Source organism: Pimephales promelas, chromosome 6 (genome assembly GCF_988280905.1).
Source record: "Pimephales promelas chromosome 6, fPimPro1.hap1.1, whole genome shotgun sequence".
Lineage (NCBI taxonomy): Eukaryota > Metazoa > Chordata > Actinopteri > Cypriniformes > Leuciscidae > Pimephales > Pimephales promelas.
This window is the reverse complement of record NC_142774.1, coordinates 31,205,780-31,349,958: the sequence shown is the minus strand read 5'-3', so window position 1 is coordinate 31,349,958 and position 144,179 is coordinate 31,205,780. Positions and strand designations below refer to the sequence as shown.

At 37.6% G+C, this 144,179-nt stretch overlaps 2 protein-coding genes and 2 long non-coding RNA genes across 10 annotated transcripts in view; 3 read left to right on the top strand and 1 right to left on the bottom strand.

The window, feature by feature from the left end:
• The first annotated feature begins 30,866 nt into the window (after positions 1–30,866).
• On the top strand, positions 30,867–132,608 carry fat1a (FAT atypical cadherin 1a). Of its 7 annotated transcripts, none has more exons than XR_016168903.1 (30): positions 32,400–32,556; positions 34,482–37,765; positions 68,244–68,558; positions 84,015–84,076; positions 90,132–90,461; positions 90,985–91,195; positions 91,566–91,634; positions 92,759–92,898; positions 101,804–102,079; positions 102,315–102,525; positions 103,178–107,248; positions 107,916–108,112; positions 108,560–108,713; positions 112,024–112,257; positions 114,082–114,471; positions 114,838–115,052; positions 115,475–115,612; positions 115,703–115,846; positions 116,690–116,887; positions 119,573–120,395; positions 120,489–120,617; positions 121,427–121,584; positions 122,502–122,958; positions 123,044–123,197; positions 124,046–124,156; positions 124,371–125,014; positions 125,126–125,263; positions 126,210–126,270; positions 129,707–129,742; positions 131,008–131,103. XR_016168903.1 is itself a non-coding variant. In XM_089132406.1 (29 exons), the coding sequence occupies exons 2-29, from the start codon at positions 34,507–34,509 to the stop codon at positions 131,682–131,684; spliced, it is 13,941 nt and encodes a 4,646-aa protein (XP_088988532.1). In that variant the 5' UTR covers positions 32,401–32,556; positions 34,482–34,506; the 3' UTR covers positions 131,685–132,608. The 7 variants fall into 7 exon arrangements, 4 of the variants coding, with proteins under 4 accessions (XP_088988530.1, XP_088988532.1, XP_088988529.1 ...); XR_016168902.1 differs by lacking the exon at positions 129,707–129,742 and adding an exon at positions 129,217–129,276; XR_016168901.1 differs by lacking the exon at positions 131,008–131,103 and adding an exon at positions 129,217–129,276 and having other exon boundaries at positions 129,707–129,738.
• Positions 43,214–46,555, bottom strand: LOC148978749 (uncharacterized). The gene is made up of 5 exons (XR_016169032.1): positions 46,436–46,555; positions 44,811–44,845; positions 44,414–44,531; positions 44,169–44,261; positions 43,214–43,825 (listed from the first exon to the last, which is right to left on the bottom strand). It is a non-coding gene; the product is annotated as an uncharacterized LOC148978749 (long non-coding RNA).
• On the top strand, positions 63,767–67,139 carry LOC148978748 (uncharacterized). Its single transcript, XR_016168904.1, has 3 exons — positions 63,767–64,828; positions 65,881–65,993; positions 66,159–67,139. It is a non-coding gene; the product is annotated as an uncharacterized LOC148978748 (long non-coding RNA).
• A 5,603-nt stretch (positions 132,609–138,211) lies between the features above and the next one.
• The window catches only part of casp3a (caspase 3, apoptosis-related cysteine peptidase a), a 10,687-nt gene continuing 4,719 nt past the window's right edge, over positions 138,212–144,179 (top strand). The window contains exons 1-3 of the mRNA XM_039685419.2: positions 138,212–138,324; positions 138,871–139,102; positions 139,314–139,456. Coding sequence (XP_039541353.2) covers positions 139,059–139,102; positions 139,314–139,456 — 187 coding nt within the window. The 5' untranslated portion in view covers positions 138,212–138,324; positions 138,871–139,058. The remainder of the gene's footprint in view (positions 138,325–138,870; positions 139,103–139,313; positions 139,457–144,179) is intronic.

Here is a 144,179-nt window from a genome sequence, read left to right as displayed (position 1 = left end):
CTGTCCCGCTAATCATGGATTAAACACCCCCAAAAGAGTTCAAACAAAAGATTGGGGAGGTTCTTAAAAAGTATTTCTATTTACATTTTCATTTCTATCTACAAATTTATACTTCAACAGTGTTTTCTTATTTTTCCAATTAGACAATTACAAAGTGAGAGCTAACTTCCCTGAATTTGAGAAGCTACTTTAATATGTCCAGTATAGAGGAAACCCATGAAAAAAAAAACAGGTTATGGAGAGTTCTTTATGAACTCTTGACCTTCTGACCCCTGTGTGTTGTTTGTCATCCTGTGGTTAGCTGTGTGAGATTAAGGTCACTCCAGCGGTCATTGACTGTTTGTACTAGGGCAGGAAGTGAGGTCAGATTCCAACTGTTTGCCTAAATATATTAAAAATCAATAATGTCAATATATTCTAACGAGTTAAAGTCTGGCGTGCAGAACCACAGAGCATATTTCCCTCTGTAGCTGAATTACATTATTGACTGAAATATGGGTGCAGGTTTTGAGTACAAACGCTGATTGATTGTCACATTGCGTGCCTTTCCTGTGAGTTTGTTAAATCAAATGCTGCCCAAATTGTACAGATACACATTTCTAAAGCCTGATGTGAACCAAAAAGCAGATCAAATCAATAAAAAAAACAGCATCAGTCATTTACTATTTTTAATCTGAGAACCACTGTTATTTACCACATTTTATGGAAGCCATCCTCCTTATCGTAAAATGATCTTAATAGCAATATAATTTTGTAAATAATTAAAATAAAAAGATAAATACAATTAAAAAATGAATTAATGTTGTTAATAAAAAATGTAAACTATTGTTTGCGTTATTTTGTGGAAATCAATTCTTCTTATTATTATTATTTTTTAGAATTTTTCTATGAAGCTGGCTACAAATCTGTTGAATTGACTATATTTATAGCTCCTGACCCATTTTCTCAAACTTGGTTCAATCCAACAGCACTTATCTTAGCAACAGGGCTGACTGTGATTAGCATAACCTTTCTCTCGTCTACATGTTTACAGTAAAGGAACATTCTCTCACACATTTGTTCTGCAGTTCAACCTCTGTATTGGTAACATGAAGATTCTATGTAATAAACACAAGACGAGAAAGACAATATTTATTTTTCAGCCCACCGCTATGTTTTTTTTTTTTTTTTCATGTTTATCTTATCAGCCGAGGGAGGATTTGTGAGCACTCAGACAGGTTGTAGTACGGCGACCATATTTTGATTATCAAAAACCAGGACACTCGGCCCAAGAAACAGATACTGAAATGATAGTTTACTCAAAGATGCCTTATTAATTTCATCACATTTAAAGTAGGCTATGCCTCTGTATGGATAGAATTTTTTTATATTACAAGACACAAATTCAGATAGGCTTCTCAGGTTACTCAACATGTTTTATTATGACAGGTTTCAAAAATAATGAATGAAATAATAATAGAAATAATGGCTATTCTGTATTAGGAAAATAAATATATAAATAATAAATAACTAAAGAAATACCTCCAAATTGAACAAAAATAGCTCTCACAAAGTTACCAAAAAGAACTAACAAAATATATTTATATCTAGTTTTCTTCCTCTTTATCCTGTTTTTTCTTCCTCATCCACTTTTGCCCATCTAAATTGTACTGTAGAGCTGATCTTTCTCAGCAGTTTTTTGAAAACCAGGACATTTTCATCACTTTATAAAAAACAGCCAGGACAGGACATGAAAACAGGACATGTCCTGGGAAAACAGGACTGTTGGTCACCCTAGGTTGTTGTAGCTATGTGTGATGAGGAGGAGTCTCTATCCCCTGGACATCTGAGCCGTTTCTCAACACCAAGAATGCAAACTTCGGACTTAAAGGAGCATTTCACCCATTTCAATATTAATCTTTATTGAAAGTGGATCAAATATGTAGTCGCAATGTAAAAGAATTTTTGAATTTGGTGCCCTCTTGACCGAGAAAAGACAGAAAATAACTGAAGGGCACATTTGTATGTAAGACAACAACTCCCACAATGCGCCACATTGCACAGCTCCTCAAGCCACACCCACTAATCCAGAACTGCGCAAAAACATCAGAGAAATCACTCTTGCATCTACAAGGCTAGCGTTAGCTGCCACCAGAGTTTGAAATTCATTTCATACAAAATTTCTAGTTAGTTGGCTGGGGCGAGCAGGACGAGGGCGAGGGCTGTGAGAGCAGCGTGAGAGCGGTGGTGTGAGTGATAATGAAAGACACCTGTGAGACGCGCAGAGATTTCGTCCAGGAGAAATTGCCATAGTTAAAATTCTTTGCAGCAGACGGACTCTATCTGTGCCCGTAGAGCACAGCGAGAGCACAGGCGCCAGCAGTCCGGCCAGCTCGAGCCAGTCCGTGCTCCTCGTCCGTGACAGGCAGCCGCCTCCGGTTCCTCCATCAGCCTCAGCTGCTCTTCACTATACTGCGGCTCGTAAAGATAGCCCGAACATCGGATTCCGCAGTACGGACAAGACATCTAGCCTTTATAATGGATATCTATGGGTTGACCCCCTACCCTCCTTCTGCCCTGGGTACTAGCGAATGACCTTCTGACCCAGCACTTTAGCCAATCAGAGCTCAGCTGACAGATGAAACTCATCTGTAATTGGAAAAGGGTGCTCCTAATCTTTCAATTATAAATAGATTAAAATTATTTAAAAATATATATGTTTTTAATCATAATTAAATTAAAAGAACTTTAAATAAATAACTTTTTAAAGAAGGTAATAATAACATGTTGATTATTGCCAAACATTCGCTTGGAGATTAGCAGTGATTTCAAAATGGGAACATAAAATTGCATTTTCTGAAGTTGCAATTCAGTGCACCTGCTGCCCTGTTTAATATAAAAATACCCAGAAATGATAACTGCTTACCAAATGTGTTTGAATAGTAAGCATACTAATCAGTTATATCTCAATTCAGCTGTTGGTGTAAATAAGTTTGTAACCATAGTAACATGGTAGCGTATTAAATGATGTTCCGGTGATGTTTGCTCTGTAAACACACATCTGTAATGCCCTGTTCTCCTTTCCTTTCCTCATTCATTCCCGGTCTTCTACTAACCTGTGTCAGCCGGCGTTATCATTCTACTCAATGGCTCTACTAAAATTCACCCAAAAATAGAATTTTACTCACCCTCATGTCGTTCCACAGCCGACTTACTTATTTTTTTCCATGAAACAAAAAACACATTTTGCAGAGTGTTGCTCATTGCATAGCCTATATGATTGAAATTGAATAATTCTGCCATGTACACATATTGTAATGGTTCTGTTCTGTGTTGGTCTGTTTTATTGTCATTGTGTTCTGTTTTTCCTTTTCTTGTTTGCCTGTGTTCACTGTTATCGTTAATTGACATAGTTTCCTAGTATGTGCCAGTTTGTTTAACTGATTAGTTTCACCTGTGTTTCATTTAGCTCCTTTGTTTACATATAAATAGTCCTTTGTTTACTTTGTTCAATTTTTCTATGTTGTCAATGTAATCGTGGTCGTTATGCGGATACAAATTTTTATGATCTCCTGCGTTTTCATAGTTTTGATTTATGATTAAAGACTTCCTTTTGAATTCTACTTATTCGTCATGCGATTACAGCCACTTATGTGACCCATATACAGTTTAATACACACACACACGTATATATACACAAATTTGAAAATATTTTTTTAATGCCATTTAATGTCATTTTAGAGGGGAAGAAATCAGCTGATGATGGGATGGGGCTGGGTGGGCTCAAGCCCCTGCCCCTTTTGTCTCAAAATGTATTGTGCCCTTTTCTGATAATTGTACATAATACTTATTATTATTATTATAAATATTATAATAAATAACAATACACTTACACACCCTTGCCACTAACAATAATATATATATATATATATATATATATATATATATATATAAATTTGCGGAGAAGTGGTGGGCGGAGTTTCCTTTGCAACACCTCGTACGCATTTAACATTTCTGGGACGCAACAGTTCGCGCAAGTCTTCAAAAGAGAAGCAGGTAATGTTTAAGCTAATACAGAAAATTACATTTATCCATACCATGCTACTCTAAAAGGCAGCATGCGAGTTATATTTAAATTAACTATAATAAAAGTATAACTCGATTTCAGACACATTCTGAGTAACAATGTCATTTGTTTTTATCCAAGCCATAGCAAGTGTTATTAGCTTGGGACAATATATCTATTAAATCTTAAGTCCATGTCCAACACTAAATTGTAAGGAATTTATTTGATTTCATAATAACGCTTTACAATAAGGTTCATTTTACATTTATGAACCATGAGCAACACATTTGTTACTGTATTTGTTCATTTTAGTTAATTATTATTAACTAAAATTAACAAATACAGTAACAAAAGTTATAAAAAGTTAGTTGTCCAAAAGTTGTATTATACAACTGTTAATTGTTCATTCATGTCAAGTCACAGTCAGTGCATTAACTAATGATAAATACAACTTTTGTAGATGTTTAGTTAATTATAATGTTAACTTATTAAAATAATGAAAATGTATTGTTAAGTGTTACTGATTCATGATAGCTAACACTTTCATACGTATAATACATACATTCAATTTACAACATCAAAAAACAATAATTAACTTCTTGATTCTCACTGTTTTGTTTGGTAAATTAAATAATATTTAGTAATAATATCATAATTTCCCTATTTTCATTTGATGTGTTATGCATTCTAATTGTATCAACATATTTTCTTAGAATGTCAAGGAAAGAAAGTATAAAAACAACAACAAAAAAATGTTTAGTGCCCTTTTTGGTGCCTCCTTCCCTGCCCTTGAGGAGGTATGTGCACACCAACTGGAAAGGGTTCGTTATTGGAGAATTACCACTGCATTTTCTGTTTATTAAATCATTGAGTCATCATCGAAGTGGTGGATTGTGGGTAAAAGTGAGTGAGTTTGATTGATCAGTGTCCTGGTGGTATTTTAAAGCTGTTCCTCGGAGACCAGGTATGGGATTTCTGCCCTGCAGCTGTGGAACTATCAAATATAGCACACACGCACACACACACACACAGAGAATTTATGATAGTTACATCTGACCTCTGCGCTGTCTTCTCTCAGCCTGAGGTGGCGGAAGTGCCATGCTTATTTACCCTGAGACAGATCACTCACGCTAACTGATGATGCATCGTGTGTGTGCGTGTGTTTGTGTATATGCACCAGAGAGACTTTTGAAGGAGGAGAAAGAGGAAGGCCAACTGGGTGGTCTACAACATCAATCTGACTGCAGCGCATTTGAACCTTTTCTACATTTAAACACAGACTAACAAATGAAGGCCATGACAGTTGCATCTCTCTTTATCTCTGTCCTCTGAATGTTATAAAATGGTCCGGTGTCTCTTGACTTCTCATGCTGATTCATTTGTGTAGGACAAAGTGAATACAAAATATTTACAGAGGAGGAAGGTCAGGTCAAGTGAGGATCATCGAAGTTCAGGTATGTCTTAGACTAAGTGAGCGCAGCAGGTCTGTGAGTATTCAGTGTGTATTTGGAAATAATGTGACTTGCTAATGATTCAATGAAACATCATAAGCTAAGGAGATGATGTGGTTTATGATACCATTCCACTGTGTGGAATCCATTATGGGTACATAAAATCGAGCATAGAGCCATGCAATCTCTTTAGCCAAACATTTTCACTAGAATGGAGAGTGCCAAAGAGCTCAGTGATTTTTAGTGTGGCACTATCAGAGGACTTCAAGATGATACTGAGTCTGGGGTGGAAGAACAGCCTAAAACTATTTGTACGTTATTCTTACACAGATACATTAAAACATAAAGGCATTTATATGCACTGCTTTAGAAATGTGAAAATCTTTACAAATCATTATAAATGATAAATAGCCTATATATTTTACAACTATTTTAGATGATTTTCAGTTCCTCTACTCTAAACTCCTTATCAATATAAAGAAAATAGGCTAAAAGGAAGATAAATGAACAGTGACGATATATTTGTTTACTATTATAAATAAATCCATGTTTGCACGTTCTTTAAAATTGTGGTAAAATGGTAAAATTGTGGTTCTCAAATGCAGAATCCACAGTTATTGTCACAATTATATTCAGTTTAGTTTGGGTTTCTGTCCTTGTGATCATCTCTTGTCTGCATATCTGATGTGTTGCTGTGGTTTCTGATTTAACTGCATTATCCTGTTGACCTCGTTAACCTGTGTATCTAAGTTCCTGTGTTTGAAAATTAATCTGTCCAGTATCGCCAGTGTCACGTGGTCAAATTACTTTGACTTCGTGCCTTTATCTGAGATTTTTCTTTTAATCTATTAAAGACTTATTAGTATCTTGATCTTTATCGTTGAGCTTTAGACTTCTACAAGTGGGATATACTATTTAATTTCAATATTACAAAATGAATATTAATGGAACAGTTCCCTGAATCTTGTTATAAGATTTGAAAATAGTATGCCCTTTAATCTGAGTTAATTAAAAAATTAAAATTAATTTTGATGCCATTAATTCAATCTGCTTTGCCCTTTTTTATCAATATTTAGGTAGAATATTCCTAAATCAAACAATAATCCTCATGTGAGGATCAAGTGCTTTGCCCCGAGACCCTCTTTATGCAAAAGTTTGTGGAATAACTTCAATGTAAAAAATAACTGTGATTTTAATGGTAAAATACTGTAAAAATGCTACAGTGCAAAACTGTTAATTGGTAAACAGAAAGTGTCCGTACTATACACGGTAAATAACTGTGATATTATTTTACCGTAAAATACCGTTAAATTTACAGTTTTTGAAAGTAAAAAAGAACATATCATTGTATAATTTACAGTGAAAAAACGTAAATTGACATTCCCACAATTCCCTGTGTGACGCTTCACATTTTATGTATTTTTGTTGAAATAACTATGGTTCCTCATTGTTTTGGTTTTATTTCTAATCAGTTATGTACTGTACATTAGGGTTATATGTTACATTTAATGTTGTTAAAAAAATGTTTATTGCATTTTTTTTAATTTCATGTGTTACCATGATGGTGCTTAATATTTGTGTGAATGACATTGTGCAGCTTCTTTAAATAAGTATTGCTTTATAAAAGTATTCACTTGTGATTGCTCATGTAACTCTCATCACTGCTGTGATGATTGTTGGTTGTCAGTGTATTACAATGGTCTAAAACAGATATCAATACATCAATAAGTTGGTAAATCCACATTTTATCAGAAAATAAAATACGGTTTATTACTGCAAATTTTAAGTTAAGTCTGTAAAACCATTAACGTTCCTACCGTATTTTTAACGGTAAAGTTCTGGCAACCACAGCTGCCGTTTTTTTACCGTAAATTTTACGGTTTATTTTTTACAGTGTTTATGAAAAAAAAATACAAATATAGACTTAAGCTTTTCTTGTCACCTATGTCAATAAACTCTTCATTTTTATGTTTCTTGATGGTTTATATACAGTACTGTGCAGAAGTCTTACGGACACTAGTATTTTCACCTCAAAGAAATGGTTTTAAGCCAGTTACTGGCTTAAAACCATTTCTTTGAGGTGAAAATACTAGTGTCCGTAAGACTTCTGCACAATACTGTGTATGTGTGTGTGTGTATATATATATATATATATATATATATATATATATATATATATATATATATATATATATATATATATGAACATTCATTGAGATTTTATGTTTAGAAAGAAATCTTACACTTGCCAAGGCTGCATATTTGATAAAGAATATACAGTAACATTCTGAAATATCGTTACAATTTAAAATAATTGACAATTCTAATACATTTCAAAATGTAAATTATTCTTGTGATGGAAAAGCTAAATTTTCAGCAGCCACATTTTCTTCAGGATTCTCTGATAAAGAAATTTCAAAATAAATATTTTGTAACAAATGTAAAAGTCTTTATTAATTAATGTAACAATTCAACAATACAGTACAAAGTGTCTAAAACTTAAGTTCACACCAATCATAACTTGTTTATTAAATGTTGTATAAAAGCAGTATCACATTCGCTGGAGTTCTGTTCTATTGAATATCTGTGATTTCAACAGTACTCTTGTTTGTGTTTAAATACCCCAAAAATTGATCCGTAATAAATAAATCTTTAAATTAAACACGATATCTGCCAGGCAGGGAGGATTAGACAGGACAAGGCTGCATCAGAATTATATTGTTTTTTTGTTTTGTTTTTTTCAACTATTGTTCAATACCAGTCAAATTTAGCACATACGTCTCTCTGACAGTGCAATTGTTTGGAGGTGCTGGCTGCCAATTCCAATTGTAATCTCTGGGAGTAGAGTAGACTGGAGGAAAGACCAGTTCTGAGAAGGCGGTAGTTTTAATTCCAGATTGTTATCAGTTCCGCTGGAACTGGATCATAATAGCCTGCTTTCTCTCGCACACAGAAGACAAAGTGGCCTGAACGTTTAAGGGATGTAATCTAGATTGACCTTGCCCTGTAAATGGATGACCGGCAACTGCGGCAAATAAAGCTGTTTGTAGACGAATTGCCCAGGATGACTGGTCCATTTAGGATAGCAGTACAAAGCTTCATATCTATGTTTGGATCATTAGCTTCTTCATTTGTCTTCATGGGGTCAATGGCAATCATTGAAGACAAGACTACAGCAACCTTAATCATTTCCTGCTCCTGATATGCTGCACACACTGTATGTCAATGATAGAATATTCTGATCCTCAGATGGCACATATCACTGCAATCCATTCATATTGTACACAAAACTGGAAGGCATTTTCACGATCTGGCAACAGTGTGATCTCAACATGACATCATGGCGTACAATCCCACCGGTGCTGTGATTCGAACGGTCAGTGCATCATGTGATCAACTGCTAAATTCAAACGTGCTTCACGCGCTGGCTGGCACTAAGCCAGAGATGACGCACTCAGTGCTGTCATATATCACAACTATTGAATGTTTTCAACCACATAATGTTTATTTTAAGTCATCAGACATGTGTATTTAAATGTCTGAAAATAAACCTATAAGTACAAGCAAAACAATGATTTTGAGTTTGTAAAATACACACTGATGTCTATGGAAGCGGCAATAATAATCATTTCCATTATTATAAGATGACACGTTTTATTCATATCAGATGTGTAAGGAGCTTTACATTTGACCCTATTCTTCTCCCAGTTCACCGGCCACTTTCTTTCATGTATTTCGTGAGAAGTGGAGGAATTTACGTGCATGCTGTAAATCCATCAGATCTGTTTCTCTGAACTGTAAAACAAACTAAAATGGTGCCGCCCATTGTGCATACAGCTCAACAAACGCAATCGTTATAAAGATGTTTGAACAACAAAACCCATCCATTTGCACATATTTGACAACCGAAATATCAGTGTTTCATGCTATAGCTAATACATTTGTGAATATTTTTAATAAAAAATGAAAAATGACATAAAAGCAGATCATCATTCATTCAGCGCTGTGTCACGTGACAAGCTATGATGCGTCACCATGGAAACATTAAAAAGTGACAAGTTCTAAATAATGGTCGCCTTGAAAAACTCATGCTGGGGGGTCAGTTAGAAAATTTTAAACTTATGAGTGAAAGGGTTAAATAGTTTGCCAGGTCTTTTTAGGGAAATCACTTTTTGCAGGAGTCTTAGATCTAGAATGGATCTGAGACCCCCGAATTTTTTCCGTACCAGATAATATCTGCTGTATAGACCCAATTCGCTCTGAGCTTGAGATAAAGGCTCTATGGCCCCTTTGCTAAATAGTTTCGATATTTCGGCTCGAAGTAGATGAGCTACTTTGGTTTTTACCGTAGTATCGTGTAGCGGCGGGGACGTCGAGCGAACTACAGGCAATAGCCTCTTTTTATAATGTTCAGCACCCATTCTGATACCCGGGAAGCTTTGCCCACACCAGCGCAGTCTCATCTCGTCTTTTGATCATACGTCAACATCCGCCTTTTTAGGGTACCCTTAAATGTCGGTTACATGACGTTATCGGATCCTAACCCTACCCCAGACCTAAACCTACCCCTAAACCCCGTCACCTAACTGACGTTAAAGGTAAAGCGTCAGTTGTATGACGGCCCGGGATCATCAACTAACCGACGTTTAAGGGTACCCTAAAAAGGCGGATGTTTACGTATAGTCAAAAGACGTCCCAAGACGTCAGTTATATGACGACTTGGGATGAGACTGTGTTACCCACACATTTGCATGAATAGCTAGGGGTAGAATGAGATCTGGGCTCTGGCCGCAACATAGTGGCGACCGAGCTCTGGTGTGCTGTAACGTAAATGCTGTGCTCGCAGCATTTGAGACAAGGGGTGCGCCGATCATGGCTGGCAGCCTGGCCATGCATGACTTCCTTATGGCAATTTGCTTAGAGAGAGCGATGTCTGTGAGTGAATGTAGGCATGGGGCACATTTACTGCACTGAAAACACCATTGCCTGAGCTGACTGTATGTGTGTTGGTTTCATTTTTACAGAGACCGTCGGACATGCAGTGTGTAGTGTTTGTGGGCACTGGGTTGTGGCCACATTCACTACATTCAATGCACAATCGACATGAGTCGATTTTATTCGTGCGAGCCCTGTACTTTAGTAGGCTGTGCTTGTGTGTAGTAATGAACACTGGGTTGTGCATTTTTATTACACCATCGGCCATGGACGGAATACCAGATATTACACTCTTTCACCAAGGGCCTCTCTCGATAGGCTGCTGCAGGACAGCCAATAAGCACGCGGGCAGTCTTGCCTATCTCTGCATGCTGCCACAATACATTTTATGTTTATTCAAAATTTTTGAACGTTTTTGGCTTCAATATCTCGTGGAAAAGAGGTTTTCCCCTTGCGTAAGATATTATAAGATCTTTACGTTACATTAGTAACGGAGTACGTTTTCCATTTCCCTAAGAAGACCTGGCAAACTATTAAACAAACCTGTCTGAGATTGATACCAGTTTAACACAGTCTCATCCCAAGAAGTCATATAACTGACGTTTAAGGGTACCCTAAAAAGGCAGATGTTGACGTATGGTCAAAAGACGTCCCAAGACGTCAGACCAATTATCTAAAAATAATATGAAAAAAAACACTTTCTTTGAAAGTGAAAAACTAAGATCTGAATGTTTATTGGATTAAAATCCGACTGAAATGTACCTTGTATAATACTTTGGAACACACAGTATATGTGCCGTCTAAAAAAAATGCTGTTTATTTATTTATTTTTTTCCGATTGGGTCAATAAATCTAACCACTGGGTTTAAATTTTAATTTAATAATTTAAAAGCAATGGTTGGGTTTATCTACATGTGATACAAACATGGGTTGAAACAACCCATCATTTTTTAGAGTGAGTAATATAAGTGAATTTGGCTGGCTCTGCTGTATTACATTATAAAATAAACCTGCTTGATTCTAACTGCCACAAATAATGTCAACTGACCACAGGGGTTCCCCAGGGTTCAGTTCTTGGTTTCTCTTACCATTGTTATGCCGATGACACCCAGCTCTACCATTTCAACCAGATGATCCTACAATACCTGCACGAAAGCTGCTGGCCGACATCTCAGCATGGATGAAGGAACATCACCTACAGCTCAACCTGGCTAAGACTGAACTTCTCGTCCTCCCTGCCTACCAGTCTCTAGAGCACCACTTCACTATCCAGCTAGATTCAGTCAGAAATCTTGAAGTAACCTTTGATTAGCAGCTGACCTTCACAGACCACATTGCTATGCACAACATCAGGAAGATCAGGCCTTTCCTAACTGAGCATGCAACACAACTTCTCGTCCAGGCCCTTGTCATTTCTAGGCTTGATTAGAGCAATGCTCTTCAATTAAACCTCTACAAATGATCCAGAATGCTGCAGCTCATCTGGTCTTCAACGGGCCCAAAAGGGCCCACGTCACTCCTCTGTTCATCTCTCTGCACTGGCTACCACTCGCTGCTATAAGACTTCATCCCTAGCAGAAGCCTACGATCAGTCAATGCTCGTGGTACCATCACAGAGGGCCTCAAAATCACTCTCCAGAACATTCTCATTCACGGTACCATGCTGGTGAAATTATCTCCCCACCCTCATCCGGAATGCAGCATCCCTGTCAGCATTCAAAAGACAACTGAAAACTCATCTCTTCCGTGAGCACTTATACTATATCACATTATTAGCTTAGCATAATGTTGCCAGAAAAGTTTAATAGTATAAAGTATCATGACTATTTTACACTTTACAAACAAAGTGCTTTTTTTATGTTACATGTCAAACTACGTTTCATCTAAGTAAAATGTTGCTAGATGTGAAGTCAGTTTAGTATATGTAGGCAGCAGACAGCTCACTACGTTTTCAAACAGCTCATACCCTACATCTGGTCAACTGACAGTAAGCAGTGACAGTTCTGATGATTTCCGAGTAAGAATCTACATGTTTTGCTATCGCGCATCTCCAGAAAACAGTAACATCAGCAGAGATTCTGCTGAGACACAGTGACTTCCTCCACTGCTTCTACTGGGATATTTACAACTGCACTGTCATTTACTACTTTCTCGCTCTGACTTTCTTAGAGACTCCTGTAAATACACCGTTCCGTGCTACTTTCGTCTGGGTTTTATGTCCATCTTTTGGCATTCTTTTAGGAAGCGCTCAAAGTTACACCTGAGAGAAAAGGACACAGACTCTAGATTCATCGCTGTTATCTGCTGCTGCCTGGAAGATAAAAACATAGAGACGTTTTGTCACAGGAACAGAAAAGACTGCACGCACAACTCCTTGTGTCTGTGTATGTCTCACAGCATCTTATTGTTCACAGCATTCACATGCAGTCCTAAGAATGGATTTATTCTAAACAATACAGGGATTAGATATTACGCAAAGCTGAGAGATATGAAAGTAAAAGAACTGCACTTGCTAATCTGTTTAGAAAGAAAATACAGGGCTTTACAATAAGGACTGCTCGATGGCCTGGGGTCACCGTTAAAGACGCACCGGACAGTTGATGGAATTGGACTTGACACTTTATCGATCGGAAGACTAATTAACTGTTTTTGTTCACTGTTGTTTTGTTTTATTTTAGGTTTTATTCATTTCGGGTTCCCTCCACAATGATTGTTGGCATGCTCATATATATCAAAAACATAAAAATTGTAATGTTTCCAAACTTTTGACAGGTGCTGTATGGGTTCTGGAAATGTCAAATCTTTAAACGTTTGGTAACATCGGAACTTCCAACCATTTTTGGCTAACAATGCTTTTGGGGGGGAAAGCCAGTGCTGCATTGTTATGAAAGTTTACCATTGGCTTGTGTTTTTAATTCTTGCCAATCTAAACATTCAAGTGATTTTATTTATCCAAGTGCAAGATGATGTGAAAAAACTCAATTTGGTACTTGAACACTCTCTGATAGACTGTGTGTGTGCACATTTACAGTAAAGCATGTCTCTCAGACAGTGCACTAATTAAGTTGTCTTTCTTGTCTTATTGCAGTTGATTGAACAGATACAATCCCTTGGTGAGAACCTAAACAATGAACGTGGTTTCCAATGGCATTTTATATTTTTGCAGTTTATGTCAGAATGTTCCCGTTTATGTCAAGTTACAACCAGAGTTAGGTGCTTCTGCGGCCGTATACATAGAACTATTGTAACTAGCTAAAGTCCTGGTACAAATCTCTGCTGCTTATACCCTTGTATTTAACAAAAATCTGCTCATATCAATCCAATCCTTTATTGCCTATTGCCCATTCAGTTCAAACTACTTGTCTCAGTTTATAAGGCCTGTCATGGTTTAGCAACTTTATATCTAGCTTTATATCTAGTTAATTCAGCTTCACCTTCCTGTCCGCACTCTTACAGTAGATCTGGTTCAGACAACCTGCTGGCTTTACCAAAATCCAAATTGTCTACTGCTGGTAGGATATTCAGTATTATGGGCCCTATAAGCTCTGGATAAGTTTCCCCATAAACTCTGTACTGTCTCATTTCCTTTAAGATAGAACTTAAAACTCATTTATTCACATTATTTTGAAACTGATGTCAATACTTTTTTTTTTTCTCCCATGCAATGCGTTTCCTTCCTAATGAACTTATTAGTATTATCACTAAATAGCCAGTGATTATGTAAGAGCACGAGAGGGCAGATATAGGCCTGGAAGGAGAAGATGGAAAACTGGAAACCATGGTAAGAAGTCCATCGTGAGGCATTTTACTCATTCATGCATGTCTAGTATTACTAATTTAATCACTCATATAATGGACATCACATAGTTCTTTATATTTAGAAAGAGCGTGAAGTTGGGAAAATTAGCATATTCAGACGCTTTACATGCAGACAATATTGCACACTTTGCATGGCGATATATTCGTGCCATGCAGAGTAAGATGCAAAGCAAAACAAAGCCTTTCCAAACTGTCCTGGTATGATTACAAAAGGTTTAAATCCTCTTTATTGCACTTTCCCACACATCTGTGCAATTTAAAGTGATAAATGCTTCATATTCATCACTTTCATCTCTCCATCTCTTCAATGGCTGTTGCTGTTTTCCTTCTCTGTTTTGAACACATTCTCAGTAAAACTACAGCTGTGAGGAATTTTGCTTTGTAGAGACATGTTTGAACTCACTCCTGTCCTCTACAGGTCTTTGAATTCATGCAAGCAAGGGACTTTGAACTGCCATTGGTTTAACACAGCAAAGAAAGGCAAAGCAGGCTTATGGACAATTGAGCTCCGGCATTAGAATGATGTATACAAACAGGTCTTTGTGGATTTAAAGGTTTATCTAATAGCATTAGAAGAAAGGGGGTAGTCTACTATTTTCACAACCTAGCACTAAGAACCAGCCTGCAAGATGGGAAATGTAGCAACCATTTGTAGGTTCTTTTATATTAGTGAAAAGGGCACTAAAACAATGGTGAGAGTGTGCAAGTAAATGGCACTAATGGCGCTGTTTAGAGAAATGGGTAACACTTTAGAATACGGTTCCTTCGTTAATGAATAACTACACAAGAACTAATGAGTAACACAATATTAACAAGCTAGTAACTATTAAAAACTAACAAGAAACTCTGATTAATGAACTAGTAAGTAATAGCGCACAGATGAAAGTGTTAGTTCACTATTAAGTAATCAATAACTACTATTTTTTTAATACTTCCCAGAGAACTACTGAAAAAGTTTATTAACAATCTAGTAACTACTTTGTACTATTAACTAAAAGAAACTCTTGTTAACGAATTAGTAAGTAATAGCTCACAGATGAAAGTGTTACTAGATACTTCTGTGGGAATTACTAATTATTTGGATCCGTATTATAAAGTGAAGATCGTTGGAACTAACTAGTAATTACTCAAGTGTTACTACATGATCTAGTGATGATTTGTGCAAACGTTTGAGATTTTTGGTGAACTTTAGTATACTTTTAGAAAATGTCTTTAGTAACACTTGAGTAATTACTAGTTAGTTCCAATGATCTTCACTTTATAATATGAATCCAAACAATTAGTAATTCCCACAGAAGTATCTAGTAACACTTTCATCTGTGAGCTATTACTTACTAATTCGTTAATAAGAGTTTCTTTTAGTTAAAAGTAGTTACTAGATTGTTAATAAACTTTTTCAGTAGTTCTCTGGGAAGTATTAAAAAAATAGTAGTTATTGATTACTTAATAGTGAACTACCACTTTCGTCTGTGCGCTATTACTTACTAGTTTGTTAATCAGAGTTTCGTGTTAGTTAATAATAGTTACTAGATTGTTAATATTGTGTTACTCATTAGTTCTTGTGTAGTTATTCATTAACGAAGGAACCGTATTCTAAAGTGTTACCGAGAAATGAATACTATTATGCAGCAAGGATTCATTATATTTATATACATTATATACATTATTTCTACTTGTGAGACAATCCTTTTGGAATCACATATGGTCAAGTGTTAAGTGTTCAAGGGTACAATGGTGATGACTCTTGCATCACATTATACAGGGGATAAACCACTGTCCATTAGCTTCCACTGGATTTTTAACAAATATGCTCCTAGTTCTTCTTAAGGGATTGTTTCAAAAGTCACTTGCCATCAATACTCAATGCATTAATTCTAACTGCGTGCAATTGTCACAGTTGCCAGCTCAGTCGCCATTCTACACTTTAGTTCCAATCAGCCCTCCTTCAGCTCCAGCTCACCTGCACTGAATCACAAGGCCCCACCCACACTCGACCACTGAGTTCTGATCACCACCAGCTGTCACTCATCACCCCAGCACCTGTTTAAAAGGACCCGCCACACACATACACGTTGCCTGAATCTGAAATCGCTCCTATATCCTCAAATAAGGTGTTTATTGAGGGGACGGCCATTTGTGGGGGTGTCTGAAACCATAGTGGACTTTAGTGAGTGCACTTATTCAATCCCACATTGCACTGTAATAACAAACCAATGTGTGATCAACGGCTGTCCGAATTCACTTACTCTTTTTCATACTCTTTCAGGTGAACTGTATTAGTAGACTGAATGAGGATTTAGGGAGTGATTTTTGGATTCAGCCTTTGTCTAGTCTTGTCTAGTGCTCAGACTACCTCCTGTTGGTTTACCTCTTACCTGAAGATATAATGACCTCATTCATTCCTCTCCTCGTTCCTGTTCCCAGTTCCTCGTCTCCCTCCAGTCTCTATGAGCTTGTCCTGCACAGATAAAAGGAAAGTTTATTCATTCATCTATCAGTGACTGTCTAGTGTGTGTGTGTGTGTGTGACAACTCACCTTTCATCATTTATCATCTGCTTCTCTCATATGACTGCCAATTTTTTTATTATCTTATCAATTTGTTCAAATAAAGCATTTGGATCATGTCTGTTCAGTGTGTGGCTTCCCCGACAGATAGCTGTGCATTAAGATTTCAAATTTCAGAATACCTTGTGACAGTTATATTGATTCTCATTTTCAATATCTATGTGTACTTTTGAACCTGACATTTTGTGACTTGTGCAGTCTGAGTGACCTTTTAAAACGTGTAAGTGATGGTCCTTCATAAAGCAGACAGCAGTTTGTCACATTGTTGTGATTGAGCGATATTGATTGGGCTCATATGACAAGGGCACAGCACCAGGAGACAGGAAACACTATAAAACCACTGAAGAGGATAGGTAGGATATTTTGATTTCGCTCAGTCCGTCTCTCTCTTTCTCCCGCACTCACTCGTTCTCAATCAGTCTTTTCTTATTGGTACCTCACTATCCGTGTGTCTTGAGCACAGCTCAATGTCAGAAATAACAGACCTCCTAACGTTCTTTGTGTGTTTGTTCTTTATTCAAGCAAATAGCTTTTCTGTTCAGATGTCAGTCAAACTGTCATGAAGATCCTGAGAGGACACACCATTTAAGTGCATCAAAACAGAGACAGATATAGAAATACAGAGCGTATAGAGAGAGTGCTGCTTGGGCGTTTTTCATGTTTGCAGTCCTAAAGATTGCAATCTATCTCCCGAAAGAGCAACGAACACTGCAGTTCCTCGAAAATATCAAATAAGCACAGCCTATATTTGTTAGGTTTATATAAAGCACAAAATTCACTTTGAGCTATGACTATGCAATTTAGGTTAAAAAACAAAACATGTTTTTAATTAATGTTGACCACACACACCTTATGTACTCATAAATCAAAAACCACTATATTAAAAACATATTCCAGAGGGAGAACTTGGTAAATTACTCTTCCAGGTTGGCCAACAAATTGAAATAAAAAGAGGCAGTGAAAGAGGTGAAAAAAGAGGTGAAAGAGGCACGATTAACTTGTTGGTTGTTTTTTCCTTTCTGAATATGCGATTTTTCTTAATGTAATTAATCACAGACTAGTTGAATTAATGGAAACCTATATATTTTTATAACTAGCAATTTTTCACAGCTTTGCAGTAGAAAAATGAACTATAGTATTGTAATCCTTACATCCTTATTTTAAAGTGCCACTATTATGCCATTTTGTTTTGGAGGTCTCCAACAAAAGTTTAATTAAAAAAAGTTTAGTTAAAAAACACTAATACATGTTAATATTCCCATAATATACAGTGCACATCACATAATTTCTCAAAGATTCTGAAAACAGTGTGTTCGAAGATGTAGAGTGCTTCTCAGTATCCCTCCTCGACCCCTCGCTCCTCCATCCTCCATTCAATGACCCGGAAACCGATTGAGCTCAGCCATCTTGAAGACAACTCAATTCTCAAGGAGCGAGGAGGGTTCCAGAGGAGTTATGAGCGAGGATACACGGGTGTATGCGTTGCGGAAGAGTTTTATCGAGTAATGTGGGCCATATAGAAATTATTAAACAGGGTATCTTGCTGTATTACTATTTCTTATGAATTTTCTAAATGACCAAACTAATACAACATAGGGAGATCATTTGAACGCTATGAAGTGACGCTCGAAATCGAATGATCAACTATTCAATGTATAAAAAAGATTTCATTCGATACTGCCGTCCTCATTTTCTTTCTTTACACCCTTCCCTCGCATCGTACAGGGGGTGGAGCTGAGACGCAAGGAAAGGAAACGAGGATGCACAAATAAGAATTGAGAAGCACCCTGAAGCCCCTTTCACAGAGAGATTCCGGAAAATTCACAGATAATGTGACCCTGCATTCGTCCCGGGATTGTTTGATTTAGGTTCAGTCTGTGAGTTTGTTCACACACAACGTGTAAAGATCCCGGAAAGACACACGACGTCAGGATGAGACGTGTAACGTACGCGTCGAAAACATATACACGCGCATAGCTGGTGTAATTGAAGCTGGTGAATGATCTCAGCTTCAGCACGGAAAGTGAGGAGCTCCTGGTCCCTGCTTCGTTCCAGTTTGCAGACATTTGTTCGTCCTTTCTTTGTTGATGACGAACTCAAACTTTCTTCTAAGAGCAACAGAGTCGCGCGATGGCACAATGACATCACTATGACACACCCCTTATGGCATTGGTCTTGGCTTTTGTTCATACAGCACACGTTCCGGGACTGATTCCAGCAATGTTACTTAGCAGCAATCCCGGGTCGTATTTGCGTTCACACAGAAGGCGTTCTGGCAAATTCCCCGCAATTTCCCGGGATCAACGCGCTGTGTGAAAGGGGCTTTAGTAAACACTTCCTTTTCTTCAAGCCTACTCTGCTCTGATTGGCCAGATGACCCAATCTGTTGTGATTGGTTGAATGCCTACAGCACGTGTTGGAAACCAAACACCTATTACCATATCTGCAATTCAGCTCCGGAGGCTCCCTAAGCGTTTGATACATACTGATAAGAATGACGGCGTCCGTTTTTTCCATCTCAATTCAAGCACCAATTCTCATTCTTTTAAAGTGCATGTAAAGTGGATTCGCAGCATTGAAAACACATCTTCTCGACGTGTCGACTAAACAATTCGGGGTCTGAGCTTAGTGTCTGAGGGCGGATCAAAGAAGATGTGATTTGGAGGTAGCCAATGAAGACCACAAGCTGGCATTATGCAAATTGGTTACGTATGTAGCAGGAAATGAGACTGGAATTGTTGATGACTAACTTCTTCAGTTCAGAATCGATTATTTCTTTTAGTAGACAATAATGTTGTGCACTTTGATCTGTAAAACTTTGCAGAGCTTTTACATTTACAAACAGCTAATACATGCTGCATGAAAGATAATATTGTAAAAAGCATACATAGGGGCATATGCAGAAATGCTGAAAAATAGTCACAGCCAGTACTCAATTCAATTGCAGCTTGTTCAAACTAGATAGAAAGATGACAGGCTAACACTAACAACAAAAGTGAATGTGACATTTATCATAACAGGTTTTTTTTTTTTTTTTTTTTTTTTTTTACAGTTTATTAAAAACATTTGCCTGCAAGCTTTCAGAAGTTCAAGTCTGATCATTTGCACTTAGCCTATAAATGTTAAATGCTGACTTTTAAATGATTTTATGGGTACAGTTCTACCTCTTATGCTTTGAAATCACAAAAAACATTCTATTTAGGTGTTATCGGCCTTTTGACTAATCAGATTGAAAGGGAAATAAGTGGCATTACTCATTTCAACATACTCAATGGGTAAAGTGATACTGAAATGCACAATCTCGGCACATTGGGGAGCAGGCATTTTATGAAAGAAAAAGAGTATGCTACATCGAATGTTAAGCATATAGTCTTTTGATAAGCCAATGGCAACTGACTGGCTCTAATTGGCTTAGGGCTCTGACATGCTAAGGTAATGGCTGGACATTCACGCTGATCTTCACTGCTCCCTAAAACGTCCACAGCAGGAATACTCCAATTATGCTTCTGCTATAGTGAATGAAATGACTTGGTCATACTGGTAATTATTTTAATTCTGCTTTTAATGTGCAGTGAACACGCTATGACTTAAAACAGTTATAAGTGCCCCTCAGTGTCACAGAAAGGTTGTAGAAAGGAGAGCAAGGACTCAAATGCAAAGAATGAGTATTTAATTAGGATAGAAAATCCAGGTACAAAATCCACTTTGCAAATCCATAACAAAAACAAAGCAGGCACAAAACCAGACTCTGCTACTTCACTTTGTTTCGTAGACAGTCTGGAATGGCATAATAGAGAAGTGTTTTCTCTCTCGCTAGGGGGCGCTTCTCTGAAGTTTAAAATCATTGGTTACTCGTAAGCTAATCAGAAAAGTTTATTTATGACGTATAACAGTTATGCGCCGACACAGACACATCGAACCACAGACATCATGCATTGAACTTAAATCTATGATCGAACTTCCACTGTAAAGCTCCTGGCATTTGCCGCTGGCTCTGATGTCTAGTGTTTAAACATGATATATAATTCGTCTTGTGTATATCTAATGGGCGATCTTTGGTCTCTAATCTGTAATTTGTTCCTTGGCAAATCATTTTGCCTGAGGGCAAAGTAAAAGTTTCATAACTTTATAATTTGGGCTATTTTAACGTTGTATCCTGCTGTAGATGTCTATGGTTTTTATGATGTTGATGTGAGTCCAAGCAATACCATGGATGAAATGTGTGAAATCAGAACGATAACTTATATTTATTAAAGATTACAATGAAATGACAGGACATCATATGACAAAAGATGGTTACATAAAATAAAAACAGTGAGAATGCATAACGTTACTTCTACATTCATATTTTGTGCCAAACTGAATATGTAGCATAAGTGGGCAAAATGAGTAAATAAGTTTAATCTTTCCTGGGCTAAAATCACTTCTCGAAAAGATGTGCACAGACAGCAACTTCATATCAGCTAGCGCGCCAGTGTGTTGACAAACCCGTCACCAACCTGGAGAAAGTTACAGATATTATAGTAATGTGCAAAGTACGTGAGTGGCAACAATTTGTATTTGCTTTTTTGAAAAGTGTAATGGTGATATATATATAAAAATTGGGTTATCCATCCCCACAAATCATCTGAAAACACGAAATCTCATTTACCTCTACTTCCATTGCTGCTGTAGGTGTTGTTGGATATGCTCCACAGCAAATTCTCAATGCCTGTGCTTGAATTCTGTCTTCTCCAGCTGTGCCACCAATCCATATACCATACTTCCATAATCTAGCACAGATCTTACCATTGCTACATGCTGTTTGAAGCACCCCTCTATCTGCTCCCCACTCTTGTCCTGCCATACATTTCATTACATTTAAAACTAACACGTATTCACTATATTACAGCCCATTCTCATCCCCATGGTGTCATCTAACTGACGCCTTGGGAAGCATTTTGACCATGTTTCAATAGGATGCTTTAGGCACCCTTTACCGTCAGTTAGATGATGCCCTAGGATCGCGTGTATCCCTACCCTAGAACTAAACCTACCCTAGACCTAAACCTACCCACGTCATCTAACTGATGCTTTTCCTTTAGCGTCATTTAACTGACGCTAAAGGGCACCTAAAGCGTCAAATATTGAAGCATGGTCAAAAGGTGACGCCTTCGGGTGAGAATGCGTTGCTATTTCTATGTAGGCTAAGTCTAGTATCCAGACACATTCCCAAGAATCTAACTGATGCCCCTCTTGCCATTTTCTTGTTGTATATCCTTAAGTTCCACTCATTATCTACTTTCTTGTTGGAAAAAATAATAATTTATGACTTCTCCACTGACAACTTAAATCCCCACTTATATGACCATTTAACTACCCAACGCATTCTCACCCCAAGGCGTCACCTTTGACCATGCTTCAATATTTGACGCTTTAGGCGCCCTTTAGCGTCAGTTACATGACGCGATCCTACGGCGTCATCTAACTGACGCGAAAGGAAAGCATCAGTTAGATGACGCGGTTAGGTTTAGGTCTGGGGTGGGGGTAGGGTTACACGCGATCCTAGGGCGTCATCTAACTGACGCTAAAGGGCGCCTAAAGCGTCAGATATTGAAGCATGGTCAAAATGCTTCCCAAGGCGTCAGTTAAGTCAGTTACTTGGGGGTGAGAATGGGCTGAACTACCTCATCCACAGCCTTCTGCATTTTCCCCATAATGAACTTGTTGTTTCTTCCTCTGAACAACAAGCCCCATCATCTGCAAACAATGATCTACCAATACTTCTTTCCACCTTACAAAATATATAATGTATCTTTATTATAAAAAGTACTGGACTTATTACACAATCCTGAGGAGTGCCATTGTCACAGCAATTACTGATTCAAGCACAGGACTACAAACACAGGGAGACTAACGCCGTTTCTCAATATGCCTTCTTGTCTGTGCTTGTGGACTTGTGAAACGTCATCAGTCGCGGCCCAAGTACCATCCCAATACACAAGTTTGCATTTTGGCAAGAACGGTTAAAAATCCCGGATGTGTTCTTGACACTCCCATTTTACCAAGGATGCATCGGTTGGTAACTTGACGGCAGAAATATCCCATCATTCATTTCGGCATTCGAGGAAGGAGCGGGAAGCAGAGAGAGGCAGGTCAATTTTAATATTACCGGTGTTTTTTCCCGCCATTGGCTAGTGATGTACACAAACAAACAACAGAAGCAGAATTAAAATGAGACAGGTGTTGCTTTATTGTTATGAATATATACATTACATTGTAGTGTATGTAGAGCAATCCCTTAAACTGAGGGTAGGCTTGGTCGATAAAGCCTAGATGTTATCGTCAATAATTCTCGTTTTGTTTGGGCACTGCAGACGGCGTCTGTTCGGGGGTACTATTGCGCAATACCAGCAAGAACACATCGTCTCAAACTATCAGCTGCATTCAGTGTGCTCGTCACCTCGTGAGTTCGTTCTTCCAAGAACAACTGAGCTTTCTTCCCAAGAACACAAGTCCGTTCTTTGCATTCTTGGTTTTGAGAAACACCCTAAATTGGGAAGCAAACAAGGAGGGCAACAAGAAAAGCAGGTGGGACAAATTAACCAATAATCAGATAACAAGATGGGGCTGGACAATAGACAGGGGGAACACATGGCACAAAGAAACACATGACAAGCCATGTGCTCACAACAGTTTTTAAAGACCCTTTTCATTTTCCAGATCACTGCAGTGAAACAAATGCATTCTTAAAATTCTTTATACTTCTATATTATGTTACCTTTTCAACTATTCATCCACACCATAGTGAGACATTTTAGTGGTGGAGTTGAAGTTGCCAGAGTGTCGTTTGCTATAGAGTGCATGCGTCAGAAGGACAGAAGTCGTGCTGTGTTGTGTTGAAAGATTTGAAACCCAGTGGACACTACTTGAATAGCTGAGAACCATTTTGTCTAAACAGATAAAAACTTTGGTCTCTTACGTGTCCCTGTGTTTTTGCCCCTGAAGGTTAGCAAACTAAATTGGAAGAGACAGAATCAGAGGAAGGGGTCAAAAGAGAGACACATTAAGACAATTTTACAACGGTAACAGTGAGTAAAAGTGGTGGACATTGAGGACTGTTTTTATTCATTGTCACAAAAATACTACTAGTTGAGAGGAATGCAAATGAGAGTGGTGTCAATGTGCATTTTCTTCTGAATGTTAACAGGAACCTCAATGTCAAACACTTAAAAGCGTCTTCTTGGTCCTCCATTGGGAAGCTGAGTCATCCTACACTTTCTTTTGATCTGTATGATCGCACACACATTAGTTGAATAACTAACAAGATTTTATGCTTTATGATTTTGTCCTCAAACAGTGTTTGTTCTATTTGCTGGTATTTTGTTTTAATGGAAGAAAATGACGCATTCAAGAATTATACCAACCTACAGTGATGCCATATTTTAAGATGCTTAAATGTGTGCAAATTTAAAACATTAATTTAGTTTTATATTCATGTAGTTTAGTAACGGTATAATTTATAATAACTGCACAGACAAATGAGAATTGTCATTGAGACAATTACATGCATAGTGGTTTACATAATACATTTTGTTTCAAAGTAACTTTACAGAAAATAGCCTTTTTAAGCCAAAAATCAAACCAAATGTTTAATTATAATGCTGATTAATTTATAATGTTGATTTCTTATTTTGTATATTCATTTTATTTGTTCTATCATTTTAAATAGTTTATTTATTCCTTATTTTATAACAGAAATTACTGATATTGCCCTTCATTATGCATATTGATCTGCAATGCCTCGACATATTGACACCAAACTTTGTACTTTATCATTTTCACCTCACTGACCACACTACATCAATTTCGTAACTGCGCCAGCTACTGGTCGAAAGTGATAATCCATTAAATCATACTTTTAGTTAATGTGAATGATTTTTAGTCATTTTACCAAAATTTTCTTAAAATGTCTTTAATTGCTTCTTGCAGCAGTTGATCTGCCACTCCTACCCATGATGGCATCTGTTGCCGCTTCTTGCGTTTGGCCCCGGTAATGGCTACTTGCAGCTATATTTATAATAAAGTTTATCAACTCTGCACCTGAGTCCTTGCTCTTTTCACCATCCCCACACCTGACAGTCGAGTTTATAAAAAAATAAGCTTCCCCTCTTTGAAAGACCAGCAGCCGCCGCTGTCACAGACAAATAACTAAATAACACACAAAGTTATGGTTTGACTTTGGCAGACATGGAATATAGTGCGTTCCATGGACAATGACATATTTGAAAGCTTTTTGGAGCAACATCCAGCCACTGGTCACCATCTGGTTTTGGCAGAGTAAATAGCAGAGATATAGCCTAAGGATAGTATGTACTATTTCCATGGGATGAATATATCTGAAATGTAGCATCTACCAGTTCTTTAAACATGTCTTAGCAAGCCTCCATTTGCAGGCTAAATGATGCCAAGTTGTTCTACAGAGATCTGGGTAAGATATCGTTGAGCCTTTATTACCATAAATTGGATAGAAAAGTTTCAGACTGTGTTTTAAGTTCTATCTAAATTAGCATGAAGAGAATAACTCAGCTCACTCGAGTGTAGATGTGCTCAGTCTAGCTCTGGAGAGTGGAGCTTATATCAGTCAAAAGGCGGCATCAATGCTCAGAGATGGAGGATTAGAAACATGCAGACCCAGGGCATTCTGTAAGCCTGATAAATCTCATAGAATATATGATCTTCTTACACAGGCCAAGGGTGCACACACATGTGAGTATTTTCTTGTGAGTGAATCTTTGTCTCTGTATACTTTTTGTTTGTGGCCCCTGGTCCAAACTAAAAATATAGAAATGTTGTTGCATTATATGACAAAATATTTGTAGAACTAATCACTATACCTTTATTTATTATTTTTTTTCTTTCTTTAAAGTAAGTAACCTATTTGGACACTTTCTGATTGTTACACATTTGTAGTGAATCTAGTGAGGAAACTCGTGTTAAGGAGTTAATTCGTCCATGGTTAAAAGAAAAGGTGGGATGCATCCATACAACTAGCCTGATTAAATACCTAATTAAAGAACCAAACAGAGAAGTATTAAACTGTAGTGTGTAGCAGACAGGGGAGGTCCATGCATCACAAGCTATGCCACACTTTCCGCTTTGTTCAGTGATCCAAGTAAGTTGTCATTGCAGAGTTGATAATTGCTGTCTCTGAATTAAGCTGAGACCGCACATTATCAGCATTTCTAACATCGAATGACAACGCATTCTCACCCCAAGGCGTCACCTTTGACCATGCTTCAATATTTGACGTTTTAGGCGCCCTTTAGCGTCATTTACATGACGCGATCCTACGGCGTCATCTAACTGACGCTAAAGGAAAGCGTCAGTTAGAGGACGCGGTTAGGTTTAGGTGTGGGGTGGGGGTAGGGTACACGCGATCCTAGGGCGTCATCTTACTGACGCTAAAGGGCGCCTAAAGCGTCAGATATTGAAGCATGTCCAAATGCTTCCCAAGGCGTCAGTTAAGTGACGCCTTGGGGGTGAGAATGGGCTGCGAATGAGTGTTCAAGTTTTCCACGAGACTGTAGGGGCGCAACATCCTGTCCCACGCAAAAAAATTAAGCTCTGAATGTGGATTCCTCTGATTGATTCAGAATTGTTAAAAAAAAATTGTTCCCCCAGCTCTTACTGATTTTATGAAGAGGTAGATTTATGCTTTAATATCGACCGTATCTTCTGATTGGTGAAAAGAAACACAATTACATGTTAAATAGCAAATTCTGCCCGACAGAACATTTATAACGAATGTGTAATTTAATGGTGATAAATATGGACCTATTACATTCCAGTTACTTTTTCAACAAGTACAATTACTAAGCCTGGGCTACATCTTCTTATCTTATAATCTTACCCATACTGGCAACATTGTGAGTCGATAAAATAATTGTTTTGAAATTACATGCGGGCACATGGGGTTGCAGTTACATTACAAAACAATTTTTGAAATTACTAAAATATTACGAATAACTATAACTGGAATGTTCGTGGTTATCTTATCTATTTATCTATTTGATGTAATGAAATTATGAGCATGCATCATCTTACATTGTCAATTAGCAATTACCAAAAAAGAATTAAGTAACTGGTACAGTGTGTGTAAGTGGTTGGGACTATTTTTCAGTAGTCACTATCATATTTCTATTTTATAACAGTGACCTTGGTTAAATTTACTACAATGACTCCGAGACCTTGACAACACCTTGAATGATTACCATATGTTTGTAGGTCATACATGTGGTCTTCATACAACAATGCTTTGGTGAAACTCAACTCAGATGTACAAAAATCCAGAGAGGTCACATGCACGATGAGATCAATCATGACTTCAATCTCTAAAAGTCTTAGACTGGGTATGTTCCCATCTGATGCTGATCCATTTCCTGTTTGCTATATAAGCTTTGAGATCATTCCTTGACAGAAACATGGGGAAATCAGCTGTTTGAGAATGCATCAGAGAAAACAACAGCTACTCACTTAAGGATAATTCAGAGCATAAATTCAAAGTCAGACAGAAATGTATGATTGGTTTCACAAAAGATCTACATATGGTTCTAATGTGCTTGTGCTGAAAACATATGCCTCAAGTACATGATTGTACTAATCCAAGCATGAAAATCCATGTAGGAAATGCTTATTTTGTCTGTATTCCAACACTATTTCAATGAGATTATGACTAAAGGGCAATGCCACTGATAGGGAATAGAGAAAATAAGGGGTAAAACCAGCATGACAAGTCCTTTCAAAATAAGACTCTGACTCAGACACCCTTCAGAGGACTTAACCCATAAAAAAGTACACCAGTTCAGATGCACAATTATATTTAATGCTGCATATATTTGGTGCAGGGGTTTTCACAATGTGTGATTGGGGATACAGTATGTGCATAATTTAAGATTTTGTTTTTGTCAAAAGGTTCTCACTTTTTGTAACAACAGGACGGTGAATGATGACATTACACAATTTAAAATTTGCTGTGAACTATCCCAAACTAACTTTATAACTATATTTTGCATTTGATGACAGGCTATGTGCCTGCATACTAATTTGCAGTCTTTTTTTTTTTTTTGACAATTGTTACTTGTAATGAATTGTATCCCGACCAAATGTTTTTCCCTGACTATGTTCCTCCTGCAGTGTAAAATTATGTTGTCATTTTTCATCAGAAATGCTTTCATGCTTATATATAATTGTACAGGTTTTATTTTTTGATTCATTTTTTTTTCTTTAAAACTCAACTAATAGATGGCTGTTTACACCCAGCTGTGTGTATAATACATGACATTGATTTTAAAGAACAAACCAGCCTCTCAAGATCATAGTTATTGTTCCTGTCATGAACAGCAAGACAAAAATCAAAATATTTCTGAGACATTCAACCAGGAAAACATGTCATTTTTGAATATGACATAATTAGAATCTTAATTACAGCCTGTTAGATGTGGAGACTTGTGGTGAAGTGAAAACCACTGAGATCTTATAATAAATAAAAAAGTCCTCACTCTCATGTTAAAGGCTTGACAGAGTTGATATTACAAGGTATTACATCAGTCTCGGACAGGGCGTTCACTCACAAGAAATCAAACAACAGAGATTAGATTAAAGATCCCTTGTCTGTTTTATACCACCTAAAATGATCCTTGTTTTCGTAATCCCATACCTTGAAAATTTAGTCAAGATAGGATAGTCTGAACAGCGTCTAATTTAGTGCTCAATAGACATTTAGAATGACAGTGCGTTCTGTGTTGTCTTGAAGTTTGTATCGCAACATTTATAAGTGTTGACATGGTCTATTGTCTCACCTTTTTTGCAGTATTTCCTAAAAGCCTCTCGCACTATTACCCCTTCTCCACCAACAGGGTGCCAATGCTCTCAAACCGGGAACTGCAATGATGAGTGGCTGGAAGAATGGGATAATGCAAGTAAATTTTTCAGAACAACAACAGCTCAAAACAAAACGTGTTTCAGTTTAAACTAGGCAAGTGCCTGATGTTGCACAGGTAGTTAGACAACCCTTTTTTTATCTTTTTTTTTTTTCAAATCACACTACAACACTCCAGTCACTTGACTTTCCCTGTCTGTCATAGAGTAATTTACAAATTTTTATTTACATATTTCATCTAAGTCAATAGATTTTCTTTTCTTAACCCATACTACTAGGCCTAATATTACAGTGATATACTTTGACATATTTACGAGTGGCATTTATTTCATAGGAAAAATGCAAAATCAGAATGGAATATAACTGCAATGCGCCATGTTTGTGGGTAGGTTATGTAGTAACCGAGGACAAATGCCTTGGAGCACATGGCCGAACTAGCTCTGTAGGCTCTCGAAAGTAAGATGATAGTATTTCATGCTGAGAATACTAGCACCCTGCAGCAAGAGATATATTGTACTGCCATATAGCTTAAAAGTGTACTACTGAGTGAGAAAAAAGCTTACTATTTCTGTAGAATACCAACTTGTGCCATGCTTAGTAGGATGGGAATGTAGCACATAAAACCATGTGTTGTAGAGATCACCCATATTATATATATATATTTAATTTTCACTAGTGAACAGATATTGTGAGACTGGCAATTATACTGAGACTTTTAGCTTGAATGATTCATAGAGATAATCTGCAGTTCTCCAGAGAAATGAAAAAAGAGTGCTGTGACATCCATGTTCCGCATTCTCTAAATATGGTAATATTGGTGATGCCTCTTATTTACTTTTGAAGATATTTGTGGGGACAGAGCTTGTTCTTTACCATACACTCTAAAAAATGGTGCTAAATAGAACTAAAAGTGGTTTATGGGCTTGTAATCATAGGGGAACCACTTTACTTATCTTTGTCATGTGGTGCTATGTAGAACCATAAGAGGTGCCGAGCACGTTAGCCACCACTTAAGAACCACTGAAGAACCGCTAAAGAACCAAACTGGGGTTACAGGTCCTTTAAATGGTAGTGGTGCTATATAGCACCATGACCACCGCAAAGAACCCCTGAAGAACCGCTGAAGAACCTTTTTTTTTTTTAGTGCATATTGGCGCTTTTAATTAAATAATGTCAGTCACTTTTATCTAAAACGACTTTGCTTTGACATAAACACTTGGGAAGTGTAACTGAAGTGTAACATAAACTGAACGTAAACAACCTTTATGGTCACTATGAGATGTTCAGGTAAAAAAGTTACTGTGCTGAGACATCCTGTGCTGAGACATCCAGCAATTGTGAAGTTTTATTCCTGCACACACACACTTGAAAGCACCTCCTCCATGCCGGCTGTTCTCTTTTAGGGCCAGCACTCCACAAACTCCAGACCAGCAACGGAATGTCTCAACACTGGCAGGATCAAAAGCACCAACCGGCTCCCTCACGTCACCTGACCGGAATCCAATTAAACCTTTATGGGGGGGAGATCAGAGTGAAACAGTGTGTCTGTGTGAGTGCATAAGGAGGTGCCATGGTGGGGGTGACCGAATGATCTTGCTTTTTGATAAATGGTCAGAGGGGGAGTGGGGCACACACACACAAACACACACACGCACACAGGGACCTGATGCCTCTCATTCACAGAGCCCCCAGGGCAAATGCTTAAGCTTAATGAACATCAGGTGCTCTTATTTTAGCAACATGCCACAGTCCAGCTATAAAAATTCAAACAAAAAGGTCAGTATAGCTACTCACTTTATACAATCAAAATGTTTCATACTCAAATTAGCCAAATAACTTAACTATTGAAAAGACTAAAAAGTCTATTTGAGTGGTAAAATGCTCTATTTTATTGATCCAAATGTAATGGATCACCACCACAGACAGCTGAAGTCTGAAGTTGCAAAGTTCAATTAGGCTGATAATTCAATAAACAGCCTTCAATGTCAGTGCGAAACGTCAAAGCGTACGGTAGAGGTGAGATCACTGAATCAAATGATCGACTCCATGGGGAGAGAGCAGTGACGTCACATCGGCGGAAAGCCAGCCAGGCATCCCGGAGTATCCGCGCGCCTCCTCCACTGCCCGAGCGCACGAGCTCTGAGTGGGTATTGTAGAAATCTGTGCATAGTCTCTGCACGCGTGGCTGCATGGAATCCTGCTCACGGGGATTTCGGATGTGCGAGGAAATGTAGGGAATACAACACCACGACCCGGATTTATTACGAGTTTTGACTGAATCTCCATGCGAAGAAATGCTCACATACTCCTTTTGCCAACACGTCCTGGAGATCATTTAGACTTTGGAGCGGCAGCTTTTGCCCGCTGAATCTGGTGAGGCTCTTTCACAATAGCTTTTCAACTTTGCCAAATGCAACTACTTGTTTAAATAAATGCATTAGGCTACAGAAAAAGACAAATCAGTAGTTATTACTCAACTGTTACTACAACCGTACTCGTTTATGTGTGCTACTTTACCCGCAATAAATATAATAGTTATTATTGACATACGCTTAGTAATAAATGGTCATGCAGAGGCAATGGGCGCATGCACGCAACTTGATGTAAGCATTATAAAGTGAGTTGCACAGATAGAGCCGGAGCCTCGTGGATCGCTCGCGCGCGGGCACAGCAGTGAGACAGCGCCATCATTCGCGAGCAACAGAGTGCATGTGCCGTGCTAGAGCCACGCTTTAGAAAGATTTTCCGTCTGTCACTGCAACTTTTCCCCAGTTCCCATATGGCATGGAACGTTGCTTTTCATTTTGAGAGTTTCTGTTTATTAAATTCACCTAAACATGTAGAAGGTCCGTATTCGTCACGATTTCAGTCGATTTCAATACCATGGAACTTCGAATTCGATTCGAGACACCATGCAAAGATGAACAATAACTTCTTAATTTGCTTCAAGATTGCATGAGTCTATAGACAAGCAATCAGTAAAAAATAATAAAACAAGAACAATGACAAGCAGCTCAAATACAGACAATAAAACAAAGATGGATTGTTTGTTGAGATGAAATTGTTCAGATTATCAATTATCTAGTAAGTAAAAAAATAGGCTAATATATCCTCCTCAATATGAATTATAGGTTAAGCCTATACTTATTAAATCATTAGCATAAATCACAGTAGGACATTTCACTTGGTTAATTTTAACAACTATAATACGGCCTATTCCGTATCTGATATTTTGACGCATTCGATCCTCTTTCCCCGCAATTCTGTTTACATTAATAATGACCAAATGACCACGTACAAAAACGTACAATTGAGACTGCTTTTCATGGAGCGCGCGCAAAGCAGTTGTATGTGTGTCAGAAAACGTAACTGTTGAAACATTGGCATTTATATCTTTTTAATTTTGCTATCAACTTGGTTGGCTACAGGTTTAATTGTAACCAATATCTCAAATGCTGATATCCAAAGAGATAATTCCATTGCTTTGTTCCAAAAAGCGTATGACGCGGCATATTTCTTCATTAGAGAGGTTTGGCACATAAAATGAAACATCAAAGACTTCTCCCGTCCCACTGTGAGAGGAAAGCAACGGCCGTTTCATCTTCATGCCAATAGGAAGTAGATCCGTGCGCTGTGAGAGGAGCGCGGAGAAATACTAAGAGCTCTTTGTGTGTGTGGGTGTGTGTGTGCGCGCGTGTGTGGGTCGGATAGTGAGCGAGCAGAGAGAGCCGCTGAGAGTGAGCGTCGGTACCATGCAGATACTTGAAACTTACAAACTTCATGAAAAGCCACCAAACAAAGGACGTTAGTTCTGGAATAGGTATGTACGTCTCTTGGGACGTTTTAAATTTGAGGGAGGACTTCTTGGACGTATTCTGGTGTTGTGCTATTTTCAGATATGCTTAAAAGTTTCTGTCAGCTCGCGGTGTAAGTGCCGTTTGGAGTCCCCCATGCTCTCCGTTGTGGAAGTAGGGCAGCTTTGAAGTTGACCGTTGCTTGGAAAATCTGTTGGAATACTCAATGTGTTCAAATTGAGTTGAATTATTTAAGATAAGCAGTCCAGGGTGACCAGATAATTGTCTTCTAATGGAAACAGTTCATACTGGCCAGCGCATGGAGGCACCAGTGTGGCGACGACGTGAAATGAATAGGAACTGTCGGATTGGGGGGGATGGGGATTTACTTTAACAACGGAGCAGAAGCCTGTCTTTTGTTACTTTAGTATTTTGTTTCCATTCGGCTAAACTCCCTTACGTATATTGAGGAGAGTTAGCCTACCACTGAGGTAGGCTAACTCCTGTGAAAACATTCAAATCGTATGTTGGTTATTGTGCTAACAGCAAACGATATGTGATTCTTTGATGTCGCTGAGAAAGTTCAGATAACGTTACATTTCATTTCTGAACCAAACGTCACGTTAACGGCTGTGAGTCTCTTGCTGTAATATGCGCTCGAGGGCAACAATAGTCGCAAGGACACCTGAAAATCTCGAATAAACTCTCACGGAGTGTGTCGTCCTCTGTTGTGAATTGCTTTACACACAAAAACACTTATTTAACGTTAAAAGTAATGTTCGACATTTCTACATTGCTCTGTGTTACCTCGGATCTAATGTGCTAGGCAAGGTGATCCGAATGTAACGTTATAGCCAAACGTTACGTATTATCAGTAAATTTAATGTGAGTAGAAACGAAAGCTGCAACTTTTTATATATATATATATATATATATATATATATATATAAATTGTTAGATATCAATATGCTACTTTATATATATATATATATATATATATATATATATATATATATATATATATATATATGAAGAGTTCAGATGCAAAAGCCTCTAAATGCCATTTGAAATTTTCTTCTTTAATGATTTTTATCAAACTTATATATTTAAGTTCAGTAATTTCACTTAAATAACAATTAATAGGTAATTATCATTGCAATTTAAGTGAAATTACTGAACTTAAATATACAAGTTTGATAAAAATCATCATTAAAGAAGAAAATTTCAAATGGCATTTAGAGGCTTTTGCATCTGAACTCTTCATATATATATATATATATATATATATTGTTAGATATGCATGCTACTTTGCGGATGTGCAGCATATCAGAAAAAAATACATTTAACAATCTTAAGAATACTACTTATAACCACCATAATAAGGACGCTTACTCTTACCAGGTGATGGTTTTGTATTTATGCAGTTTTTCATATTCATCTGTATAAATTGTTTGTTTTTCTTCCTATTGAATCTCTCTTTAAACTCATTGTTCTTAGCTGAAGAAGATATATGGCAGGAGGCAGTGAGAATAATGTGTAATTTATTCAGAAAGTAGTGAAATGTGACATTATACACAAAAGACACTTCCATGCTCACAACAATTCATCATTTGGCCTATCTGCTGTCATGGTGTCTATGGTGATGTTCGAAATATAGACAAATAGTCATTGCCTGTCTCTAAGGATGCTGATGCACTAATCATATTTGTTGTTTTAAGTGATGTTAAATAGCATAAACAGCTATTTAAAAGTTGTCTGTCAGTTTCTTGTGCGGTGTGTAAACTATATCTGCTGCAACCCATGAATGAATAACTTCTTAATGAATATTTAAGAGGTCTTTAGATTTGAAATCTTCAGATGAAAGACCAAACCATGTGAATGTGCCTGAGATGTAAATCGATTAAAACTGAAACTGTATTATCTCTTAACTATTTCTCTTTATTCTCCACAGTTTCAGTGAGGAGTGCTCTGCAAACATGCAGAATCACGTGACTGTACTGCTGGTGGTTCTGCTGCTCCTGTGCGGCTGCACTGGGAACCAAAGCCTCGACACTGCGTCCGTTCCTCTGTTTACCCAGTCTGTTTACAATGCTACCATTTATGAGAACTCTGCTGCTAAGACCTATGTGGAAAATCCTGTCAAAATGGGAATCTACATCACAGACCCAACCTGGGAAATACGGTACAAAATCGTGTCAGGAGACAACGAAAACCTGTTCAAAGCTGAGGACTATCAATTGGGAGACTTTAGTTTTTTGCGAATAAGGACCAAAGGAGGTAGCAGTGCCATTCTTAACCGGGAGGTTAGAGACCACTATATTCTCACAGTCAAAGCCATGGAAAAGAATTCAAATGCTGAGGCTCGAACACGAGTCAGGATTCAGGTACTGGACACAAATGACCTTCGGCCACTGTTCTCCCCGACTGCTTATAGCATATCTTTACCCGAAAACACACCTGTTCGCTCAAGCGTAGCCAAGGTGATGGCGACGGATGCAGATATCGGTACAAATGGAGAGTACTACTACAGTTTCAGAGAATGGACAGACATGTTTTCAGTCCATCCCACGAGTGGCGTAGTTACGCTAACAGGAAAGCTGGACTACTCTGAGACAAAGCAGTATGAGTTAGAGATTTTAGCTGTGGACAGAGGCATGAAGCTGTATGGTAGCAGTGGATTTAGCAGCATGGCTAAGTTAATGGTACAAGTGGAGCAGGCCAACGAGCATGCACCGGTCATCACTGCTGTAACCCTAGCACCCTCAGACACCGACAAGGATCCTACTTATGCTGTTGTGACTGTTGAAGACAATGACCAAGGTGCTAACGGTGAGATTGCATCTCTCAGTGTGGTTGCAGGCGACCCTCTTCAGCAGTTTAAAGCCATGCGGACAAGTCCTGGCAGTAAGGAATATAAAATCAAAGCAGTTAAGCAGGTTGACTGGGATAGTCAGCCCTTTGGATACAACCTAACACTGCAAGCCAAAGACAAAGGAAGTCCACCCCAGTTTTCATCTGCAAAGGTCATCCATGTCATGTCTCCCCACTTTAAAGTAGGGCCTCCTAAATTCAATCAAGCTATTTACAGAGTCAATGTGAGTGAATTTGCACCACTGCACACACCTGTTGTAATGGTAACAGCTGTGCCAAAGTATCCTCAACTCAAGTATGCATTTAGACACAAATTAGATAAAAATCCGTTTGCCATTAATGCAGATTCAGGGTTGATCACAACAGCTGGGCCCCTTCATGCAGACTCCATGAAAAAGTATGAATTAGAGGTTGTGACCAGTGAGAAAAAGGCAGTCACAAAAGTCATTATTGATGTGATCGATGTGAACAACAATGCCCCAGAATTCAAACAGACATCTTACAAAGCAAGTGTTGATGAAAATATGCCCATAGGTACTAGTGTGCTTACAGTGAAAGCCACTGATTTAGACACTGGGGAGAATGGATACGTCACTTACAGCATTGCCAATGTAAATCCCCAGCCATTTGTTATTGACTACTTCTCTGGTCTCATCAGTAGTTCAGAGATTTTGGATTATGAACTGATGCCGAGGATTTATACTTTGAAAGTGCGGGCGTCAGACTGGGGTTCCCCTTTTCGACGTGAGGTAGAAACCCAGGTAACGGTCACGCTTAACAACTTAAATGACAACAAGCCACTTTTTGAGAGTGTGGAATGTGACATAACTGTGCCGAGAGACCATGGTATTGGTGAGCAGATCACAACGGTGTCTGCTATTGATGCTGATGAGTTGCAGTTGGTGAGGTACAGAATAAAAGCTGGGAATGACTTGAATTATTTTGATATTAATCCAAACTCTGGCGTACTGTCTTTGAAGCAACCATTGAATGAGGGCGAGGCAGCAAAAGTGTCCTATCACAGCTTGCAGATCATAGCCAGTGATGGAGAACATGAAACTCAGCCCATGTTTTTGAACATTACGGTTGTTACGGCACGCAAACCGGTCCAAGTGAAATGTATTGATACTGGAGTTGCCAGCATGCTGGCAGAAAAGCTCCTGCAAGGAAGCAAGATCCACAGCCAAATTGAACCCGAAGACCACTTCCAGGACTTTCACTCTGTGAACCGCCTTGTGCCCCAGTTTGCTGAGACTTTTCCCAGTGTGATTGAGGTCAAAGAAGACTTGCCTGTTGGGGCCAGGATTGTCCATCTTAGTGCCTCGGATTCTGACAGCGGTTTTAATGGGAAGCTGGTTTACGTTATCTCTGGGGGTGACGCTGAGAGTCGTTTTGTCATTGACATGGACAGTGGATGGCTCAAAGTATATACTCCTCTTGATAGAGAAACAACTGATCACTATACGTTGAACATTACCGTGTATGACCTTGGGATTCCCCAGAAGTCATCTTCACGTCTGCTGGATGTAAAGATCCTGGATGCTAATGACAACAGCCCACAGTTTTTACAGGACGCCTACTCCGTGGATATCAGCGAGAGCACTACAGTCGGCACAGAGATCATTCAAGTGGAAGCAAAAGATAAAGATCTTGGGGATAATGGCGTGGTCAGATACTCTATATTGGCAGACACAGATCAATTTGCTATTGATACTGAAACCGGGATCATTACGGTGAAAAAGCCTCTAGACCGTGAGGTGCAACCCAGTTTTGTACTCAAGATAGCAGCTCATGACCAGGCCGCTGATGAACCTCAACTTGTCTCAACCGTATTGCTTAAAATCACACTGGAGGATGTAAATGACAATCCTCCAAAATTTATTCCCCCAAACTATCAGGTGAGAGTACGTGAGGATCTACCCATCGGTACCGTTATAATGTGGCTGGAGGCTCACGACCCTGATGTTGGGTCGTCAAGCCAGGTTCGATACAGCCTCATTGACAATGGGGACGGAAAGTTTGAAGTAGACAAATTGAGTGGTGCCGTACGAATCGTACAGAATCTGGATTACGAGAAAAAGCAAGTGTACAGTCTCACAGCAAGGGCGAAGGACAAAGGCAAGCCGATATCTTTGTCCTCGAGTTGTCACATTGAGGTGGAGGTTGTGGATGTGAACGAGAATCTGTACAGACCATTGTTCCCATCATTTGTGGATAAGGGATTTATCAAAGAGGATGTGCCTATTGGAACATCGGTGATGAAAATCACAGCTCAGGATGAGGATAAAGAAAGAGACGGAGAAATCCGTTACTCCATTCGGGATGGGTCGGGTCTGGGGATCTTTACTATTGACGAAGAAACTGGTAAGTTATCTTCCTTTCCCTTTTATCCATTCATGACTGGGGTGGGGTAGCGGGGGATGTTTTGTCAGGTCATGAATTATTCAAGAAACAAATCTCTGGTAATATGAACGGTGCAAATGTGAGAGGACTTGCTGTATGAAAGGTTTTTTTAGGGTTTACAGAAGGAGGGATTCATTTTATTTTGAGTGGCATCAGTTGGATACTTGCGCAGGTTGGTGGTAGCAGTTGGATGTCTTTGAGAGAGCTGATGAAGAGCATCCTGATTCTTTTCATTTTTCCACCGGAGGAGAGAGAATTGATGGCAGGAACAGATGGAGCAGCTGTCTCTTGGACCTGCTGTAGACATTCCACACTAGTTGCCGTGGTATTAAGAGGATTGCTGTCCCTCCCCGCCCCCTACTTCCATGCACACAATTTTTTTTTTACTTGATCCTTGATTTTTTTTCTTACTTTCTCTCGGTCTATTTTTCTTTTTAAATGAGACAATCAAGCACCGGCTATTTCTCATTTATAGACTATTTTGTTATGTAGGCCATAGGGTACTTAACGTGTATTAATATGAGCCGATGAGTGTTAGAGAATGGTGCTTTTTGAAGCAAACACATTTCCGTGGGCAAAAGTCAACATCTGGCCTCATTATCTTTATACAAAGAATGTATTAATACCTCTCTCAGCTGCCCTGACCACTCAAAGCACCTGTGCCAAAAGCTTAAAATAAGCAGTCTGGAATTCCAACGGTCTTTGACACTGAGCAACTTGGCCACCCAGTAAAAATGAAGGCCTAAAATACACAAAACTTACAAGACTCAAGATAAGTGTTTTTTTCTTTGATTAATGGATTTGTATGCTGAGCTAAATGATTTATGTACAAATAGACCAGTGAAACATCATGATGTTTTTTGCATATGCATCCAATCAAAATCTGGAATTAGAAATAAATGTATTTAGTCAGGTGAAGTCAAGTCACCTTCCTTTATAAAGTGTTTTTAACAGTATGGATTGTTTCAAAGCAGTTTTACAGTAATAATAGAAATTACCATTAGGTGCAAACGATAACCTGTTATCTCTGTGCAAACAAATTAATGAAAACATATTAACTTCTAAGGTATTTCTATAAAGCATATCTGCCTAAAAGGTCTTTACAGGGTGTTCTTGAATGGAAACAATACTTATGGAGCTATTCACACTCGGTGCGATCAATCTTGGTGCGACAAAGCGAAAAAAAACTTCTTCTAGTGTGTCTTTTTTTTCTTCTTCATTGTCCTGCATTAAAAGGACGTCCTTCCAATTAGATTTGAGCTTCAGATCATATGATATATAACCAATTAGATTTGAGCTTCAGTAATGAGCTTCAGTTTTTTTTTTTTGTTTTTTTTTTGGGTCTGGTGAGAGAATGCTTCAGTCTATATCGAACAAAGTAATTATAATTAAATTGTTATGTAGCTCGATGTTAAATTAAATGCTTTAATGCATCTGTTACTTAGCTACAATTATATTGTATGATGTAGTATTTGGTCAATTTTCATAAGGTCTCATAAGCATAATTTGTGTTTATGGTGTAGTGCTAAATTTTAAATAAATAATAATTGCAATAAATAAATGCAAGAGACATACATAAGGAAAAGTGCATTTATGAAAAATGCATTATTGTTCTGCACCACCTATCGTGCAGGCATGAATTAGCAGAAGCCAATCAATCGTTTTGTTGTTGTGAAAGCGTCGTTCGTTTGCGCTTCGCGTTAACGTGTTGTGCTCTGTGTGAAAGGGCCTTAATAAAGTAAATTCTCTTTTCTATCTCTTTTAAATGCCTTTTGAGAAATCTTGCTTTCTTGGGTGGTAAATTTAGCATGACAGGATGTGCTGGCATAGGTCTCCCCCCCCCCCCCCCACAACAAGACCATCTGTTGCCCATTGTGCCTGCCCAGTCTTATGGAGATTGGGGTTTGCTGCAGTTCCAATGGATGGAAGCTTATTTAAAGGTTTTTCCAAATTGATTTGGGTAGAGGAGATAAATGGTGTCTTGAGTTGAGGGGTGAATCAGAAAAAAAGCCTAGGAAGAACATGTAATGAGTTTGACACCACCACAGTCAACACTTTTGAACTTAAAAATACTTTGCAAGGCTCAGCGATAAGGATGGCTCATTGATCCGGGTCAGTGTGAGAGATTTTTGTGCCAATTAACAGAACTGTCGATTTTACATGAAAATTTGATATTCACTGATCTTGTAGGCCTCTTTCCTTTCTATCAGAAAAAAAAATCCTCTTGAGTTTCTTGGGTGCAGAATAATCTCCATATCAAAGTTCTAGTCTAATAATTACCGTAATGTTTCGTGCTAGTGAGTATTGTCCATTGAGAGTCTACTTAGCACCACCCCTAACTAGAGATGTGGGTCAGCAGGAGTCTCTGACCTTCTCCCCCTTTCTCTGACCCTCAAATTGATTCAATGGCAGCCATGCCATTGTGTTTTTCAGAGTACCATTGTTAAGGATCATAGCCAGGACTGGTAGCAAAGCAAATATGCCTGAGGTAATAGCAGCTCTCATGGGAATGGAAAGATTAGAAGAGGGATGGGTAGGAGGTGTTCAGATTTGAGGTCACTACATGAGGGATGAATATCATGTTTCAAGCAAGGAATCAATCTTTAAACTGAGGCCGAAGAGTATAGTAATAAAGAGTCATTTGTTGTGTTGCACTGAATGGATATTTTGAGAACATGGGGTCACCGTCGCTGGAGGGTATGGGTGCACCTTTAGTCATGTTTTATGAGAATGAACACCAAAAAAAAAAAAAACTGAGTCACATCTGGGCCCGATTTGGTGCTCTGGACTATATTTTCCATGTGTGTGTGTGTTGTTTACCCATTTAAACTCTACTTCTGTAGACCCCACAGGGGGCGAGGAATGTGCAAATTAAATGTTTTGTCGTTCATTTCTACCCCCAATTTGTTCGCCTCAGCCCTGTATGTTTGACTCCAGTAGTTTTGCCTCGTAGGAATTTGAGGCTTACATCATTTATATCCTGTTTTCCCATAAATGTATTTTTGTTTTGTCTGAGTGGAGCGAAAGCTCCTCTTAAAAAAACTCAGTTCTGAAAAACAGTATGAATTAAAATATTACTGTCACAATGAAACTGAATTACAACATGATTTGTTTGCTTTTAAACAGAATGGTTACTAGATTGTCTCTCTTTTTTTAACCAATAACAAAGCTAGATCTGTAGCTGTAGGGGGTTCTACTGTCTGTAGAACCTCCTGCAGTGTTTACATGTGTGATTCTCACAAACATGTCAAAGCAGAGGGCTACATTGGGCCCTGGTGAGACCTCAGTGTTCTAGCCTGCCTATTTCTGCCGCCAAGATGACACACAAAGCACCGATGCTCGAGTCATTGAGGTATGCTGCTAAATTGATTGAAGTCACCAGAGCTTCGCAAAGCATCCAGTGCCTTTATTTAATGAACCTCCCGTGCTAAAGGGGAATAAATAAAATTGGATAGCAAAATTGGAGTGCAAGAATATTTGACTTTGATATAAAATGAAATGCTAAGAACAAAGTCTTAGAAATAGAAGGTTGTTGATGCAGAGCTTTCTCTAAGGCCCTTTCACACAGCGCGTTGATCCCGGGAAATTGCCAGAATGCCTCCTGTGTAAACACAAACACGACCCAGGATTGATGCCGGGTTGGGAACCTAGTAACGTTGCCGTGTTCAGTCCCAAAACACGCGCTGTGTGAACAAAAGCCGTAATCAATGCCGTGTCGCAACGATGACGCTGATGAAGCAGCTAGTCAAAGGGAACATAATATGTTAGTTCATAATCGAATCAGCAAAAAAAAATGCATGGCTTCTCTCGAGAAAAGAGAAATCGCAGCTCATAAGCAAACTTAAGACGCTGCTGAGATTTTACGTCACATCAGATTTTTACGGGTGTGAACGCACGCTCTGAATCTAAAAATCACTGGCAGTTTAAATGAACCAAAATCAAACGAACCCGGGTCAAATCTCAGGTCACTTTATCCGTGTATTTTCTGGAATCTCTGTGTTGAAAGGGGCTCTAGTGTCCTTGTACTTGATAGACAGCATGTACACTGTAAAATGTAACAAGTTGACTTTACTTAGAAAAAGTGAGGAAACCGATTGCCTTAAATTTTCCAAGTAAAGTATTGTATTAATTTTTAGTTGGCGCAACTTAATAGCATTTGTATAGACAACTTGTAAATCAAGTATACTCAAGTAAAGTTGACTCAAAATTATTAGTTGTGTTAACTTCTTATTAGAGTTCACATTACTAGGAAAAAATTAGGAAACCGATTGCCTTAAAATTTTGAAGTAAGCTGAACTAAACAAATTAAGTTAAGACAAAAAGACAAAACTGAACTTGGGTAAAACATTATTTATTACTCATCAATTGTCCTTATGCACAACAGTGTACTAAACAATGTCATTCAGACACCCCAAACAGTTTTTTGTTAATGTAACAAACAATTTTAATCACAAAAACACATTGTTATTCTTGTTAACCCTAAAGTAATTCAAATGTGCAGTGCAAATGCAACTATGCAGGAAAATTGACACTTAAGTTGCAATGTAAAAATATTTTAAACAAAACCATTTAACAATACAACTGTTATAAAACAAGAAAAGCATTTTTAACCAAGGTTGACAAGTGACAATTTATAAATGTTTTGTGTATTTTAGAAATTTTGTACAACCACAAACTCAAAGGGTTAGTTCACCCAAAAATGAAAATTAAGTCATTAATTACTCACCCCCATGCTGTACCAACCCCGTAAGACCTTCGTTTATCTTCGGAACACAAATGAAGATATTTTTGATTAAATTTGAGAGCTGGATCACTACCACATAGGCTGCCTAAGGGATAGACACTTGACGGCCCAGAAAGTTATTGAAGAAAATGTTTAAATATTCCATGTGACAACAGTGGCTCAACTATAAGTTTATCAAACGACGAGAATACTTTTTGTGGGGAAATAAAACAAAAATATCGACTTTATTCGACTATTCCTTTTCTTCCTTCTGGGCCTGAAACAAGACTTAAAAAGATTTCTCGCACACATGCGTCATGGAAATCTCTTTATCTCTTGTTTCAGGCCTACAAGGAAGAAAAGGAATAGTTGAATAAAGTCATTATATTTGTTTGTTTTTTCGCACAAAAAGTATTTTCGTCGCTTGATAAACTTATACTTGAGCCACTGTAGTCATGGAATATTTAAACATTTTCTTCATTGACTTACTGGGCCCTCAAGTTTCGATCCCTTAGAGTGCCTATGTAGCAGTGATCTACCTCTCAAATTTAATCAAAAATATCTTCATTTGTGCTCCGAAGATGAACGAAGGTCTTACAGGGTTGGTACAGCATGGGGGTGAGTAATTAATGACTTAATTTTCATTTTTGGGTGAACTAACCCTTTAAAGGGATAGTAAAGGGATAGCCACTAAACTGAAAACTCTGTCATAATTTACTCTCCCACATCTCATAACAAACCTGTAAGTTTGGATATTCTTTGAAACACAAATACAAACATTTAAAATTAACCAGTTAAGCATTTTATGTCCTTCTATTGAAAGTCCAGATGATCCTAACTTAAAAGATATAAAGAGATTATTAAGATGTTATGATTTATTTTAAGACTAGACCCTTTCTCTTACGGGTTTGAAACAAGATGAGGGAGTGTAAATTATGACAGAATTTTCACATTTACTTACAGAACAACATTTACTTACATGAGCAGCATGTTTTCAGGTGACTGTAGTTTAGGCTTCAGGAATTTGTGTCCCAGAGAAAGAAACAGTCTCTGAATAAAATCAAAGGTGTTCTTGAGCTGTGGAGTGTACTTCGAATTAAACGCATACAGTATATTAGCCCAAAAAGTAGGCACATGGCATCCGGAAGTTTTTGAAGTTCATCCATAACAATGGCTCCTTCTAGGACAATTGCTGTGTGTGAAGCCTCTAAATGCAGTGCTTGTGATGAATCCTGAGTTTCTTCAGTCATCACAGTTATAATCCCAATGGAAATCTTGGGTGTGTTGCAATCACAGTCCTAATAAAAAAAAATACAGAAATATTAAAATTCTAGTTACATTACAAATAGGAAATCTCACAAATGTACATGTAACTTAAAGAATCAGGACCATTACCTTCTGTTCTATATACAACTCAACTAACAGGTAAACATTAAAGTATTGTATGAAAATTAGACATCAGAAAACAATGTACAGTGCAATGATGGCAGAACAAACACACAAGAAAATGTACAATTACATTTGAAGAGTTTGTGTCTGGTCTGTTTCTGGGATAGTTGAATGAAGAATAATTGAATGGCTATATGTGATGTATGTGTGGGGGATTAGTTTAGAGAGAAATATACAGAGAATGGTACTTGCCAATATTGTTTTGAAAAAGTCTGAGGTGTCTTCTCCAAAAATGAGGGGAAGTCCACAAAGAACTGCTGTGCGATTTGCAGTGATGTCAGTGCCCTGGAAAACCAAATTAAAATTTAAAATTAGTCCGAATAAACTACTTTAAAATGTGATGGCTGCTCTGAAAAAAAGTTTTATAACATAGAATTAAATTGTATGAAATAACAGTTACAAAATTTAGTTTAAGAAATAAGCATAGACAAGCTTACCACAAATTCAGAAAGTTTTTTTTCCAACTGCCAGAAATGGAGCTGTCTGTTGATCAAGTGCTGTAAAAAATTCTTGCTTGAGGTTTTTGCTTGTGATGCGAATAAACTCTGCATTGATCTGTAAAAGGAAAAAGAACAGTGTTATATCTATTATTAGGCTTTTGCTTACTGCGTTATAGGGATACTTGAAAATTGCCTTATTTACTCAATCTAGTATCCCAAATGTACCTCTATTCTTCAGATAAACGTAAAGGTATATATTTATGACTTAAATGAACACAAACAGTCTGTGTGAAGACATGGAAATGGTGTAGTTCTGGTGTAACTTCCATGTTTTATACGATAATGCTTCAATAGGAGAGCTCTATTTTCATAGGGGGAAAAAAACAGTACTTACATTTCCTTTGCATGTCTCATCTCACAAAGCAAGCTCTGCAAATGAAGAAAATAATATTAAAATACACACTTTTTTAATATACAGCTTTGTATTTTAATTTATAAATCAATAGTGTTCAAACATGTAAAGTGTGGGGTGGGCGATATATGGCAAAATATGATATTACAATTCTTTTCATGTTGGTTTTACTGTTTTGCATTACAGCCAAACAAATTTCCATATTTTCAAAAAACAAAGCTAAAAACAAAATAGAATAGCAGACATTTTAGGCCAAAATTAATGATAATAAAAAGCTTAGTAATTGTTTAATCTTTGTTAATAAAGAAATAGGAATAAAGATACACGTTACATATACACAACATAATATATAAATAAGATAAACCCTATACATTGGCTTGACATTATACATTAATAATTTATTCTTATTAAAGCCACTGTATTTAAGTGAGTGATTTTCAGTGACTTTTGTTTTATTAACATTAAAAGAATAGTTCTCCCAAAAAACAGTTGTATCATCATGTAATCTTCTGTTGCAAATTAAAAGTTATTTTGAAGAATGTGGGTAACCAAACAGTTGATTGTCCCCATTGACTTCCATATCATCCTATGGAAGTCTATGGGGTCATCAACTGTTTGGTTACACGCATTCTTCAAAATATCTTATTTTGTGTTCAGCACAAGAAAGAAATTAATAAAGGAACAAAATGAAATTTAGTTAATGATGACACATTTTAATTTTGGGGTGAACTATCCCTTTAAGAAAAGGGCGCATTATGCCGTTCATTATTAGACTGCTGTCGATTAAGACCTGCACGCTTCTGAAATACATAAACGCATCCGATTAAATTAAGTTCACTTTTACTTTAGACATAACCAACTGTGTTCATGAAAACATTGTGTATATTCCACAGTATTAGACGCGAAATATAAAGTTTAGTAATCAGGCACTGTGGTTGATGCACTCAGAAAATGACATGCGCCCATTTCAGAACAGCACGCAAATTAACCGTTTAAGCGGCAAGGCTTTAAAGCACAAGCAAATAATTAAAGCTTGTGAATTGCAGTGTCCCGTGAGTGTAACTCCCGTGTGTTAACATCTGATGTAAATGCACGTCGAGTTGTAACGTTACAGTATATGCCTATAGCCAATGTTGAGACTGTGGCGCCAGAACTGAAAATAATTTTTGCTATAGCACAACACTACTATATTTTTTCAAAACAGATTGTGGATAAATTAATCCCACACCCTTAATTTGAAGTAATCCAAAAGTTAAAATATATTAATTTTAGCATTGCTATATTTCTACATAATTATTGCAACATTAAAATATAAATCAGTAAAGTTTTTTCTAAGTCTACATTATACTCACAATAAAAACCATTAAAACATAAAAATGTTCCTTGATTGAAAGCATGGACCTAACGATTAGGCTACCGATTTGCAAATGCTAGACTGCTCATTTCGATTAGCACAATCCAACACAATCCAAGAATTTGATTAAAATAACACATCCAATGTTCATGTGTAACGCTAGTTTGTTTAATCTGTTTCATTTATTACACGGTCAATTGTGTATATTAAGCAATTCAGACATTAAAATAAGACATAAAAAGCACTGACTCACCTTTCCATGTGCTTTCCTCATCCGAAATAATGGTATTACGTTTTCAAATCGGCTCCACCTACTGGTAGAACTGCGCATGACCACTCGAAAATGTTCAACATACTTATTATTTTAAGTAGAGGTTAATAAAATCTTTTGAGTTTAATAACGTACCGTGCTAAAACGTTGTCCTTACTTTATCAAACTTAGTAAGGTCAACAAACTTATTCAAAATAAGTTTTATTCACTTAATGTTATTAGTAAGATCATCAGTTACATTTTACAGTGTACTCAACTGTCAATAATGGTTGGATAAGCAGTGTGTCCATATTTTAATTTGTCAGATGAGTATATATTATTTTATTTATTTAATGAACTGTAATGTATATGTAGATGTACTTGCAGTTGTATTGGCATCCTTTCACTTTAGTATAGAACACTTGATTATCCAATAAAAATAGTTTTAAAAAATGCATTAAAATTACGATAAAAACCCCAAAAAACTATATCATATCATCGGTACCTGTTCAGTGGGCTACCTAGTAAAACATCCTAGCAACCTCTCAGAACTTCATAAAAATCTAGTTTAAAAATAGGTTTCATCTTGAAGTAAGAATTATTGCATTGCTATCTTTAATGGGATCGGTTTTATATATATATTTTAAGAAGCAACTGGTGCAAAGGAGCTTGATTTTAAGGAGCTGTAACCCATTCTGAGGCCAATGACATTGTATGCTCAGTTAGGTTTAACTTTTCATTTTAGTCCCCTAGATATCACTTTATAAAACCATGCGTACTAGGACTTTTCTCACTTTTGTCCTGCGAATAGTACATTTCTGCTTTATTTTCAGATAAAGCATTCTGAGACACTGAGTAGTAGTCGCACATTTCAGACCAAAAAAGTTGTATGTTTGTTGAAAATCTCATGATGCCATGGTCATTAACTAGTTCTACCAGAAAGACTCGGGAGATAAGATACTGTACGATAAAACATTTTATTAACAGCCCAGCAAGCCATATATGCAATAAAGTTCTTTGGCGTAGGCCCCGTCCGTAACTCGCGATCCGAGGGTATGGATTCTGCATATCCTGCCTGAAGATGAAGGCAGGGGCGCAGCCGACCCCCACTTGGAGTTTTGGAAGGGACCGACCTGGTGGTGGTGGTGGTGGGAAAGAATGGAGCGAAGACCGTCTTGGTGGAGGTGGGGAGGATGGTGGTAAGTGAAGCGTCAGCATCTGCGAACTCAGACAAGTGCAAGTAAGGGTCTTTTATACTTCACGTATTAGAACGCGATTGGATAGATGAGAAGGTAATAATGACGTGACAATTGAGTCTTCCTGGCAGAACTTGCGCTACGCTTTCATTTGTGTTTTAAATTACATACTGTACACGTTTGTTTGTTTGTTTGGGTTAAATAAACTGTGCAAAATTCGGGTATTTGAAGTGAACTTCTTGTTGGAATTTTCACTGTGAACAGACTACTCACACTGTTTATACTATAAAATGGCATAGGATGGTGCATAAGTTTGTGAATTGGGGTGCAGCTACTCAGTCATCGGGATACAGACATACCTGCTTGAGCCAGACACCATTAGGTCAAAAAGTGGCCCATAATGCTGAGCATGCATCCATGTCTAATCCCCCTGACTCGCTGTTCAAAAATCTCGGTTTTTGCATGAAGCAGCAGAAAGCCAGTGGCTTTTCCCCCCATTGCTGTTGCTCATGTGATTGATGATCAGAAAATGTAGACTGACTTATGATATAACAATACTTTAGTAAGAAACAACCTTTACAACTTCTGGTTAAGATATTTCAGAGATTGATTACTCATTAGGCAAGGCCAAAAGCTTCAAACCCTGGCTCTAAATGTGTTTTAAACTGATGTACTTGATCCTTGATTTTATTAACATATCTGTTATCATCTTTCACTTATTTTAGTCCAAATGCTCTGGCAAGAATTCTTTTAGAAGACTACTCACAACCCTGCAATCTTTTTAGTTTGCTTAAAGGGGTGATGAACTGAGAAATCAAATTTTCCTTGAGCTTTTGACATCTAAGAGGTCATCATATTATAAGAATATCCTGTAAGTTTCAGAACTGAAAACGTCCTTGTTAGTCCAATAAAAGCTTTTATTGACACCAGCCTCTGAAAACGCCTCGTTTTTAAAAGTGGGAAACTATGACGTCGAAGGGGTTAAAACACCACCCCCGCAGAAGAAGATCAACACCTGCTTCAACACGGCCGATAGCCCCGCCCACCGATTCGCGCATTACACACATAGCTAAATATCATAGATGCCTACCTCGTGATGACAAACCGGATCGAGCTACCGAGCAATACAAATATTGTGCAGTGCCTGGTTGTGGAAGACAGTCGCTGCATAAGCTTCCTCTGGATTCCAATAGGACTTCATGGATAAACTTTATTTTTAATGACGTTCCAGCTGATGAGGGTAAAACATCGTCGTCTGTTCGCTTCACTTCACTGAGGATTTTTTTATAAACAAGACTGGATTTGCAGACGATTAAGAGTAAAGAACGTGCTGTGCCGTCTATATTGGATCTGACAGGAATTGTGCAACACACGGACTCTTGGTTAAACATGTATGGGCGAATCCGGTTGCCATTTGACAACATTGGACATTTTCCCCCACGTACACCGACGGGTGAGTTAAACTCATTATAATATGCAAAACTGTTATCCACTCACAGCAGTGGGCATTTATTTCCAAGTCTTCAGTGCGACACGCCCATAAAAACCGACCGTTTTTCAGGAAGGCTCACAACTTGGGTACAAAATAGCCTATTACTTATTCATTTTTATATTCATGTTTTTGAATGCAAAAACCAAGCGAACGTCATAAGTTGACCTCAGACAACAATATAATAAAATTTTAAAAGCCAGTTCATGACCCCTTTAAAAATTTACAATTTTTAAAATTTTAAAATTATAACTTGATTCTGGCCGACACAAAAAAGACTGCCTGTTCAATTAATGATTATTTTAGCTTTTTTGAAAAATGAATATTTAGAGAAAAGAAATGCACTTCTAAGTACCAGCTCAGAAGTGTTAAGTGTCATCATTGGTCGGGAATCGTACTGCAGTGGCTAAGCCTTATGTTTTTGATTTGCTAAAAAAGAACTGGTAACATTCATTGATTCTTGATTTTTGCCAAACAAAATAATTACAATTATCTTGCCTAAATGTTTGCTCTCATTGCATTTTTACAATGGCCTAATATTGTTGTTAAGAATTTACACAACACAAGGCTTGATTTAAATTCCTGAGTGTGTATTATTGCGGCAGCGCTTGATGCTTGCCTTGCACAACACATTTTGAAAGAAGAGATAGAAGATGCGTTATAATTGTAATAGTTGTCAAAAGAATGATTTGATTTTCTAATCTGTGTGGATTACGATTGAGGGAATATCCCGCATTATAAATGAGAGACCTGCAGGAATGATTAGAATTACACGCAACACCCACAATCCTGCGGCAAAATTCGAGCCCTGAATGGTACTTGTGAATAAGTTTGATGTACAAAGCACTAGTATGAGAATGTGCATGTGCTACTCTGTGTAGCCCTATATGCCTTTCCTATATGCCCCTATATGCCCTTCGTGTGGCTAGAAAGGTTGGCTGATTCTTTCTGATGCCAGATAACAGAGGAATGTGCTGGTGGCTTTGTCTTCTCATGTTTGGCGACCTATCAGTTGGCCCGTGCAGGGAGAAGGGGGTCATCTTAAAGAAAGGGGTCATGAGCGAGATTTTTCTCCTATCATGATTCTCTTAGCATACCTGGCACATTTTTACTCTGGCTTTCTTTTTCACTCTTGTACATTTACAATTAAATGTCAAAATATTGAGCCTGTTGTGTGACTACTATTTTTTTCTATGTGCATCTTGCCATATCATCGTCTTTTCTCATCTCTCAGAAGTGTGACTACTACTTTTCCACTTTTTTTCGGAGGGTATATGACTGACTCCATGTAGTCTCTGCTTTAGCCATGTTGCTGGGGCAACCAGTTTCTGGAATGCAGGATCAGGAGTTGATTGTAGGGTGCTAAATGAAAAGCACACTTTCCCTTGTTAAAGTCAACTGCCGTCTCCAACTATCAGGTCCCATTTTTGGGAACTTGAGCTGATGTTAACTCTTGTTATTTCAATGTTCCCTAAATAAAAGTCAGTTGAGCGAAAGAAGATCAACTATGCCAAGAACAAACCAGCAATGGAATAGTTTTAGACTTGTGTGCTGCAGGATTGATGTTTGGACGTTAAGCCCAATATTTCATACTCAAATTCCATATGCCACGGTCCAGCTCTCAGCTATACCAATTCCCAATGGGTGTTGTTGTTGCACTCACTGTTTCCCCGTGATGTCACAAATTTTTATAATGAGAATCGAAGGCGAGTGACAGCTGATGTAAACACGGCGCTGGTGGATGCAGAGTGTGAAACCAGAGCTAACCACCGACGCTAGACAAACTGTGTGATGCATCTGCTCCCAAACTGTATCTGACTGTGCGTCAAAGTTAACTGGCATTTAGAATTGCACATCCTGGGACTATGAATGTCACACCCATGGCTTTTCCACGCAGAGGTCAGAGATGAGAAATGAGAATGAATGCTTTTTATTTCACTGTTGGGATTCTGTGCTCGACAGATAATCATAACAGCTTGCTACAAAAGCTCAACAAATCATTGCATCATGGAGCATTTAGCGACACTACAGTGTTTTTGCTCAAAACCTGTTTTTTTAACCGCTACCTCCATTTAGATAAATGTATTGTGTTTTATATGCATTTTGAACAAATGGATAATAAATCATTGCATTGTCCATTTATGTACAAAGCATTACTCTGGTTTGATGGAATTCATGTGCTTGATATTTAAGGCAAATATAATGATAATGATAATTAGAGCCCGACCGATAAAGGATTTTGAAGGCCGATACAATGCAAAATCCGAAATTCCGATATATCGGCCGATATTTATTTTATTTTATTTTTTCAAAAACGCGCAACAAAATATTAACAGATTTCCCTAACATTAGCTATTTGAAGTTATTAATGAGTTTTAACTAAAATAATATAAAGCATTTTAAAAATAAACTTGTTTCTTTTATTGTCACAACAGAACAGACTGATGATAGTGGCATTAGCTAGCTTTGTGGTTAGCTAGTCTATGATGAGCCATAATTTTGCAATGGATAATGTCATACTGCAAATTGTAAAACATACATTTTCAACATAACAGGCCAAGGAGAGATGATACGTCTCATTGCTATAACTGTCACGCGCTATTAAAGAAATACTTCAGTCACATAGTCAAAAGTTAAAAGGACAGTCAGTCAACTACACTGTAACAACGTAACGTTACTAGCTAATTCCGCTTCACTCTCGGCTTATTTAACAGCAGCAAAACTGGACATGATAGTCACAAATTTTGTCATGCTTATTTGAGTTAAGAGAACTGATGGGGAAGTTCTTTTAATTGTTATTCAATTAAAGCGTGAAGCGTGTTTTGTCCGTTTTTATTTTATTTTTAAAATATTCATTTATCGGCCATTATTACTGCCGAGACCGATAAATCAGTCTGGCTCTAATAATAATAATTAATTTTACAGTACAATTATTTTTTTTTAAACGTTAAACAATCAAGCTTTTGTTTTGGCTGAAACCACAGGCAGGGAGCCCTTTAAGGTAAATGAGATTGTGGGCAGCAGCATTTACTGAGAACCAAATCGCTCTGAAACACCAGATCATAAGCTGTTTGTATGTAAAAGTACACAGTCCCATGCTTCACTCTGAAACACGGTGCTCATATATTTTTTTAATTAAATCGCAGTCTTTGCACTATGATAATAGCAGTAAGCCATATCACTGTTGCGATTTTATATCGATTACGGTAATCATGCATACTTGTGGTGTGGAACTTCAAAAACAGTAGTAATGGTCTTTTTTCACTTCGACTTTGCACATTTTCAGATTTGTAGTCATAATTCTGGCATTGTAAACTCACTGCGAAATAACTAAACACACGTCTTAGACTGGTTCATTTGATTTGAACACTCTTATGCATGCAAACCGACATTACTGTGTCTGTGTTTGTTTTGGAATGTCAATTGCGCAGCTTTGCCCCTAGATAACGGTTATGTATAAATTCACGTTCGTAATTATGTGTAAAGGTGTAATTAGGAGCCTAGTTAAGAGTCAAACATCTGGGGTTTGAACCAAATGACTTTTCTATTCCCTGTGTTTTACTGCCTCACCAGACTCCTCCCTTCAATATTTTAAACGCCTTTGATCTTCACCACACAGAAACACTCCAAGGAGCGCAAGTATATAAATAGAAAAGTAAGAGGAAAAAAATAAGTGAGGCTTTCAAAATGTCAAGACAGCACCCTGTATGAAACACACTCTCACTTCATACTCTTATCAGGCTTCCCAAAAGAGGAGAGAAAAGCTCTCCAGCATGAACTGGGACGCTAATGTGCTGGCCTAGTGATAATGCCAGTGCCGACTATGTCACTGGGCAGCTATTTCATGCTTCGAAAAAATGTTGTTATAACGGAGGACAGACGCTCTTTATCAGGAAGGGCTCAGAGATTGGAGTCAATTCAGGGGGGAAAGAGCATGCTTAAAGTGCAAACATGATATTTAAACAAACAGGCCGCTTTCACTGCCAGGCCTCTGCAAAAACATGAGGTCTTCTGGACAATAGGATCTGTCTGGGCAAGTGTCAAAAGAAGCTCTCTGCTGGAATTAATAGGCTAAAACAGGCAGAAAAAAAAAAAAAACTCGTTCATTGACAAATCTCAATACATGCAAAGTACATGTTTATAACTTACCTGTTGTTGTTCTGCAAATGTGATTTCCACACGCTCTCTGGTTTTAAGATGAGATTAGTGTGATCTGTAGAGCGAGACAGGACACTATATTAAGCTGGTCAAATCATTCTGCTCCTCCTAAGTACGATTTTTCCCTCCAGCCAGATGTTAGAAGCTGTTTTTTAGTGCAAGTTAGGTTGGTAGTTGCTTTGTTAGCCAGGGCGATATAGTGAAAACGCAATGATGCGTAACGCGGAAATAGAGGGTTGACTAAGAGGCTCCGCAAGCCCGTAATCACTTGTCCAGGATGCCCTGCAGATAAGATGGCTATTGTGTGCCACAGTGTTTGTTAAAGTCATCAAGCACTCGTTCTTTAATTGCTTCCTCAATCCGCTATTAGAGGCCGATAACCTTGGCAGTGGCAGTCCCTTTTTCTAAACTAGGATTTTGTTTGTCTCCAAGAGAATTTTGGAGTCTGGAATGCATGCATCTTTTCCCACAGTAGTATTTATAGATTTTTATCTATCTATCTTTTATCTTTTAAGTTATAACGTTCATATAACATTATGGCTGGCCTAAATGCATTTTAATTCCTTGTAAACTTAAAATATTTGGGTTTCTTTGATTGGGTTATGAATGTGTCCGCTAGGTAAAACAAAACAATATTTTTTAAAAAAAGAAAGTGTATTAATTATAATGTAGTATTATTATTAGGGGTCAAGCGCCAAAGGTGAGGAGGCACCTATTTTATCTGTTCTGGTTCTTATTATTATTCCTCCGTTTCTTCTTCTTCTTCCGACTGGGCGTCTATGGCAGCCCATATAACCGTTTGCTGGAAAGTTGTTTTGGTTTGACATTCTGATATTAAATACAATATTAAATACACCAATTTTGGTGTCTCTAACTCATTGCCTCTAGTGCCACCTGTCCAAAGTTTCACTCAAATTATGCTAATAACTTTTGAACCGTAAGGCCTATCAACAAAATCTTTTTTCCTCTGATTCCTGAGCTCATGATGATTCAATCACACATATTTGTGTCATAAAAATATGTCCGCCGTTTTGAATTGTCCAAAAAACCTACTTTTGCGAACTCGTCCTAGACGGTTTGTCCGATTTCCACGAAAATTGCACCAGATCATCTCCAGGCAGTCCCAAAAAAAGTTCCAGATGATTCATCAAACCGTTTTTGATAAACGCGCTAACTAATTTTATGTAGCACTTGCGAAAACACGTAAGACTGTGTCTCCGCAACACTTAATCGTATTCAAACCAAACTTGGTAGATGACATCACAAGCATGACCTGAGACTACATGCAGCGTTTGGCGTAGCGCCACCTACTGGTCCGGAAATATGAAAAATTGTTATTTTTGCTCATAACATCTGATCGGTTTGTACAAAAACCATAAAAGTTGTCTCGTTAGATTCAGGGCGTAGCCTAATGCCGAGTCGACTAATATCCAATTTTCCCTGATCTGCCATTTTGATGTCACTATTTTGAATTAAGTTCTAAAATACTGTATTTTTGAATGGATGAACAAATTGTTACGAAACTCGGTTTGGGTCGGTACAAACAGCTTACGAGACAGTGCCACCTTTTGGTAAATTTAATTTTCAAAAATGCTAATAACCTTTGAATAAATTTGCCTATTGTAATGACACTGGTCTTATTAGATTCTTTTAGTCACTCCAAAAAGAGATACAGATACCAAGATTGGCGTATTTGGATGAACTTCCTGTCCACCATCTTTATTTTCTTTTAAAACCTTCTTTTTCTAACTTCTCCTAGACCGTTGGTCTGATTTTCACCAAAATTGAATCGCGTCATCTCCAGACCGTGACAACTAAAATGGATGGATTTTGTGATGATAGATGAAACTGTTTCTGTATACCACAGCATCAAATTTGAGGCATACTGCCAAAATGACTATTCAGGCCTCTCTAAAATGCATTCACATTTTGACACCAAACTTTGTATATATCATTGTCACCCAGGGATGGAAATTAACTTTTTTGTCCACCAGCCACTCAATATTTTTACCAGCCACTTTTTTGTTTTTAACCGACAATGTGTAACTGCATGTGGAAATTAATACTACAAGATCTACAATACTTAACCAGTTTATTTAATCTCAAGTCTCAATGAAATACTCATATTTTCTCTTTCTCTCTTATACACACACAAACCATGAACTGATATACATTTCGTTAAATTAGTAGGGCAGATTAAACCAAAAACTGAACCGATGCTAAACCGCATTCTATGCTGGAGGTTGCTCTCTCTGCGAGAGTAACTTACTGTAAAACTTATACAAATAGTAGCCAAGTCCTAAATAGACGCCTGTCTCTTTTGCACGCCTGGTGTGGCGACAGGTTTGGGTGAATAAAGGCTTTTTTATTTTCAGGTTGTATTTAATCTTCTAAAACCTGTCAGATCGTCCGCTTTTTTGATGGGTGAGTGATGTAGAATAGAATGGCTGGTGCGCTTGACAGGGCGCAAACGAGCAGAGAGAGAGAGAGAGAGAGCCCCGCCGCGGAGCACTCTCACGTCTTTTAATAACACTAGCGCTGTCTTGCTCTCTCTCCCTCGTGCAGTTTTACAGTATGCCTGTTCTGTCATATTTAAATCATGCGCTCGTGGCTATAGCTCCCACCTCTCGCAAACAAGCCTCGATGGAAGAAGCGCACGGATAGATGTTCGCGCGGCTAGTTCTTTGCTACATGTAAAAATAAAAATTAAAACTAAATGTTAAATTTGTGCTTAGGTCAAGGAAAATATTGGCACTTGGCAGGACAAGAAACAAACTATAATGGCCTAGTCAGGCAAACTGAAAGACATACAGCTATTGAGCCCTGATAATATTCATGGTTTTATGAAGTAATATTGAATTAATTTGTAGTACAAGTATTCCTCAAGGCTTGTGCCGCCCTTAAATCCCTAAAGTGAAGTGGGGTAGAGCCCTTTTAAAGCCCATGAAAAAACTCTGGGAACCAAGAGCATGATATGATTAAAGTTGGGAAAGGGGGGTGGTGATGGGAGCTTAGCTGAGGGTTCCCTTATAATACTCTTGGTTCTGACACTGGAATCTCAAATATTTCTCTGGAGTCTCGGGAAAGAAAAAGAGTGAAACGGGAGGTGGAGAGAAAAATCGCTGAGAAAGTTTATGTAAGCATGTGAGCAGGAGGCCTAAGAAGGTTGAGGAATGCAGGAACCCGGCAAACAGAATTAACCAAGCCAGTTCAAAGAGAAACGTATGGCTTTTTAAAGTGCAGACCAGGGGAATACAAGTCTTAAGCTGCCCTAACTTATCCCTCTGCTTCCATCTCCTCCACTACATATGTGAAAGCCTTGTAGAGTCACTCTCTGAAGGTCAGAGAATTGCTCAGAGTTAGGCTTCGCTTTGATGATATTCACATGAGTTCAGCGAACGTCAAATGCGCTTACAGGAGCTAAGGCTTATTACGCATCCAAAAATTATGATATTGACAGTTTTTTGAAGGCAACATGTCTCTTTCTGAAAATGAGGACTAGGGATAAACAGGGTTTAACATTTCATAATCCTCTATTTGACAACTTCGGTAATCTTTTTCTGGCTTTCTTATTTGGTGCAGTTGCCAGCTCTTCATATGCCTGCAATTTCCCAAACTAGGGACGTGACGGTGAGGAAATTTTCCCACTGGATAATCGACGCGTGACATCACTGGCGCCATGGGGGTGGGTGGGATGTTGTAGTTTTTCCCTGTTTTCCACCTTGCTTTTAAATTGCTTATGAATGCACTTGCATCCATCTGCATTTTAAGGGCATTATCATTAATTAGTGGCAATTCAGGGATGGCATTTGCTGGAATGGTGGGTTCATTGTTATTCTTAACAAAAACACAACAACAAAACAGTACAATGACAAGCTTGCTTATATTAAACAGAACTTTTATTAAAGGGGTGGTATGAGGCCCTTTTTATAAGATGTAAAATAAATCTATGATGTCCCCAGAGTGTGTATGTGAAGTTTTAGCTTAATGTACCACACAGATATTTTTATATAGCATGTTAAAGTCACTTTTTAAGGGTTAGCAAAAATGCACCATTTTGTGTCTGACCCTTTAAATGCACCTGAGCAGCTGCTCCCGACACAGTGGGTGGAGTTTCTAGAGCTTGTGTTTGTTAGCAGCTCCGATTACCCCACGCAGATTCACACTAAAATGTCAGAAACTGTTCTGTATTTTATGTTTAAACCTCAGTCAGATAAAGATGGAGAGAACAAGAAGTGACAACATGTAGAATGCAACAGGACATCTATGAATGGTTAGTTTATGAATTTATGTTGCTGATGTGGAGTTAACTATCTTCAATGGGCTATATGCACGCATAAGTTCCGCATTTGACGTAAGGATGCTCGTCCATTTCCGGTTGTGTAGATTAAAGCGGAGGAAAACCGGAGAAAACGGGATTATGGCAGAGTCTTCAATATTTACTGTCCTCCCGTCTTTGAAACGAAACGTACATACGTTTAGATGTAATTTTATATATAGTTATTATGTTTATTTAATATAATTTTAAAAAGAAGCATAAACACAACGAGGGGTGTCTGTTTTATCTGTTGTTGTGACTAACGTTTCATTAGTATAACCATGGAGTATAAATTCAATATAAATTCTCGGTATTGCATTGGACTCTATGATCAGCGGAAGTTATCGAGCATCCTTACACCTTCACCGGAAATAACGCCGTGCATAGAGGCCATTAGCATATTCTGTCATGATAATCTATGAATCGCTCACATAGGAACTATTGTGAGATGCATGAGTGAGATGCAATAGATGGATGCTATAGTTTGAGCTGACTCACAATTGTTCTAGACTACAACAATTCTTCCTCTTCTCAAAATGGACTGCCTGTTCCGGGTGGCGTGGTTTATGTAAATTGTAGGGGCCTGTGATGTCATGTCTAACCTGTGAGAAATGTCGCTACCAGCCGTTTGTTGTAGCCCTTAAAAAACAATTTCTTTAAAAGCATATATCTCCCTTTGCTTTGAACTTTGAGCGTTGTAACTTTGCAGATGTTGTTTATGCTCAAACAGCAACATTACACACTAGCTAAAGTTAGAAAATTGAAATCTTAATCAACCACCCCTTTAACAAAATTAATAAGCACTGCATTTACCATTCTTATAAATGAAATCTGACTCCTGCTGCTGATCTGTCCTGCGACTCTTTTTCGGCTCATGCTGAATTGAGCAGATGCGTTCAGTTTAAGGCCTGTACACAAAGGGACGAATATCAGCGCACGTTATTCGTCATTAATTGAAAAACGAACCTGAGGCATTTTTTAAAAAATTACGCTTTAACGCGTGCCGTTTTACGTGGCGGTGTGCACACTCACATTGGCGGCCATTGTTTAATCATGAGGTGTTAAACGTCGTCAAATATCGCGTGCGAAATTCGTCCCGGTGTGGACAGGCCTTTAGTTTGTTGTAGTCTATTCTCGAACTGAAATAAATTATTTTTATTACTATAAAAAATTCTAAACGGTGGTGGGTGGTGGTGTCGACGTGGTGGTCAGGTGATGTAATCAGTGTGCGCTGAACAGCGTGTAACCAACCCGGTCTCGTCCCAAGACGTCATATAACTGACGTTTTGGGACGTCTTTTGACCATACGTCAATATTCGCCTTTTTAGGGCCCCCTTAAACGTCAGTAGATGAGGTTATGGGATCCTAACTCTACCCCAGACCTAAACCTAACCCTAAACCTAACCCGTCACCTAACTGACGTTAAAGGTAAAGCGTCAGTTGTATGACGGCCCGGGATCGCCATCTACCGACGTTTAAGGGGGCCCTAAAAAGGCGGATATTGACGTACGGTCAAAAAATGTCCCAAGACGTCAGTTATATGACTTTTTGGGATGAGACTGAGTTAGTGTAACACCTGCAACACTGACGGTCGCAGCAAGCCTATCTCAAATTGAAGATTTGCCATGTGTTTTTAAGTGTGTTCATCAAAGAAAAGAGGGTTTTTTGATGCATAGGACTGTTTCATTTGCTATCATGGACACTTTTAGCCCTGTAGACTTAAGTAAACTCTTAAAACACAGTTTTCACATTATTTCTATTTTAGGTTGTCCACCAATCACTGATGTACTTACATCGCATTTTAAAATAAATCAAAATAGAAAAGGTGTTTTAAATTGTACTTTAAATGGTACTTTTGCTGTATTTTTCTTCAAATGCAGCTTTGTTGACCATAACCTCTTTCAAAAACAATAAAAATTATATTAAAATAATTCATATTTTTATGATGGATGACGTTCATATGTTATGATTTCAAGTGACAGACTGTAGAAAATAGGGAAAAGATCTGGAACCCAAGCTGGGTTGACCCAAGCTGGATTCGGTCGCATGGCCACCAGCACACAGCATGTCGGAGAACTCAATCTACTTCTGACGAGACCTCACTGACCCACATTTTGGGAAAGTTTAGAAACATTAGAAAAGGGAAGGGAGCATGGAGGCTTTGCTATTCCCCAATCCACTTAACATTCCCATCTTTATGGCTCTTAATACTCTCAACCAAGTCCGAACTTTAACATGTCAAGTCAAGATCAGAAACTGTCCATGTTTGTTACCTCCAGTGTAGAGAAAGTGTAGTTATAGCCTTATCATGATCTAATCAGTCTCTGGGGATGTCAACCCAGTCTGAGAATGAAATTTGCTTCCTTTCTGTCTCTCTTTGTACACACAAATATGCACACACACCTATGTGCAAGGTCAGCCATGTTGAGTCAGTGCGAGCGGTTCTCATTGTTCATTGAGGCGCTCAGGTAGCTGTGAAATGCCTCGCTTCAGGGTGAAGAAATGAACAGACAAAGAAGCCAGAAAGAAAGCTCTGCTTTAATTCTGTCATCATATTATATACTGTAGCTTCAGGGCTGGTTTCTCAACTTCCTCAACCTCAGTTGATTTAAAGGTGTGGCAGAATACCTATGAACAACTTTAATCCACAGAATGAATCATTACAATAAAAGACAGTACAGAGTGTGTTTTAAAACTCCTCGTTGCTCTCATGTGCTGGGGATTATACCATTACTTAAGTGTGAGCTCTAACTCTGAATAATGCCTGAAGCTTCTTTACAACCATAGCTTCTTCTCAGTCAGGATTGGTTGGTAATGTAAAGGGCTCGTGTTTAAAAATAAAAGTTTTTGAAACCTAAAAGATGATGTGAAAAGTTTTGTGTGCAATAATGTTTGTCAACTGTAATTTTGCTGTGCATCATTTAGTGGCGGACAACCAAGACTAAAAGTCCTGAGCATTAAAATGGATCTGGTAATATCTAGTAAATTGGTGTGCATTCAAATCTGGCTTGCAAACTTAGTTGCCTCTCTAAGTAAGTCTCAGAAATGTCAAAAGTATAGAGGCTATAGTGGGAGTGTGCTTGTTGGTGAAATCATCATCCTAGTCACTGCTTTTACAGCAGCGGCCTTTTGAGCTTGAAGGAACAGCTTTCTTTTGTGTGTATCCTCTGTTCATCCAAATGAGCACTCAAGCATGGGAAGTTGTTTGGCAGAGACAAAGCTCATTCTTTATCTTGCCCTTTCTCTCTTCTCCTACCATCTCTTTCTCATCCACATCTATCGTTCAGCGCCTCTGACTCTATTTGACATGTTCTTATACCCTGCTAGCCGCTTACACACACTCATTTGTCTTTGTCACTCTTCATTCTCCGCCAACCAAGTAATTGTTTTTTATAAATGTCTTGCACAAACAATTTCTCCACTCACCCTCAGTTCAATATACTTAAACCTCTACACATGTGAGTTAATCTTCAGTGCTAAATAATCCTTTGCAAAGTTTAGTTTAACAACCTTACTGTTAAAGATGATTTATTAGGTTGCAAAGGCAAGAAACACAATTACTATTGCTTGTACTTGTGGTTAGGGATTTGGACAAATCCCTGCCCTGAGAATTCAAATTATGTTGGCTGTAACTCATCGAACATTATTTGTGCTGCGACATGAACGCTGCTTCATCAACAAAAAAAAAATAAATAAATAAATAAAACGAAATGCTCATGAAGGCTGCTTTTATTTGATCAAAAATGCAAAAAAGTAATAATAAAAAAACAACAGCATTTATTTAAACATTGACAAACTTATCCACTGTCACTTTTGATCAATTGAATTTGAATATTAATTTCTTTAAAAGATTCTCTAAAAAATAAAAACTGACTGCAAGCTTTTGAACGGTTTTATATTCCTCATTTATTATGCATGTTCCTTCTTCAAGAATTAACTCTGCCGAGTTTTTACAGTGCTGATCTATGGGCCACCTTACACTGATAGCCAATGGCAAAATGAAGTGAGCTATCCATTTCCTTTCTCTCACCTCCTATATTAGAGCCTTAAGCTATTCATAATGTCAGGTGTTACAGATCAATGATGAATGAAAATGAAGGCCCAAAAGGTCAAATAAAACAGCCCGAGCTGCAAAAAGCAGGCATTTTTCCTTGTCTGTTTTATAAGCAGTAAGTCTATTCTTTCACACTTATCCCCCTTGAGGCTCCAGCTAGTCCTCTGAGTTTGCTAAAGCCCAGCAGAGCAAGTTGAGAAGACAAAGAACAAGAACTGGCGCAATGCACTTTGCAAAAAAAATGCTCTGGAACAAACAGGATAACATTGTCAATTCCTCGTTTTGTATGTCATAATTATACTTTGTAACTAAACAAAAAATTGCTGAGCTGGCTTAAAGTTGGCGAGTTAGTGAATGAGACTTTATTCTTGAAATGTTTGCAACATTAACAACACCGGATCTAAAGATTTCTTAACCAACTAAGAATCTTTAAGTTCATGTGCTCAGGTTTAATCGGATCAAGTTTTAAACAACAGGAACCTGCCTGTTCTGGCAGCATTAAACTTTGGCCAGGGAGTGTCTTTCTAGCTCTCTTTTCCATTCACACACACCCCACATGCCTGCCCTGAGTAACGATGAGATCACTCGGCTACTGATAACATTACAGGTCCTTTCAGGCAAGCCACATCTTTACTGCCCTTAAACAAGCCTATGATTTATTCAGTATGATACAATAAAATATAAGTCATATACAGTAATATACGCAATAAAACAATAATTCTTCGACATAAATTATGCCACACCTTTTTACCCTAGTGTGTATGGACTGGAAAAAAATATAGAGATCACAGTCCAAGGCTCTTTTTGCTTTCTCACTCTCTCGCCATCATATGTGATGGATTCGTCTGCTCTTTGTATGCAGACCTGCTGTTTGCTCTCTGACGGCCTCCTCTTTCTCCCCCTTCTCATTCCTTTATGGCAGTGAATAGGCAGACTGTTGACACAGCTGAGTGCAATGCGGCACACATGTGAAACATCTCTAATGTTTTGAGATTGCAAGGTAGAGCCGAACAGGTGACTGGCTCAAAGCGAGCAAGTTTAATAAAGGCATTGTACACTTAGAGGACCATAAGACGATCTATAGGAGGTATTAGGTTCCCACTTAAACATATCAGAGCCACTTATCTGCTTCCGAGGATACCATTATTGTCGGCAAAGCATGATGGGTAGAGGATATTGTGGCTGTGAACAGTCAAAATGCTATTTAAAGGTCCACTTCAGGTTTTAGAGAGTTAGAGAAAGAAATACAACTTGTATGAAGTGATTTATACTCATTTGTGATGAAGGTCAGCCAAATATCACTTTATCTTAGTACATGTTGCAGAATAACCCAGGTGAAAAAGACGTTGTATTAAATGTATTAAAAATATATTTGAAATACAAATAGTGTGTTTATAATACATTTGTATTTACAACATGCTTATTTAAAGTGTACTAAAAATGTATTTTATTGCATTTTAGTATACTTCTAAAAAGTATACTAGAAGTACATTGGTAATAAATATATATTTAATTACACTTTTAAGAAATATACTATAGAAAAGCATACTTTTAATGTATTTATAAAAAGTATATTAGTAATATATTGGTAATAAATGTATGCTTTATTATATTTTTAATAAATATGCTAATGATAATTATACTTTAAATGTATTTCTAAAAAGTATATTAGAAGTACATTGGTAATAAATATATGTTTAAATACACTTTTAAGAAATATACTATAGAAAAGCATACTTTTAATGTATTTATAAAAAGTATATTAGTAATATATTGGTAATAAATGTATGCTTTATTATATTTTTAATAAATATGCTAATGATAATTATACTTTAAATGTATTTCTAAAAAGTATATTAGAAGTACATTGGTAATAAATATATGTTTAAATACACTTTTAAGAAATACACTATAGAAAAGCATACTTTTAATGTATTTCTAAAAAAGTATATTATTAGTACATTGGTAATAAATGTGTGCTTAATTATATTTTTAATAAATATGCTAATGACAATCATGCTTTAAATATGTTTCTAAAAAGTGTACTAGAAGTACATTGGTATTTAATTACATTTTTAAGAAATATGCTAAATACAAACATATTTTAATTATATTTAAAAATGTTTTACTAGAAACGCAATGCTAATAAATATACACTTAATTACACTTTTAGAAATATGCTAAAAACAAACATAGTTTTAGTGAAGTTTTAGTGTATTTACAGAAAGCATACTTGTTGCTAAATTAAAGTATTTTTTGTGTTCACTTCAAGTTTAAAAATTCAAGTCCCTTTAATTCCCTTCCTAACATGAAGGCAATTAAACATGTATCGAAATTAATTGTATATTTCTACAAAGACTAGAAGTAGCACTTTAATTATAAATATGTGCTCAGTTAAGCTTTTAAGAAATATACCAAAAACTAACACACTTTTTGTAATACTACCAACACTTAACTCAATGCATATGTATTTCACACTTTATATTATGTGTTTTAGGTTTAACTTTTTTAAATTAATTTGTTATAATTATGAAAAGCACTAAAATTTGACTAACAAGTAATGCACTTCTATACTTCTGCATTAATTAATCAAATAGTCTTTTCCACAAAACAAGTGAATACCAGTACTTGCACACATCAACATAAAAGATCAGGTGTACATACTAGAAAAACAAAATAAATTTCTTAAAGCTTGACTCTTACATTTGTTTAGCCAAAATTAATTAAAAAAAACTTGTTAATAAGCATGTTAGGTTTATATAAACAGAGTTGTTTCTTTTTTTGTGGATGTTAGTTAATATTTCCAGTTGCATTCATTTGGACCAATCAGAGCCAATCTTTTCAAAACAAGCTTGCCGGCAATTGTCCAATCACACACTGCCATTTGAACTTACATGTTGGGCGGGGCGCAGACAGCGGATACTGACTGTCTGTGGTATCCCATTATAGCTTCGGATATTTCAACAGAAATCATGTATTTTCCAAATTTTGCTTTGTTATTTCACTGGCTCGGACCTAGTGAATGTGGATAGCACCGATCTAATATTGAGAGAACACACGAGCAGATTACCAGGTCGTCAGCTCCCGCGAACAATTTAGCAGTGAAGAGGACAACGCAGAGCTGCGCCGCCACGACATGGACAGAGCAAGATACTGCCAGAAAAGATCTTACTTCTTGGTGGTAAGTTTATTAGTTTAAGTGATTAGTATAATTGGCTTTATTCTCACTTTGGGTTTAGAAAATATTTTCAGAAGTTGATGACGATGTTCTGTGGATTACTGGCGTTTCTGTTGATTTGACACTAAAGCGAGTTATCGTCTATCCATTGACGTCTATCAACTTAATTGTTATAGATCTAGACAGTGACATAATACAACTATAAAAACATTGCACACTGTGTTTGCAGAAAAAAGGTTATTAATGGTGATTACACGACAGGCTTGATTGTCCCTAAGTAACTTCTTGTGTTTTAAATATTATAATATATTTTAAGCTCTAATAAAACTTTCACATCTGTGATATTTAATTCATAGTAAAATCTAATTAATTATTAGTAGGCTGTCAGTTTTCATGTCAATTCGATAAATAAATTAAGTTGTAATCACCAACTATAAGCTTTCACAAAACCAATTATTAAATATCTTGCACTGAGAAATTAAAATGATGTTAAATAATGAAATGAGAGATTTTATATTTAATATTTAGCCTAGCCAAGGAATTTGCACATTGCAAAGACATTTTTTTTATTAAACCCAACCGTGAGTAGATGAGGTCAAGTCGAGTAAGTAGTAGTTGATCCTCTTGATTTGTAACTTTTTGTTGGTGAAAAACAACAAAAAAAAGGCAATAGTGTTTCATGTAGCAGCTAAGTAACTAAGTGACCTATATATATTAACACGTATTTGAAAAATGAATATGTATTTTGCCTGATTATGCATTGAATTATGCAATCACATAATTGTGTTTTGTGTTATATGATTTTATGAGTGGTATTCAGCTTTTTTACATTTAATCAAGGCGTTATCAGCTGTCACCAACTTGTAACTTTCAATAGAACGTTCTGTCTTTATTAATAATGAATAATTACTTTAATAATAGGGTGGAAGTTACAGTAATGGTTCATTAAATATGTTTCACCATTTAAACAAAATACAAATTATATATGAAGAACACAAACTAGTGTTTTTTCTGCCCTAACTTTGTATAACATGCGACTTTATTTTTTCTTATAGAGCTTCCAGGGATATTAGCATCTCTCAAAGAGGCCCTGGAGTCCATGAAACGAGGTTCATTCAGCTCAAGCCCAAGATCATCTGAGCTGTGTCTTCCTGAAACCTCAGAAATGGTTAGAAAATTCTTTATGATAAAGAAAAATCCTATTTGTTATAATAATTATATCTGACTTTTTGTGCATTAAGTGTTCTGAATTAAGTAACAAAGTGACAGCTTTTTATTAGAATTATAAATGAACAAGTTTATACTAATGCTTGTTTTTTTTTATTCTTGCCAGATTTCCCTCGGTGTTTCTGATGTCCCCAAAAGAGTCTATGGCAGACTGAACAAGTCACGAACTTCTCTTTTTACTCAAGATTTGGCCACTTTACTTTTTGCTATTGTATTTCACTTTGTTTGACTTAAAGGATTAGTTCACTTTTAAAAAAAAAAAAAAAAAACTTTAGCTGATAGCTTACTCACCCCCATGCCAAGATATCCATGTCATTCTTTCTTCAGTTGAAAAGAAATTAAGGTTTTTGATGAAAACATTTCAGGATTTTCTCCATATAATGGACTTCATTGGGGACCAAACGGTTCAAGGTCCAAAAGACAGTTTCTGTGCAAACTGTTCAAAGGGCTTTAAACGATTCCAGACGATGAATAAGGGTCTTATCAAGCGAAACGATCGGTCATTTAAAAAAAAAAAACCCACAAGTTTAAGTTTTATAAGCTCAAATGGTCGCCTTGCTCTGTTCTGTTATGCATGTTCATGATTTTCCTATTTGAACTCGTTCATCAAAATTAACAAATATTTTTCCGAGTCATTAGGTTCATTCAATGAACGAAATGAATGAATTGACTCGAAAAAAGATTTGTCAGGGCTGCCAACTCTCAAGCATTCAGCACAAGACTCTCGCAATTGAGCCAATTCTCATGCTTTCACGACAAATTGACTGTTAGCCATTGGACCCTGAACTGTTTGGTTCCCAGTGAAGTCCATTATATGGAGAAAATCCTGGAATGTTTTCATCAAAAACCTTAATTTCTTTTCGACTGAAGAAAGAAAGACATGGACATCTTGGAAGACATGGGGGTGAGTAAATTATCACCAAAAGTTTTTTCAAAAGTGAACTACTCCTTTCAGTTAGTTTATTTATTTATTTATTTTTGTTCTGTTTAATACCTCTGCAAATCAATGCATTTTATGTTAATGTATTTTGTTTAGTTTTCATAATGCTTTACTGATGTAGTGCATTAAAGTTTATCTTTCAAAGAGTGTTTGTGTGTTTTGTAGAAATATTTTTTTTATTGGGTTTTGTTGAATTCAAATGTTTAAATGTATTTTTAATACATTAAAATATATTATTTTTATATTAAATGGTTTTTGGAAAAATATATTTTTAATATGTTAATAGTGGGTCCAATAGTGTTCTACTAATACATTATTAATAAGCTGAAATTATATTTAAAATATACTCAGAACGCATTAATGTGAAGCTAAAAATATACTAATGCTGTATTTCTAAAGTCGATTTAAAGTGTATTAAAATACACTTTAAATAAGTGCTATTATATTACATTAAATGTACTTAAAATGGTTCCATTTTAGCACAATTTAGTATAATAAAATATATTACTATTACCTTAAAATTGAACTTAAATACATATTAAAATACACTTAATATACTTGAAGTTGTTTCAATTTAGCACATTTAATACATATTTAATACGGTACATTTAAAATACATTAAGTATATCAAAATAAATACAATTTAAATATATTTCCTTTTCACCTGGGAAATGAATCATTGGTGACAAACATGTTTGATTAAGGTGTTTCTACAATGGCTTCAGTTCCCGGAAATGTCTGCTTGATTAGGAGTGCCACTTTAAAATAAAATATATGGAATAATCAGTTGTGAAATTGACATAAATGGGAATATTTATAAAGGTTTAGTTAATTCATGTTCAAAAGCAGTTAAATGTAACAAAATAATAAATGTTAAAAAATTTTCCCGTTTAAAATGTTAAATGCGTTAAAGCTGCAGTCTGGCGTTTTTCCTCTTTGTCGCCATCTCTGTTCGAAATCTGCAATTGCAGTAATTCGCGGAATTATCAACTTGATTATCAATTATCAACAAAATTATCAACGGAATTATCAACAGCAGCACGTGAGTTGTACTTCAACACCCATGACACGGCACAGCGCGGATGAACACAATGTTTGAGGAGAGTGTGGATACTGGCATTCAGAATCACAGATTATTCTTTCTGGAAGTATGACCAACATAAGAATTTACACCGGAAATAAAATAACTTCAAGTTGCCTGTTGATTCGTTTTCTGGAGACGACACTAAGATTTGTCCATGTTCTCCTCAGGTGTGATCCGGACACAAGAACTGCTGGACCATGAGACCGTGTCTCACTACTGGCTGACGGTCTACGCCACTGACCGTGGTGTGGTCCCGCTGTCTTCCTTTGTGGAGGTCTACATCGATGTTCAGGATGTCAACGATAATGCCCCACAGACCTCCGAACCTGTCTATTATCCATCTGTCATGGAGAACTCACCCAAAGATGTCTCCATCATCCAGATCGAGGCGTTTGACCCGGACACAAAGTCCAGTGAAAAGCTCTCCTACAAGATCACTAGCGGGAACCCCCAGGGCTTCTTCAGCATCAACCCTAAGACTGGTGAGTGTATCAAAGTGCTTTGTTTTTATCTTACAGTCCTGCTAAGTGTGCTAAGGTTGACAGGAATAGACTGTAAGATGTTTGAGGTAATACAATTTTTCAACTGCGGGGTCAGAGTAGATATAAGGCAGATTTATCTCTAAATATCTCTTCACCCATAATGGTTAACCACTCAAATAATACCTCAGAATTCATTTTGCATTTTTTTTCAAGAATAAAATGAATGCTGAAATTTTGCTGAAAGCAAATATTTTACTTTTGTGTAGCATACACACTTTAATTGCATCTGAGTCAAAAGGCTTTAGTTTTTGTGCTATGATGCTAAAAGGAAACCATGCACTTTTGTTTTTATACTTATTTTTTAAGATATTAATATTTCTATTCTGAAAGGACACATGGTCAAAATTACAGTAAAAATGTTAATTGATACAAAAATCTATATTTAAAATAAATGTTACTTCAAACTTTCTATTCAAAGAATCCTGAAAAAAATGATAATAATAACAAATGTAACTAAATCAATATATTATAATTTCTGAAGGATCATTTGACACTGAAGTCTTAATGACATCAGCATTACATTTTTGAAATCTAGAAATATATTAATATATATTTGAAATTGATAAAATATTTTATAATAATACTGTTTTAACTGAATTTTTTTTTTTAAATCAAATTAATGACTTGGTGAGCATAAGAGACTTTCTTTCAAAACATTTTAAAAATCTTACCGAGCTCAAACACTGTGTATGGTAACAAACAGCAATTCTGTTAATTATTTGTTTAGGTCACACTCAAATCAGTAATTCATTTCCCAGTCAAGCATGGTTTGCAGAGCTGATTTTGTTTGGTTTGATGCTACATCAGAACAATGAAAATGGTCCAATAGAGTAGACATTCATCTACAGGACACATACAAACAGACAGGAATAGATAGGATAGCTACGTCCTAATGGTCTTCTGAGATTCTTTGAGTGCCATCAGTTCCTAACCTGTTTTTTACATGTAAATCTACTGAAGCATAGGCTCAATGAATAAGCGTACAAAGGCACACTCACGTGCTCTCAGATCTTTTGCGTGTTCTCGTTTTCTCACCCTTCTCTCTCTCCTCTCTTTCTCACTCTCTTCATGGATCACCGTGCACGCATATGGGGTTTACTAAATGGACCCACACTGAATTTTTTATACAGCAATGGTTTCCCTCCCTCATCCTCTTCTCCCCTGTAGAGTTGGACATGATTTTGCAAGCATACCAAAGAGAACAGGCGTAAAAAGGTGCAAACAGCAAACTCAAAGACCTGCAGCTGTAGGAAACCTTGAAATGATTCACACGTTAAGTTCAGGACATTTCAGGAACATGTTAGGTCAGATTACCTTGCGCTTGCAATATCTCCACCATTGTTGTCTGAACTTGTTTTAGTTCTAAGAACAAATAACTTGTAAAGCTTAACTGAGGAACACTGTGATAGCTAATGGCTACAATCCTATTGCTCCCACAAGGAGAAGAGAAAACAGACTAAAATGAGCCAACTATTGATTTACACCAAACAAATCGTACCGCCCCTGAACGATTCAACGATAATGTTTTTGAAAGAAGTCTTCATAAATCATTTTAATATTCTGATTTGGTGCTTAAGAAACATTCTTAATATCAGTGTGTAAGGATCCACTGGAGGCAAGTTGTAGTGAGAACCCAAGTGCAGTATTTATTCAAAACCAACACATAACAGGATCATAACATGAAACATAACCATGGACATAGACTTACACGACCAATGGTCACAGGAAACAATAATTGACTAAGACACGTGCCAAACATGAGGGCTTAAATACACAAAACTAATGACAAGACAAGAACAATGTGAACAATGAGCAGACGATTAACCAATGACAAGACACATGGAAGGATCACATGACAAACAGGGAATCACATGACAGACATGGAACATGACATGAACAAAACCAAAATGTGACAGAGACAAGACCAAATTGTGACACAATGTTATACAGTGTTGCTTTGTTTAAAAAAAAAAAAAAAAAAAAAAAAAACATTTTCAGGATAATTTAATGAATAGAAACAGAAAGTTCAATAAAGCAGCACATTTATTAGAAATAGAAATACATTTTTCACTTTTGATCAATTTAATGCATTCTTGCTGGATAAAAGTATCAATTTCTTAAAAAAGGTGACCTTTGAACGGTAGTGTAAAGTAAGAGTATTGAGCTAAATTAAGAATTTCAAGAGAAATGTGCAGAGCGAAGTTTGAGACATTTTCTGAGATCTTTTCTCAAACTTCTGTGTGTGATATTACTATGGTCGTATGAAATCTTATGCAAACTTAAGCAAAAGTCTCATTTGCTCTAAATGTATTCCCTTTGCTGTCTATGAGGAACAACTGAGATATTAAAGAAATCTTGTTTGTGAATTTGTCTTTCCTATGGGTACAGGTCTCTGAAATCCACAATATTTCAAATCCACTTAGTGAGAATGTGAAATGAAAATCCCACTGAAGCATTGTTCGACTTTTGTGACCCTGAAAGCAATCAGTCTGAGAAACTGTCCCTGAAGTTTAATTTGAGTTGAAGGTTTTGGCCAGTCTGTGAAAGTTGGTGGCCAGCCTCTCTCACAGTGTTTTACTGACTTGTGTGGTCTTTTTTCCCCATGTAGTTACATACACAAATGTGAAGGTTATTTTTGCTAGCATTGGCCAATGAGTTTTCAGACCAAATAAGGGTTTGTCCTCCAGCAGACGGTGTTCTCTCAGTAACTGTTCCACACTTGGATTCGCTCCAGGGAAAGAAAGAAAGGGAAGGGAGGAAAAAAGAGAGGCAGTCAGATTTTTTCAGTCGAATATTAACCATTCCAGGAGTGGCAGATGGGTGGATTATACGTGCATTTTTGTGTGTTACAATAAGAAAGAAATAAGACTTCTATTTAGGAAATGTCTTTTTGCGATACTTCTAGTTTCATGTTCTGAAGTCATTCGTTCATAGTCATCAACAAAGATGGGTCAAAGAAGTTCCTGAAATATTTTGTCATCAAGTGCATATCAGACCTCTAGAGGAAAGGCTCTGCAAAGCATAACTGATCTCGTACAATCATATCAGTATGTAATGTAGACGGTACATAGTTTGTTAAAAGCACAGGGTTCTTCTCACCCACCCAAACACTTACGGACTCAGACATAACATACCTGGGAGTAATAAGGGATGGGTCCGTCTCTTCCTAGATAACAAACAGCTGCACAGTATGTCTGTAAATGAATGAAATTCAATGGAGGAAATCTGTGACACATGACCTGGTTACATCATATTTATCACATCACCTTAGTTATGATCTATTTAAACAATTTTTCTAAAAAATAATAATAATAAAAAAAGACAAGAAAAAAGGGGATGTTGTTTTCTAAAAATTTTAACTATTTTAACTATACTAAAAATCGTTTTTTATTAATTTGTAATAAAGCTGAAATAAAATATGTAAATATTAGACACATTTAACTGAAAACTAAAACTGAAAAAATAAAAAATAAAGGTACCTAGGAATATTTTAAAAGCTAATAAAAATGTCACACACAAAAAAAAAACACATGAAATGACTACAAATTAAACTAAAATGAAAATGAATACTATAGAAATAATACTGCCTCAATGTTGATTGGTTAGTCTGGTTAAACTTCCTTTAGCCCCGATTTTCTTATATTTGGTGATGAATGAACAAGATAATGCTTTCCCTGCTTTAATAACCATTTCAAAATAACCAAGAGTATAACCCATTTTATCATGATTACTTGCACTACTGTTTGAGTTTTGAGCTCAGAGGGAAAATGAAAGACTCTGCTTACTGACTCAGAATGAAAATGTAAGTAAAAACATTCACTTTGTCCTTACTCCATAGAAAAGAAATGAAAGGTTCCAGCCACTACCTTTAAAAGTAAATGAAAAACTTCAGTCACTACCTCAAATAAATGAAAGATTTCGGTCAGATTTCAGGGACCTCTGCAAAAAGAATGTGGCAGCCACACAACAGACAAGATATGGTGTCATCTCTGTGGTTGCCTTTTAAAAAAAAACATAAATTGAACATGTAACAAAATAATAAATACAAAATCTAAAAACTTTCATGCAACGCTGCAAACCAGCAGCTTTAAAGTTAGTTCTTTTAATTCATCAAAGACGGGGATGGGTACTGTGTTCCTTGAGATCCACTTTCCTGCAGAGTTTAGCTTCAACCCTACTCGAACACAAATGAACAAGCTAATCAAGGGCTTCAGGATTACTAGAAAGCTACAGACATGTGTGTTTCAGGGCCAGAGTTACCTAGCCCTAAGTTAAGAGGTCACGCTGTGAGGTTCTAGTGTTCTATTGGGCTTCGCATGATGCAAATCACTGGTCAGAGTTCACCAAGCTTGAACTTTGGAATGTAGAGAACTTTGCACAAGCTTGTGTTTCTGATTTCCTGCATTTGTATGAATGGAAGTCAATAGAAAGAAAAGTGTAGTGTGACAGACTCTTTTCCCAGGGAAGGCAGCAGACAAGCTTGGCATATCAAAACCTGTTAAAGTTTGTATCAGCTCCAAAGCTGTATCAGCTTGTAGTCTACAATATTGTTAATCATTTAAAAAAATTCAAAACTTCCTTGCAAGTTGCAACACTTAAAACTGCTTCATGCGATATGGCTTAAAGCAATGAAGTTATTAACTCGTAACCCCTATCGCAGGCTGCAATAACACCATAGCTACCTGCGTTGTATATAATTGAACAAGGTTTCCATGAATGGTTCATTGAGTATAGAGTTTAAACGTACAGTATGTAATTTTTGGCCAACAGAGGTCACTCATTTAAAATAATAACAAAAGGCGTACTTTGATGATGTCGGGAAAGAGCGTGGGCTCACGGGTGTTGTTGTCGCTGTCAATGACAACCAGCTCAGCTGGTATCATGACATGACATCATCGTTTCACAAAATATACGGATATACGGCATCTCTCTGTAGATTTAGCTTGTCACCGGATTATAAGGCGCATAAGATACTGCAGTCAAACGTTTGACTGGGTTTATGTTATGCATCCACTAGATGTGCTAAAGGCTAAAGGGAATGTAGCGAGTGCGCGACGCCGGAAGTGAGGCGTTTATTTAGTAAGCGTGAGCGCGCTGGGGCGGGCACGTAACTTACATTCGCAGCCCGACTCATATGAGTATTCAATGTGCGCGGCTCGCTGACAGCAACAGCTGGTTGCTTTTGAATGAGGCGACCCGGTTACTGTGAACGGGGAGACATGGACTTTCTGTGACGCACGAGCAGTGCCGGGGACAGTGTGTCTGTTCGGTCTCTTTGTGTGTCTGTTAAGAGTGAGCGCTCGACACACATAACCTGATATATACAAGGTTGAACTGGCCTTGTGACAAAGCGGGCATAAGATGGACACGAGCGTGAGTTCGTGGTTGGTTAATTGGATTAACCAATTGATCCATATATAAGGCGCTCCGGATTATAAGGCGCACTGTCGTTTTTTGAGAAAATTAAAGGCTTTTAAGTGTGCCTTGTAGTGCGTAAAATACATACTACTTTTTTTCTTCGTCGTTTTCTTTGCTTTTTTGGTGGTAGTCCAGTGTTCCCCTTTGTGTTTGGTGGTTTCGCCGGGTTCCGCAGGAAGTTAGAGGAAATAGAGTCAAAGGTTATATGACGCCATAGACGGGCGACAAAACTGAAATAAAGAAACGTCCCGTGTCTTCGAATTAAACTAAATTTCTCCGTATTTGAAAGTTGGTGGAAACTGTCAGGATAATGTAAGTACACATCTAATAGAAATATATAATGGATCCAGTTATTTTTGCTATTTTTAAAGCTGAAAAAATACATATTGTGCCTTTAATTGTTATCACCGCTGACCTCTATTATTAGTATTTAATTTTTCTGCACAAAACGTCATGCCTGACGATAAAACAGTTAAATATACAGCAGGCCAAAGCTCAGTAATTACATGCTCAGAAACAGCAGAGCTCTGTGCTGGCTCATCTACAAAGCTGCCCTGCAAAAAATAGGACCTGTGGGAAGAAACAGAATAAACATGTTTGCTGGTTTGCTGGTAGATCGGTGAAAAGCACATCTGCAGCCTTGATGTTTGATTGTTTGTTTCTCAGCTAATGCTGTCGTGGTGAAGGAATTTCCCTTTAAGTGATTTTGAGTGGTTCAATATCACAATATGCAATATTATCTATCACCTTTTTACATTTTTGCTATATATATAGGGGTATTGTATTAGTAGCCTATAGTTCGTTCTGGTCCTCGAATCTAACTGGATGAGAGGCTTTCTAAGGCCCCCAATCACATCAAACGTGAGGTGCACAGAACTACCCTGTTCATACAGACTTACCTGCAAACTTGTTGCTTTTCCATTTGGAAATGGTTCTGCCCTGATCTTCTTATGATACAGTGCATGTGTAAGATACAAACTTCCGGGTTGCCAGACAAAGAATTTTGATAAGTATGCTGATTTTTGTTAAAGGGTACATATCATGCTTTTAAATCATAAATTTTTTACATATAAATCATACATTTGTGGTCTATGTAAAGCATAACTGCAATACTTGGGTCTGAATTCCTCATTATTATAGCTCCACAGGCCCCTTTTCTACCCCTTTTCTGATGTGCGTCTGTGAACAACCCGTTTTGAAGCGGCCCCTTTAAATAAAAAGGAGATGTGTCATACCCCGCCCGCTCTCCAGCTTATTTGTCCGTTCCGCTACAAATACTGTGACGTAATTGTTCAAAAAACGTCATAGAGAACAGAAAAATCTGAACAGGCTGAAGAATATGATCAAAACAGAATATAAAGATATAAACTAAGCACCTGAAGAGAATAATTTCATCTTTTCTTTACTTATAAATACTCCAAATATACAACAAAATGCATTTAAGGGCTAAAAAAAAGTGGATTTTGGATGATATGTGCCCTTTAAGTCACACTCAGAAATGTGTCATTTGCATATTAAATTCACCAAAAAAATGAGCAGGGGGCACTTACAACATTGTGTATATGTCTTCATGGTCACAAAAGCACCTTGAATAATATTGACTGGTTGATTTAGTTTTGTGTGAGGTAACTAAGGGCTTGGATGAGTGATTTTTTTTTTTTTTTTTTTTTTGGCAACAGTAAACAGGTCTTAGAGCTGCTTTTGTGTTTCATTGAAGGGGACATGTCATGGAAAACAGGATTTTCCTTGATCTTTTGTTTCCTTGAGTTTATTGTGCTATGTAGACATAATTGAACATGCACAACACAAAGCTCCCACACAGTCCATTTATAGAAAGCTGTAAAATGACTTGTTAAAAACACACATCTATATGAGCACATTCCATCCATCCATCCATCCATCCAGATGGGTAAATGAAGAGGTAAATAAATAAATGAAATAGTGATACATAAAAAGAGAGGTCAATATAGATATATATTTACCTCTATATTTACCCATCTGCCTCTCTTTTTTGTTCTCATTATTTATCTCCTTTATTTGTTTATTTATTTATATGTAGATATATAAATATGTATATATAAACAAATAGAGAGAGAGTGATAATGTATTAAATTATTTTTTTCAGGTAAAAGACAGTCAGGAAAAAAAGAAAATGCAAAATACAACCGCCTTAAAATTCCAGCTCATAACATCAGAAGACTGTAATTTTCTCTGACACCTGTGCGCCACAGCCACGCTCAACAAAAAGCACTAGAATTTTCCATGGAGATAGCTGGCAGAGAAACATGGATCCCTGTTGAATTTGTGTTTTGTCCTAGAGCTTCTTTCACAGCCTCTGATTTGTTCAGCGAGTGTAGCTATGGATAATGACACGCACTGCAGGTGAACAGATTGTTCCAGAGTTTGAGTCTGGTCATGCAACAAAAACAGTCTGGTACCCTGCTCACACTGACCTCAATCCCTTCCTCACAGGACAGTTAAAGTGATGGAGTGAGTGTGTGGGTGTGCATAAATATGGTATGTACTCGTCACATGTTCCAGCATAAGTGCTCATGCATTAGCTAACACACTCCCTTTGCCCCTTTATTCTATTCATGAAATTCCCTGTCTTTCTCTGTTTCTTTAAGGTCTTTCCTAGAGGCATTTGCTCTGTGTAAGGTGTGTGGGCAGGTTGCTAGCATCTCAATCTTTTCCTTTGGCCCTGTTGAAATGCTTTCTCTCAATGACTGCACTAAATTTTTTTTTTTTGCTCGACTGTATGTGTAGTGTAAGAGATGCTCTACCTTTCAGTGAAGAGAAATTAACCTATCTGCTTGAAAGCTCCTTTCAGCCTGATTTTCGAATGCACCCCACTGAGTTGGACTTCGAACGATGTGATAAAAGAAAAGCCTTTATGTGAGGAAGTGTATTTACACAAGTGAACGTAGCTACTCATTTCTCAGAGTGGAAGGGCATGTGTAGAGAGGGAGAGAGGGGATCAAATATCAGTATATCCTTCATGTCTAAAGCCTTTTCAGTTTAAAGGGATAGTTCACCCAGAAAATAAAATTGACATAATTTAGTCATCCTCCTCGCTCGAGTCATTTCAAACCTAAATGGCTTTCTTTATACTGTGGCACATAAAAACATATTTTCAGGCTTGTTTATACTTTCAATGAGCTCCAATATTGTTTTGTTCCCAACTTTGTTCACAGACAGCAAGGTTTTGAACATGAGAGTGAGTAAATGTTCATGTATAAGAGGCTTAAAGGGATAGTTCACCAAAGGAAAAAAAAATTTAGTCAAAAAAATTACTTCGGCATATATTTGTCGAACACTGATATACTCAGTTTGACTTATTTGCCATAAACTATTTGTACGTGTTTGGTTACTGAAATAAAAGTGAAATACAATAAAATGTTAACATGGGATGGAAAAACGTAACTTAAACTCACCCCATGTCATCCGAGATGTCCATGTCATTCTTTCTTCAGTCGAAAAGAAATTAAGTTTTTGATGAAAACATTCCAGCATTTTTTCTCCATATAATGCGCTTCAGTGGGAACCAAATGGTTCAAGGTCCAAAAGACACTTTCAGTACAAACTGCAAACTGTTCAAAGGGCTTTAAATGATTCCAGACGATGAATAATGGTCTTATCAAGCGAAACGATCACTCATTTAATAAATAAATAACAAAGTTTAAGTTTAATAAGCTCAAATGCTCGCCTTGCTCTGTTCTGTGACGCACGTTTGTGACTCGAATACGTTCATCAAAATGAACGAATCTTTTTCCGAGTCATTTGGTTAATTCAACGAACAAAACAAACGAATTGGCTCGGAAAAAGATTCGTTCATTTTGATGAACAAGTTCGAACAGGAGAGTCACAAACGTGCATCGCAGTACAGAGCAAGGCGAGCATTTGAGCTTACAAAACATAAACTTTTTTTTTTTTTAAATGAGTGATCGTTTCGCTTGATAAGACCCTTATTCATTGTCTGGAATCGTTTGAAGCCCTTTGAGCAGTTTGCAGTTTGTACTAAAATTGTCTTTTGGACCTTGAACCGTTTGGTTCCCACTGAAGTGCATTATATGGAGAAAAATGCTGGAATGTTTTCGTCAAAAGCCTTAATTTCTTTTTCGACTGAAGAAAGAATGGGGGTGACATGACATGGGGGTGAGTAAATTATTACATTTTTTTTTTAAAGTGAACTACTCCTTTAAATTATATGTTGCCTTGGCAGCGAACTGAAATAAGTTGTAAAGTCGGAAGTATTATAATCAATAAATCTAAAATAAAAAATAAAGCAATAGAGAAAAAAATAATTGAAACAAAACTCAAAATAAAAAAAATAAAAGCTAATTTAAAATATTATTACTATTTTACTATAATGGTATAATAAATATAAAAATTACACTGCACATGTTGAGTGTTATTTTTGGACCTTGGGTGTGCAGGTAGTGTGAGAATGGGAATTATGTATCTCGCTGGCAGGCACAAGCAAAAAGAATTGTGCTCAGTACAATGCTGACAGCTCTTGTTCTGGTGTACAATCCACACACACAGACACTCACATATTCCTGGAAATATCAGATCTCTGGTGTAATACCCGATATCTGCATTAGCTCTCTATTTGTCCTCTTACCACAGTAGTTTTAGCTCTCTGTACTGACTATATCAAGAGCACTGGCTGCTGGGCTAGAAATCGGCTCAGGTAATTAGAAGTCTATGAGCCACCTCTGTGCCTTTGAGCTCTGCTCTGCTTGTTTAATAGGAGTGAAAGGAGGATATAGCTGCAATGATTCACAAGGCCTGCTTTCCTCTCCTCTTTTCTCCTTTCCACCTTCCTATTAACTTTTAGGAAAGGACTGCATTTTTTTTAGATGTGAAAAAAAGGGGAAAGAAATGGTGTTGTTATACAACAATGCCATTTGCTCTTTTCAAAGGGTTCAACCCAAAGCAGGGGAAGCTTGAAAAGAAATGGATACTATGTCCAACGACTTCCTGTTGTTTCCTGCCTTTTAGGCTCCCAGAGTTGGCATGAGGCACAAAGGGTTATTAAGAATGCAAAACTAAAGAGAGGTGCAGAGGGGGGGGAAAGAACACAAATCACTCCCCCTCCCTCACACTCATTCCTGTGGATAAAGTTGCAGGGTTTCAGAGGCTTGTGAACATATCCACCGGCACACCTGTCCTGTTTGTTTACTGCTAACCTACGGATTTCACACACCAGATATCTCTCTGATATTCAACCCAGTCGAGTGTGCGAAAGTCCATGAAAACGTTTGACCTCTGACAGAGTCTTTGCATATGTTACACAGACAATTAACAATGTGATTTGCCATTGTTAAAGAAGCTTGTGATTATTAGTATAATGTAAAATCATTTCTCCTTTTCCAATTTAATATTCAGAGACCAATGTAAGAAAGCCATTTGTAGGCTGACTTCCACTGTGGCGCTTGAGTGACCTGACATGTCAATTTCTAAATCAACCAATGATATATTTGGGGCTGGACTAACTGCATGAACACTAGAGTGTTGCGTATTTTTGTTGGCCGAGTTAGCACCCCCTGTGGTTCCCTTAATAATTAGGGCTGTTCCATTATTATTGCAGAAAATAAGCTTTGTGATCAACGTGTCTTTTTCAAGACACGTAAAAGGTTTCAGAAAATCACGAGTGGGTTATTATTTATTAGGGATGCAACAAAATTTCACCTTGCGAAAATTTTCAGCCAAAACAGCTATTTTCGGGTTTGGGCTGAAATCAGTGACTGAAACAGATGTTTAATTAGCGCTTCTCCAATGGCACATTTTGACTGTTCAGCATCTATTTTGTGCACACAACGTGGATAAACTACAGTTAACAGTTAAATATGTCAGTTCTAGCTTTGGATTGACAATATTAATTTCTCAATGTTAATAGGTGATTATATGATTTCTCTCCTAAAATCTTTGTCTGTTTTCTGTTGATGCTTGAACAAAGCTTCACCAAATATTTGTAGCGCACCTGCCATCCAATAATCTCAAAAAACTGTAAGCAGTAATGTCAAAAATCTTTTTGCTCAAAAATAAAATGGGTGAACACCAGAAGCTATGTTGAAAGATACAGTACATTACAATTTACTGAAATAATTCTTTTCTAATGTAATCGCTCTGTCAGTTTTTCCACCCGGAGAAAGCTATTCATTGTCTAAAAACTCATCAAAAGCCTTTTGCTAAATATGTGTACTGTATTACATATTATATTTTTACTTAACCTGTTAGTGATGTCTTAATTTAAGTTAAGTTATTACAGTTTATTGTGATTTAAATATTTATTTCACCAACAATCTGGAGTTGAAACAATTCTATTATTAAAAAGTTGATTTAAGAACTGCCTTATGTGCAATTTAAATGTTTGTACAACTCATTTTTATTTTATTTTTCGGCCAAGTGAATTCTGATTTTTTGGTATAAAAATAATAAAAAAATGTATTGACTTTGAGACAATGGAACAGGAAATTCAAAAATGGCGATTTCTGGGTTTTTTTAGTCATTCCTGCAGCACTCAATTATCATTATTTTTGCGATTCCTTTTGGTGCCACTTGTGGTGCAGAAGCACCTTATCCTTAAAGAATGGGCAAATACTTTTGTGGTATTGTGCCATACCTTGTGATTTAGAAAAAAAATCAATGCAGCAGTCTTTGAGCAAGCATGTGTGCCCAAGGTCATGTTCGCATTGAGGCAGGAATGCAGTGATTTAGAGTAGTAAATCCAGGTCGTCCCCATGCATGAGTGAGCCATGAGCTCTGGAATACTCAAATCGAAAGAATGTTTTGAAAGAGAAATTATCTGCCAGGGATTTGTCTCTTTATTCTTGTTCATTCTCTCTCTCTTCCTGACCCACACTCTAAATGGAGTTAGTACACCGAATAGAGCGGAGGTCTGAAAGCTCAGTGTTGTTAATCTCAGTCACTCTTAGATAGGAATTTCCTACCATCAGCTGCCCCATTTCCAGGGGCCTTTGGTGGCTAAATGCGGAGACTGAGCTGAAGCCACCGGACGAAACTGATGGGATTTATTCTGATCATGTCTGCTTTATCCACCAATGATTTGGAGGAGAGGACCTATTTTGATATATATATATATTTAGAGAGAGAGAGACAGTTTTGAATTGTTTCTACTAGATATTCACAATATTTCTGTAATTTAATAGTTGATATTTTTACCATTTATTTGAGATTTTACATTTACTTCTGTTTCATTCTTCAACTTTAATGGTGGCGTATCCCTAATAGTTGCTTATGCCACTGTTGCTTATGTCATCTTTAATTGCAAACTCTGATTGAAAATGAATTACTATTATTTACTAGGTTATTAGTAGACTAATCTAAAAAACTTAAGCATTTGTATGACTTGTCTGACCATATATTTGTGTGTGTAGTGTGTCTTTGATAGGCTCTATTAAGTGGTCTGAGGTTAATGGTGTAAAGCTAACATGGGGCTTTTTCTGAGAGACAAACCCAGCAAAGACTCCTTTCTCAACTTTAAGTGTTGCCCTTCTATCTCTCTCTCTCAGCTCTGAAATGGCTGCCATTCACACACACAGTGTGTGTTAGAATGGGGAGGAGGGTTAGGGTCCATTTGGGAACATTGCCTGGGTCTGCCCACTGTAGAGCTTTGTATCTTTGTGTGTGTACCCATTTATCTATGTAGCTGTGGCACGGACTGTTTTGTGCTTGTTAGTAGGCCTTGAGAGCATTTTGTACGCACATTCATCTGTGTTTAATAGCGCTGCATGTGCGCTGCTTTAAGTCTGTGTGCTTTAACATGTGTTCGAGACCCTTAATGAGGAATGTAGCACCTCAGTATCAGATACGGAGTGTTGCATTCCTGCCTGCTAAATGATACCTCTTCTAAAGTCCATCAATGGCCTACCGTCTGAGTGAGGGAGAGTTCAAGTGAGCCAGGAAGAGAAAAAAACCCAAGCAAAAGGAAAGAGTGTCATTTACTGAGGCACTTCGATGCTCTTTTTTGCTGTTTTCCTTCTGATTTTTTCCTTTTCTTTTGTCCTGGGGCAATGTGGCAGCACTATCATTATATTTGAGATTTCTCTATGGGTTTATTGTAGGAGGACAGTGGTTACTGGTTAGCAGAGAGGATTTTAGGCGAGGGTCACGCGCTTTCGCTCAGCAAGACGAGACCTACCTCAGACTATGCAGACAGAACAAATAATGACATATTTGACCAAATTTTATTTGCTTTCTCAGAGGGTAAAATTAAGGCTAATGAAATGAGGTTTCTGCAAAGAGGATAATTCTTTCTTTCTTTCTTTCTTTCTTTCTTTCTTTCTTTCTTTCTTTCTTTCTTTCTTTCTTTCTTTCTTTCTTTCTTTCTTTCTTTCTTTCTTTCTTTCTTTCTTTCTTTCTTTCTTTCTTTCTTTCTTTCTTTCTTTCTTTCTTTCTTTCTTTCTTTCTTTCCTTCCTTCCTTCCTTTCTTCCTTCCTTCCATTTGGTCCCGCATCTCCTAGCTTCATTCTTGTTTTTCTTTTTCCAAAAATGGCTGAACTGTAATTTTCTTTGGCTAGCTTAGCCCGCAACCATTTTTTTGGCCCAGGAAGAAATGGATTGTGGGTACGAACATGGGCGTCTGTTTAGCTGCATGTTCTTAAGGTCCATCCAGCAGACGTACACCTCAGCAGTAGATGCATACGCTCACGTGGAACATCATCTAGGGGAAGGGGGTTCATTTCAGCCAAGAGATTTGTTTTAGATTAATATGCATATACAATATATTAATGTTAACTCATGGAATAGTATTTAATAGTGGAAAAGAGTCATCTGCATATTCTGAACACCAAACTCCTGGGAGACATGTAAAAGCTAATTTACTCAGAATATCAGCCACATATTGTTACTTTACAAATCCTAAGAGTGAAAAATAAGGTTTAAAACCTTGTTAAATGTGCCCATTTAATGTCCTTTTCCATTCTGGTCAAGTTTTTGGTCTATAAACGTAGCATTGCCTTTAATATAACGTTTTTAAGTGTAGAGATTTTGATGACTGCCCACATTCAGAGTTTATTTTCATTCCCATGTATATGACTGCGAGAGCAAAGGAGAGAGAGTTGGTTAGCAGCCTAACACAGTTTTGACCAGGAGCAAGAGGCGTGTTGTGGCCGGGCTATTTCTGCTGCCTGCATGTGCGCCATTGATGGCTTCTGGTTTCGGAAATCCTTTTTCTGCACTAATCAGACGTGGTGCGGTCGGCAGGCGTCTCTCGTGTGGCCGGGGCTGGCAACGTCAGCCGCGTGCTCTACCCCATCTAATGTATAATTATACTGACGGAGAAACACAAGTCTGCTTATTATCTGCAATCGAGACGCTCTTTACAGAAATGTGCGCTCTTTTGCATTGTTGTTCGATCTGCCTGTCTGTTATAAACTCTTCTCCAGGTTCGGCACTTGATTTCACTTCCAGTGGAATTTCCTTTTAGCTCTGATTCTATTTTGCTGTATTATAAAGAAAAGCTCTTGAGAGAAATCTTCAAAAACCCACCACAGAAAAAAACATACACCTACTAACAGGTTCACACACGGAGTAAACACAGTGATGGTTACATTGACATTTCACTCATCTTTTCAGCGTTTGAAGCTCTTTATAATGAGTGTTGTGTGTTTGCTTGAAAGTAGTGTGTGAGGTTTGCGTTGGCAGTTTGAGTGTGTGTTTAAAGCATGGCTATTTGTTCAGCTTTAAAACAGTCCTGACACAAGCACAATGCCATTTTCTGCAGTTCTGTGTAACTGAATTTAACATGTGTGTGTGTGGAAGGGGGGTTTACTCAACACAATTGCACCCAGAAGTTAAATAAATTTGACACAACCTCCCTTTCAGAATGTCTTGGTACATCCTCAAAGAAGAAATTGTATTATTACACTTCATCCATGTAGAAATGTTGCACTAACTGAACTTGTTTATGAGTTTTATTGGGATTATTAAAGTGTGCTCATGTGTTTGCAGGTCTAGTTGCCACCACGTCTCGGAAGCTGGACAGAGAACAGCAGGATGAACATATTTTGGAGGTAAAAACACCTATAGATAAATCCACTGATCACATGTTTACAACACTCTACCTAAGAGCATACAATCACGATCCTTGAATCTCATATTTAGAGAGATCCTAAAAGACATCCTCCTTTTTTCTTTTAGTTTTTTTTTTTTCTTTTCTTCTGGAATGTTCTGGGTTAAAGTTAAGAAATGTGCTTGCAATTGAAGTCTAAGGGGCATCCATTGTGCATCTCACAAGATGTTGTATATTTGTTACCATTCAAATACCATTCAGTGTTTTTATGATCAACAAGGCAGCATTTATTTGATTAGAAATACTGTAAATCAGTAATATTATGAACTATTAGAATATAAAATGCCCCTTTTCTTTTAAATATATTTTTAAAAAGCATTTAAATTTCTGTAATGGAAAACCCCTAATAAGAGGGACATGAGTAAAAAACTTCTAGGCCCAGGCCACCAAACTAAACTGTGCACGTGAGTGGATTGCATCCCCCCCCCCACCCTCCATTCCTTCCAACGTGCTTCTGTGGGGATTTATATATCCGGTGTGTGTGGAGGGTAGGTGTGTGTGTGTGTGTGAGTGTGTTTATGCGTTTGGGGGTTTGCCTTTGTTCTCTCTCAGTGTACCGTCTCGGGATTAGGCAGGCCAGAACAGGAAGCGTCACCCTGCCCAGCCAAAGTTTATACTTGTGGATTTTAATTGAGCTGCAAACTTCTCTGACTCTCTCTCTCTCTCTCTCTCTCTCTCTCTCTCTCTCTCTCTCTCTCTCTCTCTCTCTCTCTCTCTCTCAATAACTCTTTTTCTCAATAACTCTTTACCACCCTCTCACTTTAATCCACAAAAAACAACCACAGTTTTCTGATAGTTCAAGCCGTGCACAGAAGGCTTCAGAGATTGATGCTTCTTTAATTATCGCCAAAGATTGTGGAATTCAAGGCCTGTGGCATTTCGTTTAATTTCGCAAATTTGCACCATCCCTTCCCAGTTCTTTCATGCCCATTTCTGCAACTCTAATTGTTTTGTAAATGACAAGGAGGGTTGCGGACAGGAAATAAAAACAGGGAGAATGGTACACCCTGCAACATACACTCATCCAGTGTCTGTCCTCCCTTCTCTCCATGCCTCAGTGATATGAAGAGCTCCTCTTGACTTCAAAGCAAATCCTGCTGACCGATAGACAGTAGGCTTGTAATTAGCTAATGCCAACAATTCAGCTAAATATTAGTAGTGCCAAGATACCCTCAAGGTTAAATCTGTTTCACTGGTTTTTAATTAACTAAGCTTTTTTTTTTTAACTCTCAAGATTGGAGTTTGGTGGTGCGTGTAGTTTTATTCGACTTGGATGCTGTATATCCCCTGTCTTAACCTTAAGGAGCTGTTAAGAATGCTTTTCACCTAACGTTGTCTTTTACCCTTTTAATTGCACTTTTAAATAGAAAAGCAAGGCTGCATAAATTGGTAGCCACACCAATCACATTTAAAGTCTCTGGGTTTATCGAGTAGATACAAACACATATATATACACATTGGAAGAAATTGGAGCTATCTGCTTTTTATAGCTTTAAATATATTTGGCATACTTTCAGCTTTAGAATGAACCATATTCGTTGAATTTGTGGTGTAATGAACAATTTAGTCCACCAGTCCAGTCAGTCTCGTTGCTTATAGTGCCTGATCAAACAAAATCATATAATACATATAATAAAGCTATTTCCTGTTAATGTGCGAGACATCTGAAACGTATTAGCTGCTATAAATGACTAAAAGAATATCTAATTTCAGTAAATGGTAAAACTATTTGCACACCAAACTGGTGTTTATGATTACAATAATAAATGTAAAAAAAAAATCAAATTTAAAAGCTGTTTTTAATATCAAGCAGCATAATGGACTGTTTTTGTACAGCTACAATAAGCTACAATACTGTAAGTGGCTAACACCGGAAGCTAAGGGTGGGCGATACGCCGGCAGTACAATTAACTAGTAGAAATTTGTCAGCCGGTAGAGATTTTGGACTATCGTGATGTTGCTGTACTGCACCATCATGAAAAATTATCATTTGAAAGGAATTTTAAGTCTCATTTTAAAACATTCAAGCGCAATAAGCAGCAAAAGAGGACTCATTTCAGCATATGTTTTCGCTTTCTGAGAGACTTGAGTGCACCCACCTGAAACAAGCGCACATAAAGCCGCTGCTTTTAGAGCATGCGAGTACTCAGTTTCACAGACGAGGTTTAAACCTAGTCCCAGACTAAAATGCAGGTTTGAGCTGTTGTAGCTTGCACTGGTTTTTGCACTGTAATAGGTTCTAAGGCATGTTTATAAAAGCCATTTAATTGTCCTAATTAAAGTAAGGCCTAATCCTGGCTTAATCTATGCCCTGTCTGTGAAACCAGGCCTATATTTATCCTCTCTGCAGCACTGCCGCTAAAAGAATATTAAAATAAAATAAAACTAGACAGACTGACTTGTCAGAGTTGGATCTTAATGTGATTTTTGGATACATTTCTCTTGTTCAGAGCAACTGTCTTTGTTCAGACACCTTCTTGGACTGTTATGATCTCATGTTTAATTTGATTACCACGCTGCTTTAGGCCGGCTGAGGGAAAGGCTAATAAACAAATGACCGTCAGTCCAGTCACTGTTCACACCCATTCTTCTGGATCCTGTTTCTACTTTTTTTCTCGCACTGCTCCGGTGGCCCACTGTAGTAGTCATGACAACCCTCGCAATTTGGGTTTTTGGCCGGTGTTTAGTCAGGGGTCCAGCAACAGGAAGTTGTTTATTGACATCTTCCCTCCAGGGGTCTTTTCTCACCCAGCCTCTCGCCCAGGAGTCTGGCTGTCTCTCTCCTAGGGGCAGTGCAATCCTGCTGGGCACAGCACTGCAGGGGACTGGGGAATGAGCTGGTGCTCAGGGGTTTGCTAAGGTTAGTTGGAGGCAGAAGAGGCCTGTGGGGGAGGGAGGGGCAGTTATATGAAGGCATTTGAGTGTGTGTGTGATAGATAAATGGGAGAGAGCCCTGAAAACTTTCACACACACACACACACTTAAAAGCTGGGAAGGAAGGTGTAAGGTGAAAATGCTCCTAGTGGGGGAAGGGAATGAAATTTGAGAAAATAAAAAAAAAAAACAGAGAGAGAGAGCTACTCTGCAACATGTTGAGGCATGCTGAACACGTCGGAGAGCCTGCCCTGTTGCTCTTTGAACTTCTAAAACCAAACTGGAAAATATGCCCATGATACACTTAAGTTGATTTGCAAAGAAATGTAATTATTTCTGGGAATACTCCCTGAGTGACTGAGGATGTACGGTGTTGCTTTGCCTGTTTTCCAGGCATGTGAAATGTGTTACTGCCTTTCCTGCACTGGAAGCTCTGAACAAATTTATATTGTTCAAGATGCGTGCGCCTATTAGTGGTGATTAATTTGCACCTATTAGTGGTGATTAATGGCTTCTGAATCTCTAAAAAAAATCTATTCAGATTTGTTCACTGATTCATCCACTGTCTCTTTTTGCATGTTACATCATTACACTAGCCTGGCTAACATCAGACGACGTCTCATGAACCACATGTTAATTTTCTCTTGAGGCATGGTTTACGAATGCCCAGAGCCATTTTTTGGGTGCTACGAATGTCTATCAATGTCTACGCTTGTACTTAGCTCATAGCCAATCATTTCAATTATACCAGATAACGAATGTAGAGCGAAAGAAATTAGACAAGGTAGAAGACAATGGGTCCGAGATTTATTTGTGTTCTAAACTACTTAGAACAATATCTAAGGGTGGATCCAAAGGAAACTTTGCGTCGGCTGCCATGTTCGATCCATAGGTGTAAACAAACTGCCTCGGTCTTCCCCGTTCAGTGATTGTTCCCCTCGCTGAGGCGAAAATTTGGTCCATGGTATCCAGCCTGCCTAGCTGTGTGAATTAAATCATTACATATCAATACACCAGTATGTGGAGACAATCTTTTTGTGTGTTATGAGTGAGTCATTGAATCATTCAATCAACAGATTCACCTTTCATAGCTCTTAACTGCAAACAACATGCACAGTTTTGTTCATTTGTTGAGTCAGTAGAATATCTTTCACAAAAAAAAGATGCCCGATTCTCAATGCATGGAACTGAAAGATAATAATTCACCTAAAATATTAGCTCAAAAGGACAAATTTGTACACAAATGAAACACCACTATTCCTAATTATGGTTATCCATCCTGGAATGAACGTGATTGATAGCATAATGGTAGATCAAACAGTGCATGACGCTAGCAACACCAAGGTCATGGGTCTATTCTCAGACAATGCATGAACTGATTAAAATTTAAACCTTTAGTGAAATGTTAGTCGCTTTGGATAAATGTGTCTGCCAAATGCATAAATGTAATGTAAATGTCATGTAAGACTGCAAATCTTACATCTTGTGGAGAGGTGTGCTATAACTTTAAGTGGCCATTTTCACACTCTGGATGATTTTAGTCAGGCAAGTGCCACAGAAAATGTAAAAATCTAGTTATATAATTGATGTTTAAAGCAGACATGGGAGATTTATTCATTATTGAAATGAAAATTTAATTTCAACTGTTTGAATTCTTACCAGTTGCTGGAAAAGGTTTTTAAAAAGTAGTGCATTGCAGGCACAAAACATGTTCAGCCCGGGGAAGATGAATGCTCGAGCTGACTGCGTCCCTTGTCTTCCTATTCAATTAAATTTGTTTGGCAAAAAAAAAAAAACACTTGGACAGCACTGGATAGCTTTGAAAACAAATATACATTATAGGTCTACTCATTGTTCACACCCAAAGCTGCTTTAAAGCTGAAGAGATGCTTTGAATGTCTGTGCTGGCCTGTTATCTGCTTCAGTATTAGAAAGCAAGTCAGCTGAGTTCATTAGCTGGAAATAGTGTGTATGTCTGCATCTGTGTGTGTGTTTGCATTCATCAGCTTATGCACCAGCGTGCCATTAAGCCGCCTCAAATGGGCATTTTCCAAGATTAACTGAAGATATCCAGAGGAAATTAATGAGCTGGTTAACGGATACCAGCTGAGATTGGACACGGCTTTCTGAGCATGAGTATATGCTCAACAAACCGGCGTCTGCTTAATGCCACCGTCTCTGCTTGTTTGGAACAACTCCTGCACCTATTACTGTTCATATTGTTGACAAAAGTGCTTTGCTGTTAAAACTGATGTGCATGTGAACTTTTTATCTGTGCTTGCAATACAATGGTGCTAAACAGATCTAATGCCTTTTTGAAATAATGTGTGAAGAACTCATTTCTAGGTCTGTAAACAACACAATTTGATAAGATGATCGGACTAGCTTTGTGAAAAATATAAAGCACACTCATATCACATTCCTGATGCTCTTTTTCTTCAGATGTCAGAGAGAAATTATGTAGGAAAAATGTCATACCGCAATCACACAGAGTAATGCATAACAGTCTGTTTTAACCCCCGGAAACCCTTCCCTCCTTTCTTGCACATCTCTGAAAAGATTGCTTGACAGCTAACCACACAGGGAATTACTTCAATTTTGTCAGCCAATTGACTTGGATAGGAACATTTGCCTCCGTGTTCCGAACAGGAGGTTTTCCTTTACTTCTGAACGACGATTGATTGAAGCGCTCTCTATAATGAAGGTTTTTCAATCACTTGTGTCAGATTTTCTTGTGTGTGCTCTATTATTGTCCTGTGCCACCTCTTTTAGTACCGCTTGTTTTGTCACTCTTGATTGAAAATGTTCATTATGACATCCGGCTCTCTTGGGTTTTGGAGTTATTCGACATGAGAGGAAAGAAGAAAACTAGAACGGAGTGAATGAATCTTTCCTCCCCCCTCAATTACAGGATTTTCTATCAGCCCCCTGAAGCTTTCTATTTAAAAAATCTTGAACAGATATAAATATTGTATAAGAAAATAACTTTTAAAGGGATAGGCAAACATACATATTTCAAAACCAACTAGTCAGTGGATTGTTTGAACTAGTCAACTGAGTGATGAAAATTAGTTTGAGGATTGGTTTATTATAACGTCACATTCCACAATCTTGTGTTACAGATCACAGTGTCTGATCAGGGCGTTCCTGTGAAGTCCACCACTGTTCGAGTCATCGTCAGAGTTTTGGATGAGAACGACAACAAACCGCAGTTTATGGAGAAAGTCTACAAAATCAAACTTCCAGAGCGAGAAAAGCCTGAGAAAGAGCGTGCGCTCAAGAGAGATCCTGTTTACCGCGTCATCGCCTCAGATCGAGATGAAGGGCCAAATGCTGAGATCTCTTACAGCATCGAGGACGGAGACGAACAGGGAAAGTTCTTCATTGAGCCCAAAACTGGCATGGTTTCCTTTAAGAAGCTTTCTTCTGCTGGAGATTATGATATATTGACGGTGAGGATGTACACATTTCTTTAGCATACACTCTGTTCTTATTGCAAATATATTTGCTTACTAGGTTGAGTTACAGCGTTTGAGGAGGCCGTTATTATGCTAGAATGTAGAAACCTGAGATCTCCGATTTATTTCCCTGCATGTCCTTCTGATTGAAGTTTTACGATCGCAGAGTGAACTTCCTGCCCGGCCCATGTGGCCCGTGACATTTTTTGCCAGACCTCCCATTGTTTCATTACCTAACATCTGTCGCTTTCCAAACGTCACTGTGACAGGTGTTCTGGTAATGTTCTGTCCTTCCTACATTTAGTAGTGTTTAGATAGTTGCATATCTTCCTGATTGAGCTTAAAGTGTGGAATACCATTAACAACACCAAACAGAATTACAAAACGTATTATTGTTCCCAAACATATGAATCCCAAAACCAATTTTTAACATTACTGTTAGATTATTTACGGTAATAAATAACACGGTAATTTATGTAGTAGTTTTATATTTTGATTTGACACATTTATGCTTCAGATTAAAGCAGTGGATAATGGCCGACCCCAGAAATCGTCCACCTGCCGTCTACACATCGAATGGATTCCGAAGCCGGAGCCGAGCACAGCCCCTCTGGCATTTGACGAGCCGTTTTACTCCTTTTCTGTCATGGAGAGCGACCCCGTGGCACACATGGTCGGGGTCATCACCATGGAATCTGTGGACACACCAGTCTGGTTTGAAATAACAGGTATGGTGGAGGTTGTTTGTTGTGTGTGTTGGTTTGACTGCATTTAGAATTCTAAAGCTTGGATCCTAACAAATGTCTTTGTTAGTACACAAATTTTAATCCAATTAGACTCTTTAAATTAAGTTTCTTTGCATGAATGAACTTCTATCTTTGTGTTTATCTTCCCAATAGAACTGTCATAATATGACTCAATAGTTTGCATCCTGTCCCTTTATCTTTTAACAAATCTATCACTGACAACCTTTACTTTCTCTCTCTTTTCTACTTGTTCTCCTTCTTAATTTTGGAATGGTTTGGTTTCTTCTGCTTCTCTCCTCTTGCTTTCCTCCTCTTGATTGTCTCCTTGCTCCTCTCCATTGGCTTTTGGAAGAGGACATAGCGGCTAAAGAACTGTTTTACATCGTTCAGATGGCTTGCGACCTGAACTGCACTGCAGAAGGTATCTGCCGCAGATCTCCTAATACTACTGTGCGTGGCCGTTATGAGATCTGTCATGTGCTTTGTACTCGTGCTGTTGTGATTGTTTCACATTGGTTGCACCAGGTCCCAAGTTTTGATTCTTTCTCACTAAGGGCTTTTGAGCTGGCAATGAAAGAGTTACATTTCGATCATTAAATCCAAATTAGTTGTCTTTTTCCACCCTATGAAAATTGTCTTACTATTGCATACATTAAGTGTAGCTTATTTTCCTTGCCAGCCTATGCACTTAGTGTTTTTCACTTTGAACGCCCAGTGCTCTCATTTTCTTTCAATGAATTCTCTGAATGTTCTTTCTTGGTTATATAATTGGAAAATAATATATACTGCTGGTGATTAACTGGCTGCTGGCAAGATCAAAAGAGCAAGCATGACTCTGATACATTGGTATAACACAAATGAATGATAGCAAATGAATCAATTTTTTAAAAAAAATAGCATAATATTATTCGGCAAAGCTTTTGTTGTTTTTAAAATGGCAAATGAAGAATTTTAAAATACTGGTTAAGTCTTAGTTTTTCCTTGGACAGTTCCAAAATCTACCAATAAACAATTAATCAAATTAGCACTATGGTTATTGACCAATATATATCTCTGTACTACCACATTCTTGTATGGGTGAAATGGATCTAAATTGTATATATTATTTTAATTCAAAATGTTTAATTTTAAATTTTGATGCTTACATTTTTTTTTACATACAATGACTCGAGTACAACTTTTCTATGAGGAACAACTTTTTCGGTAAATTTCTAAATTAAGATATTATATTTTTCCTTATTTTTAGTGGACACTATTATTATTTACTCTAATAAATCCATATTTTTTAATAATATGTATATATTATATATGTTGGGTTTAATATTCCAAATAGATATAGTAGTTTAAGTCAGCCATTAATGTGGTTTACACAAAAAGGGTGAAACAGTTGCTGCAAAAGTCAGGGTGTCACTGTAAATGTGTCACTCTGACTTTTGCCACCTGTGCAGTTTTTTTTTTCTCTCCCGTTTTCAACTGCCTAACTTGTGATGATGGCCATCTAATTTCCTGTCCATTTTGGTTGTGGTGAAAACCTCCTCTCAACAGGTGGTAATTCTGACAGTCGATTTGAAGTGGGCAAGGCGAGTGGGACGGTTATTGTCGCCCAAGTGCTGGACGCAGAGCAGAAATCCCATTACAACCTCACGGTGGACGCAACAGATGGCACCAGATCTGTCAGCACGCAGGTAATTGAATTGCTAATGAAGTGTTTATGGAAGCAGAGCATTGTGTGCTCACCATAGAGGCTTGGGCTTCTTTTTTGAGATCACTATGAGGGGCAAAAAAAAGGCTCAGACTTTTTTGTGCATGTACATTTGACTGGTGGCAAAGAAGAAAAAAAGCAACCCAAGCATTTCTAACTTTCCAAATTGAGTTTCCTCTTCTGACTGCACTGGCACTGCAGGTCCCAAAGGTCTTTTCTGTATAAGCTCATATCAGCCTTCAGTATTAAAAAAAGGAGCACAGCATTTTGCTGGATGTAGATAGATCTAGTGAAGCACACGAAATTAAACCTAACCTTCATATATACTGTATGTTTTGCAGTGATTTTAGAGATATATTTATAGATATGTTTTGTACAGGCTCAGCTTTGGGGCTGTTCCCGGTTGCATAAAGCACCTGATTTTTTTTTCCATTAAGTATGAGACTTAAGGTATGATCATTTAAACTTTAATTTATTAAAGATCATTAATCATTTAATTTAATTTTATCCGTAAGATTCAGGCTGTTTTGAAAGCTCAAATGTGCGCTCAAGCGCGAGAACCAATGAGGTTTGTTCTTGTGCTTTTGAGCTTCCACTAACCATATAAGATGTGCTTTATATGTTAATATATGAAAAACGAAAACATTTTAATTTGTTTATCATATAAAGCGTCCAATCGTGTCTCGTTAGAAGGCGTGGATAGAACCTGCTGGCTCCGTGTAACACTTAAGGTGAAGTTTTCCAAACAAATGTTATTTTTTGCTACACCCTTAACGATGGGGTATTGATTTTTTTATTTTATTTTTGGACCATTTTTTCAAAATCACTTCTTATTCCTAACCCACTTATAGCCACTGAGTTAGAAACTGGGGACTAAACCACCAACCTTCTGGTTTGTAGACAACTTACATGAACCACTGAGCCACTGCCGCCCCTCTAGCCAATCATTTCCATGACCACCTAGAATCATTGGGCAGTAAGTGCGTCATTCAAACTGTCGTATCAGACCCCCCACCCCCTCGTGCGCATGTCCCCTTAGTGCGCATACTCAAAGCTCGTGATCCAATCACAGTAAGTGCAAGTCCCCCCGGTACAGAGAGAGCGAGTAAATGCATGACTGTGTGTCCATGTTCTTCAAATGGGTGGAGTCAGGGCCAGTGTTGGAGGAAAGAATGTAGGACCTTTTGAGTTGTGTATTTTCAAAATCTGCTGGCCGTTTTGCAAATCCCATACCCTACTTTTAAGTTTAATGGAAACGTAAGGCCGTTCTAAAGGGAAATTTACACTTGAGGTACAACCGGGCACAGGTCATACGTTTTTTTTTTTTTTTTAGTAAAAGTTTTGAAATACTAGGCATTGGACAATTTCCCTAGTTAGAATCAGGTCAGATAATGTAGACATTTTTTGATGTCTAAAGGTTCCCTCAATGTTCTTCAAATACCTCACGTCACAACATATGCTGGCAGACATTCCTTGGCGGAGGGAGAGTTTTTGGCCAGGGTTCCTGGATTCTTCCATTGTCTCATTCCTGGAGCGTGTGAGGAGGATGAAGCCGTCTGGCTCCCTGCTCTTTCATTTCACTTCCTCTGACAGTCTCGCTCTTTTTCTGTAATTCAGTTGTATATCTTAGGAGAGCATTAACCATAACTTTCAATAATGTGTATTACTAAGTTTTCAAACTTATCAATTTACTTTGACCTTTGCATTTGTTACAAATAAGATGAATGGTGACACTTACTCGGCTTATGCCAAGTTCTTTGTGAGTTTCCCCAAAACTATTTTTTGTTGGCACTGTCTTGTAAGGGCGGGAGCAATTTTAACACTACTAAAATTAAATTTGCGTGAATAATCAAAGTATCTACTTTAATCAAAGAACACCAACTGAGTCAGCTGATCAGTATATTTTATTAAACAGTTTAAACCAATTTAAAACATTATGGCATGAATATTATGTCACTTTTGTTCTAAGTACACATTCCTAAAAGCTAATCTTATTAGTACCAAGTAAGTTAGACTATGGTTTATTTAAGTAACATTACTACTTTGAGGCATGCTTTTTTGTGAGTTAAATGGTTAATATAATGTAGTTGGAGGAGAATGTAAAACTCTGACCTTTTATATCTACTTTTTATTTGATAGTATGATCTAATCATTCTCAAAAGTCCATTATCAGTCCAGTTGCTTTTTTTACTGAAATATTACCATAAAGATTTGTAGTAGTCTGTGAGTTATGGCAGAAAGCGTAAAACACGTTGCTCCTGGTCTTCCCTACATAATTTATATCACCTCTAAACTGGCCACATAGTTTATGTAATGATTTCATGTTGGAGCACGAGTAAATCGTTGCATATGGTCTTAAAGAGGTCATTGAAGACTGGGGCTCTTTGGATGAGGGCCATGTTTTTGCCCTCACTGTCGTGAACAGAGCCTGCATTGTGAGTGGCTCCCCAACCCCCCTCCCGGGATATGTTTAGGCAACACTGTCGGAACTCTCTAGTGATCAAGCAGACCACTGTGGCCAACGATACCACCAAACACATACATTCCTGCACGCAAAATTAACTGCCACGAATATTCCCCCCTCCAAATATCTCTCCCTCTTGACAAAAATTTTCAAACATAAAGGCAGTGGCATGACATTGAGTCCTTGCACTGCAGCTCTTCAAAGTGTCTCTCATTCGACCCTGCTTAATCTGAAACTATTGTTGGGCCCTCAAACCTTTCAAGTCAAATCAGTTACAGTTTTCACATTCACAGGGCACAGAGTGCAGACTTCAGTGCCCTGTATCTGGCTTTGCCTGAAGCTGCTTGTGCACACATTTTTCTTTTTTTGAGTTTATCATGTTTATGTGTTGATAATTTGTATTCTTTGACCTATAACAATTGAGGCGTTAATGGGAAATATTAATCTGGCTCTAAATCAACGATTGTGTGTCTAATGTGAGTTTTGTTGGCTGATCCTTCTCTGTTTAGTCCCCCAAAATAAAAACTGTTTTTTAAAATATTTTGCAAGTCTGAAAATCAACAACAGAAAAGAGCTTCTCACAGCTTGTGTGGATCATATTTCACCCCAATTTCAAAAGGCAAAGAAAATTAGCAACCCCAGACTGGGGTTCGTTAGTTTAATAAAAAGCTATTAAGTATTTAAATCATTAGTAATTAATTATAAATATAATCAATAAATAATCTTAAAATAAATAACCAAGATAAATCATAAAACATTTTGTTATTGACTTAAATTAAAATCCTACTTCAACTAAATATATAAGGGAAAAGAGGTTTAGCTGACAAAAAGAATCCCTACATTGCGTGTAAATATGAAATGACGTTGTAAATTTGAATGGGTATGAAAGACAAAAGCCTTCCTAAGAAATTAATACATGTTTAAATGACTCACTGAGTGATAATTCAAGTAATTATTAATGTCTAAGAATAATTGAGAAGTACAATTAATAAATGTTTAATAATTTACTGCCATTGTGAGAATAACATCTTATCATGATGTAATCAATAGAAAAATAACTGTAGTCTGATTACGAGTAGTTTAAATTGTAATATAATCTAACTTAATGTATTTATTATTACATAATCCAGATTACATATAAGAAGATTACATACTACCCAGCATATTTTTCTTTTTTGTTATTGATTTTTTTGTTTACAGTATTCATTCAGGCCCAAATGGGAGCATTTGTTTTTTAATAACTTTAAAGAGAATTATTAAAATAAAAAACAGGAACTTCATTTATTTTCTTTATGCAAAATATAATATATTATAATATAAAAGAAAAGTCAAAATATAATTTCTTATAATTTCCTTTTTTTGTGCTGAAATATTACCTGGACATGAACTGCTAACTGATAAACAAAACTAAATTCTAGAATCTATTTCTTGTTTTACCATTTGCCAGGTGTCTCAGTACTGGTTTAACCCAGACTAGAGTTTTGCAGACATGCTTGGTACATTAGCTCACCCTGACAGGAGTTTTCAGCTTGCGGACTAATTAGTATTTGACAAAAGTCTGTTATACTCAACACTTTCTAATATATCTGTAAATGCTCAGGCAGGTGCTGGAAAGCAAACTCGGCCAAATGAACAAATCAAGCAAATATTTGCCCTTAACACTTTAAAGAGGCAATATTAAGTGCACGCCTGCAAGCTTTCATCTCGCATTACACAGCAAGAGAAAGATGGATGAGTAATAGAACTCATTTAAAGCTTGTTTTATATTTGATTTCTTCTTTGACCAACTAATGAGTTTGGCTACGAGAAGCACTTGTTTTGGAACAGCTGCATCTAAATACGAGCTGCTTCCAAAGTCAATTTCAGTATGTGACCCAGGTAGTATATCTACAACTATATCATTTGCCAGTTGTGTTTGAAAGAAAACACAACCTTGAACTGATTACAGCTGATTGATTCACATGACTGGATTTTGTTACCCCTGCAACCCACCAAATGCACATTTTTAATCATAAATCTGCATTCAGTCTCCACTTTTGCCTCTGTGCGTCTAGTGACCCTCTCCTGAAGCGATTAGCTCTCTCCTCCTCGTGGAGCCGCATATCTTTGTTTAAATCAAAGTCATGTGTATTCCACATGGGCTTGCCAGACCTTCTCCATGCTCTATTTTCATTGTTTTTGCCATTTATCTTTACACTTCTTTTTTTTTTATTATCTCTCTTTCACCCCAATCTCAACAAAAGCACCACATTTCAGACAGGCAATGAGGGATTATGATTATTTTGGAAGGGAAGAAAAGAATGTAGAGGGGGAGGAAAGTGTATGCTGGGTGTAATCCTATTTTAGGCCTTCTGAGAGAATGTGTAGCACCCCTGTGTGTTTGCGACTGTGCCAAAGTCATTTTCCCTAAGATGTGTCACATACAAAGAAATATAGGGATCTGGGTAAACAGTGCCCATTTCTGCCTGTTATTTCTTACTTTTATTTGAGGGAATGCCCTTCAGAAAAATAAAAAAAAATCCATCAGAGATATTTATAGAGAGAAATATCAATTTTTCCTTTGAGCCCCGATCAAAAGTCATGAATTAAGTTTTGGGTCCGTATGTTTTTTGTTGTTGTTGCTTAAGAAGTATCTAATGCTGACAAGTCTGCATGTATTGTTGTGAAATATTACAATTTAAAGTAATGGTTTTATTAATTTAATATTTTTTCCCTGCAGCCATTACTCTGTATTTTGTCATCAGATTCATTGGTGAAAGTTGTGCTACTTGTAATTAATTTAATGCATCCTGTCTAAATAAAAGTATACATTTTATATACAAAAAACATCTTACTGACCCCAAACTTTTGAACTGTGGTGTAATATAATAACTACACGTGCCACAATACCTGTGCCTGTCACAATAAGGATGTTAAATTTAATAAATAGCTTGCCTATAATTGTGTGAGAGAGTTTTTAAGGTATGTGCATGCCTATGATTCAATAACACCCTGATCGAGACAAACAAGGCATTGAGGCGACCACGGAGGTCAAGCATTAGAGATTAGCTGAACAAATTGGATCATGACTGCAAAGCGGAACAATTTCCAAGAGACCAATGTGACCAATTTTAAAATGCAATTTAGTCTGAAGTCTAAAATTACATCTGTTGCTAAAATTATCGGTGGTATGTTCCATGTTATAATTGTCGTGTGTGTATGTTTGTTTGTGTGTGTGTGTGTATATATATATATATATATATATACTAGATATATACTATATACTATATATAAATACTAGAATTTAACTTCAATAGCCTCTATGCACAATCGCTTCCGGGTTTGTCTCAGCACGCCCAGTTACATCCGGTGCTGCATCAGAAGCCGGTTTTGCGTTATGTGGAGATAGTGTCAAATTACACTTGCTGTTTATAAAAACGTCCTGCGGTTAACGTGAATGATGTTAACAACATTGTGAGGCAGTTAGCTGTCAAAGAAGAGTAAAAAAGAGAAGTTATTTAAAGTTATTTAGTTATTTTATTATATATTTCGAGTTACATCAACAACTTTGAGGGTTAGTATTCTCTCATATCGTATGCAATTCGACTAGCGAATCAGCGTTTCTAAAATCGTTGTCTCCGTTTCTGAGAAAACGGATTTATTAAAGTTTTGCCGCTATATACTTTGCCTGCAGAACCTGCTTCCGGAAGTAAAGACGCTGACTGAGATTATTTCGGACACACGTCAGCAGGGTTCGTGCATAGAGCCTATAGTAGGCTGTTGGCTTCTGGAATACCTTACGAATCATCTGATGTGTCTGTATATCCTGTTCACACATATAGATCTTAATTTTCATATGTAGTGTAAGTAACATTCCTCTCTGCTTTTCTCTCTTTCTCTTGCTCTCTTATTGTGCCTCCCTTCTGTTCTTCATCTTTCTCCTTTTTTGTCTTTCACATGCGCATCCTTCTTCATCTGTCATTCACACTCTCTGATATTTTCCTTTAATCACTCCCTCACTCACCACTTCCTCTCGAATCCCTCCATCTGTCCTTGTTTCTCTATGTGGGTTAGACAGTGGATCTCCTTGAGTTTTTGTTTTTTCCCCCTGTACATTTGCATCACAGTCGCAAAGCCTGTCGTGCTGCTTAGAAAGCATCATGGAAAGCAAGCAGAATATAAACAAATACAAGCTACAAGCTTCATCTGTTTACACTGGTGCTTTGACTGTCTGTGCTGGCTTGTTTTACGAAAAAAAAAAAGAAAAAAGCCAGACTGCCCGGGCCAGGCGGCATGCCTCCAGGGAAAGGTGTGAAAAAGAAGGCAAGAGAAGAGAGAAAATGGCTAAGATTTCTCTTCCCTGACCTTTGGCATTCGATAAAACCAAACATATTCTTCAGGGACAGGGGACGTGCTGACGCTGTCAGGAAAAGTGTGAGCATTGTCCACACACTCACACCCACATGGGCTAATTTTGAGCTGAGAATAAGTGGCAGCTAACAGCTAAGTTTACATATATATATATATATATATATATATATATATATATATATATATATATATATATATATATATATATAATTTATTAGCTGCATCCGTCAAACGTGGGTGAGAAATGTATGTTCCAAAGTGGAAAACCTTATAGTGAATCAGAATGTTTGACTAAAAAATATCTTCATTTAATGTTAATTATATTAAATATTTTTTGTTTGTTTTTGTTAAAAAAAATTAATACTTTTATTTAGCAAGGATAGATTAAATCCTTGTTTGTTTGATGTTCGAACGTGAAAGTAAAGATGTTTACATTGTTTTCCCAATCGTGATAATAATGTTTCTGTATTTTTGATTGAATAAATGCAGCCTTGTTGAGCATAATGACTTCTTACTGACTCCTCAAACTTTTGAACAGTAGTAGTAATATGTTACATGTAAGAGTTAGAATAGAGTGTCATGCTTTCCAGACAATGCACTCTTTTACATTTGCTGATCGGTAAATTTATTCAGTCGTAACTCTGTGACATACTAAAACGGTCCCTCACTTGAAAACACATGTCACTAAAGGGACACATATGTGGCCAATATATAACTGAGGTTTCTGGTTTGAATCAGTGGATCTGATGAGCTGTAACCTTTTTTATGCAAAACGGCACCACCTGATGGCTGGCATGTTGAACTTTAAAAATTTAATGCATTTAAACCCTTTGTTTTCCCTATTTGTTGTCGGTGCTTAAATTATCTATCTATACTAGGATAAGCCGATGCACAAGAAGTGTGTGTGTGTGTGTGCGCGTTGAGCATCGCTAAAAAGTCAAAATTCTCATAAGTATGCTTTGGAATAACCTTGGCATTTCACTCGCTGTAAGACTTTTAACTGTTAATGAAACACATCCAAGTGCATTCACAGTACAATCATTCCTAACCATAGAAAATGTCAACATGGAATGTTAATCACAACCAGCCACAACTCATTTGGATTCATGTCGGTTTGCTAACATTTATTGCTGAATGTAAGTCATAAGTAACCAGGCATTTAAATTATTGCCTGAATTATTAAATTGATCCAGCCAATATTAAAGCAGCCATATGAGTTCTGATTCCCTGAGGTGATGGACATCAAACATAAAAGAATTGCAATGTCATGATTTGCAATCTACAACTTCAATCAATAGTCTGTGTTTAGTCTAAACAACGAGTAACTGACTAATCTGTCTTAAAAATGCTCTATATAATTAGGCTGGTTATGTATGTCAACTCTCTCTCTCTCTCTCTCTCTCTCTCTATATATATATATATATATATATATATATATATGGAGAGAGAGAGAGAGAGAGAGTGAGTCATAGTCATCATAGTCCTCACAAACATTGCTCACAGCAGGTGCTTTGAAATCTAGTAGTAATTGTCTAGAAATATATTGTTGAATATTTGTTACAAAAGCTGTGCTTTGATGGCTGCAGTGGTGCTGCTTTAAAGAGGAATAATTTATACACCTACCTTCCCTGTGAGGGTTTACCTGATTTGACAGGCACAGAGATGTAAGGTTTTGTCTTTTAATTAACCCTTTTAAAACCATCTGTATTCCTTAATAAAAATGAATAAATGTAGATAAACTCACTAGTCAACTGCATTGAACAGTTAGCTGGCTGTTAGACTGGCCTATCCTTACTGTCTCACTGATCTTCCTCTATTTCACAAATTAACAGGTTTGTTCTACAGTTTTGAAATGCTGAATCAATTTCAGCCTTGGCGAAAACCTCTGTTAGCCAGATATATTACTTGTTTAGTTGATGATTTTAACTATTCCTCATAGAATTTCAGTGATGCGATCAATGATCATAGTAATGTTCATTATTAATGAAAAGAAATTCTTACACTGTACATACTTTGAACAAGGCTTTACAGTTCCTAAATTATTTACATTACTTTTCCTTGTATGTTTTTACAGGTTCTAATTAAAGTGATTGACACCAACAACCATCGTCCTCAGTTCTCTAAGTCTAAGTATGAAGTGGATGTCCCTGAAGATACTCCACCTGAGACAGAAGTGTTACAGATTACAGCTACAGACCAGGATGAAAAGAACAAGCTTACATTCACCCTCCTCAGCAGCACTGACCCATTCAGTCTACGCAAGTTTAGACTAGATCCTGGAACAGGAGTGTTGTACACTGCAGAGAGACTAGACCATGAAACCATGCACCAACATACACTAACTGTCATGGTAAGATCATGTGGTCTGCTATCTATATCATCTGCCCAATTGATTTTTCCAGTCTGATTTAGAAATGTTCAGTCAGCCATCCATCAGTGTAAACTATCCTGCTAGTTTGTATCTGCTTTAATTCATTAGACATTGCTTGTGTTTGATGTGTTTCACATAAGCTGTTAATTAAACTGTTGAAATTACTGTTTACTGAAATTATTTTGGATCCTTTCATCTGCCCTCCACACTGCAGGTACGAGATCAGGACATTCCTGTAAAGCGGAACCTGGTGCGTGTGATTGTAAATGTGCAGGACACCAATGACAATGCACCTTGGTTCTCTGGTTCACCATATGTGGGCCGTGTGTTTGAATCTGCTGCCATCGGCTCTGCGGTGCTTCAGGTCTCTGCTCTTGACAAAGACAAAGGCCGGAATGCTGAGATCATCTATAGCATTGAGTCAGGTAATAAATCTGATTGATTTGATTGCTCTTGACGTTAATCCAATTTGTCCAGGAAACTACATATGTATACATATGATGTATGAAATGTCTGAACATGAAAAAGGCAAGTAGAAACAGACTGTAAGTTTGAAAGCCTATCATGCCGTATTATTTTTAACATGGGATATTGTTGAGAGAGCCACAGGAGTGGCCCATGCTGATGACTTAGAGTTGAAAATGTGGGAGATATCGAATGTGGCAGCCAAGGATCCTAGCACAGCATCCCAGCATAGCACAGAAATGACGCCAAGTGGCCTTTTGAGAATGCACATATTTGAAATGTCTGAGATTACAAAAGCTATTTGAAATGTACTGTATATGTGTTTGTGAGACAGTAAACATTGTTCAGATAACATGCTGAATGACTGACACTTACGCAGCTGATTAGTCTAAGGCAATACAGCCGCTTCCTTTCATCGACTAACTTCAAATATTCAAATAAAGCAAAACAAAGAGATTTATCCTCACAAAAGGACTGTGAATAAATGCATCCATGATTTTTTACTTTCCTCTTAAAAGTTTAAAGTTTTACATCAAAGGTTTAAATGAATGAGTTCTAAAAAGTCTTGAAAATGAAATCTGAGTGATGCATCTTTTTCATTTTTCTTCCTAGGAAATGTTGCCAATTCCTTTGCCATTGATCCTATCCTGGGCACCATCAGTGTGGGAAAGGAGCTGGACCGTAGCAACAAAAACCATTTTGAGCTAACTGTGAAAGCCTCTGATAAAGGCATACCACCTCTTAGTGCTACTGCTGCTGTTGACATAACTGTCACTATTTCTGACAATGCCATCCCAAAATTTTCTGAGAATGAGTTTTCTGCTGAGGTCAGTGAAACTGCTTTGCCTGGAACCTTTGTAAGTTTGGTTACCGCCAACAGCCAATCATCAGTATTCTATCAGATCAAAGACGGAAACATGAATGGAGCATTTGACATCAACCCCAACTCTGGAGTGGTTGTGACCCATTCGGTTGTGGATTATGAGACTATTCCTTCATACAAACTAACTATTCAGGGAACCAACATGGCCGGTCTGGCAAGTAACACTACTCTACTGATTCACTTGAAGGATGAGAATGACAATGCACCTGTGTTCATTCAAGATGAGTTCACTGGAATGGTCAGCGAGTCTTCTCCCGTCAACAGTGTAGTCCTCACCAAAGACAACATACCACTTGTTATCCGTGCATTAGACAATGACCGTGATGCTAACTCGAGGCTGGTCTATCAGATTGTGGAGCCATTTGCCCATAATTACTTTGCAATCGACTCTAGCACTGGTGCAGTCAGAACCATCAGTGAATTGGACTATGAACACAGGTCTGTGTTTCGCTTTTCTGTTCAAGTCCACGATATGGGAATCCCCCGTCATTTTGCAGAGAAGGCTGCTAACGTGACGGTTGAGATCCTGGATATCAATGATTGTCCGCCTCAGTTCAGCCAAGATCTATATGAAACCACAGTCTTAGTGCCAACTTTCAAAGGAGTGGAAGTGATCACAGTCAATGCATCAGATGCAGACTCTGGTCCGAATTCAAGATTGTTTTACTCTATTGTTGAAGGCAATATTGGAGAGAAGTTTAAAATGGACCCGGTTACAGGGGTTATCACTATTCAAAATGTCACTCAGCTTAGAAGCAGGTATGAGCTCAGAGTGAGGGTATCTGATGGCAGGTTTTCTAAAACAGCTTTAGTAAAAATAAATGTCAGAGAGAATAAGGAGAGTACTCTGAGGTTCACCCAAGAATCTTATAAGGCCTCTGTGCCAGAAAATTCCAATGAGAAGAAGACTTTAGCTGTAATAGCTGCAGTGGGAAACCAAGTCAATGAGCCTTTGTTTTATACCATTCTGAACCCTGATAAGAGATTCACAATAAGCCGTACCTCAGGGGTACTCTCATCTACAGGCATACCCTTTAATCGAGAAGAGCAAGGCATATTTGATATCGTGGTCGAGGTGACCAGAGAAGATAAGTCATCGGATGTAACCCATGTCCTTGTCACTGTGACAATTGAGGATGTCAATGACAACCCACCCGTGTTTGTCAATTTACCCTATCAGGCACTAGTGCAGGTTGACACAGAGGTGGGTCACGTCATCACAAAAGTGACTGCGGTTGATGCAGATATTAACAGAAATTCTGAAATCAACTACCATCTCCAGGAGCCAAATGAGTTTATTCAGATCAGCATGGATGGTGAAATCTCACTAACAAAGAAGCTTGAGAAAGACTCACTCAACACTGAATTTGTAATCACTATTGTAGCCAGAGATGGTGGTGAACCAGCACTTTCCTCATCTGTTGAAGTGACAATAGTGATTGTAAACAAAGCAATGCCTGTGTTTGAAAAAGCCTTCTACAGCCTGGAGATCCCAGAGAGCATACAGTTACTAACACCTATAGCACACATTCAGGCTAATGACTCAGAAGGCCCTAGAATTGTGTACACAATCACAGAAGGGGACCCTCTCAACCAGTTTTCCATCAATTTCAATACTGGTGTCATTCAGGTTTTAAAGCCTTTGGATTTTGAGACCCATCCAGCCTATAAGCTTAGCGTAAGGGCTACCGACTCGCTAACTGGTGCCAAAGCTGAGGTCTTTGTTGACATAATCTTGGAAGATGTTAATGACAACCCACCTGTTTTCTCTACCAAATTGTACAATGCAAGTCTTTCTGAAGCATCAGTGATTGGGACGTCTGTATTGCAAGTCTCAGCTACAGATGCTGACACCGGTAACAACAAAGTGCTCTTTTACCAGATTGTTGAAGATAAAGACAAGAGCTCTTATTACTTTAGCATCGACCGCGACACGGGTACAATCTGGACAACTCAGATGCTTGACCACGAAGAAAAACCCTCACATAAACTGATAATTAGAGCAGTGGATGGTGGAGTACCTGCCCTTTCCAGTGAGGTCATGGTATTAATTGATGTAACAGACCTTAACGACAACGCTCCAGTGTTCTCACAGAATATCTATGAAGCTATAGTCAGTGAACTGGCCCCCCGTGGCCACTTTGTCACCCAGGTTCAGGCTTCTGATGCTGACAACTCAGATAGTGGTAAACTTGAATTCTCAATTATATCAGGAAATGAAGGGCAAAACTTTGCTATAGATCCAAAGACTGGGGCTATAGTCATATCAAACCACCGGAAACCCCACATGGAGTCTCTCTATAACATCAATGTGTCTGTATCAGATGGTGTATTCAGAAGCTCAGCCATTGTGAAGGTCAATGTTATTAGTGCTAACTTCCACAATCCTACCTTCAACCAGGTGGATTACGTGGTTGAGCTTCTTGAGAACTCACCGGTTGGAACAATGGTGGCTGAGGCTCAAGCAACAGATGAAGACTCAGGCACATATGGAAGACTCACCTACCATATAGTCAATGACATTGCTAAAGACAAGTTCTCAATCTCTGAAAATGGAGAGATTTTTACTTTGGAGAGTCTTGACCGAGAGAACGCATTGGAGAAAGTGATTCCGATTTCCTTAATTGCTAAAGACGGTGGTGGCAAAGTTGGCTTCTGCACTGTAAATGTGATCTTAACGGATATTAATGATAATGCCCCGCAGTTCAGAGCTGCTGATTACAGAGTTAATGTTGCTTCCGACGTCCCAAGAGGAACAACCATACTTAAGATTGCAGCATCCGACATGGATGAAGGTAGTAATGCCGACATCACCTATTCTATTGAAGCGGACACAGACAATGTTGAGGAGAATTTTGAAATCTACCAGTTTAGTGGTGTCATTGTAACAAAGGAAAGCCTCATTGGATTGGAGAACCAACTATACACGTTTCTTGTGCGAGCAAAAGATGGCGGAAATCCTGCTAAGGCCTCTGTTGTTCCCGTCTATGTCAGGATTCTTGCACCCGAGGTCCCAGTGCCAAAGTTCATAGAGTCCCACTACAGATTTGCCATAGATGAAGATCTTCCTCTTGGTTCAGAAATAGATGTCATTCAGGCCGAAAGTGATCAGCCAATCTTTTACAGCCTGGTGAAAGGGAATACTCCTGAGAGCAACCAGGATGAGGTATTTGTGGTTGACCCCAACTCCGGATCTTTGAAGCTGGAGAAGAAGCTTGACCACGAGAGCACCAAATGGTATCAGCTATCCCTACAAGCACAAAGCGAATATGATGGTAGTAAAGTGGTCTCCGCTGTGGACATTAGTATCCAGGTCAAAGATGTCAATGACAATCGACCGCTCTTTGAGTCAAACCCTTATGAAGCTTTCGTAGTGGAGAATCTCCCAGATGGCACTTCTGTTATACAGGTCAAGGCCACAGATCTGGACTCTGGCACTAATGGCCATGTGGTTTACAATCTCGATCCCAACCAAGAGTCAAGGGACATAGCCGAATTGTTTTCGATCAACAGTGAAACTGGATGGATTACCACATTAAAGGAACTTGACCGTGAGAAGAGAAATAAATACACTGTTTCAGTTTTAGCCACCGACCGTGGAGAAAAAGAACAGCTGACGACCAGTACCAAGGTGGATGTCACAGTGGTAGATGTGAATGACAACCCCCCAAGGTTTACAGCAGAGATCTATAAGGGCACAGTAAGCGAAGATGACCCACTTGGTGGAGTCATTGCCATTCTTAGCACAACAGACCTTGACACAGAGGACAATAATAAGCAAATCAGCTACTTTATCACAGGTTGGTCTGATGTTGATTTTGTACTTCAACTAGTTTAATTTTAGCATTTGCATGCCACCATTATCATTTGAGTTGAATTTGAAAGAAAAGTTAAGTTTACTACTTTATAATGGAATAATTTATTGTACCAGCAATTAATAATCTGTGGGAAGCCTATGCAGTTATCAAATTGTCACGTTTTAAGGGATTTCTGGGTAAAGAATACTTAAATCATTCATAGATTCTAAATGGAAAACTGGATAATTTTCCTATAATGACGCTTTTAACACAAAGTGGGAATGTTTCAGCTCTGGTGATAATTAATTAGCGCGAACATCGTTGCCAAGCTTTAGATGAGATGAATTCTTTCTGGCAGAGAAAACAGTCTCATTACATCCACTCATCTTCGCCTGATCGTAGAGTGATGACAGAAATTGGCACAAGTCGTCACACTGCCACTTATTTATATAGACACTTTGTGTTACTGTTGTGAAGTCTAAGAAAACAAGAAGTGAACGCTGGAGATTATTCATTGCACTGATATTTCACAGTGACCTGTTAAATAAAACAGATATATATTGAGTTAGCTTCTACACATACTGCAGGAAACCACACAAATATATTGACAATTTATCTGCTATTCATGTTCATTAGTTTGACTGACACTTCTCATGTTTGCTCTCTGAAGGTGGAGACCCCTTGGGGCAGTTTGGCATTGAGCATACTCACAGCGAGTGGAAGGTCTCAGTGCAGAAACCTCTCGACAGGGAGGAGAGGGACAATTACTTACTAAACATTACGGCCACTGACGGGACCTTCACGGCCAAGGCTGTAGTTGAAGTCAAGGTCTTGGATGCCAATGACAACAGCCCAATTTGTGAGAAGGTATGATGGTTAGTTTTGTGTGTATGTGTGTGTGGGAAGCAAAATGTCATGTAGTCTGATTCTGTCAGTTCAGGGGAGGGTGCTGCCTACCCGCTGTGCATGCTAAATGGGACGAGACTTAGAGAGAAAGAGAGAATGTCAGGAGGGATTTGAAAAGGTCCTTATGTGAAATGCAGCATTTAAGAAACAAAGAGAGCGATTTTGCACTAAGAGAGGGTTTTGTGAGGGCTAATGTGCTTCCTTTACATATTGTGATCCTTTTTGAATAATGGTAATTTAATAGAACTCCTGCGGTGAAAATCTTTTAGCCCTCTTTTCAATTTGGCTTTACAATTGTCACCAAGCTCTTCCTCTGTCCTGTCATTATTCTCTCTTCGTTTTGGCCCTATCATCCCATTTTTGAAGTCACTTCTGCCTGTCACATGTTTCCCTTTCTGTTGTTTGCAGTCATTCTATATGGAAAGTGTCCCAGAGGATTCCCCTGCTGGTAGGCTGATCCTGCAGGTCTCCGCCACCGATGCCGACATCCGTTCCAATGCACAGATCACATACGAGTTGCTAGGGTCTGGATCAGAGCACTTTAGCATTGACTCTGAGACAGGTATGCTTTTGTATTTGCATGTGCATGTCAAATAGGCCAAATGTACCTTTGGTAAAATGTTGTGTTTGATTTGTGTGTACCCATGACCCTACTCAAACTCTGTCACTATTGCAGTTAGAGGGTCCTCAGCTGGGTCAATATGTATTATGAACGTTGCCAAAGCTGTAGTATTATTGTGCATGCCTTTGCATTATAAAGCCTTAGAAACAAAAAAGTATATAAAAATACATTTGAAAATGTGGATATTTATATACACAACTGTTCAAAAGTTTGGGGTCAGTAAGATAATACGTTTTCATGCAAGGAAGCATTAAATTGAGCAATTTGACAGTAACGATAATAACGACAATATTTATTACAACATGTCTATATTTCAAATAAATGCGGTTCTTTTAAACTTTCTATTCATTAAAAATCCTGAAAGAGAGTGTCTCATGAATAAATTATATTTTAAATATATTAAAATAGAAAAGTTATTTTTAAAAAAAAAAGATTTAACTCTATTGCTGTTTTTACTGTATGTATTCCGATAAAATAAATGCAGCCTTGGTGAGCATAAGAGACATAAAAAAAATCTTACCGAGCCCAAACTTTTGAACAGCAATTCTAAGATCATTGACTCAACAACCAGACAAATACATTTACGTTTATTCTTTTTGCAAACATTTTTATACAAAGTGACTACTATACAAATGAGGAATACAGCAAGCGATTCATTTTGAAGAGGCAAACAAACACAATAAGGCCTCATTCTGCTCAAAATACTGTTTCAAACATTGTTTAGAGTAGCATAAACTAGAATAGAGAGGAATTAAATGAAAGGGAAAGCTTAAGTTTTTTATAGAGATGAGTTTTCAGCTGTCTTTTGAATGTTGTCAGGGATGAAGGTGGATAGATCATTCCACCAGCAAGGAACCGTGAACAAAAAATTTCTGGAGAGTGATTTTGTGGTTCTCTCTGATGGTACCACGAGTCGTCACTCATTTACCGATTGTAAGCTTCTGGTAGGGATATAGACTCGTAAGAGCGAGTGGAAGTAGGAGGGTGGAAGCTGAGCCTATGGTAGATCTGAAAGCAAGCGTTAATGCCTTGAACTCTGTGCCAGCAGCAAGTGGTAGCCAGTGCAGAGATATAAAGAGAGGTGTAACGTGCTGAAGACAAGATGTGCTGCAGCGTTCTGAATCATTTGTAGAAGTTTGATTGCACATGATGGAAGTCCAGCCAGAAGAGCATTGCAGTAATCAAGCCTAGAAATGACGAGGGCCTGGACGAAAACTTGTGTTGCATGCTCAGTTAAAAAAGGCCTGTTCTTCCTGATGCTGTGTAGTGCAAACCTGCATGACCAAGCTGTCTTTGCGACGTGTCTTTGAAGGGTCTGTTGGCCCTCAACGACTACTCAAAAGATTTCTAGCAAATACTGTATATGCCACATACCCACAGAACATTTTCAGCACCATTTGCTTTTGCCTGCAGTCAAACACATCCCATTTAAAACCATAATGATTTCTAATTTAATTACTTGTATAACTCCGGGGAAGAATGTACACCCTTGGGCTTTTATTACTGTTTTCCAGTGGATAGCACAGAATTCTGTTTCTTCTGATATTATTCTTTTACATTTTTCACTTGCCTGTTTTATTCACACAAACATACTCACTCTAAATATTTTAATAAACATTTCAGCAAGTGTTGCCCCACTTCAGCTATTAACTGTAGTCAACTGTCTCTCAGCTGTGTGAATTAAACATTGGTTCCAGCCGGAAAGAGTGCAGAAATCAACAGTGGGTTTGTGACAGCGTCACACTGCTAAAACACAAAAGCTTTTGTAAAGGCGCTACTCACTGGCTCTTTGATAACACTGAGTGTGAAGGAAGGGAATGCTGGCTCACAAACTGAAGGAGTGCTACTGTTCTTCTGTGTGGGTTTAGTGTGCATGGAGGATTTTCTTCACTTTTTCCCCCCTTCGTTCCATCGTGGAAAAGAAGAGGAGCATTATTGTAAGTTAGCAATGCAAAGAGTGCTCTCGTTCGAGCCAACCAGACCCCTAAAAGCTGGCGGATGCTTTTCCATGGGTGACTTTCCCTTTTCTTCTTTTCTCACTCTCCGAGCAGCTCACATGCCGACTACACTTTATCCTCCCTTGCTATTTCTCACCACCCCTCTCCTCTTTAATATTTTCTGTTTCATAAATCCGCTCAGCACAAGGATGATTTTAGCTCCCCTCGAGGGGAAACTTTTGGACACATTGCATTCATTCTTTCTTGAGATGTGCTCCAGCTAAAAGGTCGACACCAAACAGCTGACACAGAAAAGTGCAGTTTTAAATTAGTGACCACTTTAATTGAATGTAGCTCACGCTTGCTGAAATTATTAGGTCAGATCATTTTCTCATCACAGAGATGACTGTCTCCCTCGCTTTTCTATTAAGGGCATTCTTAGTGTCGTCTTGACTTGACAGATGAGAGAGTTTGAAGTGGAATTAGATTGCATCTTGTTCATTAGTGCAGTGCCAGCTGATGTTTAACATTCCCTCCACATCAATCTTTGTTTTTAGCAAGCGACAACTATGATGCATATACATAAAGCAGCTTTGCAGACATGAAGAATGAGAGAGCAGTAAATTATTTGTGTGGGGAAGCAGCATCAGGGTGCCTACAAGCTAGAGTTTATGCTAATTCATTTCACAGAATATGTTTGTTCTCCCAAAAAGGAAAATTATGTCATCATTTACTCATACTTGTTGTGTTATTCCAATTTCATAAGACATTTTTTTAATTTTAGCCTCCACTGAAAGTACATGTAACCACAATTTTGACACTTTGACAAAAAGATTCCAATGGGATCACTCTATATGATGAACTAATATAATTTAGGCTTTTATTCACATATAACCACTGATCAATGCACATTCATAGATCACATTAAATATGTTCAATCAAATGAGAAATCTTTCAGGTTTCATCCTTATTTGCCTTTCGAAGATGAACAAAGTCTATTGGGCTTGAAATGTGAAATGATGACATAACTTGAAATATAAAGGGTTGCGTTAATGCAGAGGTTTTCTGAAAGTGAAACTGTTGTGCAACCAAAAGGTTTTATCTTTTGATGCAACACATTTTGACAGAGTTATGACCAATTTTGGACCAATGAGTTTTCATAAAGGGAAGGACTACTCAGCACGACTCTGTGTTCACCGCTGGGTAGAATAAATCAAATCCCATAATTTAGAAGAGCTTTTATTTATTGTGACATTCTTATCACATCTGGTTAGGAGTAGGACACAGTGTAAAGTGTGTTTTTGTATTATCAGGTGAATTGAAAACACTTCTACCTCTGGATCGTGAGGAAGAAGTACTTCACAAGATGAAGGTGCGTGCTCTGGATGGAGGTGGACGCTTTTGTGAAGCAGAAGTTGAAATCACAGTCGACGATGTTAACGACAATGCTCCGCAGTTCACCTCTGACCCTTACACCTTCACTGTGTTCGAGAACACAGAGATAAACACACCTGTGGCCCGCCTGTATGCCTCGGACCTGGACACGGGTAAGATCTCTAATATGTTCATCTCAAAGATGTGATTGTATGTAAAGAGCATGGACACATTTGTGTGCATTTTGTTTTGTTAATTCACCGGAACGAATATATCGCTGTTAAGCGATAGAGTAAAGTGTTCATCTTTGTGAAGACTGTGCATGAGCGCCAAGAGAACACTGTTGCTTCCACCTCTGAACTCACGATTTCCTCTTATTTAACACAAACGAACGAATGGCTAATCAAATAGAGATGTTTAAGTCCCATCCTTCCCACCTGCAAATTAGCCTATTACAATGTTTTATTTATGTCACTATTGTGTGTACTTGTAAGTGTGTTTCCCAAGATATTCTCCAGTTTTGCAACAATATGGTTGTTGGAGGCCATCTGTTGTGTTAGTACATTAGAGAGGAAACCAACACTCAGTAAAACAGAGCAGCAACCTTTAATCTGAGAGAACACAAATTTCCCTTTGCATGGATTCCTCTCTTATCTTTCTTTTGTTCTGTTCTTTCTATCCTCAAAGAGACACATTGTGTGCTCAGTGTAAATTCCGGACTCTATACTATCACTTGAGGCCAGCCTAAACATCCTAAAAAATATTATTCCTTCATTTTTCAGCATCAGTGCCACATCCTTAATATCACTGGTTGCTTTTTGAAAGTTAAACTCTATAGAGCGCATCCAGGACATGTTTTATCTGCACTTACTGTACAATGGTCTATGGGAATGACCTATAATAGCTGTACCATAAACTTTAAATGATTATAAGAGGGAGATCTATAGACATGTAGTCATGAAGTAGCAGCATTACAGTAATTTAGTCTGACTGAAACTTTGTAAAACACAAGGGATTGTGTTATCTGGCTATAATGAGAGAGTGTGTCTTGATAGATAGAATTGTACTAGCAAGCCACAAATTAGGCTTACTCAAAAATGCATTAGAGGGATTAGTGTACTCTATCTTCATCTTGTTTGTTTGTGTGTGTGCTGTGCTTTTCTCAATACAATAAGTGGCACTCTTTCACACTTCTTAATATGCTGCACAGGATCAGAGGTTTCACCACTGAATCCTTTGTAGGACGAATTTATACGTCAATATTGTTGAGCAAATGAGACGGAGACACTGTCGAACTATAGGTTCTAGCATATCATTATGACTGCTTGAGGCTTTGCTATTGATTTGACAGCAGTTTAATTTGTAAAATGTATTGATCTTTGGGTAACCTTAATGAATTGGTTTCCTTTCTTTGTAGGAAATATGATCGTTTCAGTTGTGCATTAAATTAATGAATAATTGACAAATGTCATTTGTAGAGCCAGTGTTGCTGTATAATTACACTGCCATTCAAAAGTTTTGGATCAGTAAGATTTAAAGATTTTTATTTTGCAGTGATTCATCTAAATTGACAGTAAGGATTTTAAAATCTTACAAATGATAAAATCCATAAATTCTGTAACTTTCTGTTCATTAAAGAATTTTGAAAAAATGTGTGATGGTTTCCACAAAATTTTAAGCCGCACAATTGTTTTCAAATTTAATAAGAAATATGTCTGGAGCACCAATTCATCATATTAGAATGATTTTAGAAGGAACATGTGACTGAAGACTGGAGTAATGGCTGCTTAAGTTACAATATATCCTTATATATTTATTTGTATTGCAGTTTTGGTACAGTATATGTGTCAGACAATGAGAATCAAGATATCATCAATGCTACAGTGTGTTTTGTATTTAACTAGATTCATTTTTTTAGAGAGAGTGTGATAAAACAAACAGACATATTACATGTCTATATTAAACTCATTGTTCTTTGTGTGTGTGTGTGTGTTTAGCTTCTAATGCAGAGATCCTCTATTCACTGCTGGACTCTGCTGATGGTGTCTTCTCCATTGATGAGGAGACGGGCGTTGTACAGCTGGATCGTCCTCTGGACCGTGAGCTCCAGTCGCTCTACACCCTCCGTGCCCTCGCCACCGACCGTGGTTCCCCGCGCCATCTTTCCTCTCTGACCACCGTGACTGTTTCCATCTTGGATATTAACGACAACCCTCCTGTCTTCGAGCGGCGCGAGTACACTGCCACCATAGCTGAAGACATCCCGATGGGCACCCAGGTGTTGCGGGTGCACGCAGCCAGCCGAGACACAGAAGCAGGAGCAGAGATTACGTATGCCATTATCAATGGAAACGAAAGAGGAGCGTTCCGCGTCGACCCCAAAACAGGTAAACACAGCAGCTTTGATGAACCTAGTGAGATCCCTGCAGCACTTGAGGATTCTATCTGTCTATCTATCTATCTATCTATCTATCTATCTATCTATCTATCTATCTATCTATCTATCTATCTATCTATCTATCTATCTATCTATCTATCTATCTATCTTATCTATCATCATTAAAATTATTCATTGAATTATTCATTCAACTATTCATTGATTTTTACATTTTATTTACTTGAAAAAAAAATATTTAGAGAGGTTCATTCATGAATTTATTTATTTATTGTTCATATTATTTATTTAATTATTTGTAAAATATGATGTTATTTAGAGATGTTATTATTTACACTCATTGTATTTTTCTTCCTAGGCGGTGTCTTTGTTATCGAACCTTTGGACTACGAAACATCACATGAGTTTTATCTAACAGTGGAGGCAACAGATGGAGGCACACCGTCACTCAGCGACATGGCCACGGTGAACATCAACCTGACTGATGTAAACGACAACAGCCCCGTCTTCAACCAAGACATCTACTCAGCAGTGATCAGTGAAGACGCAGAGCTGGGAAAGACTGTGCTCACTGTGAGTCATTGACTTCTCTTTCTAAAGAACTTGTGATTTTATTGTGTCATGCGCAGGTCTTTGTGTGACATCATGTCCTAAAAATCAACACAGAGCAAAGAACACACAGACTAAACAAACAGAGTCCAATGTCAAACCAGAGCTTGGCGACTCGCAGCAATCTTTAATCTGTAGTCTTCTCTTTCACTCTGCTCATTTGTTAGTGATGTTCATGTCTTATCATGCTGAATATAAATTGTGAGTGTGAAAGGGAGGCTTCGATACCGAGCTCGGTTTCACTTGCGTGCCTTCTGATTTCCCTTGGGGATCTCAGCCAATAGTTACTGACTCGCGAAGCAAGGACGAAATGCAGGGGGGCTGCATACCTGAGTCCGTGGCAATCTTTGTCTTAACCAGGTGTGTGTTTCTGTGTGTGCGTGAAGGTCATGGCCGACGATGCAGATGGTCCGACCAGTAATCAGGTGCGCTTCTCCATCATTGATGGCAATCAAGGCAGTCCTTTCACCATCGACCCCGTCAGAGGAGAGGTCAAGGTGGCTCGGCAGCTCGACAGAGAGAAGGTAGAAAACACTCAGGTGTCTTAGCAGCAGGTGCATTGACAGTCTGTTGCTGAAACCTAATGATGACATTTTGTTTTGTTTGTTTTGTAGACTTCAGGTTACACGCTGACTGTGTTGGCCTCTGACAATGGAAGCCCGGCTCGATCCAGCAGCGCTACAGTCAATGTAGACGTCTCTGACATAAACGATAACCCGCCTCTCTTCTCTCAGGCCAACTACAGCGTCATTATACAGGTCTGTGTCCTCAAACGAGATGATACAGTGATTTCACTGTCAATAATTTCACTCTAATGCTTATTAATCTTAAAGGGATACTCCACTTTTTTTTTTGAAAATAGGCTCATTTTACAACTCCCCCAGAGTTAAACAGTCGAGTTTTACCTTTTCGAATCCATTCAGCCGATTTTCTGATATTTAGAAGAATATCAGTAACCAGACCGTTTCTGGTCTCATTGACTTCCATAGTATATTTTTTTTCCTACTATGGAAGTCAATGAGACCAGAAACTCTCTGGTTACTGATATTCTACTAAATATCAGAAAATCATCTGAATGCATATGAAAACAGTGAAACTCAACTGTTTAACTCTGGGGGAGTTGTAAAATGAGCCTATTTCTAAAAAAAAAAAGTGGAGTATCCATTTAAGGTTACACTGGTTTAGAGTCAAAATATAAAGGTTAAAAATAAAAAAATATTCATGACCTAACTAATCAATCTTGACCCATTTCTTGACAGAACCAAAAAGATAAAACTGTAATATTATAGTCTACTTTTCCTGGTGCAATCAAATATCAATGGATAAATGGATATTTCTCAAGGATTATCGCTGAAATTCAGCATTGTGGAAGTTAAATCCATTGCGAATACCGTTTCCATTTCTCTTTGAAACATTGCTCAAAGGAAAATTTTGAATTAGTCACCAGAAATGTCTGTGCTTGCTTGCACAGATCAAATTAATCATAGCTTCTCAATTTAGGTTGTAAGAAATGTTTGACATGCCAAATTTTCCTTAAGTGTAAAGAAACTGTGAGTGTTGTAGGTCTATGTTATAAAACACTGTCTGCATATTTTGTATAGGAGAACCAGCCTGTAGGTACCAGTGTTCTCCAGCTGACTGTGTCTGACCGTGATGCCTCCCACAATGGACCTCCTTTTACATTTGCTATCATCAGTGGGAACGAGGGCAATGCCTTCCACATCACTCCTCAGGGCGTGTTGGTCTCCGCAGAAATGCTGAGCCGCCAGACCCAAGAGTTCTACCTCCTACAGGCCCAGGTGAGACCTCAGTCTCTCTCTCTTATTCTCCAACTATAACTGAAGCTGTAGGGGTCTTGTTCAGTTTTCATTGGACGTCTGAAGGGATAGTTGAGCCATAGAGCAGAGGTGAAGCTTATTCAGTATTCCCCGCACAGGTCAGGCATTGGTAATAGTGTAAGATGAAGGAGCAGGCATGAAAAGCTGAGCAGAGGAGTGGACCTATAAGGAAATAATTGCAGCAGTCTTTGTCCCTGTCAACACCTCTTCTGGGTGTTCTGTTTCCATTGTAATAAATCTTATTCTGACCAAGGCTGAAATTAATAGATAACAAATACAGTAAAAACTGCATTAAAACATGAGTTATTTATTCAAAGTTTTCAACATATCTTACTCTTGTCTTCAATGTACACTCTTAGAAGAAATGGTTCTATTTAGAACCAGAAATGGTTCCATCCCCCGCTTCATATATGGATCTCCAAAATGGTTCTATATATAACCATTTTTGTAAAAGGTTCTATTGGCCAAGTATGGAACCCCAGGGTTCTATTTAGAACGCAGAGGAACCCTTTTATAAGAGTGTATAGAACCTTTTAGGGGTTCCAAATACGTAGTGCTAAGAGTGTATCATGATCATTCATTCTATTTTGCTAATTTTGTGCTCAAGGAACATTTCTTATTATTATCAATGTTGAAAATAGTTTCTTAAAATTGTTATTGAATTTGTGATACGTTTTAGAAAGAGCATCAAAATTAGAAAGAATAGAAGTTGAAAAGAACAGCATTTATCTGAAATTTCAGGGCTCCAGACTGCGACCAAATGGTCGCATTTTGCGACCAAAATTTGAGTGTGCGACTGAATTTTACATCCAGTCGCACATGTGCGACCAGTAAATTTGCCACACGTTAAACGCATGGTAAAGCGTGGAAGGGGCGCGTCAATGAATCCGTGACAAGAGTAGCGCGCGTTAACGTCTGTGGGAAGGAGACGGAGACAAATACCACAACCTGATGTGCGTCTGAGCAATCAGCGATCTATCGACTCGTTAGTCGTTACCTAGCAACGAATGCAAACAAAATGAAAGTGGAACGAAAATACGGCACTCATATATGATTAGGACCGTGGAGCTGCCGCAGCGATCCATTGACAAAATAAAGTCCCGAACTTGCCAGTCGCGGGCCGATCTCGCTCACGCAACACTGTTATTAGCAGATCCAGTGAAGAAATCCATTGAATTCGCCTCAGAATTAATAACATCAACACCACGAGATCCAGTGAGAAACACTCCGATTCGGCGCAAAGTTATAAACCATATCAGATCAAACATCGCTGACGTGGAATCCAGTCCACAAATCAGCCTAACAGAACCATGGATTTAGGATAATGTAGTAAGTTAACTCTAACCATAAATATGATAATGTGTAAGAAATAGTCAAATGCTTACAAGTAGCCTACTACACATCTTTTCCCAGCACTTCAATAATATCATATGTATTTTTTATGTGATTACCAACACATTTTTTGTTCATCCTTTAAAAAATTTCCTAAAACGAAAAAAAGATGTTGGAAAACTCTTATTTAAACACTTAAAAAATAATAATAATAATAGGCTACCATTGTAAACAGTAGGATGTTTATTGGCTATTTTCACTCCATATAGGCCTACATATTTTCACTTTTTATTAATTAATATTAAGACATTATAAACGATAGTAACTAAAGTTAATTTCATCTACACCCTAAATCAAGCTTAGTGATTTATTGTCAGCCCCAGTGCTACCAGAATTTTTTTTACTTTTTTTTTTTTTTTTGTAGAACTCGGCTTGAGTTCTCATTTGAGGTGATGCTGCCCTCAACTTTGAGTCTGGAGCCCTGTGAACTTAAAATAAAACAGCATATCATAATGTTAAGTCTATTTATTATTAAAGAATTTGTCAGTATTACAGTTATTTTGGGGGAAATTTGAATAATTGCATTGCAAGCTGATTTAAGGTGTGCCCCTAAATTTTCTGCTTGTGCTCCTAAAATTTTCAGTCAGGGGCAACAGTGCTCCTAGTAAAAAAAGTTAGTCTGGAGCCCTGGAAATAGAAATCTTTTGTAATATTGTAAGAAATATTTTGTTATAAAAGTTGTACTGTAAATTTTGATCAATTTAATACATCAGTACTGAATAAAAGTAATACTCATTCGAAAGAAAATTTAAAAAAAATGTAATTTACCCTGAACTTTTGAATGGTTGTGTGTGTTATTTAGGGGTACAAATGACACCTATTTTGTAGAATGACCCAGGGATATAAATGGGGAAAGTGAAAAGAGAAGTGAAGACAGAAAGAGTGAATGATATGAGCCAGAATCAAACTTGCAAGTGCATTACCCACTAGTCCACAGTTGTTTCCAACTGTTTGTGTGTGTGTGTGATAGAGTGCTGAGAAATTAGCTGAGACTCAAATAGTCGATTGTGCCAAAAGGCTCAAGTGCTCCCTCTACTGACCGTGACTGGCACTTATTATCAGCCTCTCCATGCAGAAGGTTCAAAGGCTTTTACTCTTAACACTCAATTACACTTGAAACAGCTGACTTGATCATTTGGCACCATATGTTGAAAGACTAATAATCAAGTTTTATAGTTATTGGTTTTGATGCATGCTGTTTTGTGGGTGTAAAAACGATCCATTTTCTTGAAATACTTGACTCTTTTGCCCTAGGTAACGGACAGCGGTCGACCACCGTTGGTCTCCACGGCGTTTGTGAGTGTTCGTTTAATTGAGGAGAGCATTTACCCTCCTGTCATTCTTCCTCTGGACATCTTTATCACCACTGCAACAGACGAATATTCAGGTGGGGTCCTGGGTAAAATCCACGCCACAGATCAGGATGTGTACGACACTCTAACTTACAGCCTTGCGCCCGATAGTTCCTCCGCCTCCGAAAACTCTGGCCTCTTCTCCATCTCCGATGCCGATGGGAAACTCGTGGCCCGTGGGAATCTGGACGCTGGTCAATACGTCCTTAACATTACAGTGACAGATGGTCGCTTTACTGCAGCTGCCCGAGTCAATATTCATGTACGGCAGGCAACAGCACAAGCGCTCGATAACTCCTTCGCTGTGCGTTTTTCTGCAATAGCACCAGAGGAGTTTATTGGAGATTATTGGCGCAACTTTTTGCGGGCTTTGCGGAATATCGCCGGTGTCAGACGCGGAGACGTACAGTTGGTCAGCTTGCAACCTGCTGCTGATGCGTCCGGTGACCTGGAAGTACTTCTAGCTCTAGAGAGGTCAGGAAGTCCATTCCAGCCCCAGGAAGTGGTGTACAGGAAGCTGAACGCATCAGTTGGGGTAATCGAAGAGATGACCGGTGTCCGTATTGTACGAGTTGTAAAGAAACTCTGTGCCGGTTTGGACTGTCCGCTTAGTTACTGTCAAGAGACGGTTTCTTTGGAGACGGGAGCTGTGTCGGCCTACAGCACTGCCAGGATTAGTTTCGTTACTCCACGTCACATGCGCACATCCAAATGTCTCTGTGAAGGTAAATATGCAGATACAAAATATTACAAAAAATGTATTTCATTTCCAGGGAAGAGATAATGTTAGCATGGTAACCTTTTATGTGTGATTATAGGAGCTGAGTGTCCTGTCTTGAGTAAACTGTGTGAGGGAAGCCCCTGTCCTGATGGCATGGAGTGTGTAGAAGACCCCATGCACACCAAATTCAGATGCATTTGTCCTGAGGGAAACCAGGAGTGCTCAGGTATGAACACACATTTCTTTGCCTGCATGCACCTTATTGCAACTCACACTCTTTATTAAAGTACTGTATTGAAATCCCATCCTTTTATTCAGTATTGCTCAAATTAGGGGTGGGCGATATCTCGATATTTAAAATATATCGAGATATTTTATAAAAGTTGTACTGTCACTTTTGATCAATTTAATACATTTATTTTTGAGATATTTTTTAAACATTTAATTTAATACATTTATTTTTGAGATATTTTTTAAAAATGATATGGATTTTGACATATCGTATATCGATATGTTGTTTATATTTAATTCTAATTTTACCACTTTGCCTTCTCTGTGCTGTGCTTGCCCCCACAAAACAATGGTAGGGGCAACAATGGGTTATTTTTCCTGTAAAGATATCGAGATATAGCAAAATATATCGAGATATATGTTTTCGCTCCATATCGCCCAGCCCTAGCTCAAATTAAACTTCAGTACATAATTCATCCTGCTGTACTCGTGCTACAGAAAACAAATCAGATTGATAGAATGTTAAAGCCAATTCACACTGCACCGACAGACTGTCCAGATTACAGCACGTCACGTCACAGGCATTCTAAATCCGATTCAGCATGTTCAATTGGCGAAAACAAGCTCCGACAGACCCAAATGGGGTGAGACACTGATCCGACAAAACCCGATGGAGTGTTTGTCGCCGTCTGTCGGCATCTGTCAGTGCGGTGTGAATTTGCCTTATGTCATTCCAATGGAAATTGCATTAAAAATGTATTTTTGGGTAACATCACTTGTTTTGATTTTCTCTTTGTGTTGTAGAGCCTCAGTCCTTAACATTCAGTGGAAATGGGTATGCACGCTACAGGCTGATGGAGAACGAGAATAAAGAAGAAATGAAGCTGTCCCTCAGACTGAGAACGTACTCCACCCACGCTACTGTCATGTATGCCAAAGGCACAGACTACAGCATACTGGAGGTGAGTGTGTGCTCTTAACCCCTTAATCATTTCAAAAAAAAGAAGAGAAAAAAGAAAGGGGAGTCATTTTGGAGCTGGGAGAAGAGAGGGGAGCTCTTTCTCACGCATTCCCCCTTTGGTGAGGGAAAACCACACAACTGACAGATATAGCAAAGGAGTCTGGGACTGAAATGCAAGCAGTGTCATCTCCCTGCTGTTACATTATTATAATGTGTAGCTGTTTCTGCGTATATTTAACTGTTTGATATCACATCTGAAGTATTTCCTAGTTTAATCTTTTGGCTGTTTAAAAATAAAAAACTGTCTTTAAATAATAAACTAGACATACATTTTTATGTATTTATACCTCTGATGCCCTAAAATGTGCAAAATAAATATTAATACACACATGTTGCATGTGCTTAGATGGCCTTAGGTTGCTTACTAGTTTTTTTTTTTTTTTTGATAATTAGTATTTTATTGAGTTTTGAGCACCACTGTTACATTGTAAACAACATTGTAGTCAATATTACAATTGACATCTTAACATATCCCATAGTAATGATACATTTTTAAGTAACAATATAAAAAAGTTAAACCAAAAAAAAAAAAATAACAAAAACGTAAGTTTTTTAAAAAACTTACTAGGTTTTGAGACATACATTTAAATTCATACATAGAACTTAATGGGAAATATAATTATTTTATGTTTTTTAAATTGTTTTTGTAAATATTATAATTATATATTTTTAAAGAGTTATTTATTGTTTTATTATAATTAATAATCCAATTGAATGAGAAAATTGACTAATAATAGGCTTAAAGTACATTTTAGATACTTTTTTTCAACTTCACCTCAGATGTACGCAATTGCTGATTAGCATAAGGTCAGTATGAAAGACAAAACTGCATGTTTTTTTGGGTTTTTTTTTTTTCAGATTGTGAACGGCCGACTGCAATACAAGTTTGACTGTGGCAGTGGACCTGGTGTGGTGTCCGTGCACAGTACCCAGGTCAGTGACGGAGAATGGCACACAGTCTCACTTGAGGTAGACGGCAACTACGCCCGACTGGTCCTGGATCAGGTCCACGCTGCCTCCGGCACAGCTCCGGGCACTCTCCGCACCCTTAACCTAGACACCAGCATGTTCTTTGGGGGTCATGCACGGCCGGCGTCCGGCTCGGGAAGACTTGTGGTGAATGGGCTGCGGGGTTGTCTGGAGGGGATTGTGTTTAATGGGAGGGAGCTGCCACTGTCTCAGGTTCGAGGGGTTCACTCAGTGCTGGAGGAGTTGGTCGAAGCGGCTCCTGGCTGCAGCTTGGCTCCTCCAGTCCAGGGCTGCTCCAGTAACCCTTGCACCAATGGAGGCACATGTTCATCACTGCCTAATGGAGGTATGCATGGTGTTTCTTTGGATTTTAATCAATGTGTTTATATGTAGGACTGACTAATATGCTGTGCTCTTATGTGCTGTTGTAGGATATTTCTGTAAGTGCACTGCTGCGTTCATGGGTACTCACTGTGAAGTTGCTATCAGCCCCTGTGCTTCTAATCCCTGTCTCTATGGAGGCACATGTATCCCACGAGGAGGAGACTTTTACTGCCAGTGCAGAGGACAATACTCTGGCCAACGGTAAGAGCACATGCACATGTGACCCCAGAAATTATTCAGACACTTAGCCACGATTATAAATTCATTCATTTAATTGCGTTAGATAACAATATCAAATCATATGGCAGGCAAACAAATTATGCCAGGTCTTGGTGGTTTTTAGGAGATTTAGGTGTAAATTCATAGCATTGTCTGTAGACATGTTCAGAAAACGTTTCTGTATTTTCTAATAGTGTTCAGATACTTTTTGTTTTAAATGTAATAATTAATATTTTATTTTATTTGATAACTTTAATATAAAGCCATAGAGTGGCTTCAGTGTCCAGATATTTTTGGGCAGCTGTACACTTTCAGAATACACACATATTCATCATTCTCTATTATGTGACAGATGTTACATGTCATGCTTTTTCTTTTTAAATGATAAAATAATTAGACTAACGAAGAAGAACAGGATGTAGTGCAAAGTCAAATTGTTTGATAAGTTTGATATTTGATTAAATTAGTGTTTTTTTAAAGACATTGTGTATACTCTAGATATGTAGCCAAGTAAAAGTAAGCTCTGTCAATATTTTCATTAATTAAACTTCATTAATATGCATAGTCTGACTCAAACATAAGAAAAATACTTCAGAGCTCCATGCGGCATTCTCAGTAATTCCTGTTAAATTGGAAATTTAATCAGAAGCTTTGGGACGCAATGCGATTGGTATTCAGATTTAATTCAGCAAGACAGAATCAATTTTCTCTTCTACTGCAATTAAAAACTATCCAAACCGTTCTTTCGTGTTTAAAGTTTATTTAAATGTGTGCGTGTGAGAAGTTTCTGATTCTGACTGACAATTTGGCTCATATTCATTTTTTATCAGGTGTCAGGTGGGTCCATACTGCACAGATAACCCGTGTAAGAACAGTGGCAAGTGCATTGATAGCCTGGATGGCCCTGTTTGTGAGTGTGAAGCAGGTTTTCAAGGAGACAGGTAAATATTTTGATCCATCTCATGAACCAATGAGACTGCTACAAATTCAGCTTTACCGTCACATTTATAAATTACATTTTATAATATATTTAAAAAAAAAAATTTAATAATTTGTAATAATTTTTCATAACATTACAGTTTTTGCTCTATATTTATCCAAACGGCATTGGTGAGCAAAAGAGATTTCTTACCGATGCCATGTTTATGTGTTTAGGTGCCTCAGTGATGTAGATGAGTGTCTGAAGAACCCTTGTGGCAATGGTCACTGCCAGAACACATACGGCTCCTTCAACTGTAACTGCTCCACGGGCTACAGCGGGCAGCATTGTGAACTCCGTTCCGAAATCCGCAACGAATTTGTCTCCACATCTTGGAACATCGGGCTGGAGGAAGTAATCGGAATCGTTGTTTTCATCGCCAGCATATTTCTTCTTGTCCTTCTCTTCGTCATGATTCGCAAGCGCATTTGTCGGCGCTCAAAATCCAAATCTGACGACGACGACAATCTCAGGGTGGGCACAGGGGCCCCCCACGCTTTCCTCCATCGACCATACTTCGATTCCAAACTCAACAAGAACATCTACTCCGACATCCCGCCGCAGGTCCCCGTACGGCCCATCTCGTACACACCCAGCATTCCAAGCGACTCCCGCAACAATCTAGACCGCAACTCCTTTGAGGGCTCAGCCATACCGGAACACCCAGAATTCAGCACATTCAACCCCGACTCTGTGCACGGGCACAGGAAGACGGTGGCTGTCTGTAGTGTGGCGCCTAACCTGCCTCCTCCACCACCCTCCAACTCGGTGTCTGACAGCGACTCCATACAGAAGCCCAGCTGGGATTACGACTACGATGGTACTTATGGAGAATCTGTAATCCAACTGTTGTGCATGTGACTTCAGTCTATTTAATCTATTTCATGTGCTCAGTAAGTAAGCTTCTGTGACTGTTTTTGTCTTCTCACAGCTAAAGTAGTGGACTTGGACCCGTGTCTAAATAAGAAAATGGCGGAGGACAGTGCCTGTCATCCTTACAACACCAGAGGCAGCATGTCTGAGGTCCACTCTCTCAGCTCCTTCCAGTCCGAGTCCTGTGACGACAATGGTACGTTTGCTTTTACACAGATAGGGCGTAACGAGCCAGTTAAACTGCAAATTATAAGTGAAATCCATGGCATGTTTTTATGCTTTTTTTCACAGATATCAGAATTATTTATATAGAATGTTTCTCTGTAACAAGATAAAAATAATAAAAGGCTATGTTTTGAATGGAGCACTGGTGTACTGCATACTACATACTGCGACGTACAGACAGACAATTTAAAATAATTGTGTGCAAAAAAAGGGTTTTAAATAGTAGTAGCCATAACTGCAAACTCATCTGACTGCGAAATCTTATATATAACTTATCATTTTGACTTTTTTCTTAAGAAAAAAAATAGCTTAAAGGCTGAAATGTGAAATAATTCTTTTGTCTTTGTCAAAACTTTTTTTATTATTAGAACTAAAGTTGTTTTTTTTTTTGTTTTTTTTTAATAAATGTTTTTTTTATGGTTCTTTTTATGGTTTAGGATGTTACCATAGACATTAGAGTCCTTTTTCACCAGTCCAGCGTTTGCAAGTAAAGTAGTATGTGCTACACTCTACTACGTTACATTACTTGTTTAGGTTGAGCAGTATTTAGTTATTACCTTTTATATAAAACTGTAATATTGCCGGTTAAATCCATTTTTTGTGTTAAAACTTTGATATAAGTATCTGATATTATTTCTGATAATTCGGCATACTAGAGGTCAACAGTATACGTAGTGTTCGTGTGATATTCTGAACATACCCTAAATTTCTTGCATGCTCTTCTTAGTAGACAGACCCCTGTGTAATACAGTTCATTATATGGTTGATGGTTTTTTTTTTGTTCTTTTTTTCTGTGCATCTGCTAACCCTGTCTTTCTTTATTTTACTGATGTAACTGAGTGTAACGGGTGATATGTTTTGGGTCATGTGTTATGTCGTTTCTCTCTCTCTTCCTTATCGCTGCACTGGGGCTTCAGCTCCCATTTGGATCAAATCTCACCACAGACACAGAGCAAGGTTTTAAATAGAGGCCTGCTCGTAAGTGAACATTCGCCCACGGTGAAAGGAAGTGATCACTAAAAGCCCCGTGAAATTCTCAATGCATAAAAAGAAGAAAGCGTGTCTTCCCTCCAAACCCACTCACCTTTTTGTTTCGCAGTTGCTCTCGGCAACTTCTCGTACGTTTTTCATCAATTCAGGGCAACATCTGAGAATGACCTATATAGCATTTCTATTAGTTATCTGTGTAAAATTCATGTTTTGTATCTCTTCTCTTTTTTACCCCTTCCCTTTTTCTCTTAATGAAGCCAATGGATGGTTGAAGACATCAGCTCAGAGTATAAAAGCAGGGTATGAAAAGTACACATGATGGGTCGCCAGCACATCATTTCTGTTGATCCCGATAACTGTATCTGAAGGCCCTTTCACATGACTCATGGCAGAATTCCCCAGTGCGGTGAACTGCAGGGCTCAAACTGTCAAGCTATAGTGTGCGGTCAAGTCAAACATTGTAACAGTGATTAAAGTATAAACTGTTTCAGCTTCGAACCATTTTCTGCTGACCTTTCTAACGAAGCTAATTTTTAGCAGACAAATCGTTAAGATGTCATTATGAGGCCAGTGCAAAAAGGAAAACAAGACAAAAGAGACACTGATTCAGTGCATATCTAGTCAAAGGTGTGTATCATCATACTCTGAGAATAATCGTCATATTATACATGTTAGATTGGTCGATCAAATCAGTGAATGATGCTTGTTGAAGCTAGGGTTGTCATTTTATTAATATTTATGTACTATTATAGTATTTATTCATATTTTGAATTGGCTTTTCGTAGAAATGCACGATATATCAGCCACCATATCGGTATCGGCTAACATATATGCTAATTTTTATTGTTAACGTTATCCGATATATTAAAGCCAATTAAATTCCTTCAGCTGAGACACTCCAGATGCGCACTGATCACCATGATGGTTTTGAATTACTTGAAATATGATAGGAATCACTTCGAAAAAAGAAAATATGGTTCAGTGCAACATGAGCAGTGCAAGTATATTGGCTATATAAAATTATAATGAGAACAATATAATTGTGTGTTTGAGGCATAGCTTTTAATGATGAGACTTTGTTTTTGTAATCAAGCTCTCAAAAAATTATATAAAAATTTGGATTTAGATTTATCGGCTAATATATATCGGTTATCGGCTTTTTTAAATATAAAGAATTATTGGTATCGGTGGATTCCCTAGCTGTTATTTTCGATTTTAAGTTTTGGCAATTTTATGTGCTTTTGTCTGTTTTATATGGAGGCGTATTGCATTCACTTGAAGAAAAAAAAAATCTACTCTGTTTTTCTGAATTAATGAGTTAATTTTTCATGAGAAAAAAAGTTTTTGCTCTGTTTTTCTGAATTAACAAGTTAATTTCTCATGAGAAAAAAAGTTTTTGCTCTGTTTTTCTGAATTAATGAGTAAATTTTTCATGAGAAAAAAATATTTTGCTCTGTTTTTCTGAATTAATGAGTTAATTTTTCATGAGAAAAAAATATTTTGCTCTGTTTTTCTGAATTAACGAGTTAATTTTTCATGGATTTTTTTTTTTTTGGCTCTGTTTTTCTGAATTAACGAGTTAATTTTTCATGGAATTTTTTTTTTGCTCTGTTTTTCTGAATTAACTCGTTAATTCAGAAAAACAGAGCAAAAACTTTTTTTCTCACGAAAAATTAACTCATTAATTCAGAAAACCAGAGCAAAAACTTTTTTTTCTCATGAAAAATTAACTCATTAATTCAGAAAAACAGAGCAAAAAAAATTGTTCTCATGAAAAATTAACTCATTAATTCAGAAAAACAGAGCAAAACATTTTTTTCTCGTGAAAAATTAACTCATTAATTCAGATAAACAGAGACATTTTTTTCTCATGAAAAATTAACTCATTAATTCAGAAAAACAGAGCAAAAAAAGTTTTTCTCATGAAAAATTAACTCATTAATTCAGATAAACAGAGACATTTTTTTTCTCATGAAAAATTGACTCGTTAATTCAGAAAAACAGAGTAGATTTTTTTTCTTCAAGTGAATGCAATACGCCTCCGTAGTTTTAATCGTTTTTATTTATTTAAATATTTCTATGTAGCTTTATTTTTATTCCAATTTTAGTCTACTATAACAATCAAAAGACAAACTCAATCGTATTCCCTCCATTCAGGTGTTCTTAAATTCATGAGCACAGTGTGACTGTGTGCTAAGGCAATGTGTCTAATCTGTTAGTGGATTTTGATCTGTAGTTTTAAACACACCTAGTTGAAGCCCTGACGGAAGTCATGTGAGAGGGATGAATTCATCTAACCTTTGAAGCTTGACCCTCATTTGACCTTTTCAACCCCTGATCTTGACCTAACAACTGCCCCAATAAATCTCTGATATATACTAATGCACTATATTGAACCGATTATCCATATTTCCTTATGGACTTGTACCCGCATATTCCTCTAAAGCGTCAACCATGCTTATTTCATTTCCCTCCATCTGTTGGTTTTGGCTTGGGGCCAGAGAGTATCTTTGTTCTCTTTTATCTTTGAGAATTGTCCTGATCCTTCCTTCCATCTCTCTGTTAATGTGTGTAACCATGAGCACAACGTCAGCCGTCACTCCCACTCTCCTCCACCAGAAACTCAACCCAGACGTGTTCCTTATGGACACAACCAAATCCCTCTGCCATTTACCCATCCCTCAGATCACGCCATTGTCAGAAACCAGAATCCCATAAAACCTGAGTTAGTATCTGTTGTTCAGACGTGCTAGTGGTAAATGAAATCAAATCCATCAGTTGTGTCAGATGTCAGAATGCAACGTCTCATCGTAAGAAACGCTTTTGTCTCTGTTTACTCTTTCCCTTGCAGTCTTGACTTCTAGTGTTTCTTTCCTGTCATGGTTACTTCTGAAAAATTAATGTTACATTTCTTTTATCTGCCCTTCTTACAAGCCTCCCTAGTGACAGTAATCCACCGTGTCAGCTCTGTTGTTGACTCGGTGGAGAAAGAAGGTATTCTTTTGCTGCTTCATTGCTGATTAAGAGTGTCTGTTTTATTGTTTGGTGGGTGATTATTAGCTGTCCAAAATGCCATTTTCTTCACCCATACCTCATCTAAAGAGACAGAGAGATTACAAAAGATTAATCACATTTGGAAAATTTCAATCAATGCCTCATTAGCCAATCAGGTGCCTCATTTGATTAGTGTTCAGCTAATTTGAGATGGAAAATTATGATCTTGCCTAGACTAATTTCACTTTTTCCTCCAATCTGTGATATGAAACAGTATTTCTGTGTAAGCAAATGGCATGAAGATCATCTCATACCTTGTATCCACGACGTCCTCTTGCATTCTTTTTTTCCACTGTATTCTTCGATCTCCTTGTATTTGACATTTTCTCTTTCTCTTTTCTCTGCAATTCTGTTTGCTTTTTGTCTAAAGAGTCATTCTCGGCTCATGAACACAAGAACCCAAGAGGTGATTTATTTTATTTTTTTGTACAATTTGCCTGAAGCCTTATACATTTGATATTTTTGTTGACTTTTTTTGGCTTGGTTACCCCTTCTATATAAAACTGCATGTCCACAAATCTGTGACAAAAATAGTGTCAAATCAACTCACCTTTTCAAATCAACTTTCTTTTGGTAGTTTTGTGCGATTTTTGTCACAGCATTAAAAAAGTTTTGTTTTTATGCTTTGTGTTGTTCCCAGTTTAACTTAGTGATGTCTTCCTCAAATCCCCCCAAACTATATGATAATAACCATAAAAGACTTCTCCTAATAATATATTGTGTAAAAAGTAATCTAAGACTAATTGTCATATTCTGTCAAAGTTGTGTATAGAATATGTAGACATGTTTTGAATTATTGTGTGTGCACATGTGTGGTGTGTATATGAGTGCACTCCAGTAATATTAGTGTTAAGCTGAATGCATCTGCAGTGTGTTGGTGTGATACTGACGTTGCATGCTGTTGGTTTAATGATTAACTTGAGTGGTTTATGAAAAGGGTTGGAGTCAATTCAATTTTTGTTCAGGGAGTACACAGATTAATTTGTCATTTGACCAATTATATATATCTATAATGATCTTTCAATTTCTCTAATTTCTAAATGCATATTATAGATCTTACTCTGTACAATTCATCCATGCATAATTTATATATATAGAACCAAGTCTCTGCCCATGAACATGAATTTGTTTTGTTTAGGATAATCCATTTTTTTCAGATGTGTGTCCGTTTCATCACGTCTATTTTATTATTATTATTATTATTTAAAAATTATGATTTTTTTATAATTATTTTTTAATTTATTATTTATTCATTTTGAATAATTAGTGAATATTATGCCACTTAATACTAGTATAATAAAGGTTATGGCAATAATAGTCTCAGCCTCAGACGTCACGACCACGGAACAGTCTGAAGGTCTGGCTACGCGAGACTATGGCAATAATAGCATATAATGACAGAAGCTTAAAAAAAGTGTTGATTGTTATTATCATTTAATAATTTCCTAATGATTAAAATCCACCTTTTTTATACTTCAGTACTTCACATGAAAGACGTAAAACAGGTTCTGAATGCCATTTCATGTTGACTTCAAAACTAAAATCAACCCCTCTGAAGTTGAATTGACCCCAGCCTTTTTTCAGTGTGTGACCTAAATCTAATCACAAGATTTTATTTCGTTCAAATTGTGGCCTGCCACTGTGATGTTTACTATTGTTTTTGTCCGACAGGCTATCATTGGGACACATCTGACTGGATGCCGAGCGTTCAACTTCCTGGAATCCAGGAGTTCCCTCAGTATGAGGTAGTGGAGGCCCCACCCACCCTTTACAGTGACCCCACCCTGCTGGACACGGACTACTATCCCGGCGGATACGACATCGAAAGTGACTTCCCTCCTCCGCCCGACGACTTTCCTTCTCACGATGACCTGCCCCCTCCTCCGCCCGTGCCGGTGTACGGGGAGCGCTACGACACACTGCAGTCCACCACGCGGGCACTAAACAGCGCCCCCTCTAGTCCCGGAGGGTCCGTGGCACACCAGCGCCCGCCCTTACCCCAACTCTACAGCCTCACCCAATTCCTACCCCACCACCATTACTCTTCAGACCCCGAACCCCAGACCAACCCCACCAGCACCATCACATCATCATCCTCCACCGGAGGATACCGGCGCGGAGGATTCCCACTGGGCTACGGCCGCGACTTCGACCCCCCTGCTGCCGATAACATGTCACTGTCCCTGTACACGTCCACGGCGTCCTGTTCAGACATGTCCGCCTGCTGCGAGGAGTCTGAAGTGATGATGAGTGATTACGAGAGCGGCGGAGAGGAGGAGGAAGCACAGTTTCAGAGGCTCATCATACCGCCACTGGACTCTCAGCAGCAGCAGCATACTGAAGTCTGACACTGGATCCAACACAAAAGTATCAAAAGTGCCTAAATGAAACCCTGCTACAGGATACTGACTGACTGTGTTTAAACCATAACCACACGACATTCGCAGTTCACAAAAGTAGTCTTACACTTAACAAATGCCAAACATCCAAACGCACACTGCGTATACTGGATCTCACTGAAAAGGGGTTTTTGGAAAGTATTGGAAGAGAGCATTAAATAATGATATCGGCCATCATGCACAAGATCATGCTGAGATGTCCAAGTTACCCAGACAATTATAACTGATATACTTGTCATGGATAATGAGAGAAAAAGCATCATTTCAAAGGTGATATCTGTATTTTCATTGATACAACCATGCAAACTGTTGTTTTTTTTATTTTAAATACAAATCCTCAGTCATTTGTAATGTAAATTTGAATGTACAGTTTTGATTTCAAGGTTTTACTAGGTTTCTGTAGATATTTTTTGCTTTTCTTTTCCAAAAAAAAAGAAAGACAGGAAAAAGTAGTATACCAACTCAAATGGTGTGTCATTATCAGCCTTACTGTATGTTCATTCACAAGCAAAGAGTCTAAAAAGTTAAAAAATAAATAATAATGTAAAGGATATGAATGTGTGATTGTCACAACACGTTCATTTCTGAAAGGATCATCTGATGGACGTCTGCATATTCTTGTGATGTGTTATGTTTTCTTTTCTTTTTTTTTAAATTTGTTGTTTGTAAATTGTGACTTTGGAACATCTTTATTTTTTGACCATGAAAATGGGACACAATATATTTATAGTGCGAGATTATTCACAGACATGTGACTTTTTCAGGGTCTGTGTGTGTGTGAGCAATGCTATGGTCTTGTTTTATGATTTTTATTAAATACTGCCACTAGCTTAACTGCTTTACTACTGGCAATAAATTATTCTCTAAAATGGGTGTTTGTTTTGCATGTATTTATTTACTTTTTATACACAGATATTGAACTTGACCACGTGTGTAAATGGACAGCAATGCTTGAATGTGTTGATCTGTGATTCAAGCAGTCGAATTTAGAGACTACAAGGGAAACGGAATGATCTTTTGATGTTTATTTTAGTTTCATGAAAATATTATGACATGAAAATAATTGGATTGCAGTTGTTTACTGATAGCTACATAACATCTGAGATGAGAAGTTCCTGTTAACGCACTTGTATGGATGAATCTCACAAAACACTATTTGAAAACCCTTCATACAATAGGCTACAAAAAGAAAATGAACATAAATCAGTTTCTGACAAATATATAAAGAGATTTTTGTTATGAGTTATGTTACTTGCTAATTTGCTAATCGTGCCTCACTTTTTTATGGCTGCTTATCAAATAAATGAACTAAAGTTGAAATTATAATGTGACTACAAAAAGACCAGAAACAGTGAATTCAACCTCCAGTTTATGTTGAATTGGGGTATTTATTGTTTGAAGATATCTTACTGAGTTAATATCCTTATACAATTCCCAGGTGACTGGTAAAAAAATATATAAGTTTGTTTCCTGGTGTGTGTGCTATTATAGAAGCAATATTGCTTTTATACAGTTCAACCAATATGCATTTGACCATTATGTTAGGCTATAATTCTTTATGTGACAGTTTAATAAAAAAGGAACTTTTATTTTAGACAAAATATTGCAAGTAATATTTATTCCAGGAACACTTGTTCAGAGCAGCAGAGGGAGATAACACTCACTGGAAGCCATCTCACTGCTTACATCATTAGCAGATACTTCACCTTGTAGATAAATTCCTTTATACAATATTGAAAGTATCTAAGCTCCGTATTGATCGGTATTCTAAAATAACTGATCAAAGATTAATCAAAACTTTATTCTACTCTTTGATGCTTAAATATCCTCTACAACACTCAATCCCATAACAAAGCCTTTTGGTCCACTACAATATGAAAAGAAATGTCTTGATTTTTAGTTGCTTAACTGATTTTAATAATAGTTTTTTTTTTTTTTAAATAATTGTAAGTCATATATAGCAGTTCTATATATATATATAATATTAATGTAATGGGGTTATTTGTGGGTCCTGATAATGCCACATGTCTGATGTTAACAGAAGAGTAGAGTATGTGGCCTACATTATTTTAAATATATCTAGTCAGTGAAAGAGTGCAAGCATATTGGTCTTAATAATTTATGTATGTATTTTCAGCTTCAGAATCATGAATATGTTTATTCTGGTGTCAGAATTGTCTTGTGCTTTTGGGTTTCCAGCACCAAGTCCAACCCTATTCATTTCCACCCACAATGTAATATCGAATTTAGCATTTTAATCAACAGTACATTTTTTTTAACCTTTTATCTTATAATATTGTATTCTATCTCAATAATATTGTATCTTGAGTTCAGTATCGTGACGTATCAAATCATGACACGAGGGTATTGTTGCACCCCTACTTAAAAAGCCACTGGACCGCAAAAAAACTAAAGCAAAAGTCAGTTTTTGATTTTCTATCAAACCTGATATTGAGAATTTTGAAACCATGATATATTGTTACTGTGAAGTAAAATTAAGATTTTGGGATTTTTTTTTTAATAGTGTTCTCCACAAGTAATCAACTACATTGTAACCTGGTCAGAAATATATATAAATGGCTGCTGTGTTGCACAAGTTTGTTTGTAATTGCAATATAGTTTCTTCATTCACTGTGACCTATACCTGCACTGGATGGCCAATTTCACATGTATTTTCAAAGCATTTTTTTTTTTCACACAGTATTTTGTATTTGCATAGATACATTTTCCCACACAGTATTTTGTATTTATATTTTCAAATTGGCTACATTTCCATATATTTATGCCCATCTATGAGTGAATGAGATTTGAAAGCTGCAGCATGGGGGACATTTTCAGAGAATAATGGATTACATTTTTGTCACACAGCTATTGTTTGGCTTCTATAAAGTTTAGCTTTCGTCTTCATTCACTTTTGATGAATGAACAAGAGCAGCTTTACTTCTGACAGTTCACAAGGCTGTGTACATCTTATTGTGATTTTATGGTAATTAACTCCACAATCTCAGAAATGAATACAATGTGCTTAATGGATCCCTTAAGTTCTACCAGAAAGACTCGGGAGATAAAATGATGTAACAAAGCATCCATTTATTGACAGCCCAGCAAGTAATTATTTTCAAAGTTCTTTGGCGTAGGCCCCGTCCATAGATCGTAATCTGAGGGTAGCGGATCAGCATTTCCTGCCTGAAGACGAAGGCAGGGGCGCAGCCGACCCCCCGGGAAGTGTAGACGGGACCAACCTGGTGGTCGTGGGGACTGGGTGGAGGTTGTTGTCGCGTCGGCATCTGCGATCTCAAACATGTGTAAGTACAGATCTAATAATCCACCCATTACATGCAATGTAAAGAAATCTCCAAAGAGACAATAGGACAGTTAAAACATTCAATATAAATGAATTTTGATTGCTGTAAACCCATTGTACTTATATCCGAGAATAAAGTAGCCTAGTGTTGGTAAAACTGCTTTAGAACATAGCACACAGTCTGCACAAGGACGTCAAAACTGACCATTCTTGCAGTATTCATTATACATTATTTAGGCCTATCTTGCTGCAACATTGATAAACATCTGACTCGAAGTAGACAACTAACGTTAAACCCTCCATGAGAAGTTAAGACAAGATCGACAGTTATATACCCATATATTTATTTTACAGAGATGTTCTTGTCCGCTTCTACGCTTTCACTCAACACAATTGATCGATAGATAGATGTTGGCAAAACAAAACGGTAAAAGACCTGAGAGCAACCTGAGGACCTTGTTTGTTAAAAAAAGATGCTGTTCTGATGTCAAGGAGTTTACTGATATCATTTGTTGTTTTTAGCCAGGAGAAAGAAAAAAAAACTATGCACTAAAGCATAAATCCATGATACATTTTCCTTTTAAAATCTTTGAGAACATCATGAAGTGGGTTTATTCTGGCAAATAGAAATATATGCATTTTGATGTGCACTTTTTGATGTGCACAAGTTATTAAGGTAATACCTAACTGAGTGGTGTAAAACAACCACACATTAAAATGTATAGTCCTGTTCAATGTTAGTAAAGTAGCCTATCTTTATTTTTAATCAAATAAAAAAATAAATAAAAAAAACATTGTTTATGATCAGAGTAGCAGTGTTTTGATCTTAGGCCGTTATGATAAAAGATTTTGGAACGTTTGAGTGCAGACAAGATCGCATTTTGTAGATTTGGAAAGTGATTGTGTTCTCTTCATCTCTTCACCTGGAGGTTTCTTTTAATCAATAGTTTCATGCTGTTTAAGCAAATTAAGCTTATTGTCTCAATGTTTATATTTCAGACAAATTACACACACACACACACACACACACACACACATATATATATATATATATATATATATATATATATATATATATATGCTCAATTATACTCCAACACAAATTGTCAATAGTCAAACCCGTCAATGGTCAAACACCTTGTCCTGAGAAGAAACACCCATGCCCAGTTCCCACTGCCTCTACAGGAAGCACTTGTGCCTGCCTTGTCCCCAGAGGAAGCAACCACGCCTTCAGCATCTCCTGGGAAATCACCAGTGCCCACTGCCTCCCCACAGGGAGCCCCTGTACCTGCCAGGCTCCCATTTAGGAGAAAACAGATGATATGAGGCAGCGTCTGACAAGGGATGTAATTTTGGTCCCCCACAAGGGATCACCACCTATGCTTGCAAGGACACCAAAATGAGCACCAGTGCCCTCTGTGTCCCATGAGGAAGCACCTGTGTTCGCCATCCCCTCTGGAAGCACTCGAGTCTCAGCCCTGAGAAAGCACAGGACCCCGCGCAAGATCCTGAAAACAAAAGTTAAACAATATATAATCAGATTACAAAATTAACACAAATTCCACATCAAAGTATGTTTCACATTATGATTCAGCAAGATCAGCCGTTCAAAATCTTAACATTCAACACTTGCTTTGTAACAGAACCCAAAATGTGAGTATAATCATGAGTAGCCTAAAGTTACGGTGTCACATTTGGCGTTTAAACGCAAAGCTATCTCTAAACTTTAACATGAAGAAATCAATCAATCAATCAATCAATCAATCAAATATGAAAAGCACATTTAAAAACAATTGGCTGAACTTGTCTAAAAATTACTCAAAACAACAAAACTCAAATGATTCAGTAACAACAGATAAAACTATAAGCAATTGTGATGCGTGTTGTGTTCTTATCATGAATCTCGTGAGTGCATCGTTCGTTTCTCTTTTCTAATGATCTAAAGTTTCACGTTTGAGGGTTAAACCGTGACATACCCACGTTTTCCAAAGTGGATCATTTGGCTGCTTCATTTAAAACGTGACATTTAGACGTTTTGTTTCCGCGTGGATCGAGGCAATGAATCATTTTCACCTTGAAAATAATAATGTTTTTTTGCATTTTAAATAATAGACCATTTCTCAGTGATCGTCAATAAAACAAAATTCAAATTTTCTCGGTTTAATGAAAACCATGATGAAAACCAATAGGTTGTTATAGTTTCAGTTTAAGTGTAAGTTTCACGTTTGAGGTTTTCCAAAGTGGACCAACGTGATTATTTCACGTCTTGTCGTGATACCGGGTTGGAGGAATGTTGTTTTGGCCACTTTGTTTGATATAATCACAACAATTTAACGTAAGCAAGAATGGGATTTGAACTCAGGTCTTCTTGATTAAAGCCCAACGCTTATCAACTAAGCCACTGAATTATAAATATAGAAATATAATTTGACACAAGAGGGCAATATAGCCCTATTTATGGTTTTGAGTTTAAACTATCACTATCAGTTAAACCGTGATATGTTGTTTTGGCCACTTTGTTTGATATAATCACAACAATTTAACGTAGCCTACGTAAGCAAGAATAGGATCTGAACTCTTCTTGATAAAAGCCCAACGCTTCAATCTGAGCCACTGAGTCTGTTCAAGGGTGTATTGAATTTGGATGGGTTTTTATGGCAGGTTAGGTTTTATGTGTTGGAAAAATAAATATAGAAATATAAATTGACACAAGAGGGCAGTATAGCCCTATTTATGGTTTTAAGCCAAGGCTAAAAGAAACAAGGCTTGTTTGGTGCGTTTGGTGGGTCTCTGAATGAGTCAAGTGGAATGGATTTGAGCAGCAGCGTGGAAATCAATGCTGGAGCTAAAACGTGGAATGGAGTTTAATTATTAGTGCATTACTCAAGTGGAATGGATTTGACTGACGGCGCTCAGAGACGGTAGATGTGAGTGGGTCCAATATCATTGGTCTTAAAAAGTGGTTTGATCTTGTCCCACTCATATACAATGGTTCCGACGCCCATATATAGGTAGGTGAGTTTTCGCAAAAAAATGTTGAGAACCATCAGAGGCTCGATCCTGTTCATGTGGCCGAATGTGTGTGTATACAAGCCATACCCAGCAGATGGCGATATTGTAGCGCAAGAAGCGCAAGGGCTTAGAGTTAATGTAGTTCCAACAGTCTCTAGTCTAGAGAGCTAACAGTTGTCGCCTGAGCACACTTCCTGGATGCACTGTAACCGTTTTGTCATCGGAATCGTGTACATTACAAGCTGTCAATTACAGGACGTTCTCCGGTTTTTGGTAAGTAGGCCTATCGTTGTTTTTCCGAGATTAAAGTTTTAGGGGTTGTTTATTATGTCAATCTTTGTTACCCGTTTACACGCCCAAAAGCAAACAAAGAAACCCCATCATGCATCGTTTTAATAGTGCTAGCCTATTTACGTTACCTACATTAAAATAGACACTGCATTCCAATAAAAGGGGGGATTTATTTGTGTAACTTACTAGTTAATTTAATAGGCATTCAATTATTTGCTGCAATTATCTATTTAAACGTATTTTTGAAAGCATTAGCAGGGCAAGCGGGACTTTACCTTTACAATGGTTGTGTCTTTAAACCTTCACACCTTGACCTTGTTGTTGGGCACTTTTATGAACTAGAACGTTGGGAACACTCCCAACATGTTGGAAGACGTTCGCTAGGTTTTGAAACACAGCCATTTACTGTAGCTAGCTATTCGACTTTGCTACTTAATATATTTGCAAACGCTGCATTTTGCATTTATAAATTGTTCAATAAGGTACACTACCCAAAGTCTTATTTTTCTTTTTTTTTCTTCTTCGAAGCTTCCCATTGGCTGGGCGTGCTAGACAACAAACAACAAAGAAAACACATCCGGCATGCTGGTTCAGTGCTCATTCTGTTGAGAGCCCGTTACAACGCGTTGTGCGCCTCCAGTTACACTTATAACGGCTTCTCCTGGTGAAAGGGAAACCTTTTTTTATCTTTAAGAGTGATCATTAAACGTTTCGAGATGAACGGAGACTGCGTGGACGCTCGGCGCGAGGCTGCAACAGAGTAAGATGATATTGACGACTGTTGCTATGCAGCTTGCAGAAATGATTGACAGTTCAAAAACAGTATTAAATTCCCTAACAATTGCTTTCTTTTTTGTTACCATGGTGTTATAGAAGTAACGTTAGTAGGACAGACCCATACAAACATCTGCATATTCTCATTTAATATCTTATCTACTGTTTCATCTAATTGATTCATGCTGTTTGTCCAGTCCTGGTGCAGAAGGGGCATCTGGACCGCAGCCCATGCAGGTGGACGCTAAAGGTCAGTCTCATGTCTTCAGATACAGCCTGAACTACCCCAACATTGGCCACTGCGTCATCATCAACAACAAGAACTTTGATCGCATGACAGGTAACACTTGTCAGTCATCTTGTTTTTGTGAAAGTTGTCAATTTGAATGCTCATCAAACTCAGATGATTGTTGAAATGCATTTAACTTATTTATGAACGGAACAGTGAACAAATGTTGTACTAGGCTATATGACTATTTATTAATACATTAAAATAATATACAAGTATTAGAATATGTAAATGTAATCTAATCTTTAGACGAACCAAAAATGTCCTTCCGTTTTTTTGTTTTGTTTGTTTTTTACCTTTAGAGTGTGTGTGTGTGTCTTTATCATCATTGTCAGCTGGAAACATTGTAATTCCAAAAACACTATTCTTCAGGGGAAAAAAAAAATATTATTTATTTATTTTTATTTATTTATTTTTTTTTTTACAATGAAACACGCTGTCAAATCTAACGCTTTTATATGTGGCCAGACACTTTACCCAAATTCAAGCTCAAAATGAGTTAGGAGGTTTTTTGACCAGTGGATTTTGGCCATACGTGTTTTGTCCGTCATTATTTGTCATGATTTGTCCAACCAGCCGCATCTGAGGCAAGAAGTACATATTATATGCATTATAAAGTTTACTGTAGCTATGTGGACGCTCAATTTCTTTTCTGTCTTGTGGCCAAAATCTTGTGTTTTTAAAGATAAAGTATTACACACAGGCTATTTATGACACTATTGGCTATGACTTGATAACAAATGCTAGACTAAGTAAATGGTAAATGGTGTGTGTCCACCACCAAATCGTTTTTAACCAGCTGAAAACGCCTAACTGTGGGCGCTTGAGAGCTTTTTGGCAGCGCAGCGTTTTTTCCATTGAGATGTTTTGTTTACAGAATATCTGCAGCATAGTTTACTTGTAACTGATTTTGCAGATAATAGAGTGCCAAAGTAATGACGTCACTTTGTAGGACAACTCGGATGCTAGCGGCGCATGGGTTCCCTCAATCGAAAAGCTATGCATTTTCCCCAAAGACTTTTTGAAAATCTCAAAAAATTAGAACTGTGTTCAACAAAGAGGTGTGGTCATTACACGTTTTGTCTATCAAGAAAATCTTTACAAGTTAATCCAAAATGTATACATTTTGAAGCCTATATAAAGTTTAAAAAACCATAAGCAGACACAATAAAATGAAAAAAAAAAAAAAAAAACACAAGCAGGAAACCCATTCACAAAACCTATAGACTTTAGGGCGAGGGAACCGTAAGTGCTAAAATGCAATACACTTCCGCGTTTTGGCCTACAAAGTGACATCATAACTTCGGCAATCTATTTTTTTCATAATTAAAAAATATTTTTCATCCATGTTGTTCGAGGTGCTCTGCTGGCGTGAAGTTGGCCCCCCACCCAACGCAAAACGTTGTCAAAATATGCTCAATCGTTTGTGCTCCGTTTGTGCTGTAAAAAGTTTCGTTTGTGCTGCTTCGGTTTTTTAGATATTAAAATAATATTTTTAGGTCATTCTGAGGTCACTCAGCCCCCCCACATGATCAAAATTCACCCAAAATAGTCTCGTTCGTTTGTGCTTCGTTTGTGCTGGATTGTGCCGGTAAAATTTTCGTTTGTGCTGCGTCGGGTTTTATAGGCGATGACGTCATCAGCCCCCGCATGCTCCAAATTCATCCAAAATAGTCTCGTTCGTTTGTGCTCCGTTTGTGCTGTTTTGTGCTGTAAAAAGTTTCATTTGAGCTGCTTTGGATTTTTAAATATTAATCATTGAAGGTTAGGTCGATGACGTCACTCAGCCCCCCACATGCTTCGAATTCATCCAAAATAGTCTCGTTCGTTTGTGCTCCGTTTGTGCTGGTTTGTGCTGTAAAACGTTTCGTTTCAACTGCTTCGGTTTTTTAGATATTAAAATATTTTTTATGTAGGTCATCTGAGGTCACTCAGCCCCCCCACATGATCGAAATTCAACCAAAATAGCCTCGTTCGTTTGTGCTTCGTTTGTGCTGGATTGTGCCGGTAAAAGATTCATTTGTGCTGCGTCGGGTTTTAAAATATCAGACATTACATTATTATTGATGACGTCACCAGCCCCCCACATGATCCAAATTCACCCAAAATAGTCTCGTTTGTTTGTGCTTCGTTTGTGCTGGATTGTGCCGGTAAAAGATTAATTTGTGCTGCTTCGGGTTTTAAAATATTAGACATTACATTATTATTGATGACAGCACCAGCCCCCCACATGATCCAAATTCACCCAAAATAGTCTCGTTCGTTTGTGCTTCGTTTGTGCTGGATTGTGCAAAAATTTTACCGTGTGCTTGTGTTAAAATTTTACTGTGGCGTTGGGTTTTAAAATATTAGACTGAATGAGAGAGAATTATAGACAGTAGCCTAACTTCTCCAGTCCAGATGTTTTTTTTCTATAGCTAGCAACAGGTAAAGGAAGACCGAAATGGCAAACCAAATCACAATATTCTGCTATCCTGTGTGTAGCCTATTCAACTCTTAACGGACACTAGGATCATTGGATGTGTGGAATGTAGGCTAACACAAACTCCAAGGTAGCCTAAGTGTTTTTACATATTATTGATGTTTTGTTAATAGCCTAACATAATATGAACATTGTCAAAAATACATGAAGAGTTCAGATGCAAAAGCCTCTAAGTGCCATTTGAAATTTTCTTCTAAAATGATCATTTTTATCAAGCTTGTATATTTAAGTTCAGTAATTTCACTTAAATGGCACTGAAGATTACTTATTAATTGCCATTTAAGTGAAATTACTGAACTTAAATATACAAGCTTGATAAAAATGACCATTCTAGAAGAAAATTTCAAATGGCATTTAGAGGCTTTTGCATCTGAACTCTTCACATGCACCCTAATCTGTTTTGCTGTGCCAGACAAAGGCAAAGCGCAGTAAACACATTTAGTCAAAAATGAGTTAAGACTTGTAAGGGGCTTTATGACATGTGTTCTGTCTTGTGAAAAAATATCTGGGTTAGGCTAAATTATGTCCCGTTTCGGAGATGCATTACCACTAATCTACCCATAACATGTTTGACTGGCTGCCTGGTATAAAAACTTTAAAGGCTTTTTTCTCAGTTTCTTTGTTTGCATATTTACTGCACTTTGCCTTTGTAGGGCAGCGTGTGTATAGATCTATTATAGGCTACAGTAGGTCAAAAGTTTGGATAATTTTTTTATCTCTTAAGCTCACCAAGGCTGATTTTTGCTGTTGTTATTGATCAAACACTGATAATGTAAAATATGATTACACTTTAAAATAACTATTTTCTGTTTTAATTAAACATAGCAATTTATTCCTGTGATGTCAAAGCTGAAATTACTGTCATTACTCCAGTTTTCAATGCCACATTATTCTTCAGAAATCATAGTAAAATGTTGATTGATCAATTATTATTGGTGATCTGTTAAGAAAGGTTTTTATTTTTTATCAATGTTGAATAGCCTATTGCATGCGTGGGTTTTAGATGCTTAATATTTTTGTGGAAACCATAAAAAAACATTTTTTTTTCTGATTAATTGAATACATCCTTGCTAAATAAAAGTATTCTTTTCAATCAATCAACTTTCTTTTATTATTCTTTTATATTACTTAACCAAAAAACTTTTAATGGTTGTATCTTGGTTTCCAGAAGAAGAAAGAACAATATTAAGCAGCACAACTGTGCATTGATGATGATCAGAAATGTTTCTTGAGCATCAAATTAATAACATCAGCATATTATCCGGATTTCTGAAGGATCATGTGACACTGAAGACTGGAGTAATGATGCTGAACATTCAGCTTTGATCACAGGAATAAATTACACTTCACGATACATTCACATAGAAAACAGTAGTGAAATAATTGTATTTTGAAATAATTGGATCAAATAAATACAGCCTTGGTGAGCAGAAGGGACTATTCAAATATTTTCAAACTTTTGACTACATTGTGTGTGTTGTATGTGTAGGCTATATACGTATAGGCCTAATTCGTTTAATAACTATTATTATTATGTATGTGGAAACTCATGACAATGAATTAAGTCAAAATGATTTAACTTTTGAAATGTAATCAAATCGAACATTAAGATCATAACAAAAAATGTTGACCTTTAAAAACTTTAAAACGCAGCTTAAATAGGCCTATCAACATTTCTTATTGATTTCATGTCTAATATTTTAAAACCCGACGCCAGCAGCACGGTAAAATTTTACCGGCACAATCCAGCACAAATGAAGCACAAACGAACGAGGCTATTTTGGGTGAATTTCTATCATATGAGGGGCTGGTGAAGTCATCAATAATAATGTAATGTCTAATTTTAAAACCCGACGCAGCACAAATGAATCTTTTACCGGCACAATCCAGCACAAACGAAGCACAAACAAACGAGACTATTTTGGGTGAATTTGGATCATGTGGGGGGCTGGTGACGTCATGAATAATAATGTAATGTCTAATATTTTAAAACCCGAAGCAGCACAAATTAATCTTTTACCGGCACAATCCAGCACAAACGAAGCACAAACAAACGAGACTATTTTGGGTGAATTTGGATCATGTGGGGGGCTGGTGACGTCATCAATAATAATGTAATGTCTGATATTTTAAAACCCGACGCAGCACAAATGAATCTTTTACCGGCACAATCCAGCACAAACGAAGCACAAACGAACGAGGCTATTTTGGGTGAATTTCGATCATGTGGGGGGGGCTGAGTGACCTCAGATGACCTACATAAAAATATTTTAATATCTAAAAAACCGAAGC

Bases quoted from the DNA above. Each gene is read 5' to 3' on its own strand.
- fat1a (XM_089132406.1), top strand. From the start codon at position 34,507: ATGCAGAATCACGTGACTGTACTGCTGGTGGTTCTGCTGCTCCTGTGC. The intron at 124,157-124,370 runs GTAAATATTTTG...TTATGTGTTTAG, and splicing joins GCAGGTTTTCAAGGAGACAG to GTGCCTCAGTGATGTAGATG. The intron at 125,264-129,706 runs GTACGTTTGCTT...TTTTGTCTAAAG, and splicing joins CGAGTCCTGTGACGACAATG to AGTCATTCTCGGCTCATGAA.